The sequence below is a fragment of the Perognathus longimembris genome, chromosome 16, assembly GCF_023159225.1.
Source record: "Perognathus longimembris pacificus isolate PPM17 chromosome 16, ASM2315922v1, whole genome shotgun sequence".
Classification (NCBI taxonomy): Eukaryota; Metazoa; Chordata; class Mammalia; order Rodentia; family Heteromyidae; genus Perognathus; species Perognathus longimembris.
The window spans coordinates 27,940,962-28,085,140 of NC_063176.1; the positions used below are offsets into that span (position 1 = coordinate 27,940,962).

At 41.4% G+C, this 144,179-nt stretch overlaps 1 protein-coding gene across 2 annotated transcripts; it reads left to right on the forward strand.

Moving 5' to 3' along the window:
- The first annotated feature begins 3,352 nt into the window (after positions 1–3,352).
- On the forward strand, positions 3,353–87,636 carry Kit (KIT proto-oncogene, receptor tyrosine kinase). 2 transcript variants are annotated; one of them, XM_048363969.1, is made up of 21 exons: positions 3,353–3,465; positions 40,568–40,837; positions 43,998–44,279; positions 45,744–45,880; positions 50,374–50,542; positions 53,421–53,610; positions 55,492–55,607; positions 69,584–69,698; positions 71,344–71,537; positions 72,858–72,964; positions 73,062–73,188; positions 73,475–73,579; positions 73,737–73,847; positions 75,394–75,544; positions 78,163–78,254; positions 78,571–78,698; positions 79,784–79,906; positions 83,088–83,199; positions 83,311–83,410; positions 83,775–83,880; positions 85,376–87,636. In XM_048363969.1, exons 1-21 carry the CDS (start codon positions 3,399–3,401, stop codon positions 85,502–85,504), a joined length of 2,931 nt encoding a protein of 976 aa, XP_048219926.1. In that variant the 5' UTR covers positions 3,353–3,398; the 3' UTR covers positions 85,505–87,636. The 2 variants fall into 2 exon arrangements, with proteins under 2 accessions (XP_048219926.1, XP_048219928.1); XM_048363971.1 differs by having other exon boundaries at positions 71,344–71,525.
- Positions 87,637–144,179: the final 56,543 nt, after the last annotated feature.

Genomic DNA, 144,179 nt, shown 5'->3' on the forward strand with positions numbered 1-144,179 from the left:
TTATTTATTTATTTTTGGCCAGTCCTGGGCCTTGGACTCAGGGCCTGAGCACTGTCCCTGGCTTCTTCTTGCTCAAGGCTAGCACTCTGCCACTTGAGCCACAGCGCCGCTTCTGGCCGTTTTCTGTATATGTGGTGCTGGGGAATCGAACCTAGGGCCTCGTGTATCCGAGGCAGGCACTCTTGCCACTAGGCTATATCCCCAGCCCTCAGTACTTTTATAGATGTTTAGAAAAGCAGAGAAGCTCTGCTTCTATTGGTTCTAAAGAGCTATACGGCTAGAGCTGCCTGAATACATGTCCACAAGGCCCACTGTTCAAGGCATGGGTTGTAGTAAAGTCTAAAACATACTCATCCTTAGATTTTCCAGTTCTGTTAATTAACTTTTAGGTTTCTTCACTTGCTTAAGTCAGTTTGGACTATACTTCTACAAGGTGCCATCAAGATTTCTCATTAAAAGAATTATCGAAACAATAGAACATAAAAAGCACAGTTCACCACAGAGTTCGGGGACCTCACAAAACACAGTATAGAACTTATCCATATATCCCACCTGAGACAAATACCATTCCCAGCACCACAAATGTTCTATTGACAGTACCATAGCGCTTCAGCACCTTATTTATACTTGCATTCTTTCGGTGCAAACCAGGCCGGGGGTATTATTAAAAATACCTAACAACCCTAAAAGCACAGGTCTGCTGTACTCAGCATTCAATCGGTAAGGAGATGGGAGGTGTCTCAACACTCGCTGTTGGGGGGGGGGGGTAATACTAAAGAGGTGATTAAAAAATCACTTAAAAATGACTTAAAAATCAGTACAGGATTTCAATATTCAACAGTCATGTGATCAAGTTGGTGTGAACATGAACTCTATTAGCCAAGATCATGGTTTCTTATTTGGGTGTGCATTTTTCCTGGTCAACTATGAATTCCAATAGGTAGGCATTTTGTCTTATTCTATTTAATTTTATTTTTGTTCTGGTTTTGGGGCTTGAACTCATTGTCTTGTTCTCTCACTTGGCTTTTTCTACTTATACCTGGCACTCTATGCTTGAGCCCCACTTCCTGCTTTTTACTGGTTAACGGGAGATAAAAGAGTGACATGAGCTGCCAGGCTTTCAAGAGGATGTTCAACAATTGTTTAATGACAAGCATGAATAACTGGCCATCATTGTATATTTCCTAACTCCTTTTTTGTATATTTTGTTTGTATCTTTTTGTTTTTAATCCTTAATAGAAGTTTCTTGCCTGGGGTTAAACTGCAATATGGTCTCTTTCATCCCCTCTTCTGAAGACATTACCCTCTCCAATATCAGCTGAAGAAAAACCATGTATTTTTCTCATGGATATAAGGTTGATATTTTAACACATTGTGATTTTTTTCTATTTTCATTACAAAATGGATTTTATGTTTGCTTTTTAAAAACTTTTTTTGGTCTTTTTGTTTTGTTTTGTTTTTTTGTTTTTGGTACTGGGGATCTAACATTGCACTTGCTAGATACGCACTCAGCCACTGAGCTACATCCCAGCCTGCAAAGTAGATTTTAGAAATAAATCAATCAAGAGCCCAGAAATTTACAACTGCTTTGAGTGGTTTCTTTCCTTCCTTCCTTCCTTCCTTTCTTCCTTCCTTCCTTCCTTCCTTCCTTTCTCTTTCTTTCTTTCCTTTCTTTCTTTCTTTCTTTCTTTCTTTCTTTCTTTCTTTCTTTCTTTCTTTCTTTCTTTCTTTCTTCTTTCCCTCCTTCCCTCCCTCCCCTGTCCCTCCCTTCTTTTCTTTCTTTAAAAATCTCTGTCGTTTTAAGAAAAAAGGATGGTCAAATGACCTTGCATAGCCTCATGACTTGAACTATTTGCTAGGATGCTGGGCCATTCCCATACCAGAATCTAAGGTCTGTGGGCAAGGCCCACAGTCCCTCCTCCTTGCTGATCAGGAGACACTTAAAAAAACTGCTTGCTAAGAACAAACTTAGAGTCAATTATTTACACTGATCACTTGATCAACATGTAGTAGTGATACATTTTCAATGATTAAAAATAATTTTTCTTAAACTAGCCTATGCCCAGCCCACCTAACACAGGATAGGTTTCAATATGAAATGAAGCTAGAGAGGTGAGAAATTGCTTTAAGGTCTTACATATATTTAAATTATTCCATGATTTTTTTCTCCCCTGATGGACAAGTACCTTTATTTCCATGCGCCCCACAATAGGTCTTAAAATGAAAGCTCAAACCCTGGGGTCCTTCTAGTAGCTAGGAGAACTGCGGTTGTAACCTTCCATTCAAAGCTAGCCCCACAACAAGTGAGTAAAGTGTTCCCCACACAGAGGAACCTGGCTTTAGAGGATCGTTTTGTTTTAATTTAGCTCGTGGGACAGAATAGAGGAGCCGCAAAAGGAACGCAGTTCCTCAACTGTTACTTTAACACAGAGTATCCGTACAAAGAAAGAGAAGACAGAAAAAGAAAAGGAGAAAGAAAGGCGCCCCAAAGGCGCCCATAGGCTCCCGGGGCGAACTTCGTGAGGTTCCCTTCGCCTCCACTCCTAAGCAGACCACGGGAAAGTCTCAGCAGGAGCTTGTTGGGCGGAGGCCACACGGACCAATAGCAGTCAAGTGTGTACTTACCGGTTTCGGAGCAGGTGGAGAAACTGAGCATAAAGAATTACCCAACCCCGGCTCAGTCTTTCACCGCTGGCGCCGGGCGCACCACGCTTGTCACCCCCCCCCCCCCCCGCCCGCCGCCAAACTAAGAACTGTAGGAGAATATCGGGGCCCGATTTCACACACACACACACACACACACACACACACACACACACACACACACAGTCTCCTCGATTCCGTCACCACACCACCGCCACCTTCAGCAATGTCCTCCCTCCTCCCGCCCTCTCGAGTCTGCTGGAGGGGGGGCTGGTGGCCAATCTTTATTGTCTGGGGCGCACCTGCCAGGTGGCAGGGCCGGTGTCCTCACGCGTTCTCGGCGCCGGCTTGCACAAAGCACCGGGGCCGCACCGCCCAGGACCGGGATCAGCTTGGGGAGGACAGACCGGATGACTCGGGAGGAGACGTGGAGGGATGAAGGGGTTCCAGGGTCCCTCTCCCCGGGGCACAGACCTCCACTCCCCGCCCCCCGGATTACAACGTGACCGAGCGGGGACTAGACGTCGCCGGCGGGAGTACGACCCTGGCGGGGCGGGCGGGCGGGCGCGGGAGGGTAGGCGCGGAGGGGCGCGGAGGAGGGGCGTGGCCGGCACGCAGGGGGAGGGCGCAGAAGGAGGGGCTGCCGCGCGGCGCTCGCCGCTCGGCGCTCTGGGGGCTCGGCTTTGCCGCGCTCTGTGCACTTGGGCGAGAGCTGGAACGCGGAGCGGAGCTCGGGCCTCAGCGCAGCCACCGCGATGAGAGGCGCTCGCGGCGCCTGGGATTTGCTCGGCGTCCTGCTCCTTCTGCAAAGCGTCCGGACAGGTGGGAAAGCGCAGCCTGCCACCCTGACCGCACCCCTTTTGTTGCCTGAACCCCACAGGGGTTGAACACACCGGGGAACATCCAGAGGGGTGGCCTTTTCCATGCCAGTGCGTTCCAGCCTCGGGGAACGACCGGGACGGCCTGGGGGACTCCTCTGCGCCCCACCTCGCTCACCTGCGCCGGGAGCCTCCCGCTCCTGGTGCTGAGGGACGCCGAATGAGGCTTTTCTTTTCTTTTCTTCCTGGGAATATGGGGTCTTGGGCGTGAGCGAGGCTGCAGGCGAGTTGGGGGCTGCTTTTGTGGCGACGGGGCTCGGGTGGCCGTGGCGGGCGGGTCGCACGAAGCGCGCTGATCTCTCCGTGAGAGGCGCGGCCGCAGCTTCCTTTTGTTAAAAGTTGCGGGTGTGTGCCCTGAGACCCGGAGCGCCTGCCCGCAGCTCCTCCAACGCGCCCGGGGCAAAGTTGGAGAAGCCTTTTCTGGGCTCCCGCGGTCCCAGCTTTCCAACCGCGGGCGCTTCTTTGTGCCACGGTGCGGGCGACCGGAGCTGGGGACCGATCTGCTGCCGCCCCTGCTGGGCGTGCGGCGTCACCCGCGGAGACGAATCCGAGGCGGCTGCTCTTCTCGACGCCCAGTTCTGTTGGGGGCCCGCGGGGCGCGCGGCGGGCGGACCCTGTGAGCCTGGAGGTGGCGGCAGCTACAAGGACAAGTTAGCCGGGGCGTGTGGAGAGCAGCAGCTAGGTTGCAGGGTTCCCCCCCACCCCTTTTGGGTAAATGCCGTGCGGGAGGGAACTCGTCCTTCTCTCCCTGCTGAGATGGGGTTTCCTCCTTGCCTGCCACGCGCCCGGGGAGCGGCGCCGGCTCCGGGGAGGCCGGGGACCACGCGCCGGGACGCCGCGGTCCCCGCCCCCTGGCAGCCGCACGCGCCTAGCCCGAGCGCGGGGCTGACGGGCTGGGACCCAGCCCTGGAAGCCTCGCGTCCCGGCCGGTACCATCGCAGGTGCCAGTTTTCTTGGGGGAATCCTGAGATTCGCGACACTCCTCCCACGCGATCGCTTAGCTGTACTGAGGGTGGGCTGGGAGGTTGGAGTGAACTTCCTGCGGATATCACTCGGTTCTCCCAGGTGTTGGGAAAACGCAGTGCTCCGCGCGGGAACTTGGGTCTTCAGGTGCAGGCGGATCTGCAGGCCCCGGGCCTCCCCCCCAACCCCCGTTTTCCCCAGGTGTCGCTAGTGTGCGCGCGTGTGTGCATAGCCGGGCTAGTTCCTGAAGCCCCGTCCTCTCCCAGATCATTGTAAACAAAATACCCTTTTGAGGTTTCCCTGATATTGTCGGGCTAGGAAAAAATAAAAAATGAATCTGCACTGCTATGGGGCGGTGGAAAGCGGGTGTAGCAATGATTTGTGAGATGACTACCGGCCGGTTTCTCTGGAAAGCCTCGTGGCCTGGCTCACCAGCCCCACTCCGGCAAGGCCTGGGGAGGGGAGGGCTTTGCTGTAGGGAACTTGCATCTGGACCCCGCTGCCCGAGGAGGGGTCGCCAGGGGTCACCAGTGAGTGTCCGGATTCTTGGACAGATTTGGTTTTTATATTTTTTTGCCTTGTCCTTTTTGATTTCATTAAAGGTGGGAACTAGACTCAGAAAGAGCACACTGAACAATTCCTAAAAAAAGGAAAAAGGAATGAATTAGTGCTTTCCTTCTTCCTCCTGATGAGCTTGCTCTCTATCCAGTATCATGGGCAGTGGGGAATTTTAAGGTCTGTGTCCTGGGGGCAGTGTGGTGCTGTGCAGAGTCCCAGCCCTGCTTCAGTTCCTGTCTCTTTCTTTGCCCTTCACTAGCTGTGTGCCCTTGAACAGGTCATATTAATTGGGGGAGAGAGGAAGCAATTTTCCTAAGGGCTCTGCCAGGCATCTGCCTCCTGAAGGATTTTTTGGGGGGCGTATAGAACATGTCTCCAGTGTTCTGAGTATAGACGCAACAGGCTTTTCTTAACTCTTACCCCATCATGTCCTGCCTCTCTGTCTCTCCTGGTCATAGGGACCTCTTGGAATATGGGGGTATGTTCTGCTGCTGAAAGGAAGCTGTAGTTTCTCTTGTCCTCAAATCCTATGTACCCTCCATGCTTCTCTAGGAGGTGTTGGATCTTTTGGAGCCTCTCTTTCCCCTTCTGCATCTACAGCGGTGGGTGACCAATAGAACAAACCTACAAGGAACAGTGAATCATGCTTGCAGGTGCTGGGCTTAAGTCATCCCCAGCACCTGGTGTGGGAAGCTGTCTGGATTCTTATCCAGCTGGAAATAATGTGATATCTCTTTGTACAAGCTTCCTAGATAATTCACATCTCCCTGTTCTGGTCTTTCCCACCCAAGAGTACATTATTTTATTAATGATTTTATAAATCATGTATGCTGTGCTTTTGTAACACACTTTCTAATATGCCTTAGATTTCATAGGACACATGTGTACACAGTTGTTAATGTCATTGGGAGGGTGCGCCTTTGCTGAGGGCTTTGGCTGTTATTGCTTATGTCTCAAGTCCAGGAGATGAGACCATCACCACCCACCCCTACAATTGTACAACTGGAGAAACTGGCTAAGGATAAATCACTTGCCCGAAATAACCAGTGGAGGAGCCTGAGCTCAGCACCATATGCCCAATTGCATATCCATTTACATAGCTCTCCAGATTTTGTTGTAAGGCTCATGCACCCCCCCCCAAAAAAACCCAAAATATTTAATGAATACTTATTTATGAACCTGATGATGTTGGAGATGCCAGGAAGATAGGATGGCCAATTTTGTTGAAAAATGCTTAGGATTACTTGTCATTTTGAGGAAACTTTCCAAAGGGGAAGAAGGAACATTGGCCTTTTGGTAGGAGAACTTTCGATTTTAGGCAGTCCATTCCAGTTAGGGTCTCTCAGAAAGGAAGATAAGCTGTCTCCAAAATAATAATGGCAATCAGTTGAAATCCATCCCCTACTGCTACAAATAACCATAGCTTTCTATATATTTGTGTGTACTTGTGAAAGAGAACCCCCAGGTTGGGGATGGCTCAAGTGGAGGCCCTGGACTCAATCCCCCAGTAACACACACACACACACACACACAGCAACAATGGTTGATATTGCTGGCTGTTTACCCTGGATAAATGTGGTGAGGTACAATGACAATTTACTGCCCATAGCCTTTCTTCTCCCAGAAGAAATTCTCATCCAGAGTGTGCCAAGTATTCTTTGGGCTTTCCTTGTAACACATTTCTGTACAGATGTTGTTGTGGTGATGAATTTCGCTGCTGTTGTTGACAGCCATTAGAAGTTACCCGTAGGATCTTGACTCATTTCCTTAAGTCTCCTCCAGTGGATTAAATAAAGGACACAAGGAAATGAACCAAATGAGCCGAGGTGTCCAGAGCAGAATTCTCGGAGCTGGACAGCCGTGCTGGACCTCTTAGAAGTGGCAGGCTAGGCTCTGGTGGCAGCATTTTCCCCAGAATGAATTTAGTTGAAGAGTTGGCAGGCTAGAATGTGGGAAGTGCTTTATTTTGCTGCGTTCATGTGTGGTAACTTTTCCAACGTGGGATTAAAAGACATTTGCAGGAATCCAAATATGCAAAATTTCATATGCATTCTCAGTAACTCGAGAGATTTTCACGGTTGCAAATCCAGAGTGAGGAGAGCTTGGAAAGGAGATAGTGGAGGAGAAAGTTTGAATGGGGGGGCCAATCCAGTGTTGACAGTGGAGAAGCCTAGCCCAGTGGCTCTGATTTTTGAAATTTGTAGAAATGATCAGTCAGTCCTTTGGTCTAATACTCCATTTAGTAAAGAGCTGTTGTTAGACAATAGCCATGGGCATGCTTGTTGAGCTCACAGAAAACATCTGGGCAGTATTAAACTTTTAAAAGTTATTTTTTTTTTTTATCAAGATCCCCATCTTCCTCCTCTTAAAAAAGAGGTCTAGGCATGGTGGCAAATACCTATAATCCCAGTACCAAACTAAATAAACAAAAAAAGAAAAGAAAAAAAGATTGGTTCCTTAAGAAGGTATCAGCTCCAGGTGGACCCTTCATCAGTTTGTATTGGTCTTTGGTGAATGTTGGTGGGCTAGGCAGGTATCCATGGTAGAAGGAATATCTGGCAGGCTTCCTTGTATAGTCTGATGGCTCATAGCTAGCAGCTGTGTGACCTTGGAACAAGTTACTTAACTTTTCCATCTTTCAGTACTTCATCCTAGTTTGGTCATTCTAAATTGGCTGTATGACTTCGGATAAATTACTTAACCTCTTTGTGCCATTAAATGGGTTGCTACACATTGTATTTTTAACTGGTGCTTCACAGTAGTATAATATTCAATACATGTTCACCTTCCTTGTCAGCTCTAACATGGGGATGATACTACTCTTCATGTGGTTGTTGTAAAGATGAGATTCTTTTTTCTCCTTAATTTTTGATATATTTTACTACTGAACATTAAAATTGTATCTCATGAATCTTTGCAACTATAATGCATTAATTTACAATTTTATTTGTTTTTCAATTTTTATTGTAAAGGTGATATACAGAGGCTGAGAAAGATTCTTGTAAAAAGTGCTTGGCATTGGGTATGGTTCTGGAGAGATGCTGAAAAAAGTGAGCGAGTTCCTGTAGTGGGTACAGTTTCTTATTTCTCTTTGTAATCCTTGCCCAGAGTACCAGTAAGTACTAACTTGACAGTGTTAGGATGAAATGAGCTTTTAATTTTTGTCTCAAAGTTTTCAATAATTTTTATGTAACAGTTGAGTTTTATAGCTTTTGCTGTATAGTTGGGGGACTCATTGGTCTTCGAGATTTTAAGAGGTGTCTTGGGCTTTTTTGTTTTGTTTTGCTTTTTAAATTCCCACTCAATGCCAGTTACTCCTATAATCCTAGCTACCCAGGAGGGTGAGGTCTTGAGGATCATGGTTCAAAACCAGCTGAGGCAGTCTTTGGGACTCTTATTTCCAGTTCATTAGAAAACGAAGTGGAGTTGTGGCTCAAGTGGTAGAGTGCTAGCCTTGATAGAAAATATTAAGGGACTGCTCCTAGGCCCTAAATTCAAGCCTCAGAAACAGTGCACGTGTGCATGTGTGTACACACATACACATTCACATTCATACACACAATCCACACAATCCTGGGACACCCCCTCCACATGTCATGAGATTTCTCCAATAAAAATACTCAAGTCTGATAATTTTCCTGTTCATCTTAGGTGTTCGTCTTTATGATTACATTTTGGTCATGGCACACTTTTCTTAGATATCTTCCAGTGCACACCTTGACAGCTACGTTTTCCACAGTTTTGCAAATTTAAGGTTTAAGCTGAATTATTATTCAGGGCATGTAGTACCAGCTTTAAGAGCTTGGTTTCTGGAATTGACAACTTGGGCTTTTAATCCCAGTTCTGCCTCTTGCCAGCTGTATGATCAGGGACCAGATACTTAAACTCTCCTTTGACTTCATCTTCTCATCCACAAATGGAGGCTGGTGGTTCAGGGCTGTGGCAGGGATTACAGGAGCTTTGTGCTAGGAGCACGCAAGGGGTGTGCTTAGGGCAGAGCCCCTTACACAGGAAGCATGGGGGCTCTACTTTCAGGCCATTTTCTAATGTTCCTCTTTCAACTTTGTCTCTTAGAATTTGTAGATGATGTAGAACTAAATCATAGAGTTATCTTTTTTTTTATTAAGGTAAAATTTATACATTGAATATCTAGTTCTGGGGTAGTTTACAGTTAGTGGTATTCCATGCTACTCTTATACCATTGGGAATACAGAGTTTGGGCTAAAAGTTGGGAAGGTGATAGTAATTCTATAAATGACCACTTTCTCCATGATCCCTGAGAATCAGGAACCTTATTACCTTATGTAAAGTGGCTTTGAGAACACCATCTCCCCAGGAGTACAGGCAACACTCTGACCTGGTCCCTTGCCCTGGCTCAGAACACAGTGCTGCTCAGTAAACACCTTGCTACCTGCTCTGCTGTTCACCAGTGCTTGGATCATGCTTTGAATGCAAGAAATATTCAGGGAACATTTTGGATTCAGTTTAACGGAGGTTTATCAACCCCTTGCTGGGTCCTCCCAGTGACTGCAGATAGGGTTTGGGAGGGATGGGGCAAGTGCACCACCGCTGATTGAGAGATGAACTTGAGGGCAGAGCACTTGGAGCTGTGGGGCATATTTTATAGGAGAGGAGATGGAGTCCTGGTGGGCAGGTGATAATAGAGATCAAAGATCAGTAAAAGAGTGTGTAAGTGTGTGTGTGTGTGAGTGTGAGTGAATGAGAGAGAGAGAGAGAGAGAGAGAGAGATCAAACTTGAGATTAATTCCTGCACTTAAAAGGAGGGACATGGAGTGTCTGTAGCTGAAACTTCCTTTGGCAAAAGGCACAGAATCCTAGAGTAAGGCATTCAGATCTGGCCTGAGGATTGTTTGGTCGTTCCTTTGATCAGATGGCTGGGGTGACAACTGGAGGGAAAGAGCTGGAAGGGTAGATTCCTGATTAACTTCAAGGAGCACAGAAGGGGGTAAATTGAGTGTTGAATTTGGTCCAGGTTATGAAAAAGGCTTTGAAGGCCAGGCTAAGGTGGACTTGACCCAGGAGCAAGGTCACTGTCCAGGGCCAACTGCTCTACATTCTGTCACTTAAGCCCTCTCCAGCCTGCCACGACTATGGAAGCTGAGAGACAGGACTTGCTACAGAAGTTGCAACCACCCCCTTGCTGTGGGCAGCCAAGACTAAGGGAAAATCCCCCCCCCTTTTCCTTCCCCTTTCTTTTTTCTGTAAGTAAAATACATGTGACCTAAATTTTACCATTTTAACCAGTTTTCCACATAGAGCTCACTATTAAGTTCGTTCAGGTTCTTGTGCAACTGATTTCGTTTGTGCAACTGATTTCCCGAGTATTTCATCTTATAAAGCACAAACTCCATACTCATAAATAATAGTGTCTCCCTGTCCCTCAGGCTATTACCTTCTGTCTCTGAATTTGACTGCTCTAGGGAACTGGTATAAGTGGAACTGTACAGTATTTGTCCTTTTCTTTTCTTTTTTTTTTTTTTTTATGGACCAAAGTAATAAACAGAACTTTACTTCAACACTGGGATGTTAGTTGCATCCTAAGCATAGTAAAAAAAAATCTATGTAGCAAGAAAGCAAACTAATACAGAAGAAATCTCTTTCTGGATAAGACCCATAATTAGTACATAAAAATTTCAGCCTATATCCTAAAAATGACGTCTTATATTTCTTTGTATCCACTGAAACATTATGGTATATATGTGACACAAGACAACACTGGCCAATTCTATGGCAAAATCAAACTTAAGTTTTTGCTTTAAGTATCTACCTAGATCATCATCACACACCAGTCAATATTTTTGTGTTAAAATGTATTCAATGCACAATACATTTTTTGAGTAAATGAAGATAATCAAATATCTACTGAATAGTTCAGTATTAATACACTAGTTTTGCAAAATTTTGGAGGTTTAGTGAGTTTGTAGAATTTTTTGGAGCTATTTCTTTATGTCCAGTCCATGACTACATTTCTAAAGGAGTATTTGTCCTTTTCTAACTGGCTTATTTTACTAGCCATAATGTAACCTTGGAGACAAGGTTATATCCATCTTGTAAGGCAATGTCAGAATTTCCTTTTTAAAGGCTGAATAATATTTCCATCTATGCAGATCTCACATGTGTTTTTCTAGTCATTGGTGGATCTAAATTGCTTCTACCTCGTGGAGGTTGTAAATGGTGCCGCTGTGCACTTGGATACCCAGGGTGTAAGGGAGAGTTATGGAGGGACTCTTTTGGGTTGGCTAAGCTGGGAGCTGAAAGCCAGATATTGATGGGAGCTAGGCAGAATTACAATTGGTCTCTTTGGTGTTTGGAATTTTGAAGGAGTTTGTTAGGCACATGCCTAAGAAGGGGAGAGGGTCCATGAGACTGGAGGCACCTGAGGGTGGGATCTGGATTCCTAGAACCTTCTGGGGCAGGCCCAAATGAGTCTCCTCATCCTGACAGCATCTGTGATGTGGGATTGGCAGAGACAAGACCAGGAGAGGCACAGCCTGTTTACAGGAGAGAATATGATGTTGGACTCTGCTCGGTTTGTTCATTGATTATTTATGGGCTGCATTTATTTGAAACTCAATTTCACAGACATGATGGTAGATATAAATGTAATTCTTCAGGTCAGGTCACTGTAAGAAATATAACTCCAAAGTCACAGAACCTGGCTCTATAACATTGTGGTAGGATTTGTGGATTAGGAAGAATTTTGTGTTAAGTGTGTCCTAGTTATTATGAAAGTTTTCATCAAAAGGACAAGGTAGTAGGAAGACAGTCTTGTGTTTTTCAGTGAGGCCATTTTTAAGGTATGCATTTATAGTTGTTGCTGTTTTTTCTCAGAGGATAAAAGGGACATTTTGGACATAGAGTAGGACATAGAGTTGATGAGCCTTGGGAAACAGGCCCTTGGAAAGCAACTTACAGAAATTGGATTTATTAAGGCTGGTGAAGATAAGATGAGAGGAGGCTTAGTGAATGACAGTTTTCAAGTGTTTGTAGTATGGGGGGAGAGGGGAGGTGGGAGGTGAAAGCTGAGGCAGGATGTGACTAGTTTAAATTGCCCCAGAAGAAAACAGTTCTTTTTATTAAAGGAAGATTTCTTTAATTGGATGAACTGGAATAGACTTAAACTATGTTTCCCCAGGTGATTGTAGGATCTTGAGGAGATATGAGGACAGCCAAATACTTACTTTGATTGGCTAGGTCTTACCCCACTCGATTAGATATGCTTCAGAAGGGCTGGTCTGACATCCTTTCTAAAAAATGTGGAAATGGGAAAATAGCCATTTGTCTTTCTTTACCCCTTGGCTGTGGGCTTGTATTTCTAATAAATGCTGGGTAAACTCTCAAAGTTTTGGCTGTATTGAAAATGACCCAAGATGGAGCTCATGATCTAAAAATAGGTTATTGATCTGTTGGAGTGGGGGATCTAACCACCTAACAAATAGTGAAGTACAAGAGCTTAAACTGTGTGTCAAGATAAAGAGATGTAAAAGGAAGTTTGAGGTCTAGAGATAATTCACAATCGATGGCTGTTTCTAAACCTAAGGAGGGTTGTGCTGTGTGGTCACCCCTCCTGCCCCACCAGGTGGACAGGTAGGTCTGTAAGGTCCCTTGATCACTCAGGGGTGGATGGTTCCTCTGTGGCACATCCCCCCATTCTTTCATTTCCTTCCCATCTGTCCTTCCTTTTGGTCATTTCACAGTCATGGTTCAGTGGTTTGCATGAGAGCAGCCAGTGGTCCAAGGGGGAAGGTGGTGGAAATGAAATCGCGACTCATTAGAGCTTCTAGTTGATAACATCATTTAACTGTCATATGGAAAGGCATTACTAGGTGTAATGTGGGATCTCTGCCTTTCAGGAGACCAGAGCCGCAGGAAGATCTATGCTGGGCAGTTGCTAATGGAATAGCATTTATAATAATATTTAACCAGACTGGTCCTATTCCTTTAGTATTGGGGTATGTGGGCCTCACTCTCTGAGTTAAAAGGGCTGATTCAGAAGAAATGATGGGACCTAAAATAAATCTTGAAGCAAAAGATGATATCTAGCCAAATGAGAGAGTGGGTCTAGAAAGGGAGGGAGTGGGAGAAAGAAAAAGAGACAGGGGGGATGATGGGGGATAATTTTTAGAGGACCTGGATTCCACTACATTAATTGAAATATTTTCTACAGTGCCTTGTGTGGTCAGATTTTTCTGATGAAATCTGATCAAGTAATTGCCTTTTCTGAGAAATAACTTTAAAAAATGGTAAAGTGTGCACCTCAGTTTTGCCTGTAGTTACGTACATTGTATGTGTAATGCAAATCTAGTATGGATATTGAGTTTTTAAATACAAACCTAAATTACCTTCTCCTTTCCTATCTTGGACTCCTCTTATAATGCCAAGATGTCACATAACCTGAATGTTACAGTAGCAATAGTTTCTTTGCCTAACAGACTCTTAATGTGGTAAACCTGGCTTGCAGTAGCATCCTTGTTAATATCAATTAATTTGGTCAAGCAAAAACAGCAAGAAGCAGCCTCCAACCTTCACCCAGGGCCGGTGTGGGCTGTGACAGTTCCAGATTTGCTCCCAGTGTCCCATTCAGTTCAACATTAGGAGACACAAAACAGTGTTGGAAAGGGTAGGTGGCTATTTATGGTGGACAGGAAACTGATGACATTTGCCTGGGAATGCCTACCTCTTGATCTAATGGAAGAAAGAAGAGGAAAATTAAACTGAGGGGAAGCTCTGATTCTTTATTTGGATCTTGCTCGGTGAAAATACTTATCCCTCCACCTTCATTTGGGATTGCCCCAGGTGATTTGGGTTATATTCAGAGGATGTTAGAAAATCCCTCAACACTCTAGGATGCCTGGTAATTTGCATGCGATAATAGCCTAAGACTTTTCTTCTGAGGCTGAATTGCTTGACTAAGTTGAGAACAAAGAGGGAATCCATGTAAGAACTTTAGAAGAGAATAGCTATTTCTGCTTGGGGGAAGTATTTATGGAAAGAAATTCTGTGTATACCTTGGCTTTTGGAGAAAACATTTACATGTGAAAGGTGGCTGAAATGTGTAGATATTTTAGCTGATATTTTAGCTAACCTGTTGCTCTTTTTGGTTCTTGTGCTTGAAAGTCAAAACAGACATATGTTATAAAAACAAAACAAACAAAAACCTTGTGAATTCTACTTAGAAAGACTGGAATAAAAGCTGGCTAAGTACTTTTAGTGTAATAATTTTTAGCTTGTTAAATATTTAAAGTGCATTTCCAGCCTGGTTTTAACAATGTAGATTTCCTTTTTAATGGCCAGAGTACTTTGGAAAGATTTTTAATTTACGGAGGGATTGGTTTGATTGGCTGGTAAACACCATGTGAACTGTTTTTCAGAGTCGTTCTTGTTAAATTAAACTAGATTCTTAGTCTGAAATAATCAGTAGATTAAGCCAATGAAAATTCCTAAGTAATTTAGATAGTAAAGTTTGAGCTGGACTTAAAAACATCCCTTTGATAGGCATCACTCCATCTTAAAAATAAGCTAGCAGACTTGGAAGGACTGTGAATTTTTTTGGTAGTTTGCTTTGTGTTGCCTTCTTTTACACCCCAGCATTTTGAAGGGCTGTTGTTTGAAATGATCAGTCCAGCTTCAGAACTTCAGCCTTAGAATGGGGAGGTTGGACAAGGGAGCCACACCAGCAGGTGAAGAGAGGCCCAAGCCTGCTCCATCAGATCCCAACACGTGGAACATCTAGAACAGCAGGTGTACTCACCTGTGTGGACAATTACCACTACGTTTTGTTGCAGTGTCTTTAATTCATAGATTTATGCACACATAATTATTGACACTTTGGGTGTGGGTATAGTAATAAACAGTAGGCCTATATCCCCATCTTCTGGATTTATGTATGTTCTACTGAATTCTTTTTATTTTAAACAACTCAAGACCTTACGTCCTGGAGCTCAGAAAGGAAACAGAAAAAAGAAATTGTCTCTTACAGAAAGCAGTTTAATTGGGATTTATTTAGGCTGCAAATTGTGGTCAATTACAGAAGAAAGGTTATTCAGAGTGTCAGAGAGCTGGCTCATGCAGGGTAGAGGAGAGAGCTAGAGAAGTCATCCAGGAGAACTGGAAAAGGAGATAGGTTGGGGGGGCGGGGGTGGGAGAAAGACTAAGGAGGCAAATAAGTGGGAGTGCTCAAAGTGCTTGTCATGTACCCACAGTGGTCCTACCCCAGAAAAACCTGAGCCTTGGCCACTGGCCCTGCTTTCAGAGCAGTTGAAGGTCCTCTTGATCCACTCAGTGGTCCTGTGACAGAGACTGAATCAGCATCCAACCACGAGGAAAGTCCTCACCTGAAAGACTTGGAGAACCTTTCATGTATCAAGTTGCTTTGTCAGTCTGAAGGTTTGGAAACTTCCAGAACATACTAGGATGCAGGTTTCCAAGCCAGTGTTCTTTAGGCTCTCTCCAAGAGTAGGAGATTCTGTACCATTTTCTATTTCTCTTGTTAAATCTGAAGAACTTTGGTTTTAATAACTACAATGTTATGAGATCATGTTGCTTTTTGACAAAACAGCGTTTGGCCAGCCTCAGTCCTACTGTGCATGGTTTCAGCTCTCCTGTTACTGTTAGCTGATCTGGGTGAGGCCCCCAGAGGGAACCTGGCCGGACTTTTTGCATCTTAGCCATTAGGAGGCCTTTCAGAGTCACATTAAGGGGTCAGTTCTTCAGTTTCAAAAGATGCACTTCCCCAAATAAGAATTCTGCCTGTTCTTGGGTGCAGATGAAAGCCTCTCGGCTGCTGGTGGTGAGAGCGCTGGTCTTTGGAAAGGAATCCATAGTAGAGGCTGTCTAGGGACTGATGGAGGAGGTTCCTTCTCAGGTTCGGGGGAAGGCCTGTACCGGGAAGCCTCTGGGGAGGCATCTAAAGGTGGTTGGCAGGTGTCCCTGAGTAATATGGATGGAACTGTCAGCTTCTGGGGATGTAGTGTGAGTACTTAAGTAATCACAAAATCAGTTGTTTTAATGGACTCACTCCAGGTCTGACAATTTCTTTTATCTGAAGTAATCATCATTGGTTAAGCCGCTATTGTTTTGGGTGAGAATTTCAGGGCCCAAATTTAAATAGACTATGTTTAAATTTATTATCAGTCAACTAGGGAAGAGTAAACAAAATTTAAAAAGCAGCAGGGAGCCTATGATTTCTAGGCCAGTGTCTGAATTGTTTGAAAACCTGTTAGTGGCCATTTTGTTTTAACATTGGAGGAACTGAGCCTCATTCATATGTTAACTTGGAAAGATTGTAATTTTATTCAGGGAACATTTTAAGCAGAATAAATAGTATGGTGAATTGTGAATCTGCGTTATCTAGTTTCCACGCTTAATCAGTGCTGGCAACTCTTCTGTCTTACTTCTTTTCCCATTTCACCCTGCTGTTCTGTGAAGCATGTCTTAAGCATCCTAGAAGTTTCACCTCATAGTTGTTTTGGTTTTTACCTCTAGAATATAGACCCCCCCCTTTTTTTCTAGACATAATATGGTGTCTATGTCACACTCTTCTACATTATGTTAGTTACTTCATCTCTTGTACAGAATACCTAAGAACCATCAACTGGAAAGAGGAAAGGTTTATTTGGCTCATGGTTTTGGAGGTTCCAGCTCATCCATGGTCGGCTGGCAGGATGGTTATAATGAGGAGGGGGTGGTAAAGCACAGCTGATAGGCAGCCAGGAAACCAAGACAGACAGACAGAGGAAGAGGTCCTGGACAAGATGGAACCTTCAAAGACATGTCCCTCTACCAGCTAGCTAGTTTCCACCATATTCCAGTAGTTCATTCAATTGTGACTCCATCAGTGAATTAATCCATTATCAGGTCCTTGCTCTTATGATCCAATCATTTCTCCCAACCCCCCCAGCAATATATTGTATGGGGTGTGTGTGGTGGGGGGAGGCAAGTCTTCAAGACATGAGTCTTTTAGGGGGATACTCCTATCTGAACCATTAATACAATTCTACACTGTGACTGAGTATTCATTGTTCACTTCCTCCATGTTGATAATAAACTATAAAATATAAACAAATATGTAAATATTTGGCAGAAGTCAAATCATATCCACACGTTGTAACTGGTTGTTGTGTCCCTTATGTCATTGCTTCCCTGTAGGTTTCAGCCTCATGTGTTTTTTGGTGTTTTTTTTTTTTTTTTTTTTTTTGGTGTAAGAAGCTGTGTATTTGCTCTGTGCAGTTTGTCAGTGTGAATTATGCTGATTGCATTTCTGTGGTAATTAACATGTTCTGTTCCCTGAATTTCCTGTAAATTGTTGATTTAGTGGTTTGATCATTTTCAAGTTTTTTTTTTGTAACTAGTACTGAGATAGATGGAGTGTGTTCTATTTTCCTGTGTATTCTCTCTCTCTCTCTCTCTCTCTCTCTCTCTCCCACCCCTTCCCCTTCCCCTTCCCCTCCTCCTTCTTATACCTTTAGATAGTTGTGAAGATTTTTACTTCCTGTTGTAATGATTGCCATTATTTGATGCCTTTATGTCTACGATTGAGCCACATTTCCACTTGCTGCTTTTTGCTAGATAATTGGAGTTAGAGTCTCATGGACTTTTCTGCCTGGGCTAGCTTCAAATTGTGATGCTGAGAGTTCATCCTTCTGAGCAGCTAGGATTAAGGAAATAGCCTTTTTACTCAAAGTTAATATCTATAACTCAGGAATCTGTTTTCAGAACTTCCTTTCATTTTTCTGATATACCTTAAAACTGCTGTTAGCACATGCAGCAAGCGCATACTTTCTCTGCAGTTGCCATCATTAAGTCCTAGTTCTGTAGATAAAGATGCCTCTAATGCTGATTGTCTCCCTTCTTTTTGAAGCTCTACTTGTAGCAGATGGCTAGGGAGGGACCCAGGGGAAAGTATTTTCTGAATGTGTTGACCTCCAACTCTTCTCCTATAGTCATTATATTAAAGGCCAGGCTGGTTGATTGAAAATTCTTGGTTACCTTCTCTTTGTTCAAGTATCTTTAACATTATTTAATCTTTAACATTATTTAATTGGATACCCAATTTTTTCAAAATCTTGTGTGATATCTAATTTCCTTTTTCTTATTTGACAAGTGGTGTTTGCTGGGCACTTAAAGGAATATGTTCTCCTTTTGTTCTTGGAGGATCAGTATTGGCTATTCTTGGTCGATTTTTATTTTATTGATACTTTATTCTCAGTTGATTTATTTTGTTTTTCTTTTTTCTCTCTCACATACTGGTTCAATGTGTACTTTCAACCACTCCTTTTATTTTCTTCCAATAAAGGTTTTTTGAAGTAGAACATTTACCCATCTAGTTTTCTTTGGCTAGGAACTCCCTACATGTATATGTTTGACCTTCTTTGCTATCTTCTTTTTACTTTTATTTACTTATTATTTTGCCAGTCCTGAGGCTTGAACTCAGAGCCTGGATGCTATCCCTGACTTTTTTCAGTCAAGGCTGACACTCTACCACTTGAGCCACAGCTCCACTTCTGGCTTTTTGGTGGTTAATTAGAAATAAAAGTCTTATGGACTTTTTGGCTTAGGCTGGCTTGGAACTGTATTCTGCAGATATCAACCTGTGAGTAGCTAGGATTGTAGGCATGAACTCTATGCTATCTTCTATATGACTTCTTGTCATCCTTTTAATCCCATTCCTCCTCCACCTTATACTTTGAATAAAAAATTTGTTTCATATTGAACTACAAGATGAACTTAAGTAGTTCAAGGCCCTACTCATTTTTGTTTATTTATTCTTGTGTTCTGTTTATCCCCCGTATCTGAAATAAATATATTCTTTTACTGTTTTTGTTTTTGTTTTGCCCAGTCCTGGGCCTTGAACTCAGGGCCTGAGCACTGTTCCTGGCTTCTTCTTTTTTATTTTATTTTTTTTGCTCAAGGCTAGCACTCTGCCACTTGAGCCACAGTGCCACTTCTGACCATTTTCTATATATGTGGGGCTGAGGAATTGAACCCAGGGCTTCATGTATACAAAGCAAGCACTCTTGCCACTAGGCCATATTCCCAGCCCCTCTTTTACTTTTTAAAAAATAAACAAACTTCTTTCCACTCCACTTTTAAAGGGGGCTCACAATATTCACCTTTTAAAAAGATTATTTATTAGCATATATTAGTTGTACAAAAGGGGTTCGTTGTGACTTTCCATATATGCATACAATATGCCGTATCTACCTCACCCCCTCTGTTATGTTAGACTCCATTATCCCTGTCCCACCCTCTTAATTTTTTTTTTTTTTTTTTGCCAGTCCTGGGCCTTGAACTCAGGGCCTGAGCATTGTCCCTGGCTTCTCTTTGCTCAAGGCTAGCACTCTGCCACTTGAGCCACAGCGCCACTTCTGGCCATTTTCTATATATGTGGTGCTGGGGAATCGAACCCAGGGCTTCATGTATATGAGTCAAGTACTCTTGCCACTAGGCCATGTTCCCAGCCCCTCCCTCTTAATTTTTGCCTCCATAATCTTCAATTTCTCTAACTCATTTTTAAGTTTGAGATTTTGACACATGCTATCTTTTATAGTTTTCTTTCATTTGCTTTCTTTTCACTTGTTTTGAAATGTTAGGGTTGTAGCATTGTTTGCCTTCTTCTAGCATGATTTTCTTGTCTGCACAATAGTTTTAAGTATAACTATTCGGAATCTTTCCAGGCTGTTCTGTTAATCTCTGGCTTCTCCTGTACTCTATAAAGGGGCAGGCCAGGGGAGTTCTTATAGCATCACAGACCTTGGGTAGGGTACCCTCTTACATAGTTTCACTAAGCAATTTTAAAGATCCAGGTAAGGAAGAGAATCTCTTAGGTACTAGAAGAGGTTTCCAGGAAGACAGTGAATGTTTTAGGGTCTAACTTGAATTTAAAAGACCCAGGCAGAGCTAAGAGATTCATGACCTGCTAACCTCAGAGCAACCCTCCTGGGGGCCAGGTCCTCTGCCCTACAAGAAACAGGCCAGACTCCACTGGGGTCAAGGGCAGAAGGTGAATCCTGGTGACCTCAATGTTTCCATAAAATACAAGGCTGAGGCTTTTTGCAGGGGATTGTCCAAGGGGGCAAAAAAAGGGCAGGAATGCTCACAACTTGCTTTCAAATGGTCCAAGAAAAGTAATATGTACATAAACTGAAAAGGCAAATGTAACAAAACTGTAGCAACTGATGGTACTAGAACTCTTCTTGGTACTTACCTTGGAACTTTTCTGTAAGTTTGAAGCTATTTCCAGCCTTTTAGATCTACCTAGCTTTGTATTTTAAAGTCTAGAGGCAAAATCAGAGGCTGGAAATGATGGAGCTTCTCTGAGCCAGGGAGCAGGTGAAAACTCTGAATCACTGATGGCTTTAGAGCCATCATTAGTGAGAAATGTTGGGACTCTACTTCTCTACATCCTAACATTTTCCTTTTTTGTCCCTACTCCGTGAGGACTGGGAAATGGGTGGAGAGTGGCCCCACCCATCCATACAATTCTTCTTTTTTTTTTTTTTTTTATTTTTGCCAGTCCTGAACACTGTCCCTGCCTTCTTTTTGCTCAAGGCTAGCATTCTGCCACTTGAGCCACAGCGCCAATTCTGGCCGTTTTCTGTATATGTGGAGCTGGGGAATTGAACCCAGGGCTTCATGTATACGAGGTAAGCACGCTTTGCCACTAGGCCATATCCCAGCCCACAATTCTTCCTTTTTAATTCCCATTTTACTCTTAGATTCCACTCCCTGCATTATAGTCTGGGGTTTTGTTCTAGGCTGTTAATTTATTGCATCCAGGCCTCCTCAGCTCCAGAGTATTCTAGAACACAGGAAATGGATGCATTACTATCCTCTCACTAATACAATTGGAACTTCGCAGGTCCTCTTTCAGATTCTCTGGCCATTTTTAAAGTGACCCTCCAAGCTTCCTAGTGAGTAAATGATGCTCATCTGGTAGCTGCATGTATTCTGCTCCCAGGCCTCGTATTAAGGATTTCCTGGATACCTTATCACCTCATGTTGTACATTTTGTTGTCTGTGGATTTTTGTTCTGCTCTGTTTGCCTGCTTTTTATGGGTGAGGAGATTTGACAACTAGGCTGCCACCCCACAGCCTCTATCTAACATCTTCCTGGTCTGTGTTGACTTTTTACTATAAAGAACTTGCTAACCTCTCGGCCCACCAAATCGGATTCTTTTTCTTTCAAAATAATTGCTTAAACATTAGTGGTAGAGACCAAAGTTATGTGAATGGAGATGAGAATGGAAGCAAGCACTTTACAGCCTCCTGACTTAGCTTTCTAAGCTTAGTGTTTAGCCTAAACATAATGGTTTGAAATCACCCCTCTACCAAGAAGCTCATTGCTGAGCTGTTGTTTTGGAGAAAAATGTCTAAGACATGATTCCCCTTTTTCTATTGCTTGTTTGTTATAAGACTCTTTTGAGTTTTATGGTTTAAAAGCGTTACATAACATCCACCCATACTTGTAACGCCATCTAATAAAGATAACATAATTTCTTAATTAGGTACATTTTCCTCTCAGCTCCTTCTTTTCCCTCAGTGAAAAATTTGCATATCTCTAATTATAGTCATTTGGAAAAAAAATGCTCCCAGGGCTTGACATAATATTAATTTAGATTTCCAAAAATACTAGATTTCCCCCTTCCTCCAACTTGAGTTTCTTCCAAATGGCCATTGATTTAAATTACCATATTGAAAGGTTACAATTTTAGAACTGGCCTCTTCCCTACTCTGGCTTTTAGGAAATGGTCATTATAGTACAGCCATCTAAGGAAAAAGTAGAAAGTTCTCAATGTACATATCAGAAGCTTTATTTTATTTTACTTTTATTATTTTATTTTGTCATAATTCTGGAAGACAGCAAGATAGTCTTTAGGCTATCATGTTTTCTACAGTGATAGAAAGATTATTTTGCACAGGGGCTGGCTCATTAAAAATTCTTCGCAAAAGGAAAGCAGGCTTAATGTATTGCTCTAAGTGAATGTCACCCCAGAAAAATTAAGAGAAAAGTGAACACTCATTAAGCAAATTGACCAGCAAGTGTTCTGATGAATGTTGAAACAAATTTGAATAAGCCAATTTTGTCCATTAGCGAGCTTGCTTTTAAACCAATGTGATTGTTTTGGCCTAATTATTTTCTATTTTGTTTATTCAAATGTTGAATGGCTACAGAATTAACTATTGTAGCAATTATCTGATTAGCAATTCAGGAAATTGGGGACTAGAAGTGCCTGGTATGTATGAAACAGGGACCTGGGCATGTATACAGTCTGAGTACAGAGACCTTATGCTCCTTGTAGCTTTCTTGTTCTGGGGCCCTGGGACCCCTATGGGTGAGCCTGGTCTGTGGCCCTGGGCACTGAGCCCTCACATACAGTGGTGCACCAGATTGTGGTCTGATGTGCTGCTGCAGAAGTTGTCTGTGCCACCCAGTGTCACTATGCTGGAGTCCCAGAGCTGTGACTGGTTGCATTCTGCAACATTTCCCACTTTGAAAGCTCAGGGATTTGGGAAATCTGCACCCAAGTAGCTGCCAAGGCTTGTCAGGGGGACCCAGCACGAGGCTGATTTCTCGGTGTAAAAGCCAAGCAGATTTGCTCACTCAAGAAAATCTGTTTTTTGTGGGGTTTTTTGCAGGTTTGCTTTGAGTTCCAAGACACAGATACTGGTTTCTTACTGTACTTATGCCCTGGGTTTGGGTTTCTTCTGTGAGTTGACTGCCTTGTAAGGCAGGGGGCCACTAGCTTTTCAACTGTGGCCAGGACCTGCAACATTCACAGCCCCCTTTCACCTGGAAGATATTCCATAGCCTCCTAGACTTGCTGCAGTGGGAAACTTGGTTTTGAGAATCACTGGCATGGGTATCAAAATTTCTGGGCTATGTCACAGAGCCAGGCGTACTGCCTTGTGAATCCCTTTAAGGTCAGTCCAGAGTGCACTTCTCAGTTCTCCTTCTGTCGAGCTAAGAAAGATAGATGGCATTTCAGTTAGTTCAGATAAGAAAACAAACTATTGCAGTACTGTGGGACAGTGCTGAGGCTTCCAGAAACATGCATGTGTGGTGGGGGGGAGGGCTAGGAGAGGCACCCTAGCAGTGTATTTTGAAAGGACCAGAAAAAAATGGTTATCACCCACCCTGCTTGCAACCTTTTGGAGACTGTCCAGTCTGTCCAGGGCCCTCAAGCCTGTCACTTTCCATTTTGCATGCACCTACCTCACCCTTTGATCTCGAAGCCCTTTAAAGGTGTCCAGCTTCCTGCCAAGGATACAGCACTTCTCCATGACCTCCTGGTACATCCTGCACTCCAGCTGCAGGTCTGCTTCACAGTTTCTCTCTGACCCTCCTCTGCCCTCCCCCCCACCAAATCAGGTCAGGTCATTTCTCATAGTGCAAACTAAAGCTTCACACTCAACAAATTGTAATTATGTAATTGTATAATTACTGGCTCTCCCTGGAGCTAAATATAAATTCCATAGGGTGTGTGGAGGGACCTTGTCTAGTTCCCTGTTTCCTAGGACCCAGCATGTAGCAAAGCCTTCAGGAATAGGGAAGGGCACATCTCTCATTTCAAGACACATGGGCTGGAAATAAGGCTTACATGCAATGTTACCTTGTTTTGTTATCCATATTCCTAGTGTGTGTGTGTGTGTGTATGTGTTGGTCATTGGGCTTAAACTCAGGGCCTGTCCTTTAGCTGTTTGCTGAAGGCCAAAACTATACCATTTGAACCATACCTCCAGTTTCAGCTTTTTGGTAATTCACTGGAGATAAGAGTCTCATAGACTTTCATGCTCAGGCTAGCTTTGAACCTTTGATCCTCAGATCTCAGCCTCCTGAGTAGCTAGAATTACAGGCAATGAGCCACTGGCACTGGCCAGTTCCTAATAGATTTTTGAAAGGCTCATCTAATCCTACCATCACAGTGGTATTTCCTGACTTGGTTCTGATCCTGGGTCTGGCTATGGGACACCTGATAGAGAAGATTCCTGCTATTAGTATTCCAGGGAGGGAGGAAGGAGAGACAACCTTTGTTCTTGGAGACATTTATAATATGTGGGTCAGAAGCCAGCAGCTGGGCGAATAAAGGTGGCACCAGGAAGTTTTCAGAGTGGTAACTCATCTTGTCTCCTGGGATTTCCAAGACCCACCTCGTCCTTGGATCACAGAGGGCATCTTGTCATATTTCCAAGTCTAGCTAATAGGACAAGATGCACTCCTTCACCTCCTGGACAGATCATCATGCCTGGTAAAAGAAAGAATAGGCCTTGCATTCCTATTCTACAAGGTGAATGCTTCAGAGACGCTTCCCAAAGGCAGCAGCTTAATGGTGATGGCATTTGTCTAAAATAAGACACTGAGCTTTGCTGATACTTAATGGAAGTATTGACAATACCATGCATTTATGTCAATTATATAGATACACATACAGAGAGAATATGTGTGTGTGTGTGTGTGTGTGTGTGTGTTTGAGTGTGTTTGAGACAAGCTCAGCTTGTATAGCTGGGGGCTGGTCTCCAGCTGCCTATCTCCCAAGTACTGGGGATTTCAGGATTGTACCACCCTGCCTGGATCAGCTCATTCCATACCCTCATGTCTTTCTTGGGTTCCAGGAAGGCTGTTTCCCTGATGCTTTCTGTGGTACTTCAAATGGCCTTTACCCCTTATGTCAAACGAATCCCTGCAGTACCGGTGACTAAGCATAAAGTACTTAAAGAATGTAAGTATTTAGCTGTCTTCCAATTTATAGATATTAAATCTGAAGGCAGGAGAGTCAGCTGGGAGGGTCAGCTGCTTCTCCCAAGACTCATTAGAATCCCTGCATGTCTGGCTCCAAAGCCATCAGTGATTCAGAGTTTTCACCTGCTCCCCCAGGCTCAGAGAAGTGCCATTATTTCCAGCCTCTGATTTTGCTCCTAGACTTTAAAATACAAAGCTAGATCTAAAAGGCTGGAAATAGCTTCAAGCTTACAAAAGATTGCAAAGTGAGTACCGAGAAGAGTTCTAGTACCATCAGTTGCTACAGTTTTGTTACATTTGCCTTTTCAGTTTATGTACATATTACTTTTCTTGGACCATTTGAAAGCAAGTTGTGAGCATTCCCCGCCCTTTTTTTGCCCCCCCCCCCCTTGGACAATCCCCTGCAAAAAGCTTCAGCCTTGTATTTTATGGAAACATTGAGGTCACCAGGATTCACCTTCTGCCCTTGACCCCAGTGGAGTCTGGCCTGTTCCTTGTAGGGCAGAGGACCTGGCCCCCAGGAGGGTTGCTCTGAGGTTAGCAGGTCATGAATCTCTTAGCTCTGCCTGGGTCTTTTAAATTCAATTTGGACCCTAAAACATTCACTGTCTTCTTGGAAACCTAGTACCTAAAAACAAGCAGTCTCTTCTCTGGCAAAACACCACAAAGTCAGGTAGAAAGGGTCTCCCAGGAGAGTTCCAGGTATTCTACAAAGAAGGGAGTAAGAGGACTCAGCCCAGCTTGTTATCCAGAAACACAGGTAAACTGTTTTTCTCCTTCAGAATTCAAGTTGGTCTGAAGGACTGTTATCAGTACCAGTACTCTTTTCTTCAGCAACTGCCTCCGATGAAATTCCTGTATCTGAACAGATTATTAGTGCTTTTGTTTTGACTTCCTTTGCTATAAGCCAGTCCTGTGCCTGTAAGGCCATATATAAGTCAAGCATAATCCCTAGCATTTTTCAGAGTTAGGAGATCAGAGAGTATTTTCCAAAGTGGTTGAAGATGGGTTTAAAAACATGCCCCTGAGAAGAATGACCCAGATGTCTGGATGAATTGAAAACAGTGTTGTCCTGTACATATAATGGAATATTATCCCTTCCTTAAACAGAAAGGAAATTCTGACCTGTCACAACATTATTGACATTATCTTGTCTATAGACAAGAGATGTGCCAGGACAAATGGTGTATGATTCTCCAGATGAGGGCCAAAAGTAACCCAGTTCATACAAAGTGGAATCTTGTTTAGGGAGTTGGGGAGGAGGGAAAGGAGTTACTATCTGATAATAGTTTAGAGTTTCTGTTTGCGATGGAGAAAAAAGTTTGGAAGTGGATGGTGGTGATGGTAGTACAACAATGCGAATGCCCATACCACTCAACTATGTATTTAAAGATGGCGAAGTGGTAAATGAAATATGCCTATTTTACCATAGTAAGAAAAATCATAAAAGCCGTGTTTGTGTATGTATAAGTGTGTGAATATTAATTAGTAATTCCTTACTTATTGATGTTTGATCTTGATGAAACATTTCAATTAGATGCCATAGGATTAGAACTGGAATTTAGCATAGCCTCTTTTTCGTATTTCCTGACATTTCCATCTTTTGCTATTACAAAACTTGTTTCTTCTCCTGAGCCTTGAGGAACTGGCATCCTGCAGAATTCTACATTTACTGATGGGAGGAAGCAGCATGGTGATTAGTTCACCTAGGAGCATATTGCCTGCACACTTGCACACCCGTCCACCCAGAGGTGAAGGAAGCACATGCTCTAAGGGGCTTACTGCATAATCTCAAGAGACTACATCTGTACCCTCCCCGGAGAAGCCAGAGAGTGTGCTTGGGACTGGGCATCTCTGTGCCTGCTTAGTTTGTATGTTCAGGGGAGGGGGCTGGGGGTGTTGTCAAATTGGCCTGTGACCAGTGTGGCTGACCTTTGCTGTGTTCTTCAGCGTGTTCACTTTCGCTATATTGTTAGTTTTTCTTTAAATGAAGGAAGTTAATGTTGAAAGAAGTTTAGAGGCCACTCCACCCCAAGCTTCACAGATGGTGAGGGCCTTGTCCTGGTGTTTATAGGATTCTAGTCCTTAGCGCTTATCTGGTTTACATTTCACTAAGTGATTTTCAGAAATCAAAACACGGAAATCTCCATATTTACAACAGGAGCTATCCTAGACTAAGGGCTGTGGGGGTACACTGGAAATGAGAAAGTTCCTCCTCACTCTACTTCAGGGCTGTTGCCTCCCATCTTGTGCTTGTGAAACACAGACCTTATCTCTCTACCCAAAGACTGAATTCTAAAGGCAGAGGACTGCTTCCTCCTCTTCGGTATCTGGCTGAGATCTGGAGGGGAAGTCCTGTTTCCTTAAACACTCTGGTTTGTATTTTTCTTAGGATTTGTGAGTTGGGGTATATTAAGAAGGCCTATGAAAACTTTTACTCTTGATAATGTGCATATGTAGGAGAAAATTTGTAAAAAAGATTAACTGGAAAGGGTCCTTCTTTTAGGTGTAAAAATGATAGGTTCAACTTCAGAGGTCTTATTGACAATCTGAATTGTAAGAGCCAGGGATCTGATCCCATATTTAGGCCCTTACTCTAATTCCATGTCCAAACAATAATTTAAATAGAAATTTAATGTCATAGGAGAATCAATGTTGTTTAGTCTTGTCACAAACATTTGGGAACTATTCCTAGCCAGCTACTAGATTTTTTTTTCTTTTATGGAATCTCCCTGTCTTGACTCCCTATGGCCTGAATATTTGCTTGTAGAATTTTAGAGCTTCGGGAACTTTGGAGTAGCTTTTCTCATTTTTCAGATTAGAAGGTCGTAGCCTAGAGAACTGAACTGACTCAGGACTTAAAATCCAGAAATATGTACATGTTCACCAGAATGTTTCCCTCATTACAACAATCACCAGTGGCTTGAAAGCAAGCACAGACTGCTAAACATTTTGTCTGAAATGGACAAATAGTAAATAGCATAGTGAATATCAATCGTGTTATAGTTTTGCTTGAGTTCTCTAACTAGACAGAAACTTTGACTTGCTTTAAAAGTCACTCATTAGAAGCTTGAATCTCTGTGCTGAGGTTACTGTTCAGTTTCTTAGAAGCAGATGAACAGCTGACATCTCTTTGATCTCCAGTGTGCTTTTCAAAAAGCAGAAGCAGCCTGAGGGCACCTTCTCACACTACTTGGCAGGTTTGGGAGTTGGGACCTAGCAGAAGGAATTGGGGGGGGGGGGTGGGAAAGGGAGGTCTTAGTAAGATGAAGCTCCATCTAGGCCTTGTTGAGCGCTCCAAGCAGGGAAACACTTTATAGCAGAGAATGGATGAGGTCTGCCTAATTTGCCCAGGGGTCACAAAAAGTAATAGCCAGAAGCCAAGTATAGTGGCCCATATGTATAGTTCTAGCACTTTGGACGGCCTGAGGTAGGGACATCACTTGAGCCCAGGAGTTAGAATCCAACCTGGGCAATGTAGTGAGGATCTTCTCCCCATCTCAGAAAAAAAAAAAAGCCAGAAAGGAAGAAAATGCGAATGTTACAGGAACAGTCTGATTGGCGTAAGTGATTTATTAGCAGTGAGTTTGTCCATGTGGTTAAGACAGAAATGAGTGGCTCTCAGAGGAAACATCTCAGCAGCGATGGCAGGAAGGGCCCAAACCACAGGTGGATCCACCCAGGTGAAAGCTCCCCTTCCCCCCAGGAGAGCAGGTGGGAAGGGGAGTAGCCTGACCCCACCTCTGGAGGAGAGCTGGACATCTCTAGCCGTGGGGAGTGTGGGAATCACATTCCTCAAATGTCTGTGGGAATGTTGGAGTCTTCTGTTGCATCTGAGGCTCCTTTTGTGCCTGAGATAAGAGTCCCTGTGAAAGACTCAGTCCTGTCTCTGGGCCCCAATGTGGGCTCCTCACCTTTGGTCACCGGCAACAAGCAGCCTGGAAGCCTCAGGCAGGTCAACTCAGGAGCTTTTCTCTTCCATCTCCTTGTGTCCCCCAACCCTCTCTTCCTCATGCCTTTTTTTTTCCCCCTTTGAGCCACCTACATCTACTTGTGTTCCGAATCCTGTGGGAGCACCCAGTATCTTCTGTGCTTATCATCATCCATACTCTTATTCACTGCACCAAGAGTTCTTCCTTCCTCACCAGATACTGGCCCTGAGGTTACCACTGACATCCCCTCCCCCACCAATCCCTCACTAGTACTCCCTCTCCCCTTCCTCCCCTTCCTGGTAATTGGAGATGAGATTCTCTCAGATTAGTCTGCCCATGCTGACTTTGAACCTTGATCCTCAGATCTCAGCCTCCCAAGTAGCTAGGATTACAGGCTGGAACCAACAGCCCCTAGCAAGAATGCCATTTTTTTTAGCCAGTTGAATTATTGTCATCTTCTTTCTATTGCAGCCACTTTGGCCCTGCTATTTCCTATTGTGCTTCATGCCCTCTCTTCCTCCCCACCTACATAGTTTTGCAGACAATAATGGTTACCACCCAGCATCACCTTTCAGTAATACTGGGCTATGTAGTGGCGCTCTCTCTCTCTCTCTCTCTCTCTCTCTCTCTCTCTCTCTCTCTCTCTCTCACACACACACACACACACACACACACACACAGCCAATTTCTAGAACCTTCTAGCTGCCACTTGCCACTGTCAAAATGTCCCTAAATCTGGTTTTCCTTCTCTAGTCTTCTGGCATCCCATCTCCCTATCATGGAGGCCCAAATCAGGAGTGTGTTTCTCCTTTGTACTTCTTTACCATGCAGGGCCAGTCTGCCCACAGCCCCTTAGTCACCTGCAAATACCCATCTCACTTCCTTGTTCCCACTGTCATTGGCTCATGCTTCCATCACTCCCTGTCTGGGTCTCCCCTCCCCTGTGTCTCCTAGCTGATATAGGCTGCAATCCTGTTCCCCTCAGGACCCCCAGGGCAGGTTTACTACCTTTATTATTGGTGGAGGAACATAGGCCCTCCCAAAGTCTTTCGCTGCCTAGTTCTCTGGCTGCACACTTCTGTGTTAGAATAGTGTGGTCCGTACCTGCGGAGTCCTTCCTTGACTGTTTCTGTGGTCTTTGCTCTGTGCCCCTTCTCTAATAGATGATGCCCTTTCCTGCCCTTTCTTTCTCCTCCTCTCTTCTCCCTTCTGCCTCATAGTCTCCTCAACTTTTTTTTTTTTTCTCAAATTTTTATTATCAAACTGACGTACAGAGAGGTTACAGTATCATACGTTGGGCATTGGATAGTCTCCTCAACTTGAACTCTAGGAATCTTTTTCCGACCCTTCTTCCTCTTGCCCCTTTTCCCCTTAGTTTCTCAGCTTGTTTCTCCTTGATGTGGATACTTCCTCAATGTATGTGATGGCATCCTGATGAACTCATTCTAAGTTGAAAATAGTGAAAGTTGTAAATGCATTTAACACAACTAACCTGCCAGACTATCTTACTCAGCCTAGCCTACCTTAATCATGAGCACTCTATTAAACTACAATTGGGCAAAACCATCTCACACATACCTGTGTGATAATAAAGTGCTAACTGTCTCAACACCGGAGTCATAGCCATTGCAAGAAAGTATCTTACTGTGAATCGCTAACCCAGGGAAAGATCGAAGTTCAAAATTGGCAGTACAGTTTCTACTCAGTGTGCATTGCTTTTGTTCCATCCTAAAGTGGAAAATTAAAGGTTGAAGCATAATGAAATCTGAATTTCTGGACTGTGCCTTGTGTGTGTCTGTGTTTGTTCACACTTGCTTTATTGTCTGATAACTACCTATATGGGTCTACCTCCATCATTGGGCTGTGTTTCTAGTCCCTAGCACAACTCAAGCCCAGTGGTAGGAACCCAGTTACCAGTTACCAATGCATGTTTGAAGACACTGTCCGGAAGTGTTTGCTCTGATACTGACCCAGCTTTGTTTGCCATCAATGACTGATGTGTTAACTTCAGTTTTATTTAGTTTTATTTCTCTTTCAGTTCTCTGTCAGTGGGTTGAAGTGTATATCAAAATATATTTAAGGAACTTCTTTTAAAGCCATGTTGTAAACAAGTCTTTCAAATTTGTGAATTTTAAACCAGCTTCCAACTGACAGATCATTTTATGATGTTATATTGCTATTGCTTGAACCCTTAGACTGGCTCAGATGTTGAAACAGATATTGTATAGGCATTAAATATCTTTTTTAATGTATTTTTTCATTTTTTTATTGTCAAAGTGATGTACAGAGGGGTTACAGTTTCATACGTAAGGCAGTGAGTACATTTCTTATCCAACTGTTACCTCTTCCCTCATTCCTCCCATTCCCCTCCCCCATGAGTTGTACTGTTGGTTTACACCTTATAGTTTTGTAAGTATTGCTGTTGCGTTGGTTTGTCTTTTTATCCTTTGTCTCTCGATTTTGGTATTCCTTTTCCCTTCCCTAGTTCCAATACACATATATACAATATCCAGGGTACTAAAATCAGATACAGTGATATCACAGGTAAAACCACAGGAAGGGAATACAGGAAAAAAAACACAGAAGGGCATGGTTTCACATGGCATGTTGAAAATAACTACCATGGTGATATGCCACTTGTTTCTATGACTTGAAGTTCATTTCCCTTAGCATCATCTTATGTGTTCATATGGGCATAGCTCTTGAGCTATTGTGATCTTCAGCTAGGACTATCCTAGATGTGTACTGATTATTCCCTATGAGGGAAACCATAGAGTCTATGTTTCTTTGGGTCTGGCTCACTTCACTTCAAGTCCTTCCATTTCCTTATTATGAATGGGGCAATGTCATTCTTTCTGATAGAGGCATAGAATTCCATTGTGTATATGTACCACATTTTCCTGATCTACTCGCCTACTGAGGGGCATCTGGGGCATATTTTAGCAATGACAAATTGTGCTGCGATGAACATAGTTGTGTTAGTGGCTCCATTAAATATCTTATACCTAATAAAGTATTGAGACTTAGCATGCTCTTGGAAATGTGACTTTATTTTGAAAACTAAGCAGAAATTTGTATTGCCCAGAAGACTTGAAAGATATCAAGGAGATGATGTCATACATTGTTTTATGTCTAAACTATATAGGTTTTTATGAGTTTTACCTAGATAAGCACTTTTCATCCCCATTTTACTGTGTTTAAGAGATCTTAGGACTCTGTCTTACTTAAAAAATCCTTTGGAGATAGCAGAGTGGTGAATCTCTGTGAGATTCATGTTTTGTGTGTTCTCAAACTTGTCTATGGAGCTACTTTTTCTTTTCTTTCTTTCCTTTTGTAGGGGGAGGATGAAGTGTCTGTCTTGGGGCTTGAACTCAGGGCCTGGGGGCTGTCCCTGACCTGTTTTATTCAAGGCTAACTCTCTACCATTTAAGCCACAGCTCCACTCCTGGCTTTGTAGTGGTGAATTGGAGTTAAGAGTCTCACAGACTTTCCTGTTTTGGCTGACTTTGAATTGTGATCCCTAGATCTCAGCTTTCTGAGTAGTTAGGATTACAGGCATGAGCAGTATACAACTATTGAGCTACTTTTAAAGGCCTGGATATATATAGTGGTAAGGTAGTTGGATTTTTCTCCCACTAAAAGTGCATTCAGTCTTTCAAGATATGTGAAACAATGTGAAAACATTTAAAATTATTTACCATCAGGAGACAATGACGATCTGTGCAACAGATGCTCCTAGAATGAAGCTTTAGTGAGGGTCAGGGTGGTATAATCTCTGTACTAGCATGTCTACAACCCTGGTCCCTCACGCATGCCCTCCTTCAGAGATGGTCCCTAGTGTCCTGCCAATAGGCTCCATGCTATATAGTATAGCATGTACTTTGAGGGTGGGGTGGGGGTGGGGGTCTAAGGAGGTTCCTCCAGTGGTAGAAGTAGTACTAGAGCCTTTTGGGGACTTGTGTGCTTTTCACTGTGCTCCTCCTCCTCTCCAGCTTTATTCTATTTCCAGAATCATCTCTTTGTCTGTAAAGCCTCCAGGGTGTTGTGGGCAATTACTAGGATCCTTCCATCTTGGTTTTTCTCCACTGTATTCCTGTGGGGGCATGAAAGTATGTCAGAAACAATATGACATACAAATCATTAGCTTTTCTTTTTTATCATGAGTTGTGGTTAAACAGTACATGAACCAAATATTGAACTCCAAGGCAGCCGTTGCTTCTGCTCTACTTCCTCAAAGCTATACTAGGCCTCTCTACCTGGTTTTCTTTCCCAGCCATTATATTGCACAGTTCCTTATATTTGGTGTCCAAAGGAGGAAAGGTTTTGAAATGACTTCCTTACTTTTAACCCCAACTATAAATCCAGTCTTTGCATCAATCGACATTTATGACGGATCTGAAGAGCTAGCTGACCATTAACCTGAGCCATGCACCACACCCAGTAAAGGGGAGCAGCCTTTGTGACCAGTGCTTAGCCAGTGATGGAGAAGCACTGTCCATGATGAGACAGCATAGGTCCCCAAGTTCACAAGGATAGCCTGGATCTTCAGTTAGTTGGTTCATTGATACATTGTCAAAAATTACTTTATTTTTGGCTGAAAAGTAAACATGAAGGATGAACAGTTGGTATAGCTTTGGATGGAGGGCCAAAGTCTTTTGAGCCTTGGCTGGTTGATAAGGATTGTCAGGAGAGCTCTGACCTGACCTGCTATCTTTGCCATCCACACCCAGAATACAAGATCTGCAATTTCAAACTTCACTTTTCTTAACATGATCCTTTGAAGCAGTCTGCAGGCAGAATCTCCCTAGCTTCTGGTGAGTTGGGGATGAGGGGGGGGTCTAGTTGTCTCTCAATCTACTAAATTTCACATTACACCTTTTCTAGTTCAGCTACCCTATTTCCATGTTAGCTCTTCTTTAATGAAATACACATACTGATTTTTCATTAATTGTCATAAGCATGTACTTTATTCATATAATGTATACACAGTGCACTATCAAAACTTCCTTGGAAGGTTTGGGGACTATAACCAAGTGACTAGAAGAGCTAAGATAGAGCGAATAGCCCCAGGCATGAAGTGCTTAGGCTGTATGATTTCCAAACAAAACTTTTTGGGTCCTTCTGCTTAGAATTAAAATAGGTTCTGTTGCCAATACCTGGTTAGTGGAAGGTAGTGTGGAAGAGGACACAGTTGCACAACTGTGTGGAGTTCTCAAAAGAATGGCTAATTCTTTTTTTAAAAATCATTTTATTTATTTATTTATTTATGGCTGGTCCTGGGGCTTAAACTCAGGATCTGGGCACTGTCCTTGAGCTTCTTTTAGCTCCATGCTAGTACTCTACCACTTGAGCCACAGTACCACTTCCCTGGACTTTCCTGCCCTGGCTGGCTTCAAACCATGACCCTTAGATCTCAGCCTCCTGAGTAGCTAAAATTACAGGCATGAGCCTGTCAACTAGGAAAGATTTAGGCTTATGATTTTTAAATTTCATGGTTTTGAAAAATCATGGTAAACATGTTTGCAACATAAAAGATACCATATCTAAGTCTTCATACTTTTCTTAAAAAAACAAAAACAAAAAACATCCTTCCAGAAAAATGCCATTCATTTAACTCTTCACTCCTTGTCCTCACTTTAAGCCCTGGCATCCTTGGTTCTCTTTCCTGTCTCTATGAATTATCCTAATTTAGCCCCTCATATAGATGGAAACATTCAGTCTGTAGTGCCTGACTTATTTAAAAGAAGGGTTTCAAGACCTTTCCATATTTTAGCATGGATCAGCATTTCATTCTTTTTTTTATGGCTCAATGGAGCCTTTTTATAGCTCCATTGTACATATGCCCCACATCTTGTTTATCTGTTCATCTGTTGATGGACTCTTTGAGTTGCTCCCTTCTTTGGGCTGTGGCGATTAGTACTGTTTTTCCATGGATGTATAAGAATCTGTCTGAGTCCTTGCCATCAATTCTTTAGGGCTGGTTACATTTTACCAGACATCACAAGTACCCAAGAAGGAAGGAGTCGAGGGTATGCTGGCATTTCTTTTATTTTGTATTGTCTTTGCGATCTGTCCATGTGGCTCCTTCATTTTGTGAACAAGGACCACACTAGGTTCAAGTTTAGCACTCAGCAAGAACCTAGGATAAATACTTCCTAGGTTTATTTATCCTAGGTTGTCATTGGATTTTTTCCACCCTCACCCTTGTTATAGGAGTCCATCCCCAGGGTGGTGGGAATTGTCATGTAGCATTTTCTTTTGGTTCATTAATTAACGTATGTTCAGGGAACAAAACAGCTTTTAATATTATTTTTAGCCAAACGTAATTAAGGAAGCACATTTCCTCATGTGAAAAGTCCTCCAAAGTAAGTAAAACACAATTGAACAAACATGCTGAGATCTTGCTATATACTAGATATCCTGCAGAATGTGTCATTTCAAAGCAGCTTAAAGCTAACTTGGAGTACTTTTTTGAAAGAGGTTCCATTCAAGTGAATATCTGCTCTTTTTAAACATAGATCATTAGGTTGTTTTTTTTTTTGTTGTTGTTGTTGTTTTTAATTTGTCATTAGATGGTTTGGAAACAAGAGAATAAGCATTACCCACAGGCCCACCCTAGTAAAAGCCTATTTTCATTTTATAGTATGAGTCTGAGGGTTGAACCATTAAATGATTTAATTTGAAAATATACTCTGAATGCTTTTGGTGGTTATTATTTTGAAAATTATAAAACTAGACTTAAGGTATAAATTTGTGATGTTGAATTTTCAGGCTTATCCTAGTCAATGAACCAGGATACTGTTCTTGGTGGAGCAGCAGAATGGACATGCCATCTTTGGGGGTCAGGGTAGTAAACTGATGATATCATACTGGGACTGGATGTCTAGGAGTATACACCTTCACTGACAGGTGGTGAGGATTTTGTTGTTGTTAGTTGTTGTTTAACTCTGCTAGAGGAATAGCTATCTGGGGTTTCTAAGGCCTGGCAGTGAGGTGAGAGGTCAGATATGGGCAGAGTCCACAGGTGAGGACAGAACAAGCCCTGTAGGTGGTGGCACTAGCTGTTGGGGGATTCAGTCAGGGGGCAGTGACCTTAAAGGCCAGAAGACAATGCTTATTGTGAGTTTGGCCTTTGGCTGGCTTTCCATTAGGACTAGAGAAGATGTGTTATAGGGCTGCAAGCCAGGATGAGCAGAAAGATAGGCCTGTTGGGGAGAGGTAAGTTGGGTCTGAGGAAAACACCTGGAAAGGAATCCTATGCACTTTGCTAGTCACACTGAAGCAGTATTAGCTGCCTTTGCTTTATTCTGGGCTTTGAAGCTGGATGGTCTGGTTAAGAGGGTGGTTTGAGGCAGATGGATCTCAGGGGGTTGGGGCAGGGAGATGTTTGAGGAGAGAAAATCACTTGTCTGGGTTGGGACAGCGGGAGGGGAAGGAATACTAGATGTGTATGTGATGGTGGCCACAGAGGAAAAGGCGAGGATTTCCTGCTGGAGAGGGAGAAATCGGGTCACTGCCCTGTTTGGAAGTGGGTAAGTCAGGACTGGTTTGGAGCTGGTAAGATGTTTCTAGAATAAAATGTATTGTGTTTTCTGTGTGCCCAAGTGAGGTTCCACGTGCTGTGTACAACACTTAAGAAATGGGTATACTCCTGTAGGCCAGGAGCCCAGACAGAATGGAGAAGTAACTTGTTCAAGGAGTATAAGATTAGTTACTGGCACAGACCTAGTGCTGGTCTAAATGGTTGGTCTTAACTAAAGAGCCTTACTTTGTATCAACCTGCTAAATAGCTAGTGTTTAAAAAATCCCCAGCTCTGTTTTAAGTTCTTTGCCTGTGTTAGCGCATTGATTCTCTGAGAACCCGTGAGATGACATGACAGTATTGTTATCTACAGTTTTCTCATGGGAAGTGAACTGCCTTAGGCCACACAGGCAGGATTTGCCTATATTGACCTGGAAGATCTTAAGAAGTCAGTAAAGCCTGCCAGCATCTGAGGAGTCATGCTTGTAATCCTAGGTACTCAGGGAGTTGAGACCTGAGGTTTGGGGTTCAAAGCCAGCCTAGGCAGACACATCCCAGAGACTCTTATCTCTAACCAGCAAAAAGCCAGAAGTGGAGTTTGGTTCAAGTGGATAGAGTACTATCTAGGAACAACAACAACAAAAGGAATCAGCAATATTTATTTGACTGGACTCATAATAATCTGTATATTACCTCAATCTTGACTCATGGGAAAAACTGATGGAAATATAAATTGAAGTATGACAGTATAAACTCCTTAAGAATTTTTGGATCAAATTTGCTGTCAGTCTCATGAGCATAGTCATTTGGAACAAACTCGTGTTTTGTTTTTTTTTTTAAAGGGATAAGTAATTGAAATAACAGCATTTCCTTATTACTATCTCAGTTTGCATTATTTAACACTGTACAGCTGTGATGAATAATCTCATCCATTTTCTGTCCTTATTCTCACTACTGTGTCTCCTGAGATACAGAGCCTGGTGGACACAATGAAATTCTGTTAACCTGTAGCACCTTCCACATTGGCATTTACTAACATTGAGTGGTTATAATTGACCCTACTGTTATCTTTAGCTAATAAGCAAAGCTGTCTTTTGATCTAGTGTGTATTTTGCTTGACACCATAAGGCCATGGTTGTGCTCCTGGGTGGAATGGAATAATTGTCTGAAAAACAAAATGAAATTGAGACTGGTCACCTACATACATGCCTGCAGGGCACAATCCCACCTTTCTGTTGTGTTTCTTTGGTGTGTCTCCTTCCTGTTGCCACTCTCCCATGTGAATAACCAACTTGCTCTCTTTTTAAACCTTTTAGTTTTGTTCAGTTACAGATTATAGCTTATAGGCTATAAACAAATTTGAGGAACAACAAACAACTGGAGTTGTGCTGTTGGACTTTGAGGGGTCTCTTTGTAACCATATTGGAAGAGTTTTGTCGGTTCCCTGTGGTTCCTCAACCCTGTCTTTCTTGCTACTTCTTTCTCTCTAGCCTTTCTCTTACCTTCCTTGTGTCCTCTTCTGATTCTTTCCTATTTCCTCTGGGCTAGTATTGATTTTGTGTATGGATTTGTGTGTGTGTGTGTGTGTGTGTACGTACATGTACATGTATGCCAGTATTATGGCTTGAGCTCATGGTATAACTGCTGTCCCTGAGCTTTTTTGCTCAAGGCTGGCACTCTGCTGCCACTCGAGCCATATCTCTACTTCTGGCTTTTGGGTAGTTAATTGGAGATAAGAGTCCCACAGACTTCCCTTCAAACAGCCATCCTCGGATCTCAGCCTTCTGAGTACCTAAGATTATAGGCAATAGGTATTACCATTTGAGATTGGTTCTTTAATGGTTCCATCCTGGCTTAATTAACTTTACAAATCAGCCTATACTATGACCATCCAAATTTCAGATTATAAGCAATCTACCACTGAGAATCTTGCTGTCATGTCCCAGTTCTTTTCTGGTTTCTCTGTTTTCCCACTCTCACCATTCTAAACTTATGGCTCTCCCTCGCTGCCATTATCCTCATACTCTACCTCTACACACTTCTTCCTTTACCTAGTTTACATGGCCTTTCCTCCTCCAAAAGAAATCAGGTCAGTCTTTGTCGCCATCGTGGTATGAGTGTGGAAGGGGCACAGAACCCATGCACATAAGCCATTTCCCCCACAGTCTTGCAGAAGTAATTGAAAGTCCCAGCCCCTTGGGATCTGCACAATTCTGCCTCAGTCTGCCTTACTCAATGGATGATCCTCTGTCCCCATCACTGGAGTTCTCTATGGAGTCAACCTTCTGCCCTTTTCCATTGCACTATTACCCACAGCTGTTACTTCATTTAATAGTATGTTGTTGGTCTTCATGCTTAACTACCTTTGATAGGTTCTCAGTTTTGCCTACGGACTAGATCTCCACTGCTTTCCTGGGATCTGGTTAATTCTCTGATATGTCACTATGCATTGTCACTTTTCAGGGAAAAACTATAATTAAAGTCACACAGCCTCTGGTCCATTCCAGGTACGTATACTCAGATGCACAGGGCAATTTCCAGCCTTGTTTTGTGTGACTTAGATGTACCTCTCACAGTCGCCACAAGGAACCCTGTTTTCCAGCCAGGCTCATTTCTTCATTGCTAAAAAGATCTCATATGACAACCTCAGCACCAGACCTTTCTTCTTGCCACGTGCTTGTTCTTCTTTTGAAATGATCATGGGCTAGCCCACTTCTCACCTTTTCTTCTTAAAGTGTGAACTTGTAGCTTTATTTCACTTATTCTGCACTTGGGAGAAGTTGGCTCAGAAGTGAGTGCAAAGACCGTGGCTCACATAGGCATGTCTTTCCCCCAGCATCTCGCACAATGCTTTTGTGGGCCATAATTAATGGACAGATATTTGAATATGTAAATTTTCCAAGGTTCAAGTTTCATATTGAGTCTAACATTCACATTTTGACAAAGTAGATACGTTGGTTTCCTACTAAAGGAAACCTTATACAAGTTGAAATCTAACATATAATTTTAGCACTTAGGAAACCATGCAGGAGGATTAAAAGTTTAAGGCCAGTATGGGCTACATAGCCAGACTCTGTCTCAAAAACCAAACGAGAGAGAGAGAGAGAGAGAGAGAGAGAGAACAAGAACAAGATAACAGGAGGTATGGGGGGGTGAACCTAACATACGAATGGAATATCTCGTGGACTGATCTTAAAAATAGGTGTATCAGGGGCTGGGAGTGTGGCTTAGCTGTAGAGTGCTTGCCTAGCATACATGAAGCCCTGGGTTCAGTTCCTCAGCATCACATAAACAGAAAAGGCCAGAAGTGGTGTTGTGGCTCAAGAGGTAGAGTACAGTAGCCTTGAATAAAAAGCAGCCAGGGACAGTGCTCAGGCCCCAAGTTCTAAGTCCCAGGACTGGGGGGAAGGAGGGAGAAGATTTATTACTTTCTGCTTTATTGTTTAGAGTTTGTGAATAGTTGTCTCTGTTTAAAAAAGTTAATCAACTAATTTATGGTGCTACTTTTTAACTCAAGGACATATGCTTGCTAGGCATATACTCTACCAATCTGAGCCATATCCCCAGACCCTTTTGCTTTATGCATTTTCACATGGCCAGGCCTCCTCCACCATGATCTTCCTATTTACATTTCCTGCATAGCTGAGTGACAGGTGACCTTTCAACCCTACATACACACTTTTATTGATTGAGGTGGTAGTTTCATGAACTGCTCCCTCATGCTGGTCTTGAATCATTATACCCCAATCTCCTCCTTCCTGAGTGGCTAAGATTATTATGAGCCACTATGCCTGGTGGTGAATAGGTCTTTTTTGATAAACATTGCCATGTAAAGAAAATTACATGGAAATGACTGAGTGCAGCAGCTTGAAGCAGCAGCCAAGATGTCCTGGTCATGTATGTTTTGCCGATAGCAAGGCCTGTGGATGATTGTTGTTGTTTCTTGTCTCCATGGTTTGAGATTTTGTTTCTGTTATTTCTAAGCCAAATATCAGCATATCACTGCCATGACGATGGCCTACAATCAGAGTGGAAACTTGATCCAGTTGTGTGTTTAACACAAAGAAGTCAGAGCCTATGGCTTGAATTTAGGCACCAAATATGACTCTTAGGATGAATTGAAGGTTGCAGAAAATAACTTTCTATATGAACTTAAGAAACTTAAAACAGCTCTCTTTCCAGCCTTAAAAAGCTAGACAGCACTGTCATGTTTTTATTGCAGAGCACACAGAAGATGGAACTCAATACAGAAGAAATGCTTTCTTTCGCCAAGGAAGATCAGACTCAACACGTTCCGCGTTTTTCTTGGCAGGCTCTTCTCAACCATCTGTGAGTCCAGGAGAGCCGTCTTCCCCATCCATCGAGCCAGCACAGTCAGAGTTAATAATCAGAGCTGGTGACACCATGAGGCTGATATGCTCCGATCCTGCCTTTGTCAAATGGACTTTTGAAACCCTGGATCAGATGAGTGAGAATAAGCACAATGAATGGATCAGAGAAAAAGCTGAGGTTACCCACACAGGCAGATACACGTGTGTCAACAAAGATGGCTTAAAGAGTTCCATTTATGTGTTTGTTAGAGGTAAATGCTTGGCTTCATGTAATATTATGACTTAAGAGGGCTTGACACCCCATTCCTAATTTGTAGATAGCTTGTAATTGACTGAGCCATAGGTAGTTTGTTGGCTAGGTCTGCAAAGCTTACAATCATGTTTCTTCACTGGTTTTCTCCATTTTTTTTTTTTTTATATACATGGTGGCTTTGAATGTGTCCCCAGCTGGTGGTATACAAGGCTGTGGTACTTTTCCTAATGAGATTATAGTATGTGTAGCTCATTTGTCTGGGTGCATGGAATAAACCCTGACAATTAATTATGCCCCCTGGGAAAGGTGCATTTGTACTCCTTGAGATACTAGATATTCCCACTTAGCAAAAACATGTTAGAGAACCAAAGGCCTCTCAAGGCCTAAGTAGATCAGCACTTCAAAAGATTTGGCCCTCTCCCTTGAAATAAGTTCCAGGAAAGCAACTCAGTCAGCTCAGTAACCCTTGTCTGATACAAGTTCCAGACAGAGTTGATTCTTTTTTTAAATTGTGACTTCTTAGAAACAACAACAACAAAAAATGTGACTGAGACATAGATTTATTTCCTATGATAAATCCACCATTTTCCTGTGCTTTTTACTATTTTGTTTTGAGGAAGTTAGCTGGGTTAAGCCATATATCCTTTGGTTGATGTAAAAACTGAGCTACTCACAGTTAATAGAAATACCCAAGTTATAGGAGAAATAGAGTACTGGTTCTAATTATGAGTATACCATTTCTGTGCTGTCCTTAAGAAATGGCCTGAAAGCTGGGCGTAGTGGCTCATACCTGTAATCAGCACTACTCAGGAGGCTGAGACCTGAGGATCGCAGCTCAAAGCCAGCCCAGGCAAGAATGTCTGTGAGACTCTTGTCATCAACTAATCACAGAAAAAGCTGGAAGTAGCACTGTGACCCAAATGGTAGAGCACTAGCAATGAGCAAAAAATGCTCAAGAATAGTACCCTAGCCCAGAAATCAAGTGTTAGAACCAGAAAAAAAAGAAAGGAAGGAAGGGAGGGAGGGAGAGAGAAAGAAGAAAGAAAGAAAGAAAGAAAGAAAGAAAGAAAGAAAGAAAGAAAGAAAGAAAGAAAGAAAGAAAGAAAGAAACAGCCTGAAACATACGAAGCCTGTATCCAGTCTTGTGGATGAACACATTGGGAGCTCTTCTGTCTCCAGAGATTTGAGTTCCTCATCTTTAGTACATAGGTCTAAAATGACTTGTTCTGTCTTCCTTAGGGATGGACTGAGGGATAAGATTATGCAAATGCTAGTATGCTTTACCAGGGGTTAATAAAGAAGACTCAGAAGATTACTATGAATTGACTGTGGCTCTGCTTCGTCTATCAGCTGTCCTTTTCGGTGTAGGTAGCTGAGTAGAAATGCACACTCAAAAGCTCCACCTTAGCTTCAGGGTATAGTTCATAATCCTTGAGCCAGACTATGGGTTCTTTGTACAATTTGAGAAGATGTTTTGTACTTTTCAGATGGTAATGAAGTATTATTCTGCTTTTAGTAGACTAGACACCCCAATCACTCAGAGAGCTCATGAGCTTTGTTTTATGGGAAAGTCATCTTCTATAAGCTTGAACTGTCCTTAATTATAACTTACTTAAGGTGTTTAGACCCTTATAACCTGTGTCACAGTGATAAAAGAACCCAAGCATAGTTGGCAGAGAAAAAGTATAGATAGAAAAATAGCCAACAGTGACCTCCACCATACTTTGGCTATGACATTTTTTTTCAAAGTTGAATATATATAATATCAGTAAAGTTAAACACTTTCTTTCTTTCTTTTGGTGCTATTACCAGGCCTTGAACTCAAGGCCTTACACTCTTGCTTTCTCACTTGTGGCTGTTACTCTACCACTTGAACCATGCCTCAAGTCTAGCATTCTTGCTGGTTATTTGGAGACACAATCTCTTTGACTTTTCCACACAGGCTGGCTTCAAACCTTGATCCTCATATCTCGGCCTCCTGTGTAGCTAGGATTATAGGCACAAGTCACCAGTCCCCAGCTCAAAATCATTTTCATGAGAAAACTAATTTTCAGACAAAAAGGACAATTTAAAAACAGAATTGTAGTCTAATCCATTGGCCCACCCCCCTTTTTTGTGTTATATTTATAGTTGAGGGTAGCAGTCTATTGCTTGGCTTTGTGTCTATGAGACAGGTCCTCAGACATTCCTTGTTAGTGACCAGTTAGTCCTTGCATAGTGATTTGTAGTGTCTCCTCCCATTCACAAGTGTCCTGGCTTGGACAGTAAAGTATCTGCCATGGTATTCTTGAAATTCACTATCTGTTTTCATGCATTTGAAGGTATTTGCCTTCCAGAATTATCAGTTCCTTTCAATGTATTGAGGGGTTTCTACAATCCCTTCAGAAACTAAACAAGTCTTAGGTCTTTCCGATCTGGAAAGGGTCCCATACAGAGGAGTTACAGGAAAAGACATTTTTCTCTGTCCTCACCAGGAGTCATCAGATTTGCTTATTCTCAACAGATGCCTTTAGGATATTTATTACCTGTTGTAGAAAAAGAGTAACTGTTGTAATAAAGTATTTTCAGAGTTTTAAGAGCTCAATGTTTGATATCAATCAGACCTAGGTTTAGGTTTCTGCACAGCAATTTCTAGGCAACCTATGTGACATTAGAAAAGAACCATCTCTTCAACCAGAACCGAATAGTACTTTGAACTGTACAGGTTGCAGTATCCCTAATCTAGAAATCCAAACCCCAAAATGCTCTGAAATCTGAAACTTCCTGAGCATTGACATGCTACTGGAAAAGTTCTAGATATGGAATTTGGAATTCAAGATGCTTCACCATTCAAGTCTATGAAGATACTCCAAACTCTAAAAAAACTCTTAAGATCTGAAACACTTTCATATCTCAAGCATTTCAGATAGATCTCTGATCATGCAGAGACACTCTGAAGCTTGAGATTAAATGTGTAATGGTCCAATGTTAGTGCTGGACACATAGAAATTCTTTAATAAATGTTCACTCTTAATTGTTTCTACTATATGGATAGATTTTGTGTTTGTTTACATAGCAAATAAGTTGCTTGGACCACTGGGGATTGCAGTCATGAAAAGCAATATTTTAGCTCTTTGAAAAATGTTTTCACTTAAAAACTATTGTTTGATATCTTATAGATCCAAACAAGCTCTTCCTTATTGGTCTTCCCTTGTATGGGAAAGAAGATAACGATACACTGGTTCGCTGTCCTCTGACGGATCCAGAGGTGGCAAATTATTCTCTCAGGGAGTGTGAAGGGAAACCTCTCCCCAAGGACCTGACATTTGTCTCTGACCCCAAAACTGGCATCACCATCAAAAACGTCAAGCGAGCCTACCATCGGCTCTGTTTCCGCTGTGCTGCAGAACGAGATGGCAAACTGGTATTGTCAGACAGACTTGTCCTGAAAGTAAGGGCAGGTATGGCCCTTTCCTTTCCTCTTTTGATCATAGGAAAACTGTGTCAACCATTTCTTTTCTCTTTGGCCCACCTTAGTATAGGCGATCACATGCTTTTCATTAATTCACAGCTTCTAAAAACTTAGCTCTTTTTGAATTTCATTCTTTCACAGTCCCAGACCCAACATGGTCATTTCTGGCTAAGGTAGGTATGCCTGCCCGAGATTGGCATTTAGAACAGACTGGAATGCTGATTAAATCTTCTGATTTGGGATATCCGAAAGCGACATAGTTACATTAAGTGTTCCCACCTGATGGAAAGCTTTAATTATACTGTTTGAAAAGATTAGTGTACAAGTTATTCATTCTTTGATTCACCATTAACATGTGAATTGACTTTCTTTTTAGTTAATCTATTTTCATACATTCTCACACTCTGAGATTTGAGAAGGAAACGATCAACTAGTTACAGGTCTGTTATTATTATTATGACACCCCATAGGATATTTCAGTAACCAGAAGATAATCTAGGTTTTATATCTGAAATTATTTAATTTGACAGCAGTTGGTATTCAGCTTTTGAGTATAGTTTTTTATTAAGACTTTTGAAAAAGTATGCTCATTGAAATTAAGGAAAATTTTAGTTATTTAAAAACAGGTTTTCAGAGACAAGCAAGATGTTATTTGTATAGTGCCTGGGAAAGATGCCTGTTTGGTTAGAAGGATGTAATTGCTTTCACGTCACATTCCATGAAATCACCAAGGTTGTCTGAGGTAAAGACTAAACCTATACTTTCCTATTCTTTCCTATCTTGAAAAAGCAATTTTCTAGAATCATTAACAATCTCCTAGTAGACATTCCTATCTTTTCCCTTCAATATTAATGAATTGACTTGAAGGATGCATTACTTATTTATTTTTGCCCGTCCTGGGGCTTGAACTCAGGGCCTGAGCACTGTCTCTGGCTCCTTTTTGCTCAAGGTTGGCACTCTACCTCTTGAGCTACAGTGCCACTTCCCAATTTTTCTGTTTATATGGTGCTGAGGAATCAAACCCAGGGCTTCATGCATGCTAGGCAAGCATTCTACCACTAAGCCACACTCTCAGCCCCAACGATGCATTATTTAATTTAAGGTCTTTTGTAGTGCCAATCTTGGGGCTTGAGCTCAGGATCTCCAGCTCCTGTTTCACTTTTTCGCTTAAAGGCAGGCAATCTACCACTTGAGCCACCTCTCCACTTCTGGCCTCTTGCTGGTTAATTGGAGAGAAGAGTCTCTCTGATTGTCTGCCCAAGCTGGCTTAAAACTAGATCCTCAAATCTCTATGAGCCACTGGCACCCAGCTGCTGATGTCTTCAGATAGCCTTTTTATTTTACTTATAAGATAATGATGTAAGCTGTGAGCATTTGAGCAAATATTTATTTAAAAAACAAGCTAAAATTTCAATCTATAATAGAAAAAATTATTTTATTCTTTTTATTCTAGCCATTAAAGCTATACCAATGGTGTCTATATCCAAACCGAGCTATCTCCTTAGGGAAGGGGAAGTCTTCACAGTGACATGCACAATAAAAGATGTGTCTTCTTCTGTGGGCTCCATGTGGATAAAGGAGCACAGTCAGGTAAGTGAGTTGTTTTGAAGTTTTCCTTTAAAAGCATGTCCTAGAGTGACTTTATTGGTTGCTTGTCTTTTGGGATTGTCTGAGAGTATATATATTCATGTATGTATTGCCTCTGGATTTCTACATATACATTTATTATTATTATTTGACGGGTACCAGGATTTAAACTCAAGGCTTCAAGTTTTCTTAGCTTGATTGTTTATCTGGTACTGCACCACTTGAGCCATGCCACCAGCCTAGCTTTTTGTTAGAATTAGAGATGGAGTCTCATGGACTTTCAGCCTGGCTTTGAAACTTCATCTGTCACATTTCATCCTCCTGATTAGATAGAATTGCAGGTGTGAGCCTCCCACACCTCACCACATTTCTAATTCTTGACAACTATCTTCTTGAAATTTATTCTGAAAAAGTTTTAGGTAACTCCAGCCTCATGTTATTGTTTAGTTCTATTTCTTTGAATGACTTTAATAGAGAGATTTTTAAAAAATGGTTAATTGTATGAATATCATAAAAATTATTGTGCTGCTCAGGCTAAGTAACTTAAGATAGTAAAAATTTTCCAGGTTCTCCCCCTTCATATATATAAAGCATAAATAAATGGGTAAGATATGAATCAGGAAGGTCCCCAACTCCCCAACAGCATAACCTAATCATTTGAGTGAGGAGTGCATGGTTCTGATTTTCTCCTTTGAAGCTGGTTACCTGAGATTAGATTGCTAATGGCCCTCTATTTGTTTTGGGTCCTATTAATATAATAGTTATCTTTAATCCAAAATATTTGAACATGTTTTGGTTCTCATTCATTTAACAAATGCATATTAAATCTCTAGTATCTGTCAGATAGTGTGCTCAACATATCTTAAAACAATAAATCTTAGCTAGGGTTTTTTTTTTTAAAGTAATATTGAAGTCTATCTAGTTTCTAGTTCACTAGCTACCAGAGGCTTCTCTTCCATTACCCACATATGTATACATTACCTTGGAAAAAAGAAATACTCTTTTTATACCTCTTCCTCCACTACACGCCTTAGACTTAGTATTGGCAATTTCATGCCCGGTTAAAAAATGATTTGCTAAACAAATAACCATGATGATTAGCATAACGCAAGGACATGGTGAAATATCCACGTAGACCTGTGATGGATGGTATCTTGCTCAAGCCTGCCATTGGCCTGGGGAATGGATTGTATGAGAGACTCTTCTTTCACATTGATGGTTTAGAGAAATAAGTGTTAGTGTCTATGTCATATAATGTAGTAAAAAAATAGTAGCTTATGTATGGCTTTTTGGCAAACCTTACTGAACACAATCTCATATTAATTGGCTTTCTCTAATCCTTGGTTTCAGATGATTTAGCCTATGTGTGTATTTGAGCCTCTGTTTAAAAAAAAAAATTAGCCTTTTTTGAGCTGAAAAACGAAATTGCCCCAGGTGATTTTTTTTCTGAACCATTTTTCCCAGGAGCCCTGCATGCCATTCCCAATTAATCCTCTGGTGCTCTTGGATAAAGCTTTAGTGTTGGGAACTCTTTGGGGACATCCCAGCGTGCACCTCCAAGGGTTAAAGAAAACCAAGTCACGTGCAAACAATATGTAATGTGTGACTTGCAGATGGCACTCCTGGCTCTCTGCCAGAGTTCACCCATGAATGTTGTATTGATATTCTTTGGCTTAATATGGAATACTGTTAGTACTCTGAAATTAATTTAAAATAATAATGGTTGATCCTCACCATTTAGGATAAATTTACCTCAATGAACTTTAAGATAAAGTAAGTTTTTAGAGTTGTTGAAATTTATTGAAACATAAGATAGTTTATTCATCACGTGTTAATCTTGGTTAACTTTGCTAATACTTCTGAACACTGATGTTTGTATTTGCTCCCACAGTGTCCTACACATGACAATATCTTACACCATGGCCTTTGGGATTTAGATGTTAATATCACCTCACTTAGGACCAAGCTGTCCATCTAGCACTGACCAGCACATTCTTCCTGCCTGGTGCTCCAGGCCTTGATAAGTGAAAGCGAGCTACTTTCAGTCCAGAACTTAGTATCTAACGTACCCAGCGCCTGCTTTTGGAGAGTCTGAGGGACAGTGGCCATTGTCACTATACTTTGAAGCCATCACTTGACTTGGTCATTGCATTTTCTTATTTATTGATCTTCTACAGTGGAATGTCAGATTTCAACCATTCCTTAGAAGAGACTCATAGAAGGAGTGGCTTCAGGTCTACACAGTGTTCTATGCTGGCAAGTCCTTACAGGCACCTTTGTTTCCTCACACCCTCTATAAGTGAAAGCTAATGCTGGTGGTAATTCTGACATGCCCCAAAACCCAGCCAGTTAAGAGGACAGAAGATTTCTCTTTAAACAGTCAATTTTGGGTTGCTTTTTTTGTTCTTGGTACTAGGATTTGAACTCCAGGCCTTATTCCTACTAGCAGGTTCCCTACCATTTGAGCCACATCTCTAGCCCTTATGTGCTCATATTGATGTTAAAAATTATAAAAGCTAGGATAGGATGTGGTTGCCTCAGTGATACGATACTTGGCTATTATGTGAATAGCCTTGGGCTTCATCTCTAGTACTGAATAAAGAAATTCCTAAGTATGTTAACATTAGAAATAAAAAATAAACTAGGTTTAATACTTTCATAGTTAGCAGTACTGTATAAAATGTGTGAGTCTTGTGATTTTAAAATTTTCTACTAGGTACATTATAAAAAGCAAAAAAAAAAAAACCACCTAGAAACATAATTTTAATAATAATGTTTTCTTTGTCCCATTATCCAAAATGTCATCATTTTTGTTAATGAGATACTTTGCATTTTTTTCATATTTAGTCACTAAAATCTGGGACATATCTTTTATACATTTATAGCACAAATCAATTTAACTGCATGTCAAGAGCTTCATGATCACAAGTGGCTTGCTTATCATTATAAATCCTACTCAACTCATAGTTTTTCATATTTTGTCCATATATTTGTCCATATTTCTGCATATTTTTCCATGTTTGTTCCCCCTTTCCTCCAATTATGGTGGCAGTTGTAAGGTACTCTTAATTTATCCCTTTTCTTTTTCTCCCCATAGTTGGGCTTGAACTCAGGTCCTGGGTGATGTCCCTAAGTTTACTTTTGCTCAAGACTAGTGCTCCAGCACTTGAGCCACTACTCCTTTTTTTTTTGGGGGGGGGGGTGTTAATTGGAGGTAAGAGGTTCACAGACTGGGATATACTGAAGCCAGACTGGGCTGGCTTCAATTCTCAGATCTCAACCTTATGAATAGGATTACAACTGTGAGCCACCAGTGCCCCACTCAACTTATCCTTTTTTAGGTAACACAAACCCTTACTTTCTACATCATTATAACTTGTTTTGCTATATCCTGTTTGCTTTGAGATCACTTTGAGTTTCTACTGCAGTCAACATGTGAAGCTCTTCTTTAAATTTCCTCAATAGTATTTGCTAGAGTGGATCAAAGGCTATGAGCATTCTTCAAAGCTGCTTTCTAGAAGGGTGGCTCTAACACACAGCCCTGGCTGATGGGTTAACTCTGTTATAGTCACCTGGCCAAGGAGTCACCCTTGATCTTGATCTTTGTCAACAATGACTGTTTTCTTTCTCTCCCTTCCTTTGTTCCTTCATTCCTTTGTTCCTTCATCCCTCTTTCCTTTCATTATCTTTTTCTTTCTCTCTTTCTTTTTTTTGGTCCAGATAGATAGATATAGATATATAGGCGTGTGTGTATTTTTGCATTATAATCGGAATGTACACATTACATGAAATTTGGAAGCTGTAGTTAGCAGTGTTCAGCTCTGCATACCTTTTCAATAGTGTTACTCCTACTTATATTTGGGTTTTCTCATGCTATTTTAAGTGCTAGCAGCCTCTTCATAATTTGTCTTTTGGGATGGTGACTCTAAAAAAGTAAATTCACAGCCCTGTTTCTTCTGCTCATGATTAAATCCTTTGGGGCTTGGTCCTGTATTTCTCTTAGCTCCCAGCTCCTTTCTTGGGTAGATGTCAAAATTTCACTAGGTAAGAGACTTCCAGGTTGTTTGCAGACATTCTAATTCTGTTGTGTTGTCCCTGCAGACACTAAATAGTAATAAAAGAGAACCTTATTGTGAGTACCATTATTCTTTCAATCACTGAGCAACAGAACAGAAAAAGATAATCAGTATTCTATAATATTTCCTAGGTAGTAACTTTGAAGATAGGATACATATAGCACAGAATTTGGAATTAATTTTGATGTTTTCCCTACTCATTAATAATGACTATCTTTCAATGTAACCCTGGAATATGAAGGCTTCTAGTGACAGGCTTGTCACCATGTTTTATTATTCCTACTTCAGTAGGGTCTAATGAATGCTAATATGGAGAAGTTAATTGCTGCTATTTTTAATTTAGGAAAGATCCCTGAATATAAATTATATGGTAATCTCTGTGTGTGTATGTGTATTTTTCTCCTCTTCTGAAACCAACAGACTAAAGCACAGATAAAACGCAATAGCTGGCATCAGGGTGACTTCGATTATGAACGCCAGGAAGCATTGACTATCAGTTCAACAAGAGTTAATGATTCTGGAGTGTTCATGTGTTACGCCAATAATTCTTTTGGATCAGCAAATGTCACAACAACCTTGAAAGTAGTAGGTAAATATCTCTCTGGGAATGTATAAAATACTAGAAGTAGTGAGAAAAGAAATCACTAGACTTTCCTTTTTATGTAAATGAAATTCTATGAACAGATTCTTAGAATTTTATTAGCACTGAATGAATGAATGAATATTATCATCCCTGTACCCTTTTCATCTAGACCAGTTTTAACAGAAGAAAGTCAGAAGTTGTTACATTCCAGCCTGTCTCTGTGCTACCCACTGCCTCCTTCCCACAAAATGACGTAGAAACGGAGGTTTTCTAAAATCCTAGTGCTTGCTGATTGACCAAACTTTGGAAATGACTACTGCCTTTGCTTGTCAGGCAGCTCAATACTTAGAGCCTAGGAGTTTTTCTGAATCTTTTGGTTGAGCTTCTCTACTTTTTACTCCATTATTCTGTCACTTAATGGGCCCTAGTTCACTTGTAGTATAGGCTGAATTGAGATTTTCCTGTCCTGTAACACCCTTCTATCTGAGCCTCATCTGTAGCCTGAAAATTATACCATCAGGAAGGAAGGCACTGAACTTTGATTCTACTACCCAACAACAGCAGAACATGGTCATCTGTTTAAGTCTATCATGTCTGGTCTGGTCTGTCAGTTGGTTTAGTACTGACCCCCTTCCTCCCACCAAAAAAATCCCACAGAACTACTTCTTAAATATACACATAAAGAGAGCAAATAATGTGTTACTTGATGATTGTGTTTTGCTGAGAACAGTAATAGTTATTTTTAAATTATTCCTTTCATACCTTTTTGATCTTTTGAGTATAAATTTAATTTCATCAATTTTCTGGAGTTTTAAGTTTTAGGAAACATTCCCCAACTTTATTCAGATTTAATTATTAAATAGAATTTATACATGTATAAAATTATATGTATGTATATGTGTGTGTATGAGCAACAGTTTTGTTGGAGCTTGGCTCTGATTAAGTATTTGTTGCAACATGAAATTTGCCATCATGAGTAGTAATGAACTGATACAATGTTTGCTTTCATCTCTCTCTTTCCTCTTCCCCGAATTTCAGTAATTTATGAAACAGTACTGTGTGATTTATCCTACAATAATCTCCTAAAATTTCTCTGCCTGTGTTCTAAGGGAAAATATCTTACCAGACTGAATACAGAAAAGAGACCTCCCTAGTAATTACATAGTCAGCACACAGAAAGTGGTGTTCTACTTTGTCCCCAAACGTGATTGTGAACCATTTATTAATTTGAATAGAAGGCCATGCTTTTAAAATATTAAACTCCATAAGCATTAATTTGCTAAGTTGATTAGGGAGCATGTTGATATATCAGCTTCAGCTCCAGAAAGCAATTAGAAAGGATGTTTTGAGCATATTGTTGTATGTAATCGGATTTTAAAAATCCATTCATCAATTTCCAAGAATTATAAATGTGTGACTGGAAAGACTTGTGGTTGTGAAATCTGAATCTGGCCTGTATTGTTCGAGGAGTGGCTAGCAGGTGGGGCAAGGGTAGGAAGAGATAGAGAAGTAATTTTTTAGGGAATAGAAGTAGGATCTGGATACAAACGTAAGAATAGTAGAGAGAATAGAGCTTTGGGACCATCCTGACCCATGTGTGCTCCATTACAAGGAGCATTCTCAAATTGAAGCTATAGGATTAGATTTCAAAGTAAGTAATTGAGCCATGCCAGCATGCAGTGTGTAATTCAGTGTTTTTTTTTTTTATGCTTACGTGTTGCTTGGAATTTATTTTAAATTAGTTTTGCTATTTTTAATAAGTGAAAAGTAGTATCAGATTTTAATTACAAGTTTGAACAAACATTTCTTTTTTATTTTAATGTCCTTTTTTCTGTTAACTGTACTATGTAAAATTTATTAATGTTTATACATTGAAATTGTTAAGGTATTTTTTCTGTTGCTTCTTAAATGCTTTAAAACCCTCTGTCTCTTCTCCCAGCCTTTCTTCCTGACTCTCTCTCCTAATCTCGTCTTATCTTCCTCTCTTCCTCCTTTTCTCCAAGGTCTCACTATGCAGCCCTGGCTGGTCTTGAACTCATTATACTTCTGCCACAGCCTCTTAATTTTGGGATATGAAACATGTGCTACCAAACCTGGCCCTGCTCACTCCTTAGAAGTCAGATAGTAGGGGCTGGGAATGTGGCCTAGTGGTAGAGTGCTTGCCTAGCATGCATGAAGCCCTGGATTTGATTCCTCAGCACCACATATACAGAAAAAGCCAGAAGTGGCATTGTGGGCTCAAGTGGTAGAGTGCTAACCTTGAGCAAAAAGAAGCCAGGGACAGTGCTCAGGCCCTGAGTTCAGGCCCCAGGACTGCCCCCCCCCAAAAAAGTCATATAGTAAATAGTTCAATGGCTTAGTTAAAAGTACAGGTTCATTAATAAAATGTCACCTGTGATTTACTAGTAATATATGTACAATGTGATGAGAGACCTAGGTTTATTTTTCTTCAAATAGAAAATCACATTCTTTTAGCATCTCTGTTATACTTAAGGATTCTTTTATTTTTATTTAAATATTGACCTTTAAAAAAACATTGACCTTCTTATCACATTTACAATTCTACTGGGACTAGAGTGGGCTATTTAGCTCAAATATCTTTTAACCCCAAATACATCAAGACCAGTAGATTTAGAAGATTTGAGATAGAGACAGATCTCTTAGGAAACCGCTTTCCATTTCCACTGTATGTTCTTTCTCACCATATGGCAGGGAATTTGCAAGAGCAGCGTCAAAGGTAACACGGCTAGCTCACATTTTCTTACTTCTTGTTGCCAATTAATACTGGAAGGCAGTCAATCATCGTTGTAACTCTTAAGATGAGGTTGTGATTTTTTTCAGACGGTGGAGGCTAACAATTTTGGTCTTACTGTGTTATGATTAGATAAAGGATTCATTAATGTCTTCTCCATGATGAATACAACGATATTTGTAAATGATGGAGAAAATGTAGATTTGATTGTTGAGTATGACTCCTACCCCAGACCTGAGCACCAGCAGTGGATATACATGAACAAGACATCCACCAACAAATGGGAAGATTATCCCAAGTCTGAGAATGAAAGCAATATCAGGTAAGACCTGGGCTCTGCAGACTCCCCATGTCCCCCATCTCCTACCCGTCTGATCCTATTTCTTTGGCCTGTCAGTGCATGAGAAGACACAGCTAAGGAAGTCTAGGGTTGTCTCTATTGTTTTCCCCTATGCTGGTCCTAGGGTGTGAATTCAGGGCTTGTAGACTCTCTTGGCCTTTTCCACTGAAAGCTACGGTGCCACTTAAGCCACGGTTCCATTTCCATCTTTTGGCTGGTGACTTTGTGATGAGGCTCACAGACTTTTCTTCCCATGTTAGCTTCAGACCTCAATCCTCAGATTTCAACTTCCTGAGTAGCTGGTATTATAGGCATGAGCCAACAGCACCGGGCCTGGAAGTGGTTGCCTCTTGAGGCCTCATCTGAGTAATCCCTTTTCCTCTATGGAGAGAGAGAGAGAGAGAGAGAGAGAGAGAGAGAGAGAGAGAGAGAGAGAGAGAGAGAGAGAGAGAGAGAGAGAGAGAGAGAGAGAGAGAGAGAGAGAGAGAGAATATCTCTACCTCCGTTTTCTCATTTGTAAACTGGGAGTAGCTCTCAAGAGTTATGGATAGTGAACATGCTTTCTTTCTGTCAGGCCTGGTTCTGACTGCCTTATGTATCAATTTGATGTGTCATTTTAATCCTGATAAACTGTATATGGAGATGCTCATTTCCCCCATTTTTATGGAAGAAGAAACAGCAGAGGGATGAAGAAAATTGACCAAGTTGAAATGGCTCATGAGGGGCAGATAGCTGGATAGATTTAGGTAGTCTCAAGCCCTTGGCTACTGGAAGAATACGGGTGAGGCCTGACAGTGCTTTGGGCTGAGAACTGAGGGTAGGTGGAAGATGATGGATTTGGGAAGTGACTGAGTGAGAAGAAAGAAGAAGCTGAAGATGCTCTTAGGCTTAATCTTGAGAATATTGACTGGCATGTCCAAGTAGGAAGTATCTTGGGTCACATTCTGTGAGACAGAATCTGAGCTCAGGAGTTTAACAGGGAGCTGTCAGGGAATGGGGGAAAGATCCAAGGAAAGGTGTCTGTTTTGGGAGACGACCTTTGTGACCTGCACTCTGGGCTTGTGTACTCCCCGTCACAGTTACTCATGGTCTGCAGACCTTGCAGGCTGTCCACATCGAAGTCAGTCCTGGGCCCCTACAGCAGGGCCCATGAGGAGAAGGGATGGCAAAATGCAGAGCATACAAGGCACAGAACAGAGAAACCTTCCCTAGAGATTAAGGTTGGAAAGTTAGGAGCAAGCAGCAGGTGGTTTACAGCGAGAGTGGTTGTCCTCTGGTGAGAGGAGTGTGGCAAGGGCACAGCATTTGGGGAGAGTTGTTCATGGGCTGCAGACATGCACATCAGAGCACATGTCAGGATTTGCTTGAGGTTGTATAATATGCAATCACCAACACAGTCGATTCTGGGAAAAGAATTCAGTGGAATAAAAGAAATTCTCAGGAAGCAAGGTGTAGGGGTGGTGGAGTGGATAGTTCTGAAGGGCTCATGGGTCCCCATGGTGATGTATGAATGCTGACCAGGTTGGGGTTTGTCCATGTAGTAGGATAACTTGAGGACACCCACAGAGGGAGGCTGAGGAAATAGTGTCAACAGAGGGAAGTGGTTGAGGACAGCCCCACCAGGACAGAAGCAGGGGCCATCAGCTCTGAGATTGCCTGGTTGGTTAGCTGGCCTTTCCACATTCTGTTCTCATACGGTAGGCATTTGTCCCAGATCAACTGTGTGTGCATGTTTTAATATGAATTTTGTTGCTGCTGAATTCAAGGAGTTACAGTTCTCTGCAAATACACACATTTCCAGTTAGAAGGGTAAAAAGGACAGGTCTTATGTACTGGAGGTTGATTGTCATCTTTTCTTTGTAGATATGTGAGCAAACTTCACCTCACCAGATTAAAAGGGACCGAAGGAGGCACCTACACATTTCTTGTGTCTAACTCTGATGTCAATGCTTCTGTGACCTTTAGTGTTTATGTGAACAGTAAGTAAAATGAGAGCTCCTTCCTTATCTTTATATATATAAATGCACATTGAGGCTCTGTAACAGCTGTACAACTGTGTTTCTTGTTTACTATGTAAATAATGTTTCATGATAATTTTGACCTTAACAAAGACCTCGTGGTTCGGTGGTTAGAAGAATAAAACCAATCCCTTGCCCTACATTTCAATGACCACATGATCTCATAAAAGTGGCACAAATTCTAGGGACTGTCTCTGAAGTAAACAGGGCCATCAACACTGAAAATAACAGTTGTTTGAGGGACGGTAGACTGTTATGAACTGATGAAGTAGGAAAGCATGTTGAGTAGGAGCTGGGTTCTGGCAGTGCATGGAAATCTGACATGATTGTCCTCTGTTACAGCACTTTCTCTTCTTCCCAGGCCATCTCACTAGTAACATTTATTAGATTGTTCTGTCATTAAGGTTGATACATGTAAATCTAGCTAACAAGTTATTCCTGAGAAATGTGGGGATTGGTGGAAGCATAGCAGGTGGTTTAGGTTTAGATTGTTGTGTTCATGAGACCATCAATACCAAGTCCGGCATTGCTGTCATCACCTACCTCTTACCCCTACAACTTCTTGGAGAAATGCCTACATAGAGGCTTAAGCCAAGAGGGTGGGAGCCCCTGCTGGGGTTTTGGCTGAGTGAGGGGCTGCCTCCTGGCTCTGCTCTGACTCCAACCTATGTTTGCAAAGGACAGTAGGCTGGTGTCTACCACACCATCCCTATCAGAGACCAAGGAGCCCAGTAAATGACTGTCAGAATTGGCCATCCCTGGTGGGAGAGCAGTATGGTGATTGAGGTTCACCAAAGAACATATCCCTGCAGAACTGAAGAACAGGGCTGAGTGCTTTCTGTGTGTTAGCCAAAAGGATAGTTGTGGAACACAGGCTGGGAGCCCCTTGCCCTGTCCTGGATTTCCCACCTGCTATGATTTCACATAGGACTCCACCTGAGGCTGCAGTTCAACCAGGGTGATGGGTGAATAGTCCAATCCATTTACAGATAGGGAAGAGAAACAGTTAGGAAATGACCATCTAGACAGAAGCTGTGATTGCTCATCTAGAAGGGTTTGTTTTTCACTATGTCAGCATTTCCAACATTATGCTTCCTGAATAAAATGTTAATATGAATTTACATTTTAAAAGGGTAGATGGGCTGGGATGTGGTGCAGTGACAAAGTGCTTGCCTAGCAGATGCAACGCTCTGAGTTCGATACCCAGTACCATTTTAAAAAAGGGGGTGGGGCCACATGCTTATAATTGAAAATATAGTCTTTACTAACAACCTTTCTAGAATCTTTAATATATTCTGCACTTGCCCAGAAGCAGGCTCTTGGATGGAGAGATTATCCCAAACGTATTTGACTCCGAACTCTCCCTTTCCAGGGGAAATCTTAATTAATATTTCAGTTGCTCAGACAGTTTTGATTATTTGATATCTCATTGGCCCTCAATTCAAATTTTTCTAGATTAATTCAGATGTTAATCAAAGGAGCTTACTATTACTACACATGGGCAAAATTAGTTACTTCTGAAAAATCTTAATATTCAACTAATTTAAGAGATGACTATAGGCAAATCAATATCCTTGCAAGCGTAATATGCAAATGATTTGTACAAGACTTTATTCTGAGTGTTGTAGTATAGTAAAACTAGGTAATCTATGGCAGAGAACCCCTCCACATCTCCACAAAAAGATTTTCAATTTACTGTGGATCAATATGTCTGGAAAATACAGTAAAAAAATCACTAGAGTGGTGAAACAGATATACAAAATACTAGTATGAGCCTTGTTACTTATTCATCTCTCTAGATAATAAAAGTCACTTTGCCAGATCAGCCCTTCCAAGTACTGCCCTCAGTTTTCAGGCCTTTCTTTCCTGTGGCTCAGGAATGGCAGACCATGAAGGTGTGCTATTCTCCACACAGCTGACTTTGAGAAGCTGGGCCACTGGGTATTTTATAAAGTCAAGTGCTTTGTGTTCTCTCAGGATGTTCTTTTTCTCCTTTGTCTTCTCCGTTGCCAGTTAGTGATCTTTCAGTTGGTCATGAGACATTGACCAGAAAGGCATTTCTGACTTCGGGGTGGGGGCTGGTAAGGGACTGACACCATCATACTTATAAGGCTAATTTGCTATCAGGTCAATTGTAATCATTTCTACGGGGGAAACCCATGCTTGTTTGAAACCAGGTAAAGTAAGCCATTCACTTCTAAAATGATTCGTCCCTATCAGGAAGAGGCTGTTCCTATAATCTGGTCTGAGTCTCCTATCTCCCACCCTATGGTTGAGGTCCTCCTCCATCACACTGAGGATACAGAGCAGTATGAAGTAGACTCTGCCCTCTGAGGCTGAGCTGTTCAGGAAGTCTTTGGTCTTATGGGTTCAGTACAAGTACTAGAGGTATTTCTTTCACTTCCCTAGCTTTGGTATTCTAAGTATTTTTGATAGTGGGGGGTGAGTGTGTGCATGCGCGTATGCATATTCACATGTTATACATTTGTATATCTGTACTGAAACTTGAACTCAGGGCTGGGACATTGTCCTTTAGCTTGTTCTCTGAAGGCGATGCTTTCTACCACATGAGCCACAGCTCCACTTCTACTTTTTGCTGGTTTAAGTGAAGATAAGGATCTCATGGACCTCAGCAATCCTCAGATCTCTAGGACTACAGGCATGAGCCAGTGGCACCCCAGCAAGCTGGCATTTTATGTGAACTGTCTGCCTCTATGAACCATCTCCCAGTCATTCTGCATAGTTACAATTAGCTCATTTTGTTGGTTTAAAAGGGATTTTTTTTCGGGGGGGGGGTATGGAGGAGGCTTTCTTAAATTGCAAAAAAAGCATCCAAGTTCATGGCATATGTGTTGAACTTTCAAATCAACAGCTTAACTCACTTCATGGTTTAAAACATCGAGCACAGTGTTTACTTTAGCTGAAGCAGTTATGCCTAGATCTACTGATGGCTTATTCTTTAAATAACCTTCCCAAGGGAGAAAGGAATTAGTGTCCATGAAAATGAGAATTAATAAAAGTCAAGATAATAAATGTATAGGGTTAGCACAGAAATTCAAATGACTAGTGACACTGATATGTCATTGCTTAATAGATTCAGTTGTAAGAAATGCCAATAAAAACATCCTTGATTTGAGATGGTTTAATGTTTGGTGGTTGAAAAATCCATTTGTTTTGATAATTCCATAATGTAGACTTCAATATATTGAGTGATAGAAAGTATGGTGAGGAGGGTAATATCACTTAGGAGTGAGACTTTTACAATATTATGACCTGACTACTAGTGTTACGAGAACAATAAATATGTCACATATTAAATTCACACATATTTTAGTACTGTTTTCAGTTTCTCTAACCAGACCCATAGTACATGGGCCAGTGATATTCACAGTGGTTTCAATGGCCGAGAGCTAGAACATATTTTCTGTCATTGAGTACAACAGAGGAAACTGGTGGGTGTTCTCACTCAAGCATTAAGTGAAACAAAAGTCTGTGTTCACTGAATTTGCGTTACTATAATTGTTCTTGGAATTTCTTATCCAAGAGTGCATAGAAATAAATTCTGACTTCTAAAAACTTAATACTGATGATTTCTTTCCCTTGCAAAAAGGAAAGGAAAATAAAGTTCTAAAAACTTTGCCACAAAATGATTTCTTCATACTTAATTACTCTTTCTCAAATTCCCTCAGTGTCATAGACAATAGCATAATAAAGATGCTTAGATAGTCTATGCTAGTTACTTAGGAACTGCAGTCTCTTTAGTTACAACAAATGTCATCCAAAAAGGTTTATTACCAGACCCAGGGCAATAAAAAGCCAAGTATGTACCTTAAGTTATTCACTTGACTTGACTTCTCCCTCCCATACTTACATACTCTATTCAATAATTTTTTAGTAAATTAGAAAGCGTCAAGCTGGGGCAAGAATGTCCACAAGAGTCTCTCTCTCTCTCTCTCTCTCTCTCTCTCTCTCTCTCTCTCTCTCTCTCTCTCTCTCTCTCTCTGTCTCTCTCTCTCGTTCTCTCTTGCCAGTTAAGCATCAAAAAAGGCAGAAGTGGAGCTGTGGTTCAAGTGGTTGAACACTAGCTTTGAGCAAAAAAGCCCCTCAGAGACAGAGCCCAGGCCCTGAGTTTATGCCCCAGCACACATACAAATAAAAAAATTAAGGAGGGAGGGAGGGAGGGAAAGAAAAAGGAATTATAATTGCTAGGGTAAGTCAATTATTTTCCAAACCTCTCAAATAGTTTTAAAAAGATCCAGTAACCTTAAAAAAAAGCAACTTCCAACATTATCTGAGAATATTCATGTATTATGAGTATTACGAGTTTAATAGATGTGGAAAATAATCTACTTAGGGGTCATAAATACATTTCTTTGTAATCTTAAAGTTTTATCCCTTTAGTGGACAAGCCTTAGCAAGTTGCACAGCTGTTGTGGCACACAGAGAAGAGTGGAAAGGTAGATGCTGGGCACTAAAAGGTTTGCCTTTCTTCTTTGCCTTATGAAATAGACGAAAGGTTAGGCTAGACTGGAAACCCAAATGACTGCTGGACTACATGAAATGAACTCAGATGTCATCTATTTCATTCCGTTTATGGATGGGTGTTAATAGGGAGTTGAGAAACAATTTAAGGAAATGCTAAATGATGTATTATACCTAAATCACTGCATCATATAATTAACATCCTTCCTGGGGTTACTGATTATTTATAGATTGTACAGTATGGTTAAATCAGCCAAAGGAATAAGTCACCCAGAATGAAACCTTTTGATGAGAAAGTTCCCCTCTGAACACTTTTACGAAGTCTGGGCTGTCTTTTGTGTATTTGGGGTCATAATCAAGTTTATGTACAGATGACTGAGCCAAATCTAGGGAGGGACCACTATCAGTGCAATGGCCCATGTTTTCCAACGGTGAAGGTAGACTTGTCAAACCTGACATGTAGGTGGTTTCAAACTACCTGTCAGCCATCTGGGTCTTCCACCTGGCTGGAATCTCAGAGACCTTCTCCATGGATGAAACCAGTGTACTGGCTGGCTTACCTGTAAAGACTACTGCTCAGATGGGGGGCTTTAACCCACTATGCTCTTGAAAATGGTCCTCAGGGACCAAGGAGAGTAGAGTTACTAGAACTTTAGAAATTTACCACTTCTTATCCTGTAGGCTTATTTGTTTGTTTATTTGTTTAGTCCTGGGGGGTCATCAGTACAAATGTGTGTGCTGAATTACTGTACCCAAATCCCTCTATTTCTATTTCTTATTTTTTTTATTTCTTTATTGTTAAAATGATATACAGAGGGGTTATGGTGTCATACATAAGGCAGTGAGTACATTTCTTATTCAACTTGTTATCTATTTCTATTTTTAAAAGATGGTAGGGAGAATCAGCCCAGCACTAGTGGCTCATACCTGAAATCCTAACTATGCAGGATCCTGAGATTCAAGGATCATAATTTTGGAGGCCAACCCAGGCAGGAAGTCCTATCTCCAATTAACCAGCAAAAAGCTTCAAGTGGAGCTGTGCCTCAAGTGGTAGCATTGAGCAAAAAAGGTAAAGGACAGCACCACGGCCCTCAAGAGGAGAAAAAAGGGCCAGGTGTTGGTGGCTCACACCTCTAATCCTAGATATTCAGGAGGCTGAGATCTGAAGATTGGAGATTCAAAGCCAGCCCAGGCAGCAATCCGTGAGACTCTTAATTCTACTAAACTTCTCAGAAATAGCTAGAAGTGGTGCTGAGGCTCAAGTGGTAGAGCGCTAGCCTTGAGCAAAAGAAGCCCAGGGATGGCACCCAGGTGAACTGAAGCTCCAGTTCTCCCTCTTCTCCCAAAGAAAAGAAAAGTAAAAAGGTAGGATTCTGCAAATGATGGATGTCCAAACCATGCTGTGTTTGTGTTTGAGGCTGAAAGAATTTTTAATTTCAACACATTTCTCTGTGTTTTTGTTTGAGAAGTTTGTCTTTCAGCATTTTTCCTATTATGTAGCTTCTATTAGACTCGACTGTGTAGCAGATATTTGAAATTCCTTTAAGTTGGGCTGGTGTTGACTAGAACTCTTTTCTAACTTACATAGCCTTTTCTGGGTGGTACTGGGATTTGAACTTTGAGACATTATGCTTGCTAGGTGGGTGCTGTACCACTTGAGCCAAGCTTCTGACCCCAAACTCTGGCTTTTGAGAGTTGGAGGTGGGGTTCCCTTGGTAAGTAGAATGTAGCTTGGTATGTACAAACATTTGCACATGTATGATGTACAACGGAGATGCCATTCAACAGCTTTGTAAACTTATGAATACAATGAATCTTAGTGGTACCCCTTTCATTACAAGTGTTTCTTTTTTAATTAAAACAATTTTTCTTACTTCAGAAATGTTATAGGAATAATGAGAAAAAAGAGAAAATGTGAAGTAAAATTAAAATCAGATTTGAAGTTTATTTGCCTTGTATCACTCAGTCTTATAAATGTCATATTTTATATATTTAAATAGATATATATTTTAAAACACAGGGTCATAATTGTTTTATAACCTGGGTTTTTATTTATTATTTTTTGCATTGAGTAACACATACTATATCTTCCCAGGCTTTTCCCAGGGTTGCTTTTATTTTTTTCCTTTGCTAGTCCTAGGGCTTGAACTCATAGCCTAGGCCACTGTCCCTTTTTTTTTTTTTTTTTGCTGAAGGCTAGCACTCTTGAGCTACAGCTCCACTTACAGCTTTCTAGTAGTTAATTATAGTTAAGATTCTCACAGACTTTCCTGCCCAGCCTTGTTTCCAACCATGATCCTTAGATCTCAGCCTCCTGAGCAGCTAGAATTACAGCCATGAGCCACTGGCACTCAGCCATAATGTGTTCTTTTCAGAATCCCCTTTGCCCCTGTCATGCAGATTTGAAACATGACAGAACAAGGCAGAATTCTGAAATGATGTGACACTTTTCAAAGAAACCTGTCAGACGGTTTCTTTAATGTTCATAATTATCTTGTTTAATCTCAAACGAGTGCCCTTGCCCGAGTGCCTGCAAGTTAGTAAGGTTACCATCTGTCATTACTTTTCCACTCTTTCTGTGCCTGTTCTCAGGATAGTTCTAAATAGAAAAATCACCTTCTACTTGTCTTAGGATAGCAGCTCATCTAGGTAAATAGTTGCGTATTTTTTTATATCATCTTCTTATAGGTAGTGTGTATTTGTTTATTGAATGGATAGGATATTGTTTGAATTCTTTATTTCCCCCTTCTTGTCTCAAAGTGGTTTTTGTTTTATTCTTGATTGGTTGGGAGTTACAAATACTGTTGTTTTTAAAGTGTGACTTCTCCTTATAAAGAGAATCTGTAGATGTAAGAACAGATATAGAATTTAAACAGGAAAAGAAAAATAGGTGGAAACTGATTTTAGTGTGGAACTTTCTCTTCTTGTCTAAAATGAAATTAGCAGATGTAACTCTCCAATCTTCTCCACCAAAGTGTTGACATCATTATTTTCCTCCATATTTCTTGAGGAAATGGATGTTGTAGGGTGAGTTACTAATGGGGCAGGGCTGCTGGTAGGGTTGTGTTACTAATGAAGGGATTTCTTAGGGTGTGTAACAAATGGGGAAGATCTGGTAGGTTGTTTTACTAATGGGGGATTGAATTGAACCTCTTAGAAGAGGACAAAGTTCACTGCCCTGTATGCATAAGCCCTTTGTTGCTGGGTAGGTTTTGGAAAAGCAGGGGAATCTACTTGGCTGAACTTTTCTAACAACATCATGAGTAATCCCTTTGTATTGCAGAACTCCCATTCCATTCCTTTTCAGTTGAGCCAGGTGTGTTTTTACATCAAATTAGCCCCTTTTATTTGTAAGTGTATGCAGGGTCACCTGTAATTCAGTGGAAATTTAAATTACTCCAAGAATAGACACATAATTTTTCATTGGGCATTGTGTCAATACCTTTCTCCACTTTTGAACGATGTGGCAGAATGAATTAGCTACTTTACAGGGTAGAGAAATAGCATTTTATCTCCTGCCCGCAGACCTTGACTGCACGTGGATGGTATGTTGAGTGAGCCCAGGGCCCTCCTCATGTCTGGGTGAAACCCCAGTAGTGGGCCTGTCAAATGAGCATGCTCATTCTGGCTTAGGAAGGCTTTCTCTAAGGATAGACATTTATTCAACTTTAATTTGGTATGGGATAATGCACAAACTAAGCATTTCTGTTTTTAAGTAGTGGAGAAAATAAAGACAATTTTGTGCAAAAAAAGAATAAAATTCAAATGTCCAAGTAAAAGTTTAGGATTGGGGTTACTGTATTTTGTTATGATTTGTTGAGGTAGGGTCTCACTTTACTCACTTGAACTCATCATCATCCTGTTTTAGTCTCTTGAGTGCTGAGATTAAAGCCATGAGCTACCACACCTGACTTACAAGTAAAGTTCTATCTGAAGACAGTCATGGCCATGTACTCCAGCTTTAAGAGAGTCCCAGAGGTAGGCAAGCCCTAAGTATTTACCTAAAATGTTTGTCTTGCCTCTACAGTAAATGTTTGCTGAGCTGACGCCTGATTGGGAATATTACCTAACCAGGACAACACTTACCTTTTGTTTTCTTTTTTCGTGTGTGTGTGTGTGTATGTGCGCGCGCGCATGCACATGTACACGCACACACATACTCTGGTTCTAGAGCTTGACCTCAGGGCCTAGGCTCTGTCCCTGACCTTCTTTTGCTCCTGGTTAGCACTCTACCACTTCCTTTTCTTTACATTTTTCTTTTTGCTAGTACCCAAGGTTTGGACTCAAAACCTCAAGTTTGTTCAGCTTACTTGCTTAGCTGTTGGTCTACCACGTTAGCCATGCCTCCAGCCCAACATTTTGTTATTTGTTTGAAGATGGAGTCTCACAGACTTTTCTGCCTAGCTTGCCTTTATATTTCTGTCTTCCTAGTCTCATTTTCTTGAATGCCTAGAATTTTGGCCTGAGCCACTGTGCCTGGCTTTTTTCCTCTTTAAGTAATAAGCACTCAGTTAAAAACATTTGAGTGAAGGAGACCAGGATTGAAGTTTTATCTGTTAAATAAAATCTGTGGAAAGCCCATATACTAATTTCCAGAAAGCCCGAAAGTTGGCTAAAAACACTGCATGTTTCCAAAACAATTCTGGAGATTTCCTTAAGAATATACTATTTAGTTTATTAAAAAGCTAGATTGCATTATTTTATGAGCCTATTTGAGCTGATCAATTGATTTAGGTTGCTGAGGTTTGAACCCAGGTCCTCATCTTTGCTAGACAAGCACTTTGCCACTTGAGCCATACCTCCAGCCCCCACCTGATTCCCTTATTTCTTTATTACAACCGTGATGGGGTTGGAATGGAGGTTTCACCCAGATCCAAACCAGGATGGTGAGAAATCGCTGAAATGCTGCTATACCACCATTCAACTCCAGCAAAGCCTGGAATTGTAAAAACAGAAATTGATCCTCTGATTGCTCTCCATTTAGTCTTTTATTATTTGGAGCCTCAAGTCTGTGTTCTTTGTCCTGCTGATTATAGAGTATGGGCCATTGTGCATTTATAGCAGGAGTCAGTTAAGGTGGACCGGGCAAGAAAAGAGCTATTCTCAAAAATGCTTTCCCACACAGAGATAAACCCAGTCCCTCCCCTACTAGTCACTTTTGCACGCCCTCAGCTGCCAGCTCTTGTTGTCTGTGCCGAGTTCTTAAAATTCATTTTGTTCCTGCATTCCACATGGACCTGATTGATGGTGGGGGAAAAAGAATGTTTTTCAAGATCACAAATCTGTGGGGTAAATTGGTGTTTGGGACTTTAATTGCGTGAACAATAAATTCTCAGTCAGTCACTGCCTACAAGCTGATCAGTGTTGGAGATGCCTAAATGACACAAGTCCTCAATGCTTTGAAAGGAGAAAAGGACTATTTTCTTTAATCTCCCCAGGAAATGCATAACTTACACACCTTTTAGGCTTATCTAAAAACTCCAACTTGGGGGGAATTAAGGAATGTGTCATTTGGTATCCTGGTTGCTGCAGAATATCTGAGAAACTGCAGCTCAGATTAACCTAGAGAATTGGGGAAAGTATGTATCTTTAGCAGCAAAATGCATATTTAATGCTGCTCACAGGGCATTGAGCCACTTATAAAATGAAGATGAACTCAGGTTTTCATTTTTAGGCATCAGATTTCTACCTAGCTCATTATTTTTATGCATTAAACATTTTCCTAATGCAACATGCCATGGACTGGGCTAGTGTAATAACCTTTACAGAATGAGATGTCATTCCACTACCACTGGGGACAGGCCAGGATGAGGGGGAAGCAAAGAATGAGGCCCTCACAGATGTCATCTTGTGGCACCTTTAGTGCTGATGTCTTCTGAAATGTCACTCTGTCTCTCCTGCCTTAGTCTAGGCCTGGCCCAGATGGTATTCCTTGAGAGTGCTCTTAAAAAGCACATTGGTGGATCAGACCCTGAGCCTACTGTGATTCTGGAGAGGGGCTTCCAGAATCTTCACGGAGCTTTATCTCAGGATGTCTGATACCCATGAAAAGTTTAAGATTCTCTAAGGCCCACCAGGACAAAAGTAGCTCAACCAGCCTCAGGTTATGATCCATCTGGAAATAGTGACTCTAGAAACAACTACCTAATTAACCAGTGCACAGGAACAAGTAGGTCAGCCAGACAGTCTGCACCATGGCTGGGCACTGTTGCTACCAGGTGTCATGCTGCAAGGCTTGGATCTTCGAGTACTTGTCACCAAAGTGAAACGTAATTGGTTATATAATTTTGAAATGCTCTAATTTTCTAATTAAGAAGTATGCTATAGGTATATTTTAGCATATGTGTTGCATTGTAAAGTAAAATTGAAAAACAAGCCAAAAAAAAAAAATCCAGAAGCCTTCATATGACCACAGAAGACCATTGTCAGCATTTTGCAGTATCCTTTCAACTTTCAAATGTCTTCCTTATACAGAATTTAGGTCCACTAAAAATCCATCTCTGGCATTGTGGGCATTGGGAAGCATCTATGACAACAGGAATGGAGATAGTAGATCCATATTTTCAACTTGAATCTCATGTCCAAATATCTGTGCCATCATGTATAGACTTAGGGCTCTATTACTAATCTCAGAATGAAAAAAAAATTCACATGTCTAAACATAAATGTGAATTTTGGGGGCCATCTTTTGTAAGAATAGTAGAAATATATCTCCTTGGAAAGTCACTATTGGCTGCTCTAGCTCTCTTCTTTTGATTCTTAAGTCAGTTCCCTTGGAATTTTAGAGACTCATTCATTGGTTGTGTTCCCCTCCCCTCCTTCCCTTCCATCACCACCTTATAGTAGTGCTAGGATCTTGGAAAAGACCCTCCTTGCACAACTGAATTACATCCCCAGCCTTGGGTGGGGTGGGGGTGGGGGTGTATGCACATGCTTGTGCACACGCCCACTGCCCCCTTAGCTTTTGTGCTGCCACTCTACCACTTGAGCTACAACTCCACTGCTGGCTTTCTGGTGGTTAGTGAGCAAAAAAAAATCTCATGGGGGTCTGGGAATATAGCCTAGCGGTAAAGTGCTATTCCTCAGCACCACATATATAGAAAAAAGCCAGAAGGGGCACTGTGGCACAAGTGTTAAAATGCTTGCCTTGAGCAAAAAGAAGCCAGGGACAGCCCCAGGACTGGCCAAAAAAAAAAAAGAATCTCATGGGGCCTTCCTGTCTGCTCTGGCTTTGAAATGTGATGCTCAGATTTCAGCTTTTTGAGTAGCTAGGATTATAGATGTGAGCCACTGGCACCTGGTGCCATTGGAATCTTAGTCATTCATTAGCTCTACTATGTATCTGCTGGTCAGAGGTACAATCAATAAGACATGGTTCCTGCCCTTGAGAACATATAGTTGATGAGAAAGCGGACCAAGATCTAACATAAGGTGGGGGGGCCGGGGAAGAGACACACAGAGAGAGAAAGAGAGAGACAGAGACAGAGACAGAGAGAGAAGAGATCAATTGACTTGGTTGGCTTCAGAGAATTGGGAATTGCTTAGAAATAGAGGTGACATTTAAGCTGAGTCCAGAGAGACTTACCGTATGGCACCTACAATCTCCAGCAAAATAGCATTCTCCAAAGAGTCTACTGTTTTTTTGTGTGTTATGTCCTACTTTTCAGCCTGATCACACAGTTGCCCATGATAATTAAATGAAACTTGCCAGATGGATATTTTCGCAAGATGATAGCTCGTCTTCTTGCTCTATTTGTGAAAGCTGGCATTGGATCCACACTCTCAAGGATGCTCCTACCTTGAGATGGCTTTGGAGAGTCATTCTTTTGTGTGTGTTTGCCAATTGGCCTGCCCATCAGCAGGGCCAGGTTGAGTGACAGGCGGGTGTGTCATGCATGTGGACACTCTGATCCCTGCCAACTCATTTGCCTCCAAGGAAGTTAAGGTGCTGAGCAGTTGTCCTGCAAAGATACCACTTACCAATGTTAGCTTTCTCTGGGGAAATAGCTGTCCTATGTTTCCAGTCTGTTTTTCATTCTCAGCACATATATTTCTCTTATCAATTGCAATGAAATTGATGTCAAAGTCCCAATGTATCACATCAAAACACATACATATTAGCACATTACTTTCAAGAAGCAATTTTCAGATCACTGAATGGAATATTAATATTGGCAGATATAGTTAACCTGTAGAGAACTCATTTAACCAAGGAGGGTGGGTACTCCAATTAGTAAAGAATAACTGAATCTCTAATGAAAATTAGCAATAAATGTATCATTTTTCTTTTTAGTACTGGGGTTTGAACTCACAGCTTCATGCTTACTAGGCAGGAGCTCTACCATTGAGTGCAAGTCTTTCTTAGTTCTTTGTGTATCCCAACTCATTTAATTATCTCCATTGCCCTATGAGATGGCTACTATTACCATCTCCATTTTTCACATGCAGAAACAGATGCTGCAACTTAACCAGTGGTAGAGAACTGGTAAAGTCTAATAGGTGGTCCACCCCATACATAGCCTTTGTAATTGTGAACTCAGTTCTGGGCTCACCTCCAAGGATGCAGGTAAGCACACCAGCATCTCTGCCCTCAAGATGCTTACAGGTAGCTTATTCATTCTCAAAAGAATGAAAAACTTTCAAGTACATTGCCATTAAAACCAACAAACACAAGCTCATTTTCCTTTTACTTTAGAAACGATCTCCAGAATTTGAAATTGTTGAATATCAATTGATTATTATAGTTACACAGAAATGTCAAATTAGAGCTTTCCTGCTGATACAATTTATGTTTTTGCTGATTCTACCCAGGCTGATTCCATCCAGACTCTAAATATATGTGTGAATATAATTTTTGGCTGGTTTTCTCTTATAATTTTCTGCCTGCATTTTGCATTTGAAATAAAGGTCTGGAGCCCATATTGTCACTTACTGTCATGTGTAAGCTTCCCCGTAAATACAGTGAGTGATTCAGCTCTTTATGAATCCTACCCCTCCCACTCCCTAAAAAGAGAGTTGGGATTTTCTTTTTCCAGTAACATTTCCTAATTTCATTCCCACAATAACTCAAAATCCCACTAGGAGCCTACTAAACAGAATTTCCACCTTTAGAACAGTTGGAATGCTAACGTCTTAACCAGAAGCAGTCTGTCAGACTTCCTATTACTGGAAGCAAAACCTAGAAAGGAGGTCTCATGCCTTCTGCCTGAGAGAGGTCACAGAAAACCCCCTGTGTGCAGTGGGAATGATGGGATTGTGAACATCTTTCTTGACTAGATCCTTAGTTCACCTCTCTGTATGTTCCATTCATTGGTTCAGTTTCTCCCCTTGGAGCATCATTCTTGCTCACAGCTTCTAGAAGGTTCTAAGGATGGGAGAGATGAGAGAGAATTGGAGTGGCTCTCACAGAGGGTTTTGAGCAAACTGACATATGGCCACTTCTCTTTTTTGTACAGCAAAACCAGAAATCCTGACGTATGACAGGCTCATGAATGGCATGCTCCAGTGTGTGGCAGCAGGATTTCCAGAGCCCACAATAGATTGGTATTTTTGTCCAGGAACGGAGCAGAGGTGAGATGATTATTTTTGGCACTGCTTAAGATGCAGAAGGGAAAGGATTGCAGTTCAGTTGAATTTCAAATGTGTGTTTAGTTTTTTTAAATTTTTTTTGGAAAAAGCTTTGTTTTGATTATTATTTTTCTGTCCATGTGGCTTTTCAGGGGGAGAGATAATGGCTATATTTTTTCTGGTAGACATTAATTTTGTTTGCTGAAAAATGATTACTGAATGACTTCTCTATTTGGGTGGTTATCTTTTTTGGATTTATCATGCAATTTCTAGCCTGCAGGTAGATAAAGCAATTTTCCAGGACAGAGTAATTAGATTTCCATTCTATACACAGGAGGTAATGTGTGTGGGAAATGTGGCTGTAGTTATCATGAAAAAAATTACCTCAGAAGTTAATTGCCAAGTTACCAAAAAGTAATGATCGCACAATTACAACATACATATGGTGGTGGTAAGCGGCAGGTTGTAAAAAGGTTTTCTCCTTGATGAGGTGCCCAGCCCCCAATAAACAGGGACCATCTGATACTGTGTCACTTCTCCTCACAGCCCACGCTTAAGCCTTAAATTATTCTTTTCCATTACCTGAAGAGGAAAACAGGGGTAACTTTGCTTTTTTTTTTTAATTTCTCAAATGCTGTTTTATGTTCCAGCCTTAAAAGCTCAGTGTATCATCACAACTCAATAGTAAGATTGGTAGTGGAAATTTTATTTTTTGTGGAGGTAGTGATAGTTTTATTTTTTTGTTGACTAAAGTCTGTTGTTCTAGCCTGAGCTCTAGTGTAATTTTTTCTTGTGTGGAATCATGAATCTTGGGGACTGGAGGGAGAGCAGTTTAAGACCCCTTGGAAGTAAGCAGGGACCAGTGATTATAATCTTGCATTCAGCAAATATTTGGAGAGCTGAATATGTCAGATGCTGGTTGAAAGAATACTGTGCTCAAATTTCTGCCTTTCTCAGTCTGTGTAAAGTGGACAGGTTGCAGGTAAGATCAACAACTAATATCTGTAGGTGTTAAGAGGGAAAAGGGAAGTGGCCAAGAGTGTAAAGTACAGTAGTTGGGGTCTGGCTCTCAATTTCTCCCAGTAGTAATACCACCTGGTACATTATCAGGCCTTACGGTAGTACCTCCCTGCTTAAAGCCCAGAGCCTGGAGGCACAATTTATTTTTTTTAGTATTTTCATGTCCTTAGCCAAATTATTTTTATTAACACTTTCTGCTTCCATACTCCTTTTTAACCATTCATACATACTTGAAAATTTGGGTTATTTTAAAGAGTCTATTTTGCACCAAGATCTAGCTATGGAACTTTTTATTTCTAGCCCTTTCAGTAACCCTGCAAAACGGTGTTGCCATCTCAATATACAGCTGTGGAAACTGAGTCTTGGGGAGATTACATAACCTACCATAAAGCAAGAGACTAGGCAAATTTGAGTTTGGATTCAAACACTATTAAACCCAAAAACTTTCTCTCCTTCTTTCTGTTCCACATGGTACATTTCTTTCTCCTAGGATCCCCTAAAGTCTTCTGCATCTGATTGGGGATTTATCTTGATGAGTTCTAACTGTGCTATCCAATATGCCAGATGCTAGGTGTTTCATGTATTTGTTTTCCCACCATAAGCCAGTGCCTTTGTGCTCTTCCCCCAGGTGTTCTGTCCCCGTACCACCTGTGGACGTGCAGATTCAGAACTCATCTGTGCCACCATTTGGAAAACTAGTGGTTCAGAGTTCCATAGACTCTAGTGCCTTCCGGCACAATGGCACAGTGGAGTGTAAGGCTTACAATGAAGTGGGCAAGAGCTCTGCTTACTTTAACTTTGCATTTAAAGGTAACAACAAAGGTATATTTCTTTTTAATCCAATTTAAGGGGATATTGAGGTTGTGTCAACCATATCCATCATGATGTTAAGTCCATTCCAACACTGACCATGTCATTTCTAGAAATGCCTAGTAGCACACCAACCATACTCTCATCAGATTCATTCTGTACTAGTTTGGAAATCGAGATGTACGTTTTAGCAATCATTTAAACCATTTTGGTTTGTATTTATCCATGCATGTGTGTGAGTCCTTCTATAACTAATAATATTTGTTTCCATTAGAAAACGGTAGAAAGTTAAAAGAGGATATACGTCATGCCCTGACCACAATTAGAGCATTTTCAATTTAAATTTAAGTTTTAGTGATTTGGAATGAGTTTGCACTGCCAGATAACCATATCCAAAAATTAATACTATTTTTATGTAATCATGTTAGTCAGCAATGTCTTTTATTCCTTTTATTTTTTTGCAATGCCGGGGATAGAAACCAGGGCCCTAAAGCTACACTTGCAAGCCAACAAATTATTTCCATACAATGTGCTTTCTGAGTGACCAACTCTCCTATTATCATAAATGAAATAATCCTTGAGGAAAAATTGATAAATTAGTTTAAAGTTAAAAGTGAAAAAAGGAGGGGGGCATTTAAGTTTCTAGGGCTTTGTGTGTGTGTGTGTGTGTGTGTGTGTGTGTGTGTGTGTGTGTGTGTACAAAGACTTAGGCTAGAATGTGTGCGCTCTGTTTTTGAGTAATGAGAGGAAGAATGTTAACATTGTTGTTCATTATTGATCTTTCCAGACAGGGCATTGAAAGAGACACTTGAAAAATGTTTTTCTTGTTTGTGAAAGACATTTATGGTCATTGTAGAAAATTTGGAAAAGTCAGGAGTGCAAAAAAGAAAAACCACCAGTAGAATACCTGGTTTTTGGGTTATTTTAGAGAAGAATTTGAAAATGTCAAAAGGGGGACATTGATCAAGATGCTTTATATTCATAAACTGTTTTGTTAAATGGCAACTCCCTTTGTACAACTACTTAAAGATCATTAAAAAGAGAAGGAATTTGGAATACAAAGGCCATTCCTGATGTTACTTTGAAAAGCAACATAGAATTATGCATATAAAACTCTCATAGTCTTTCTCAGTAATCTGGTTTAAAGTTAGATTGTTAAAAGCTTCCTTTTATTACAAAGAGTAAGACATAGCCAAGGTAAGGATCTAAACACTCGTAGCTGTGTCCTCTGTCCAGGCTGTGAGACAGGAACTGGGTCTGTTGGGGATGTGGCCCTCACCAACACCCCATCCTGCTAATATTTTGTGATTCCCCCGCTTCTCTTCCTTTTAGAACAAATCCATTCACATACCCTGTTCACACCCTTGCTGATTGGGTTTGTGATCACAGCTGGCCTCATGTGCATCGTAGTCATGATTCTCACCTACAAATATTTACAGGTAACCACTGATTCGTTCTCTCTTCTAGTCCCCCAGTGCCGTGGCGACTGAGGCATTCCTCATTAAAGGGTGATCTGTCTTTCCTTTTCTCCTCCAGAAACCCATGTATGAAGTACAATGGAAGGTTGTCGAGGAGATAAATGGAAACAATTATGTTTACATAGACCCAACACAACTTCCTTACGATCACAAATGGGAGTTTCCCAGAAGCAGACTGAGTTTTGGTCAGTATGAAGCAGGGGCTTTCCACGTAGCCCTTTTGTGTACATGTAACAATGATTTTAGGGAACCCCAGGGCTTCCTTTGTTTCATTCCACCTGAAACAAGAAGTGGTTTTTATTGTTTCTCTTTTCCCTGTGAAATGGCACAAAAACTGATATGTTTGGTACAGAACACACAAGACAGGGAAATGTCTTTAAGAAACATTTACCATTAATCCTTTTGTTGATCATGGAATGTTCCAGTGTTCCTTCTAGCCCACCTCTTATCTTGCTTTCTTCTTTTCTAAAGGGAAGACCTTGGGTGCTGGTGCCTTCGGGAAGGTTGTTGAGGCCACTGCGTATGGCTTAATCCAGTCAGATGCAGCCATGACTGTCGCTGTGAAGATGCTCAAACGTAAGTGGCTCCCATAGGCCAGTACGTTCACCCACACTAGTTTGCATTTGCCCACTTGGGGTTTATTTTTTTAGTGGGTTTGATTTAGTTGGTTAGATATTATAATATCTATAATATTAGATGTGGGATGCTAAAATAAGATGTTTCCCAAATTTAGCAAGTGCCCATTTAACGGAGCGAGAAGCCCTCATGTCTGAACTGAAGGTCCTGAGCTACCTTGGCAATCATGTGAATATTGTGAATCTTCTTGGCGCATGTACCGTTGGAGGTGAGCCCACATCCCAATGCCATCTTACTATCTGCTAGGTTGCCAAAAGCAGGACTTAAAAAGAAAACAAGACTTGAAAAATGCTTGATTATTAATTGCTTGCTAGATTTGTATCCAAATTTCCATTCTCTTTTGGTAGATTTTATTTTCCTACTTGTTCTTAACCTAATGGAGGTTCTCATTTCTTTGTATTTTTATCATGTATCAATGCATTCAGACTTCTCAGACTTTCCTCCTCTAGTTATTTGAAAAGTTATTTCATAGACTATAGTTACCCTTCTAAGCATTTGACTCCCCCTTTCCCCCTCCACCGATGATTGGCACTCCTATCTACCCTCTCAATCTACCACTTCCTCATCCTAGCCTCTAGTGACCTGGATTCTATGCACTACGGTCATGAGGTCAGCTCTTTCTGGCTTCTACAAATGAGTGAGAACATGCAACATTAGTCTCTTTGCATGCCAGCTTGTTACCTTTAGTTGATCATGACAGATTGTATGCACATACCAAATTACCCCTTAAATAAGTACGAACACTATATGTCAATTTAAAAAGGGAACTTTGGGTTAAATGAGTGCCCAAATGGATGAATTGATGAACAAAAAAGAAATGTAGATTTTTAAAAATTTTACATCCTGGGGAAGAATAGCCCAGACTGTGAGCTACTATCATATATCATTGACAACACTGACCTCTTATTGTCTTATATACACCAAATGAAGCAAGCATTTCCCGTAAAAATACATTTCCAATTCTGGAGCCTTCATTGAGATCCCCATCAAGGATGCCTGTGATGTCTGCAGAATGCATTTGATTCTAAAAGAGCAAAGATGTATGAGAGGAGCTGTTGCTGGAGATGTGGAGAGATCCACAGGGAAGTTGACAGCTTAGACAATGTCTCTTAAAACAGCCCCATGAATGGGGCTTCACCCTATCATGAATTGTTCGTAAGACAGTTCCTACCAAGGCAATTAGTTGCCTGTTCATTTCAGAACTGCAATTTTTAAGCATTCACTCACAGTAGAACCTTTTTTGACTAGTAGCACTCAGAATACAGGTCATTTCAGGTTTCACCATCTTCCCAGTCTAGTCTCAGCTGGCTGTTGCATGTGGTTTATTTGCCTGTGTTACAGTTTGGGCTCTTCATTTTCATAATAACATTACAGAGAGGATGTGAAGCCCTGCTGAAAACAGAAGTGAATCAAAGTATCTACATAGGAAGCTTGATAATAGTAGATCCTTGAAAGCAGCAACTTGTGTCTTTAAAACCAGCCTTCAAGCCTGGCCCCAGAGCCTCACTTCACTTAGAAATTCGGATAGAAGGGGGCTAGCTTGTTTTATTTTAATATATATAATGCTGCTTTTTTTTTTTTTTTTGATGAGTGCTGATAGTAGACAGAATTATATGAGGACTAAGTAGGCTTAGCTACTAAAGCTGAATGTTAACAGCCTAGATCACCCTTGGGTATTTTTTTTTTTTTTACAAGAGGTAGGATTAGCTAGAGTATGTTTTGCTTCTTTTAATTTTTTTCTTATATCCTTGTAGGGCCCACTCTGGTCATTACAGAATATTGTTGCTATGGAGATCTTTTGAATTTTTTGAGGCGAAAACGTGATTCATTTATTTGCTCAAAGCAGGAAGATCAGGCAGAGGCAGCGCTGTATGAGAACCTTCTGCATTCAAAGGAGTCTTCTTGGTAAGGCTGATTTGCATAAGCAGTCCCCATTGACAGGCAGTTCTTGGGGTCATAATGGTTTGCAATCAAGGCTGATTCTTTAAAAACTGAACTGAGGTACTCCAAAGTGGGAAATCAGAATTATTAAACTATTTAAATGTGATTAACTGTTCAGAAAGTTCAAATAGTGTTTTTGAAGAGTCAAATTGTGGTAAACTTAGGGTTTGTCTAATTTTTTTTAAGGCATGCTTAGATTTTTTTTTTTCCATCTCAGTTTGTATGCAGTGGAATGCACTGTGTGCCAGTTTAACATTTCTTATCATGGTTCCTCTGTGTGTGTGTGTGTGTGTGTGTGCGTGCGCGCGCTAGTGCGCACACATGCTAGTACTAGGACTTGAACTCAGTGCTTTGCACTCTTGCTTAGCTTTTTCACTCAATGCTGGTGCTGTACCATATAAGCCACATCTCTACTTCTGGCTTTTTGCTGGTTAATTGGAGACATAAGTCTCAGATTTGTCCTGCCTGGGCTGGCTTTGAACTACAATCCTGAGTAGCTAGGATTACAGGCATGAAGCACCTGTGCTCAGCTATCACAGTTCCATTTGTGTGTACAAATTTCCATTTGTACTGCTGATCTGAATGCTGCAGGCATCTTTACAATGCCACTATAGGAAAGATGCCACAGGCTGTCAGGTTGGCACTGTAAAGTTCTTTAAAATTTTTTCAGCGGATTGACTTCCACATAGACCTTTACCTTCTGTCTGATTTATTTCTGTGTGTCAGACCCCCTCTTAATTATTAAAAAAAAAAAAACCAAAAACCTGGACTTGATTTCTGGCATCCAATTATCTATACCATTCTGAATTTGAATGATGGGTAAAGAATAAACTCCAAGTACTTGATTTACAAGTGGAATGGAAGTCCTCTCTGTCAGACCTTACCTGTGTTTCCTTTCCCTATGCTCTTGAACTCTACCACTTACCTTCACTCCTAACTGGGCACCAGTGGTTCATACCCATAGTACTAATTATGCAGGAAGTTGAGATCTGAGGATCAAGGCCAAAGCCATCCTGGGCAGATAAGTATGAGACTATCTTCATTAACCAGTTAAAAACCAGAGGTGGAGGTGTGGCTCAAGTGGTAGAATACCAACCTTGAGCACCAAAGCTGACCAAGAAGGTAAGGCCCTGAGTTTAAGCCCCAATATTGCACAAGAAGAAGAGAAGATGTGCTAGCATCATCTGACTTGACAGAAATCCTAATCAAGCCCACTCCGTTGCACTTCACATTGCTAGCCCCAACTTTTTACTGTATGGGGTTGGGGAGTACAGTGGTTTAGCATGTTCTCAGCATGTATAAGACTGGGTTCCATCTCCAACACCAACAAATAAGATAAATTTTACTTTATGTCTCCCATGTTTTGGGATAGTGAGACTTTGTCTCCTGAGCTCATAATCCTAGGCTCCTCAGGAGACTTCAGTGAATATGATTGAAGAGCATTTATTCCCTAAAGTGATTTTTTTTCTGCCTTGGGCTAAAGTTTAATAAAGCCCTAGGTAAAGCCCTTCATTTTTCTTTCTTTTCTTTTTAAAATTCCTATAAACTTCAGTAGTTTAGAGTATAGTAAGTACGTAAAACCTTATTAGTGTCTCCTAGGCCTATTGATGGTCTAGCCCCTGGGGCTGTTTTTGTTGTTGTTATGTGGCCTCCACTCTATATTTTTTAACTTTCTGAATTAATGGCCTGAATTGTTCCTGTGTGGTGTTCTTTATCCTTTGGGAACCCATATGGGTTTGGAGCCACCAGCACAGTCTGAAGGAGGTTGTTGTCATGGTGTTTCTATGCTAATCAGAAGCAGGAAGTACTAGAAATCTTGAAGAGTCTCCAGCCAAATGTTGCAGATTCAAGAGGTCCAGATGGTTCAGAAAATCATCCAAATTATTGGTGTTTATTTGAACCAAACTTGATTTTTTTTTAAACCTTCTTCCATCCGTTGCTATATGTTAGCGATCTTTCTGATGACACATCTTAGAAGCTCTGTTCTCTGTCTGTGTCTTGTCTCTGTGGGGGCTAATTTAGAGTTTGGAGTAATGTAGGATAGATAGTTTGTGGCTGATTCCTATTAAATCCACCATTTCTACAATATTTCTACACCATTTCCACTTAAAAAATTTTTTGGTGTTGGTACTGGGGCTTGAACTCAGGGTCCTATGGCTCTTGTTTGGTTTTCTTTCTCCTTCCTTCCTTCCTTCCACTTCTTTCTTGCTTGAGGCCCATCACTTAAGCTACAGCTCCAATTCTAGCTTTTAACTGGTTGATTGGAGATAAGAGGCTGACTTCAAACCATGATCTCAGATCTCAACTTCCTGAAAAGCTAGGATTACTAGCATGAACCATCAGTGCCCATCATTTGGGATACTTCTAACCTGAGTAATTGGACTATAATATTGGACATTGAAAAATTAGAATGCAGTTTTCAAAAACATTTTCTTTAAATGCTGCGTTGCACTTTTTCTCAAATAAAATCAGTCTGTTATATGACAAAGTGGACAAGAGATGAACCTCTCCCATTAGTGGCCCCTTCCTCCAATTTCTGGTTTGTTCAGTCTTAACTGAATGGTGTTTCATTTCTTTCTCAGCATTGATAGTACCAATGAGTACATGGACATGAAGCCTGGTGTTTCCTATGTTGTTCCAACCAAAGCTGACAAAAGGAGATCTGCAAGAATAGGTAGGTCCCAATAAAGTGATAAAAGCCACTTTGCTTACATCCTAGCAAATACAAAATCAGTAGCAGTTGAATTTTCAAATGAGTGTCTGGGATCAGAACATGTGTTTTCATATTTGTACATCTTTCTCTGTAGATGGGATTTTGGAAATGGGTCTGCTATCTCTCTGCCTTGAGGATTTGGGGATTGTTAAAAACCAATTTTGTGACTTAACACCCAGCTTTGCTCAGTACTGGGAATATGATTGGTCTGTAAGTTCTCATCCACTGATTGATAGCCAGCCTTTGATAGTGATATGGCCATCTTCTCCTAATCTAGACTCATACATAGAAAGAGATGTGACTCCCGCCATCATGGAGGATGATGAGCTGGCCCTAGACCTGGAAGACTTGCTGAGCTTCTCCTACCAGGTGGCGACGGGCATGGATTTCCTTGCCTCCAAGAGCGTGAGTGGGACTGGTACTCATGGTCTTCCTTCCCCTTCCTTTTTTTTTTGTTTTTTTTTTGTTTTTTTTTGAGAATGGAGCATTTCAAAGCCATAGTTAGAATGCAGAGTGTCATTTTGAAGTGCAGTAACCCAAAGCAGAGGAAATTTAGTTTCTTCATGTTCCAACTGCTGTCTCTTTGGAATTCCTGTTCTAATTTATAAGCTTTAAAGCGCAAACCTGCTTAAATGAGCCTCCATGAATATTCTCTTATGTGCAGTGAATTCACTTAAAACTTTTGGCTTTAAGATATAGGGTAGGCTCCTAGAAAACAGGAATAATTGTTTTACTAGCAAAAACAGGGCCATATCTCATTATTACTGTGCTCAGTGAAATATGTAGTTACTAGTGAATTGAGAACCCCCCCCCTCCAAATATTACATGTATGGCTTGTAAGGTATGAGGAAACAAAGGATCAGAGAGAATAATGAACATTTAGGAAAAGGAGAGGGATGGGAGGATGATGGAACTGAAAGTAGGAACATGGATTCTGAAGGACAAGAATTCTCTCAGAAATAGGACTAGCCAAGGAGAAGGAAGTCATAGCCCCTAAACTAGACTTCATCTGTGGCATTTCCGAACAATTTCTAAAATTAAAAGGGGATACAGGATGGCAGAAATAAGACCTTCCTGTGTCCTTGGGAAATGTCAAATCAAGGTTGCAAAGGCATTTTAGGAACCATTTGAAAGGACATTCAGAGAGATCCATGCAAAATGAATTTTCAGCTTTAAAAAGTACAATTTGACTATTTATAATACATTCTTCTATGAATAAAAGCTGTCCTGAGTGCTGGGATACTTATTAGAATTGGTTTTAAAAGTGATTATAGTAATTAGGGTCTTAATGATGAGAAACACAAGATGTGAACATCATTTGAAGTGCAATTTTGATTTTTTTTTTTGGCATGCTGAATCCTTTAAATGTAAAACAAAAGTTTGGGATTTTAAAAAATAATATAAACAGCATTTTAATCTTAAAAATAGTTTTTACTCTTTGAAAGTTAAAATGAATTTAAATGGCTTTCTTTTTCTCCCCAACCTAATAGTGTATTCACAGAGACTTGGCAGCCAGAAATATCCTCCTTACCCATGGTCGAATCACAAAGATTTGTGATTTTGGTCTCGCCAGAGACATCAAGAATGATTCTAATTATGTGGTTAAAGGAAATGTGAGTATCCCTTCTCTGTCTGACAGTCTTGCAAAAAATCTGAGCTTCAAGTTTTGATTTAAAAAAAAACAACTTGTTTTCTATGATTTTCATAATGCAAAATCTACCTTGTAATGTCATGCATTTTAGCAGTCAAATTAAATGTACTCCAGCAAAATTTGCATGGAATGCTGAACATTTCTACTACTAACAGTTGATAATAGAATTCCGAATTCTAATTGTGTAATTATGGGGCATGTGAAGGAAACAGAAATAGCCTTAATCTTCATTGTAGCCTGAGAATAGCAATGAACTTATTTTTCTCAAGTGTAACAAATGTTAGCCTTGAAGGTCGCAGCAGGAGAATTTTTGGGAGATTGACATACTATGTGAAAGCGATTAAAATCTAAGATTGTGTTTTGAGCTAGCCATACAGAATGCTGGATCTTAGAGTCAATAGAGGTCTCTTAAATAGATCCATAAGTAATCAGTTGATTTGGAAGATGTTGTGAACTTTTCTTGAGAGTGCTGAATTCTTTCATTGTCAGCTTTCACTATAAAAACAAACCCGTGGCCTACTATGCAGTATCTTCCCAATCTTAATAATTGGCGAAAGTAAGGTACAGGGTATCCCAGTGGTTTTTATCTGAGATGACATGAGTCAATAGAGGCTGAAACCAGAGCTCATAATTTCCAGAGCTAGTATCCCATGGGTATGTAAAGCTACATTCTCCTGTGCAATTATTCTTCCGGGCCTGTTTGCCCAGGCCTACTTGGATAGTACAGATTTATTCTTAGAGGTAGATTCTGTGTCCCTTATGATAATGTAATGCCTTCTCCTTCATCACCATGACATCTTTATTGGTTGCATGTGCTCAACTTGGTTTTATAAAAACATGGCTGGGTTTATCTCCTGATCAAACTATGCAATGCTGAAAAGGCTTCCTCCAAGCCAGGCACCATCATCAGGCAAGTTTGTAAACAAACAACTATTCTCCTTCCAGGTCATGGAAAGAAGCATGAAAAATGGTTCCTTTTGAATACTGACAGTGAACAAGAGAAGGAACTAGTTCTCTTTGGGCACAGTGTTTGGGTTCAGTATCTTTGGGCTAAGTTCAAATCTGGGCCCATCATGTAATAGCTATGTAATATTTGGCAAAAAATTTTTACATCTTGGTTTTTCACCCCTTGGGAATAATACTACTGGCACCTATCTCATGAAGTTATTTTGAGCAATAAATGAATTATAATAGTAAAGTGCTTCAAACAGTGCCAGACACATTCTTATTTTACATTCATGGATGCATTCTTTGAAATCTTAATAATCATGACATCCTTTGGAAGGAAATGGATGTCTTTGTAGCTTGTTGCTCTATCCACAGTACAGGTGAGGGCCAGCAGACCTAGATTGTGGTGTTCTGCTCACGTCAGTTGAAGTAATAACCAATTGCAGTCATCACACATAGATGGCGGGGTATGGAGAATATAAGGAGCAAGTTTAGAACAAGAAAATGCACCCACATTTATTTGCATGTAGTCATTAGAACTTTTTTTTAATCAGTATCGGGCTTTGAACCCAGGACACTCTGGCAACAGGTAGTTGCAGAGAGAAATCTCTGTGTGTCAGTTTCTCTGAAAGTTCTTCCATTTCATGTGATTTCTTAGTCATCCTTAGGCCCTGGACCCTGTCAGTGGAATGGGGCCTATAGATAGACTCCAGACATTTGTGGTACCACAGGCAGCTAAGACACAAGGGCCTACGAATGACTCTATGGTGTATTGCCTTCATTTGGCAATTTTTAAATATTTGACTTCACCTAGAAGTTGGTGAGAATAAGGGCATAATACCTTCCAGATACACAAACTCCTGAATTCAAGGCACCCATATCTCTCAAATGAACAGCATCAGTTAGAGTTTTAGCGCAAAGTCTGAAGATGGCTATTAGAATATTTTGTTATTTTAGCCTACTACAATAACTTATTTGAAGGTGAAAGGAAACCATTGAAAGGAAAGAAGCAAGGCTCTCCGTTCAGAGAAGAGCTCCAACATGGAGTCCTGTAAAATAACTTTAAACCTAGAAAAAAAGTTATCTTCCCTGTTTTGAGTAATAAAAGGAATGAGAGTAGATTTGATTTAGCTTTTCATGGCAGATTAATATCAGGAAACCTAGACTGTCTCAAAGGCATAATCCCACAATGTTTGTCTTGACTTTAACCGGAGGTGTCAGGCTGTAAAGTCCAGCTGTGGAGTTGACATGCTGATTCTGCTGCTCCCCACCTCTGAACAGCCACCACTGTTTATTGAGCACTTGTGATGTGAGTGATTTTTCACATCACTGAGTGAGAGCGTGCTAACCCTTTCTACTCATATCATCTCTTTTGTGTCATGAAGCAATTCATAAGATTGGAAGGGTTATTTTTGTTTCACAGAAGAGCATTCTCAGGCTAAATTATTAGGATGTAAGCGATTGTCCTAGTGGATTATTGAGAGTGAGTTTGAATTTCATATGAAAAGCCAAAATAGAGGAAAGGAGAGGAGATCACAGGCCCAGGTTGGTATAAAAGTACCACAGAACGAGTTCCTTCTATCTTTCCACCTTTCACCATTCCTGGATGCAGTATTTATCTTCCTAGCTCAGGATGTGCACCAGATAGATAGCTAGTCCACCAAATCCAAAAGGCAGAAAGGAAGAGACACCACAAGAGAGAAGGTAGAGATATCTGCCATTCAAATTTAAAGAGGTTTTTCTAAAAGTTGCCAAATGTTACTTACATCTTAGTAGCCAAAACGGAGTCACAGTCCTATAACTAGCTCCAAAGGCAGCTGGGAAATGTAGTTCTAATATGGGAGGTCATATTTCTTGTTATTAAAGTAGAAGAGGGGGACATTGAATGACAACTAATGAATCTATTTGCTTAAATCCAGTAATAGAACCAGGATTGCAATCTATGCCTGTCAGTCTCTGACTTCCATGGTCTTAAGTTACTGTGCTATACTGACTTAATGTTCCCATCTCTAAAATGGGGTAGCATAGTTATGAAGTACCCCTTTCAGAGACCATGCGAATCATCAGTCACATTGCTAGAGGTTTTTGTGAGGTAGTACTTTAGTTCTTAACCTGTCTGGCAGAAGCATCATCTGTGGGAATGTTTCCTGTTCTGTCTTTGGAGCTTGGTTGAACCTGTTGTGCTTCTCTCCTAGGCCCGACTGCCTGTGAAGTGGATGGCACCTGAAAGCATTTTCAACTGCGTGTACACGTTTGAAAGCGATGTCTGGTCCTATGGGATTTTTCTGTGGGAGCTGTTCTCTCTAGGTAAAATGATCCTTGGCAAAGACACCTCATTAGACTCTTGAACATCTTGGGGTTTCATTAGTGTCCTTCTCACTGTGATTAACATGGGTTTGCCAACTGTCTGTCCCTCAGGAAGCAGCCCCTACCCTGGGATGCCAGTGGATTCCAAGTTCTACAGGATGATCAAGGAAGGCTTCCGGATGCTCAGCCCTGAGCATGCGCCTGCTAAAATGTAAGGGCCCCCTTTTTAATTTCCTTTTCAAAGACAGAAACCTAGATATTTGACAGTTTTCACTACTATAGTTTGAGATGTCACTTGGTTCTTTTTGTGTTCCTGATCGAATGTCATTGGTGCAATTTCTTCTCATCATCTGCCACTTACCAATAATAGTACATGAAGTTTTGTCAACATCTCCTTCATACAGTGTTTTATGTATATACCATTTCACGTGCATGGGTGCAGATCCCTGGGAGGCTTCTTGAAATAATTGAGGGGCACACTTAGGAAGATCTGTCATGGGCACAGAAGAGTGCTAGTCATGGCCTTTGTTTTCTAAGTGTGACATAATGAAAAATTCATGGCCTTTGTTTTGTAGGTATGACATAATGAAAGATTGCTGGGATGCCGATCCCGTAAAAAGGCCAAAGTTCAAGCATATCGTTGGGCTCATTGAGAAGCAGATTCCAGTCAGCACCTATCAAGTGAGTAACCAGCCAGGCCTAGAATCGGTCAGCCTCTGCTCCATTGCCTGGGGGTGGTCCTCAGGCTGGCGCTCTGACCCTTGAGCCACAGTTCCACTTCCAGCTTTTAGGTGCTTAATTGGAGATAAGAGACGGAAGTGCTTTCCTACCCATACTTAGCTTTGAGCTTTGAGCTTCAGATCTCAGCCTCTTGAGTAGCTGGGATGAATCATGGGCACCTGTCTCCAAACCTCTGTTCTCTAAGCCAAAGAAATGAGCTGTGGAGGGAGAAGCACAGGGAGGTTAGGCTCACAAGTGTGGAAGGAAGTTGCCTTGATTCTTCCTCCACTCTGAATGTTGATTGGGAGGATCTGGATGGTCTCACATGTCATCTGTCATCTTGTGGGTTGAATAATGTAAAAAACAACAATGAAAGCACAGAAAGGGTCTCTTCAGTTGGCTACTGCAGTGAAGTAAGCCTTCTTTTCAAACATATATGCCAATAGCTCTCATGCCCACAGAGCCTACCAGCCAGTGGGAAGGAAGAGTTCTTTGAACTTGGAAGATAGTTCCCAGGGATTTAGGAAGTGAGAAATAAAAACTCAAATCCATTATTCCAACTTTGAAGGAAGAATCAACCATCCTTACTTTTGTCTCAGAATTTTTAAAGCCATTTTCTTTCCTTTCCAGGCTGTGTGTTTAGAGCTGTTCTTTGTTTTGTAATAGCATGCCACTGGTACTTTAGGATTAAAGTCCAATCTTCAGGGTGCCAAAGGATTTTTCAGGTTAAACAGCATTTTCCACCCAAGTGCTTTGATTCCTGCCAGAAGACCCTTGGAAGGGCCCAGGTTTCTAAGTTGGTTGATTTCTAAGTAAATTATACCCACAGTTAGGTTATACTTGTCTATAATTTGTAAACCTTCTTAATAAGCTAGTGGTTGCTCTGGGTTATGATCCATCTAAAGAGCTACTTCTTAATAGGTTTTGCCATTGCTTTTTGAATAATTTTCTTAGGGGAAGAAAGAAAAAGGGGTAAACTGGGCCTCTATGTATTTTGTCAGTATGATTGGTCTTTAGCTGCCAAGTGTTTGCAAACCACTTCTGTTTAAGTCTTGGGTCGAGGAACAGTGGCTCATTCCTGTAATCCCCAGCTACTTGGGAAGCAGAGACTGGATTTCAGCTGGAGGCCAGTTTGGGCAAAACACTAGTGAGACCCCATCTCAATGAATAAGTTGAGTGTGGTAGTGCATAGCCATGATCCCAAGAGATGCAGGTAGGAGGATCACAGTCGGTGGCCAGCCCTGGGTAAAACTATGGAACCCTATCCAAAAAATACTGACTGGCTCAAGTAGCAGTGTCTGCCTCTTAAAGTTGAAGCCCCAAGTTCAAATCCCAGAACCACCACTAATAATCACCATCTTAGTGCATTTACTTGCAGTTCTAAAGCGTAAGTGCCCCTTACTTGCTGTGTTTATTGTAGAAGAATTCCGTGTTGATTCTGGGCTTGTTTTCTCAGAGGTACTCCAATTTAGCAAACGGCAACCCCAACCCAGCGATCCCCGTGGTGGACCATTCCGTGAGAGTGAATTCCGTCGGGAGCAGCGCCTCTTCCACCCAGCCTCTGCTAGTGCATGAAGATGCCTGAGCAGGCAGCGTGCCGGGCCTCCCGTGCAGGAGCCGTCCCCATTCTTCCGGCTTCAATGATGCTTATTTTGTTTTCCTTCAACTTGCAACCTACTCCAGGGTGGTGGCCCCCCTCCCCACTATAACCCTGTCTTTATGAGCACACTTAGTGGCCGGTGATTTTTGTCATCAGCCACCCTCCCATTGCAAAGGTTCGAACTGTATATATTCCCAATAGCAAAGTAGCTCCTACTGTAAACAAAAACTTCGGATACAGAGAAAGGGAGGCGATTGGGGACATGCCCAGCATTCTTCCTAATGCTTCTCCTTTCTGTTCGAAAAGTATGGCTAATAGTTTATTTGAATAAACAGGAATTATCACCTTTAGCCTCAACCATCCATGATGATGTGAATGAAGATCAGCAGAATTAGAAACGGAAGCCTGAGTCCTTTATACAGAAGATAGAGTATTATTAGAACAAAAGACTCAAATGTGAATGTCAAGGCTTAAGAAATGTCCTATTTCATGCTGAGGAGTTGTAGGCTGTGAAAATTGCCCCTTGAGCATGAATAGAGACTCCACTATGGACCACCACAAGAGCTTTTGTACAACTGACCTGGTTTTTAAATTGAGTTTGCTACTGGGGAGTTGGAGACAGGGCCCCCCCCCATCCAGAGTTTGTACATACTCATCATAGGTTATGTGTCTTCATATATTGAGAGCTGGGGAGCCCACAAGCTTTAGTTTCTGTACACAACCCTGGCATTATGTCTGCTCTGTAGGAATTGATTGAGCCATAGAAATTTGAAGGAAACAGTTAATGCTTTTTTTTAAGGACGAAAAAATTGTAACTGCCAAGCACAATCTTAACAAAAACCTCCTCTTTTAGCCAATGAACTTGCTCTGTAGATTCTCCAGAGCAGCTCCTACCAGCTTCAAAGGGCCTCATCGTACTCAATGGATTGGATGCTGTTTGCAGAAGGGACTGATTTCCCACATAGTTCTCACAGGAGTGAGCAAACAGAGCTGTCCTAGTTTGAATTCTTAGGTAGCAGGAAGTAGAAGACCCAGCCTCCTTTTTCAGACCTTTTCTGGACCTTGGGCCAGTATCAATTTAACTGTGTATGTGTATGCATGCGAGGATGTGTGTAGACAAGGGATTTTTGGTAGGTTTTCTTGCTCTGAGACCAAGAGGCCCTCCAGTATCCAGAAACCAACTTGGCTTTCATCATCATTCCTGTTTCTCCTGTTTCTCTGCATGTGGCTGTCAGGAGTAGCATAACCCAGCTGATGCAGAGGCTGATCTGCAGTGGAGTGCATAAGGTCCTATTTATTTGCAATCCACGTGCACTTAAGGCACTCTCATTTATACTCAACATACTGTATCCGTTCCTTAGACTTTAGATGATGCTATTGTTCCACTGAAACATATTTAAAATTTCTGCTTTAGGCTATAGCCTGGGTATGATTCTTGTAGCTTAAATTCCCCCTTCACCCCCAACACTGTCTTAATATAGGAGATAAATATATCCATGGCAAGATTTGTGTGTTGTCTTGCACAATTCAGGTATGTTGCCTTCACGGTTTCCCCTCATCCATCCTTTAGACTGCATTTAGAGGAGCCTTTATTCCGGCACTAACCATTTGCACTGGAGTTCTATGCTCTTGCACCTTTCCAAAGTTAACAGATTTTGGGGTTGTGTTGTCACTTAAGTGATTGTCGCCATTTGCCATACTTGGTCTGAAAAATTCCTTTGTGTTCCTATTGACTATGATTATAATAAGCAAAGTAATTGTTCATTGTAGAATGTCTAGGTACTTCAGGAGCACATCATTGAGAATTTTGTCTTGGATATTCTTGAAAGTTTATATTTTTATAATTTTTTTTTACATCAGATGTTTCTTTCGGTTGCTTAATGTTTGAAATTATTTTGTGGCTTTTTTTTGTAAATATTGAAATGTAGCAATAATGTCTTTTGAATATTCCCAAGCCCATGAACCCTTGAAAATATTTTTTATATATACAGTAACTTTATGTGTAAATATCTAAGCAGTGCAAGTTTAAAGGATATTGGTGTTTCATGTGTTTTTTCCTAATATGTTGTCCAATTGTTGACAGTTCTGAAGAATTCTAATAAAAATGTAAATATATAAAGCAAATGGAGATGTTTTTTGTTTCAATTTCTAAAAGTGCATTCACCCCAACATTTTATGTCTAGTTGCATTAAAAGATACACAGGACCATCATAACACATTTGGATGTGTATATATGCCGATTTAATAGATATTTGAAAAGAATTTTCACTATGTGCTGTATTTTTCTCGTTTTTATTCTTGCAACCTGGGGTCTCTATTTAAATTGAAAAGTAAATATAAATGACATTTTGAGAATTTTGCACATACTATGATTATTAAGTTGATTTGTGGGAAGTGATATTTGTCAGGAAAAATAATAGTGAATAACAGCGATTTCATGTGGTCCAATGCATTACACCTGGCATGTTTCCTTCTAAAATAGATTGCCTCCAAATTAGCTTGAATAGTGAAGTGTAATACACAGGTTGAAATCAAGAATCTGAAGAAAGCAGTTTAGATTCTAAAGAGAGGTTATTTCGTCATGAGATAGATCCCCATGTTCTTCCCCCAGCTCTTGAGCCTACTGGCTTCTGGAACAGAGAAATTCCTTCACTTATTTAGTGACACTCCTTGTGTCTAGGAGATGGGTACGTCCCTGTGGGTGAAACATCTTGTGGATATAGATCATTGGGTGAGCATGAGATAAAGAACCAAGTGCTGGTGGCTTTAGTGTGTTCTTGCTTGTAATCTTTTGGGTAGATGCCCAAAAGTGGGGCTACTGGGTCATAGGGGAACTCTATGTTTAGCCTTCTGAGGAACCTCCATACTGCTTTTCAGAGTGGTTGAACAAGTTTACATTCCTGCCAACAATGTATAGGGTTCCCTTTTGGCCACATCCCCTCCAGCATTACATTATGGAAACAAGTGCTATATCATTGTTGTAATTATTTCCAACATGCCATGTGAAACAGTATCTTTTTTATTCTCTTATATTCCCTTCCTGTGGTTTTATCCTTGCTATCACTGCATCTGATCTTAGTGCCCTGGATACTGCATATACATGTATTAGAACTAGGGAAGGGAAAAGGAATACCAAAATCTAGAGACAAAGGATAAAAAGACAAACCATTCTAAAAGCAATACTTACAAAACTATTTGGTGTAAACCAACTGAACAACTCATGGGTGAGAGAGGGAAAGGGGGAGGGCGGGGGAAAAATGAGGGAGGAGATAAGTTGAAAAAGAAATGTACTCACTGCCTTACATATGCAACTGTCCCTCTGTACTTCACTTTGACAATAAAGGGGAAAAAAAGAACCAAATGCACTACATAATCCTGTTAGACACCCACTGCCCTCAGTCTCCAGGTAGTCCTTTATGGCTGTGCCCTGTACACTTGCAGACATCGCCCAAAAGGGAAAGAGCGGAGAGGCAAAGATGATCTGCAATAACGAGGAATCCTTCGCAAATCAGGGAGGAATTGTGTGTCCAGGCATACATCAATAATCAGTGGAAAACAGACTCACGTTTCAGTCAGGTGATAGTCACCATTTTATTAAGACAGGGATGAATGCCAAGTGACCACAAAGCAAAGATATTTTCCAGATTTTTTTAAAGTCCTGAATTGTAAGCAGTTGAGCCTGTGGATAACAGGTCTGTGGCCGCTTTTCTTACTGGCCCAGCTTTTGACTGCCCTGCCCTATTAGCGTCAACTGCTTGGTATCCAGGAACTCAAACTGCATGCAAATCCTGGTGCCCACCCTGACTTTACCACTTAGTGCTGTATGGAGTTGGGCAGAGTAGTTGAAACCTCAGTTCCTCCCACAGCAGCAGTGTCTCCTGTGATGTACTAATAGGAAGCAGTCAGGACCACTTCATATGCCTAAAGCCCAGAGTGCTCAGCCATGGCTGTCTTGGTGGCTACTTAGGCTCATTGAGGAAGAAGTATGGCATCCCGTAATGGCATACCCCATAGGATGGCAGCCTATTTTCCATTCAGAGATCAGCTTAGTCTGTTGATCTTCTGAAGCTTCTTTATCTTTGTCTCCTTATTTCAAAATATTTTATCTTTGTCTCTGGTATTGAAAGTTTCACTATCATGTGTCTAAGTTTGATTTTAAAAAATCTTTTGTGGGTTCCTTAAATCTATGGGTTCACCAATACTGGGAATAATCCTTTACAAATTGCTTGTATCCATACTGTTTCTCTTCTTCTGGGACCCCACTGAAGCTTGCTCTTTCCTCCATGTCTCTTAATCGTGTCTTTCTTTTGACTTGCTGTGCTGCACACAAGATAATTTCAGTCCTCCAGCCATCCTTTAGCTCCTATCTATGAAGAATGTTTTTCAGCACTTTGAAGCATTATTAACATGCCATAAAATGTATCCACAGTATATATTCAGTGTTTTTTAATTGTGCAACTTGTCTCACAGTTCAGTTTTAGAACATTACGAACATTTTTTTTAAATGCCTTCATGACATACAGGTTTGAAAATAATTTTAATTATTCTTTTCCTCTGAAATGATGCCACATATTTGATGTGTATAGCTCATATTTATTATCTCTGAAAAAATCTAGAGAGATCTAGATGTTTTGGTTCTAGAAATAACAGTGATAATTGGTAATTACATTGCTTGGCTAATTCCCAGTGATGATGATGGTAGTTACCATTTACATTAAGACTACAATATAGCTGGATCTGTATTTGGTATGTTACCTTAATTAAACCTGAGGATATATCTAGAAAGTGGGTGTGTATCTCTATTGAAAAATAAGAAAACTGACTCTGAGAGACTTGCTAACTGGCCCTAAATCTGATGGTGACGAGCAATGAAGTTGTGAGGAAAGCTCTAATTTATTGAGCTCTGCATCCAGAATTATAAACACTGCCTTCCTTCATCAGCCTAGTTGGACATGACAAGTCCCTGTATTATCCATGGAGTGAGATTTTAGCTATTTTATGTAACATTAAAAATAAAATAGACCAAATACTGCTACTTGTTGCTAACTCTTCTAAGATGTTAAGAATCTGATTGAACTTCAAATCTCTGTAAGTCATCCAATTGGCTGGTGGTTTCACAGTACATGATCTGCTCACTCCCTGGCTTGCCCCATGAACTTCTTGTGCCCCACCCCCACTCCCAGGAACACCTCCCATCCAGTGTTTCCAAAAACAGTCTTGTCCTTTTGTGCCTTGTGAGGAAAATGTCATACCGGACTCAGCATGAGCTGCAGGACTGAAGTAACACTAGAGAGGCAAAGGGAGGATCATTGTGTGTGTGAGAGAAAGTGTGGCCTCTCTTTCAGCTGTTCTTACTGTTGGTTATAAATTAACAAAATGTATGTCTGCTCCTCTGTCAATTCCATGTTCACTGTTTAAATGCATCCTTTATGATGTGGGCTTGTCTAGGAAGGAGTTTGACCTCACTAGGGCTGGGTAAATGCTCCTGCTTGAAATGAATGTTCTCAAGTGGCTAGCCTATGTCTCCATCCATGGTTGCTTTGAAGTATGTGTGCTTTTATGAGCACATCAGCAGGACTGTGGTAGATTTCACGAGACTGACCTTTTTCTTTGTGGTCTGTGGCTTAGCAGTCACTCTTGTTCAATACAAATGAAGAATGAGGACAGGCAAAAGGACTTACTTCATGGCTGCTTGTCTCAGGATATTCTAGGGCAGCTGAACTCTTGTGTTCCCACTACAGGATGCCTGGCCTGAGTGCTGAAGCTTGCTTATATGGCATCGTTTGCTTCTAACGGCTGCATTTTATTCCTGCAAAGTGTTTGGTATAGAAAATTACTATGGATTAATTGGCTTCTCCACTGATACAGCTATATTCCAGTCAATACAATATGATGTGTAAATAGTTTCATTGGTTGAGCTAATCAATTAGTGACTATATAAAGTGGCTTTGTTATGAAAGATCCAGATCTTTTTTTTTTTTTGTGTGCCAGTTCTGGGCCTTGGACTCAGGGCCTGAGCACTGTCCCTGGCTTCTTTTTGCTCAAGGCCAGCACTCTGCCACTTGAGTCACAGTGCCACTTCTGGCCATTTTCTGTATATGTGGTGCTGGGGAATCGAACCCAGGGCTTCAAGTATACGAGGCAAGCGCTCTTGCCACTAGGCCGTATCCCCAGCCCCAAAGATCCAGATCTTAACAGACTCAATGAGGAAGAATTGTATAGTTGATTAGTTATGTCTGCGTGGACATGAGTATGGAGCATTTCATCTTGTGTGCTTGTATGTTATAAGTGCTTTGCATACCTCAATTTAACCTCTTCAATAAGCACATGTAGTAGTTACTATTTCATAGATAGGAAAATGAAGCTTAAAGAGATCAAATTGCCCAAGATTTCATGGCTGCTAGTTGACCAAGGCAGAATTTGAATCTTGAGAGTTTGGCTTCTGCACTGTATCAAACTCTCTGTGTTTTTCTATCTTCCTGTTATAGTAAAGGTCTCTCACATTTGTTTCTGGTATAAGATACAAGCTGGGGGTCTTCTGCACTTACTAGACATGAGTTTCGTGGGACTCCTGCCCTTTTTCCTGACAAGATGACAAGTATTTGGACTCCTGGCCTTGCTAAAGGAGATGATTTTCCCAACATATCCCAAAGATGAATGGCAGTCAGGGCCCCTATCAGTGACAATTCAACCCAGGTCTCTGAAATGTGAGATAGCTAAGGGTGACAGGGAAATGGAAAGACAATGGCAGAGTGCAAGGATTTTAAAGATGACCATGACAATTTGCTCCCTGTACTACAACTCACTCCTAATGTGACCCCTTTCTTTTGGAAGGCAGAGACAAGAAGATGGTGAATTCTAGGCCAGCCTGGATGAAGTCAATATTGTGACTCCACAGTACCTCTTAATGGGATGCAGAAATGTCATTTTTTGTGTGTGTTCAAGATGGGGACTCAGTTTATGATGCTTTCACTCATAGGTAGAAGCCCAACCACCTGCACCCATGCCTCTAACCCTGAAAATGTCAGTTCAGTGTCCTCATTATTTCCACTGATTCCTAATAAGTGAAAATACTAAGAAGCAAGACAGTAACAATATGGGTCTGGAAGTCACTGGCCACCACAGACCACCTTTGGGAAAGTGCTGCAAGTTCCCTCCATTTTAGCAGCTTGAAATCCCACCCTGCCACACTGTGGTTGACTGACTGCAGTAGATGTCTCTTCCTACTCAAAGACTTCCTGTTTCCAGGACACTTTGTGGATGCCCACCAGCTACTTAAACAGACTCAACCAGGAGAAGGTAGTTCCTTATATTCCCATTTCTCCTACATTTTTGCTTAACTTTTACTTAACTTACATGGTTCCTCCAAATCTGCAACAAATTGGTTCTAGAATATTCTTTTGTAATTTTATTGTAAAGGTGATATAAAAGGGGTTATAGTTACACAAGTCAGTCAGTGAGTACATTTCTTCTTGAACAGTGTCACCCCTTGGATACTAAAAATCTGAGGGCACTGTTACTTATGTAAAATATGGCAGTATTTGCATATAACCTGCATATGCATATCATTCCATATACTTTAACTGTAGTTTTCTTTTGTCTTTTTGTTTGTGGTGCTAGGGATCAGACTCAAGACATTGTACTTGCTAGGCAAGTGCTTTGCCACTGAACTACATCCCAGCCCTTCATAAATGTTAAATCATCTCTATATTACTTAAAATACCTAATGCAATGTAAACACTATACCAGTCCTTTCTATACTGTATTTTTAGGGGACTGACAGAATAAAAAATCACTATATTCACAACAGATATGTTTATTCAAAATTATTTTCTGGAAATAACTATATAACATGTGGGTGGGGACAAGAGGAAGACACTGTGGGGAGAGCTAAGGAAAGGGTGAGATGATCCAAAAAGAAATGTACTCTTTACCTGACTTACATAACTGTAACCCCTTGGATGTTGGAATTCATGGATATGGACCTGCAGATATAGCAGGCTGGCTATACTATTTTAAAAAGATTTGTTCAACCTTTAGTCTTCTGTAGGTGACCAGTTTGGGTATGATACCTCCCCTACCTTTCCATTTTTATATGTATGTATTCTTTCACATATATGTTATTGAAAGAAATGAGATCATACTATGTTGTCTGCAAGTTAAATTTTTAACTGACAGCATGTCATGACTAGTACTTGGTATCAACACATATAAATTAAACTTATAATTTTTCATAGTATGAATAAACCAAAATTTTGTAAGTTTTCAGGTAAAAATGTACCCTATTGGCTCCTGGAAGGCTAAAGTATGACATCATGTAATCCACATCTACCGAGTGTAGAGGGTGTCGTACATTTGATTTAAAAGTTAAATTGGGATAGATATGAGGACTTCAATATTAGTCAGTTTATTTAATAAAGACAATTCATGCAAGGGACGAGGGCAGTGCTGAGAGAAGTACCCATGCTCACTAAAAGTTATTAACATAAAAAACATAATGCACATTAGTAAGTAAAAAGTAGAAGGCATAATAGTGTGCTAGGGTTGATTTCTCTTGCATGTATTTTGAAAGTAAGATTATCTGCTTTACTTAGATGTCTGAAGGAAATTGGCAGAAAATGAGTTATTTTCCAATCACCTACGTGCCTCTACAGTTCAGCTGCCTAGGATTAAAATAAAGCCGAACCACACCAGGGTTACAGTAGGTATTCACTGCTCAGATAACAATAGGTTATCACTTTCCCTTTGAAATGCTCTCCCAAGAACATCAATCAATCCTTAGTGTTGTTTGGGCTGATTGGGAAAGCATCAGCTTGCTCTTACCAGACAATGCAAATAGCTTCACTCCGCATACTTACCAGGGAACACAACCTCCAACTCCCTGGCACTCAGAGGCCATCAAAAGCCTAGCTGATAGAAACAATATTTATGTACCATTGTCTGAAGAATAATCAGTGCATCTGTCCTCTCTTTTGAAACTTGAGTTCCATCCATGAATATAAGAACACTGTGTGGGTGAATAGGATGTACAGTATCCTAGTCTCAGAAGTACTTGTGCCAAATTATACCTTGTTGTGATCTATCAGCTACTGCCCTGTATTAGGGACATGATGAGAAAGAATATTGTTGTGATTAATGTTTGGTGTGTCAAGAAGTCTTGAGTTTTACTTCTGCTTCTGCTATCCATTATTTGCATGGCTTTGGGAAGCTAAGTCAGTCCTTTGAGCCTCAGTTGTTTCATTGATTACAGAGAAAGAATGGCTTGTTGCACAACGATTCACAATGTATCAAGGCACAATGACCCATTACAGAATGATTGTTGCACAATCACATGAGATAATCCATGTTAAGCATTGCCAGGACAGTGCTCAGTGCTTCCTACCAGCCGTGCTTTTAACCAGCAACTTCTAGGTCTTCTATGCATCCTAAAGACTGATATCCAAACTCACAGAATGTCCTAGACAAATAGATTATTCTCTAGTTTGCCTAAGCTTTGTGGTTCCCCAAGTTACCTTCATTTCCATGCTGATGTATAACAGTCCAGCTTGCTGGCATGATAATATACTTTAATATTTTCATTAAAATAGTTCAGTAAGTATGGGTGTAATTGTTATTCCAATAGAAATCAAGGAAAATGTTAGTAAAGATTTCATAAAAGGGAACAGCTAAGGAACGTGGCTACCAGTGATGTGGTTATAGCAACTATAAAAAGGAGACCAGCCTAGAAGGAAGAAAAAAAAAAAGATGAGAAACGCACACCCAGAATGTTTCATAAATTGTCTATTTTTCACATTCTAATTTAAGCAAACTAGAATTTTAAATCACAGATGATGTATTGTGGATATAATTTATAAAAGAAAGATAGCATTGAAATTCCAATCAGAGGATGCTCAAATCAGAGAAAGGGCATTACCCTACACTGGAAGCATAAGGAAATAGATATATAAACAGAGGATTAATTTAAATAAAAGGTTGAAGATATTTCTGTATCATGATGCTATTTTCAAGTACTCCAATTTAATCATCAAATTTTTGCTTTTGTTTTGGATGACAAAAGTTACTGGACTCAAACCATTTCTACCCAATTATTCATTCACAACATTTTTAAGACTCACAAAAGAGGCCCTTTTCTGGTCCCCGTTCAAGTGGTACTTTTTCATGAATCAAAATGTTTGGCTTAATAGATTCTGTGAGTCAGATAATTATTTTTTCCTGTTTGTATTCACTCCTATAAAGCTTAGAGCCAAATTTTGATCTACCCCTTGCAAATGGAGAAGATTTGAATATACCATTTGTACTCATCTCCTGCCCGGCTCCTGTTTTTCCCTCATTTAATTTCTTTTCTATGTTCGAGATTTGTATTGTTATGTAACTATGTGCCATTCAAGGAACACGGGCAAAACCCATGATTTTATTCTGACTTCTCCCAGCACAAAGGAATTTAACATAAAGAGTTAGATCCTTAGAGCATAGTTTAGCCAGTTGGACAGGTGAGTTCTAGATTGGTCCTCCCAGAGTTCATCCCTGAGAAAACAGCCAAACAGACCCAGAGGGGAAGTGACAGCCTTGGGCACACAGCCAGGAAGTGGAAGTCAGGAGGTGCCCATGGGAATGTGGAACTTGGTAGCTCATATCACCACTGCCTTTGGAGAGAGAACCAAAGAGCTCTGGTGCAGCCAGTGTCTTTTAGTACCCAGGAAGCTCAGGGCTACCAAAGCAGTTCAGAGGGCACAGCTCCCCGGGCCCATAGCTGGCAACAACAACAGGAGAAGCAGGAGAAAAAGAGGGCATTCACCTTCCAACTGCCATCCTAGTTCTCCTGATGAGAACAGAATTTACAGCAAGAAACTGGCTTCAGAGGACCAAAGAAACATTCTTAGCCCTGCACTCAAACAGAAGAAGCCTGCAATGGAGGCTAAGGGTTTGTCCACCTTGATATACTTTAGTGAATCACCATAAATCCTATCTGGTCCAAAGTGGAGAAATCAAATTGGAAAAAACCCTTCCAATCTCTCTACCTTAAACAACTGAAATAGGGGTGGGCACCGGTGGCTTATGCTTGTAATCCTAGCTACTCAGAAGGCTGAGGTCTGAGGATCCAAGTTCAAAGCCAGATAAATCCAAGAGATTCTTATTTCTAATAATCAGTATAATGCTGTAAATAGGCTGTAACTGTAATGTTAGTGTGCTATCCCTGAGTGAAAAAGCTTAGAGACAGTGCCCTGAATTCAAGACCCAGTACTGGCACATACACATACATGGCTTGTTACACTATGTCATTCCTGTTACATCTCTTTAGGCAAGTACTGAGGCAATTACAGTTGTAGAAAAGGACAAACTCAGTTGAGCTGACCCTAGAACACAAAACTACTAAGACCCACTTTTCTCACCAATAGGATGAGAGCAGTAATGTCTACCCCACCACAACTAGCCCACAAAATTTTGCAGGGACTATAGGAGTGTATCTCCTATATAAAAACCTCATTAATTTTGGTTTAAAATGTTTTGCATAAAAGGTTAATAATGCATCTTAATAATAATGTATCTTATACTTGTTTTTATACTTCCATCCTTCCCAACTAGGAAGAGATTTAGTCCACGTCATTATCAGGGCCTCCCTTCCATCCTAGGAATCTGAGAGACGACAGAAGTCTTACCCAGTAAGAAGAAGGAAGTCCTTAGTTAGGTCTACCCTGGTTACTGAGATACTCCTTTCAAAGTCATGAAGAACTCCCTGGAAACCGAGCATTTATACTGGTTCTGCACTAGCTAGACAACTGGGTCTTGGCTGGGAGTGGGGACATGTAACGGTCTGACTGTACTTGGCCTTCCAGAATGTTTCTCACTGGAAAAGGTCCAGTAACCTGAGCACCATAGATGCCCTATTCCTCCCCAAATATCCCTTTGGCACTGCTTAAGTCCCCAGGTACCTCTGCACTTGCTCTGAGTAGACCAATCCAGGATGCCTCCCAGGTACCACAGCTGCAAAACCAAGGCTGTGAAAAGGAGAGGTATTATCTTCTGGTAACTTCTGCCTGTCACACAAATTCATCTCTCAACAAATGATACTGCTGCATCTGAAAAAGAGCTTGCGATCTGTCAAGTGTGGGACAGGTGCACAGAACATCGCTCTGGCCTCCCTTTTCATCTCTTCTGGCATCAGGCTGGCCTTCACATACAGCAGCATCTGGTGCTGCAGGCTTCAGAGACCACCCTGGAACTTGTACACGATAGAAAATAGCACCATTTTAATCACTGATTTCCAGAACAGATTTACTAGGAAGGAAGTGGAGGGGCACATGGAAGGAACTCTTCTTCAGATCTGCCTAATCCCACTGAGATAGGCTGAGTCTGGCAGCCGATGGCTTTGGGAAGGTCAGCTCAGCTCTGTGGGGGCTGGATTCATCATGACTGAGATGAGATGTTCATGTTACACCAGTGGTTTCAAAAATACTCAGTGGCCATGAGGACCTGGGGGCTCTCGTATTGTTTTCACCAGAGCTGTTTGACATTTGTGTGGCTTGTGGATCTGGGTATTTCTGCTACTTAAAAGAAGAAAAGGTTTCGAAAATCACTGGCCAGATGGATTCCTAGAGTATGACTCTGTGAAGCAAGGTGGATCTGCGGAGAATTGGTGGAGAACTCTCATGTGTGTATTGTCCCATTGAGGGCCCCGGAGATGTGAGCAAATGATGGCATCAACCAGGGGTCAGAACCCAAAGACATAACAAGAGGACCAAGCCGGCAGGGATGTGCAGCTGCTAGGGAAGCAGAAGCCCGTGGTGCCATATGCCCTGCAGATCCCTCTTCCCTGCTTGTCACAATTTCTTCTCTTGTTGCTCTGGCTGCATAAGTCTGAGGTAAATGAATTGGGTCCTAGATAGGCAATTTTATACTTTCTCTTTTGAGTGCTTAATGACCATCTGTATTTTATATTGGCCAAGTGAAGCCCAAAGTTCTGAAATCTGAGGCCGTATCTCCAAAGTCACCTTAGATGACGTAAATGGTGTATTATTTTGGTAACAATGTGGTTTGGTCTCAGGTCTCTACACTTGCTAGGCAGATTCTCTTTCACAGAGGCTCACTTCTAGCCCGAGATATTATTAACTAGCCATTCAATCCCTACAGTCTTCCATCTAACGTATTTCTTGAATACCTCCTCTGAAGAAGGCACAAGACTAAATTCCAGGCATACGGTGAAAACCAGGGCATCGACAGAATCTTAGGAAGCCTAGTGATGGACCAGGCATTATGGCTCCCAGCTGTAATCCCTGCTATTCAGAAGGCAGAGGGAGGAGGACCAAAGTCCAAGATATATTTGGGCAGAAGTGCAAGACCTTATCTGAAAATCAAACTAAAATCAAGAGGTCAGTAAGTATGGCTTGGCTGGAAGAGGGCTTGCCTAGTAACCACAAGACCCTGAGTCCAGTCTCCAGCTAGAAAAAAACAACTTGTGTGTATATGTGTGTGCTGGTCCTGGGGTTTGAACTCAAGGCCTGGGCACTCTCCTTGAACTTTTTTGCTCAAGACTGGAGCTCTACCTCTTGAGTCATAGCTCTACTTCTGGTTTTATGGTGGTTAGTTGGAGGTAAAAGTCTCACAGACTTTCCTACCTGGTCTGGCTTTGGACCATTCTCCTCAGATCTCAGTCTTCTGAGTCACTGTGGTTACAGGCATGAGCCACTGGTGCCCAGCCAAAAAAAAAAATCTAATTGAAGAATGATACATGTTCAAAGTCATACACAATTAACAGACAACTGTCATATCACCACTAAGATCTGAACAGCATATTAGATGGATCCATAACTAACCCTCGTCCCTCCTTTCTGTAACTCTTTTCTCATCCCCTTTTCCCCAAAGGTAATCACTAACCCAACTTTTACTCTCATTGGATAAAGTTGCTTGTTTTAAAACTTTGTATTTTTGCCAGGCTAATGGCTAGGCCTATAATCCTAAGTACTCAGGAGGCTGAGATCTGAGGATTGTGGTTTGAAGCCAGCTTGGGCAAGAAAGTCCATAAGATTCTTATTTCCAATTAATCTCCAGAAAAACAAAAGTGGTACCATGGCTTGAAATGGTAGAATGCTAGCTTTGAGCTCAGGGGCAGTGAGCTCAAGGCCCTGAGTTCAAGCCCCATGACTACCACCACCAAAAACAAAAAAATGCACCAAACATTGTGTTTCTTTAATTCATCATTGTATTTGCAAGATTCACTTACATATGTACTGCTACATAATATTTCATTCTTACTCTCTATATTTATATTATTGCTTCTGTTTATTCAGACATGTTTTCACTATGCAGCCTAGGCATGTCTCAAACTCATAGTCTTCCTGCCTCAACTTCTCAAGTGCTGGGATTTCAGGTGTGCACCACTATGCTCAGCATTATTTTGTTAAGACAAGATCTTGCTATGTAGCTCAGGCTGACCTGTAACTCACAATTCTCCTGACTCAGCCTCCTAAGTGCTGAGATTGCAGGTGTACACCACCATATCTTTCAGAGATTGCACCACTTTTAGCCCCAGGCTAGCCTTAGATTTGGATTATTATTATTTTTTTGTTTTGTTTTGTTTTTCTCAAATTTTTATTATCAAACTGATGTACAGAGAGGTTACAGTATCATACGTTGGGCATTGGATACATTTCTTGTACTGTTTGTTGCCTTGTCCCTCATTTTACCACAGCCTTTAGTGGTTGGGTGACTGGTTTTAAAATCCAGGCTAGCTTATTTTGTTGGGATGAGATCTCACTAATGCTTTGCCAGGCTGGCCACAAGTGGCTATCCACTTTTTCTCACCTTCTAAGGAGTTGGGATAATAAGCGAGTCACTGTGCCTGGCCTCTAATGATCTTCGGATGAATCAATATTTAAGGGTAATATAGTAATTGTCTCCTTTGTGATAACAGCACTTTGTATCTTAAGAAAGTTTTTGCTTTTTCAAGGCCAGGAAGATACTTGCATAATTTTGTCTTCTAGAGGCTATGTACTTCACCTTTCACATGACAGCTTCAGTCTACCCTGAATTTAACTGGGCTGTGAAGTCTGGGTGGATATCAAATTGATATGTTTCCATTTATTGAAAAGATCATACCTTTGTTTTTGTTCTACTTTGCCACTTTCCCTGTCAATAGCTGAGAACATAATAAAGTATGTTATTGTCACAAAATATGTGCAAACCTATTGGTGTCTCCTCAATCTATTCCTTTGGTTTATTTGTATGTTCTTGTGGAAACATTGCAGTCATTAATTACTAGAGCTGTATAACAAAGTCTGTAGGTCTGGTAATACATATTTTCTAAATTTGGATCTTAAAATTTCCTGGGGAGGAAACAGATACTGTTGACTCTTCATAGTTCATATAAAACCTGGAATAGTTTTGTCAATTTTTACGCAAAATGCCTTCTGGGATTTTAATTGCCATTGCATTGAATGCATAAATCAGTTAGAGGAGAATTGACAGCTTTATAAAACTGACCTTCTGGTTTATGAAACTGGCATATCTTTTACTTTATTTGGGATTTCTATCATTTCTCTCAGTGCTGTTTTGTGCTGTTTAGTGTCCAATTTTTTTTAGTTTTCAGTTTCATTAGACTTAGTCTTAAGTATTTGATTGGGACTATTGAAAATGGTACTTAATAACAAAACTGTGCTTGCTAGTTGAGCCTGGTGTGTAAAACTAAAAATGATCTTTGTTGATCTCACATTTAGAAATCTTAGTAAATCAACACATAAGTTGTAGAAATGTATATGTAGATTTCTTAGGGGTGGGCGCAAATCACACCACCCATAAATGAGGACTGCTCCTTTCTTGGCCTCAGTCCTTTCCCCCTTCATTCCTTTGGTAACAGCATCGCACCGAGTACAGGTACTGTGGAGGATCTTGAGCACCTTAAGCGGAAGTGGCGATAGGCATTCCCACCTTGTTCCTCATTTTAAGCCTCCAAGTTAGGTGAGAATTTTGTGAAGACTCCTCACCACATTCAGGACATGTGCAAGTATTTCTAGGTTGGTGAGAGCTTTGCTCACGTGTGGATCCTCAATTCTGTGAAGCACTTTTTTCTGCTTCTATTGAGGTAATGATGTGGGGTTTTCCCCTTTGTTCAGTTAGCATGCTAAATCACATCTATCGATTTTTCAAATGTTAAATCAACTGTGCATCCAGGAATAAATACAGATTAGTCCTTGTGCACTCTACTTCTTATATTCAAGTTGCTGTATTTGCTTCTTTGTGAGAAACTCTGGCCTGCATCCTGATGTGCTAGTTAAGATTACTATCAATTTTGTTGATGGTAAATGATAGAAAATCCTATTGAGAGTTGTTTCTCTTTTTATTCTCAGGAAGAGTTTGTATATAGCTAACATTGGTCTTCCTTAAATTAAGCTTAAATTTGTGAAAGAATTTGCTAATATTGGCATATGTGTCTGGGTTGTCTTTGTTGGATGAATTTTACTAGAGGATTCAGGCCTGGTCAGATTTTCTGACCAGGATGGGTTTAGGTACTTTATTCCAGGTAGTTTCTTTTTTAGCTATTCATGCATCTCTTTCATTGAATGATACGTTTTTCTATTCAGTAAGTGTCTGTTTAATTACTTGGGGCATTGCACTTGTTAGGCAGGCCCTCTATCAATAGTGCTGCACCCCAGCCAATGTGGTATTCTTTTCCCCCCCAAAATTTTTAACATCAATTAGTTTTACAAGAGGAGGCTTCATCCTGCCATGCCATGTATTTATATAAAGTACCTTGAACAAATTCATCCCCTCCATCATTCTCCATTATCTCAATTTTCTCCTTCCCAAACCAGTCTCAACAAGCGTCATTGTTCCATATTCACATATGTACATAAAGTATCTTGACTATATTAACCCTAGTTCATCTAAATTTTAAAATTTACCAGTGCACATTATTCCCAATGCCCTTTGGTTGTACTTTCAAATGTGATATTTACAGTGACAACACCTTATCAATCTTGATATTGGCTTATTTTTTTCTACTTGGCAGTGCAAGGGTTTGGACTCCAGCCCTCATGGTGGGTAGGCAGGATTTTACCACTCAGTGGTACTTACAGCTTGCTTTTCTTTTTCTAAGGAAGTCTTTAAGTTAATTCCAAATGTTTGGGGATGTTTGTTGTTACTTATCTGTAGTTCAGTTCTTGAGTGATCAGACACAGTTCACATAATTTCATTCCTATGAATTTTTTGAGTTTTATGTTGTACCTCAGTATTTAGACTTTCTTTTCTTCCTTTTGTGCTGGTATAAGAGTTTGAACTTGATGGGAGGGAAAAACTGGGAGAGAGCAAAGGAGGGGATGACATTGTCCAAAAATAATGTACTCATTATCAGACTCACATAACTGTAACCCCTTTGTACATCACTTTTATAATAAGAATTAAAACACTTAAAAAGAGTTTGAATTCAGAACCTCATACTCTTGCTCAGCTTTTTTGCTCAAGGCTGGTGCTCTACCACCTGAGTTATATTTTCACTTTCAGCCTTTTGGTGGTTAACGGAGCTAAGAGTCTCATGAACTCTTCTGCTTCAGCTGGCTTCAAACCACGATCTTCATATCTCAGTCTCCTAAGTGGTAAGGATTACTGGTGTAAGCCACCAGTGCCCAGCTGTTAGTATTAAGACTCTTTCTAAAAATTATTTACTTCTTTGTATCTTTACCTTTAATGTACAGAGGAGTTTCAATTAAAAAGATATCGGCTTACACTATAATGCATCTTGTTTAATGTCTCTCTTTCCATCATTCTCCCCTCTCAGTATTAGACTCATCAAATAAAGATTCCATGTATATTTTAAGAATATATGGGTATAATGCTTGCTATATATTGGATATACACAAAGTGAATTTATGTTCATGAATATAATTACTTGTATCTGTTTATATTTATAAATTAGATCAATTTATTAGGAGTGGCATTTGAATCTTTTGTGTCCATATTCACTTTGTTGTCAGCTTGTAATTTCAACAACTAAGAATGATATGTTAAAACCTCCTATTGTGTTGGGGTTTCCTATCTTCTCTCTTAAATGTGTTGATGTTTACATTCTGAATTTGGAAGGGTTGCCGCTGCAGCTTCTGCATGTATTACAGTGGGTCTGACTACTTTTATCCAATGACCTGCTGTGAAATCAGGTGTTTGTGAGCCCTGCTCCAATCCCATTTATCCTTTGTAACTGAAACTCTGAAATATTTCAGTGTCCTCAATGGACAGTGCATTCAACAGTATTTCTTTTTTTTTAATTTTTATTAAAATTTTTTATTGTCAAGATGATATACAGAGGGGTTACAGTTACATATTAAGGCAGGGAGTATATTTCTTGTTAAACTTGTTACTCCCTTCCTCATTTTTTCCAACTTTCTCTTTCCCCCAATTACCTCCCCTCCCCCGAGTTGTACAGTTGGTTTACAGCATATTGTCTTGTAAGTATTGCTGTTGCATTGGTTTGCCTTTTACTTTTTGTCTCACAATTTTGATGTTCTCCTTCCTAATTCAGATAAACGTATATGCAATACCCAGGGCATCAAAATCAAATACAGTGACAACAGGGATAAACTGTAGGGAAGAAAAAGGAACAATTTCATATAGTACTTTGAAAATAACAACAACAATGATAAAACACTTGTTTCTGTAACTTGGAGTTCATTTCTTTTAGCATCATCTTATGTGATCATCTGTTAGGACTATCCTAGACATATACTAATTATTACCAATGAGGGAAACCATAGGGTCCAAGTTTCTTTGGGTCTGGCTCACTTCACTTAGTAAGATTTTTTCCAACTCTTTCCATTTCCTTATGAATGTGGCAACATCATTCTTTCTGACAGAAGCATAAAATCCCATTGTATATATATATATATATATATATATATACCACAATTTCTTGAACCATTCATCTACTTAGGGGCGTCTGGGTTGGTTCCATATTTTAGCTATGGTAAATAGCACTGCAATGAACATGGTTGTGCTGGCAGCTTTAGTCTGGTCTTGCTTGTGATCCTTTGAGTAAATGCCCAGAGTGGAGTTTCTGGGTCTTAGGGGAGCTCTATGTTTAGCCTTTTGAGGAACCTCCATACTGCTTTCCAGAGTGGTTGAACAAGTTTACACTCCCAACAAAAGTCCCTGCTAGCAACTGTTTTTGTTAGTTTTCTTGATAATGGCCATCCTTATTGGGGTGAGATGAAACCTCAATGTTATTCTGATTTACATTTCTTTTATGGCCAGGGATGTTGAGTACTTCTTCATGTGCCTCTTGGCCATTCTCATTTCCTCTTCAGAGAAGTTTCTCTTAAAGTCTTTAGTCTACTTATTAATGGGCAGTTGTTTCTTTGAGGATGGCTTTCCCACATTGTTCACATGAAGGAAGCCCTCTTGCCTCTGATGGCAAAATAGATCTTGAATCTACTCACTTCGACCAGCTCTGCTGTTGTTGCTGCACTCTAAAGTGATATTGTTCTCATCTTCTAGATCTGCTGTTCTGCTCCTCAAATCTGTTACCCACACAGCAGCCAGAATGTTCTTTTTTTATTTTTATTTTTTTATTGTCAAACTGATGTACAGAGAGGTTACAGTTTCAAACGTTAGGCATTGGATACATTTCTTGTATTGTTTTTCTTTTTTTTTTTTTTTTTGGCCAGTCCTGGGCCTTGGACTCAGGGCCTGAGCACTGTCCCTGGCTTCTTCCCGCTCAAGGCTAGCACTCTGCCACTTGAGCCACAGCGCCACTTCTGGCCGTTTTCTGTATATGTGGTGCTGGGGAATCGAACCTAGGGCCTCGTGTATCCGAGGCAGGCACTCTTGCCACTAGGCTATATCCCCAGCCCCTCTTGTATTGTTTGTTACCTCCTCCCTCATTCCCCCCTCCCCCTTTCCCTTTCCTCCCATTAGTTGTTCAGTTCATTTACACCAAACTGTTTTGCAAGTATTGCTTTTGTAGTCATTTGTCTTTTTTACCCTTTGTCTCTCGATTTTGGCATTCCCTTTCAGTTTCCTAGTTCTAATACCAGTATACACGGTTTCCAATGTACTCAGATAAGATACAGAGAGTGCAGGTACACCACAGGAAGGGGATACAAGAAGATCATCAATAATAGAAGCTACAGTTACACATAGCATGTTGAAAGTAGTTACAACAGTGATATAACAATCGTTTCCATAACATGGAGTTCATTTCACTTAGCATCATCTTATGTGTTCATAAGGGTATAGCTATTGGGCTCTTGTGATCCTCTGCTGTGACTTGCCTAAACCTGTGCTAATTATTCCCTATGAGGGAGACCATAAAGACCATGTTTCTTTGGGTCTGACTCACTTCACTTAGTATAATTTTTTCTAAGTCCTTCCATTTCCTTACAAATGGGGCAATGTCATTCTTTCTGATAGAGGCATAAAATTCCATTGTGTATATGTACCACATTTTCCTGATCCATTTGTCTACTGAGGGGCATCTGGATTGGTTCCATATTCTAGCTATGACAAATTGTGCTGCGATGGACATTGTTGTGCTGGTAGCTTTAGTGTGTTCTTGTTTGTGGTCTTTTGGGTAGATGCCCCAAAGTGGGGCTGCTGGGTCATAGGGGAGTTCTATGTTTAGCCTTCTGAGGAATCGCCATACTGCTTGCCAGAGTGGCTGAACCAGTTTACATTCCCACCAACAATGAAGTAGGGTTCCCTTTTGGCCACATCCCCTCCAACATTTGTTATTGTTAGTTTTCTTGACATAGGACATTCTTACTGGGGTGAGATGGAATCTCAATGTTGTTTTGATTTGCATTTCTTTCATGGCCAGTGATAAAGAGCACTTTTTCACATGTCTCTTGGCCATTCTCATTTCCTCATCAGAGAAGTCTCTTTTTAAGTCTTTAGCCCACTTTTTGAGGGGGCTATTGGTTCTTTGCAGTTTTGTTTTGGAGGAATGTAATTAAATAGAGGAAGCAATCCAGAAATTCATATGGAACAATAAAAGACCCAGAATAGCAAAAACAATCCTAAGCAGAAAGAACAGTGCTGGAGGAATTACAATACCAAACTTCAAGCTGTATTATAAAGCTATAGTAATAAAAACAGCTTGATATGGGCACCGGAACAGGCCTGAAGACCAATGGAACAGAATTGAAGACCCAGAAATGAACCCACAGAACTACGCCTACTTAATCTTTGATAAAGGAGCTAAAAAAATAGTCTGGAAGAAAGATAGCCTCTTTAACAAATGGTGCTGGCAAAACTGCTTCAACACATGCAACAAACTAAAACTAGATCCTTATATATCACCCTGCACCAAAATCAATTCCAAATGGATCAAAGACCTCGAAATTAAAACAGAGACCCTGAAAACACTAAAGGAAGGAGTAGGAAAAACACTTGGGCTCCTTGGCACAGGACGGAACTTCCTTAACAATGACCCAGAAAGGCTACAAATCAAAAAAAGGATGGACAAATGGGACTGCATCAAACTGCAGAGTTTCTGCAAGGCAAAGGACATAGCTCGCAAGATAAACAGAAAGCCCATAGATTGGGAAAAGATCTTTACCGGCCATACAGCGGACAAAGGCCTTATATCCAGAATGTTCTTTTTTTAAATGTATAGTGTCATGTCACCCCTCTATTTGAAATAGTTCTCTCTAGTGCTCTGCTGCATTTAAAATAAAACCCATAGTCCTTCCTACCATGTGTCTGTAGATAAGCAATCTCAGGCTTGCCTCTCTGAGGCCATCTTGCACCTGTTTTCATTTTGTTCTCCAGTTATACTGGTGTTCTGTCTCTCAAACATGGCAAGCTTATTGTTAATTCTTATGGAATTATTCTTTCCTATTAATCAAACTATACAATGTGCACAATCATATTTTTCTTACCCCTATCACTCTTTCTTTTTCCCCACTCACTTCTCCTTGGTTATCCCCCACATTAACATTCCCACATTTGTTATGCTCATGACCTTTTTTGAGGTCTACATTCTGCATATGAGATAATATATGAGATGTTTGTCTTCCTTTGTCTAGTTTACTTCATTCAACATAATAATCTCCAGTGCCATGCATTTCCCTACAAATAACATCACTTCATTATTTTTTATGGCTGAGTGGTACTCCATTGGGCACATTTGCCACATTTTCTTAGTTCATTCATTTGGGTGCTGATTGACATCCTGGCTGATTCCATAGAGTGGCTGTTGTGAATAGTGTTGCTATAAATTGACAGGAAAGATCTCCAGTTAAAAACTCACATTCTCAGGGAAGTGTTCAGTGCCACGCATCTAAACATAACCCTCGATAGAGTCACTATCAAGATAATCCAAAGCCATTCTCCAGTAACCATCATCACTTCTTTTAATTTCTCAATAGTAGTCACCATTTTCTGAGACGACAAATTTATTTCTACCTTGCTTACCTCACTCCAGCTTCTTGCTCCACAAGAACAGGATCAGTCTAACCTTTCTCCTTAGCATAATGTTCCAATATTTGCTGACTGAATTAATGAATATGTGAATAAAATCACCTCACAGAGGACCATTTAGCACAAGAGACAGAATACATTCACCTTGACTGTAAATTCTGGTCTCATGAATGAGAGACACCAAAAGTTGACAACTCTTGAATTAGAACCAGCATTTCACTGGCATAGACTCAATTTCATTTTTTTCAAGACCCAAATTCATTGTCTTTAGTACAACTCAGGGACTATTCTCAGCATCATAATTGTATCACAGAATTCATATATTTCACCCTACTGTGAGCTCCACAGGCAGCAAACCCATACCTATCATCAACATAAAAATATGATTCTGTTTAAAAACAAACTTGAAACAACTTGAGAAAACTATCTCTTTGAAACACATAAATTTTTAAATAATGGCTTAAAACATCTATTGATTGCCCGATGGATGGTTTGTAATTACAGATCACACATTTGTTAAACAAGGCTTTTGTGGACCCTTTGAAACTTGTTTTATTGGGTTAACTGATAATTACGGTCTTTTATGTCTATACACCATAACTGCTCCTTTGGAGCAATTAAAGTTGGCAGAATGGATCCCCAGTTCGGCTGCTTCTTTGATGCATCCCTCCTTTGAGAGGCAAGCAAGGGAGAGGAGCAGGCCAACGCTCAGGCTGATGTTTGGGGAGGAATCTGGTTTGCATGTAAAGAAGAGCCACCAGTTGCAAGCAGAGGCCAGAGGGAGAGAAAGAGAGAGAGAATGAAGGAAGGCAGGAAGGGTGTCTATAATCCTGGAGATGCTCCAGTTGCCCCCAGGCAGCCGTGGGCACAGTGTCAATAGCCGCTGCTTTCTGCTCTTTTTCCCCTGGTGTGGACTCCAGCCTTTGCTCTGTTGGCCTCAGCATTTTCTTCTCTGGGCAGGATGCATTGCTTTTCAGATACCGGTTCCAAGTATCTGTTCGCAGGCTGGTATGTGTCAACACGACCTTTGCTGTTCTTCTGTCTTTTTGACTTCTACTTTGAGAATACTACTTTCAAGTACTCGTCACACACTTTAGTGGTATTCAGACTCAGGAAAAAAATCCTGGCTTCGAGGCTGGAATGTGGCAGGTCTAAGTGTGAGTAGCTATGTGACCCTGGAAAAGTTTTTCTCTGTCAGCTATGAGGAATATTAATAATTGTGAACATGTGAGTGTATGTGTATGTGTGTATGCACGTGTGCATGTGTGTATGCATGCATGCCAGTATTGGGGCTTGAACTGAGGCCTTAAGGTGTCTCACTATTTCCTAGCTTTTGTGCTTAAGGCTGATGTTCTGCCCCCATTTCTGGCTTTTCCCTGGTTAACTGGAGATAAGAGTCTCAAAGTGCATTGTTCTCATAAACTGATACGTGGAATTGAAACTTCTTTGTAGAACTACTGAAAGATTTTGTTAATGAATAAAACTAGGAGTTTCTTGGATTTGTGTGGCCTGGCTTCAGATTTAGACCTTCAGATCTCAGCCTCCTGAGTAGCTAGAATTATAGACCTGAGCCACTAGCTCCAACAGTAATTGCCAACTGTGAGTAGACAGTTGGTAAGTGCTAGATACCATGGTAGTTATTTGCATACAACTTTCTCTTCTAAAAGAAATAAAGCCTATTGATATTTTAAAAATTATGATATCCACTTCACAGATGATAGAAATGCCTTGGAAGTTAAATCATTTGCCCCAAACCTACACACTTTGTTGGTGATAGTGATAGAATTGGTCTAACTCTTGGGCTCGGCCTTTACTTTCTCATTTTCTTGGATAGCACCTGTAGCACGAGTATGGAGGCTCAGGTGAAAAGTGCATAGTAGTCAGAAAGTAAACTAGGTAATTCACAAGCATGCAAAGACCCAGAGCCTCTAGACAGGTTATCTCATTCCTGCTGGGAAGAGGGCATGGCTGGATAGTCAGAGGTGGGCAGAGGTGGTATAATGAAAAGAGAAAGAAAACATGTGTTGATTGCTGGTGTGCTATGCTGTGACTTTACTTTAGAGGTACTTTTGGCAGAGAGTTGCCTGACTCAGTTTACCCTAGGCAGATCATCCTAGGTGAAATGTGGTGATGAGGAGAGAGGGTGAGACCTAAAGAGGCAGAGAGTCCACCTAAGGGTCTGTGGCTAAGAGAAGATGGCAGCTTGGAGCATAGAGTGGCTATGGAATATGATTTAATACAGGTTATTCCTAGTGGCTGACAGGCTCTCGGATTCTTCTATAAACTCAAAGAAATACTTCCTGGTCCTTCAATACTAGACAAGAACTGCAAGTGGTTGTTGTTTTGATAACACCACTTGGGATGTGGGTTATCTTTGCATTTGTTTCAGAGACTCACTTATGAAAAGCAGAGGCCCATGCATCCAGTGTGCTTCAAGGTACCTTGTCCACTTCATAGTTTGGAAAGTGACTGAAGCATCTTTAAAGAAATTTCCCAAAGCTAATACTCAGGTCACCAGCCTGCTCACAGTCAAAAGAAGTCAGGAGAAAATGTACATCCCAGACCTAGATTCTCCAGGTGATTGAATTCCAGCTGCACCCTTCTCCCCCTAGGTGACTTGCCTCCATTCTGACTTTCCTTTAACTGATTCTACTACTTTTCTTTTCTTTCTCTTTTTTCCCCAGTCCTACTGCTTGGACTCAGGGCCTGAGCAGTGTCCCTGGCTTCCCTTTACTCAAGGCTTGCAATCTAGCACTTGAGCCACAGCTCCATTTCCGGCTTTTTTCTGTGTTTGTGGTGCTGAGGAATCAAACCCAGGGCTTCATGCATCAGAGGCAAGCACTCCACCACTAAGCCACATTCCCAGTCTCTGATATTACTACTTGTTCACATGTCTACCTACTTCTATGATGTTGCTACTTTTTCAAATCCAGATCCACAGAAAGGTAGAGGGCCATTACCCTAGCCCTTCCTTCTAAACACCTACAGCAGCAAAGGGATGTCTGCACAGCGGTGATGTCTGCACACAGGTGACAGCTGTGTGGATTAGGCACCCACAGAGCTTTTCTGGTGTGTTTGGGTGCTCCGTGGGTACATGCACCCTTATGGGTTCCCCTTTGACTTGCTGCTTTGGGGGAGAAGTTAGTTAGGAAAGAGGACAAAGGGCCAATTAGGAGAGAGCTGGGTTTGTGAGACATAAATAAGCAATATAAGCATTCTGGCTCAGTGGAGGGACTGGCACACTCTTCAGGGGCTGAGCCTGTTTCACTCCCAGGGAACCTCTGCGTATCCTGGGCCTGAGCCCAGTTGAAACCTTGTGAAAATTGCCCACACGCTTTCCAAAGCTTGCTCTTCTGCAAGCTGAGCTCAGTAGACTGGGAAAGGCACTTCATTTTAGAGGGCTTTTAATGAGTCTAAAGTTTAAAAGTGTAAAGAGTTTTACGTTTGTGATAGGAATTTTGGTGGTTTATGAAGCATCTTATCTACAGAATTAAGCATCTTCTCCCTGAACCCCATTCAACAGATAAAAAGACTAAGATTCAGAAAAGTTGAATATATTTGAAAAGGTCAAGTAACAGTTAGGTAGTGGGTAAGGAATTAGAATCATTCCGTTTACTCCATATTTTTCACTGGTTTCTAATAGTCATCATCTCAGGCACAAGAGAATGCAATAGTGAACAAAGAGATGGAAATTTTCTGCCAAGATCAGAGTCCATTTGGAGATTGATCCCTTAGGCAAATAGTACAAAAATTATAAATATGGGTAAGAGCTAGGAAGGGAAAACACAGCATGCTGAGAACAAGTAGCCGTTTGGATGAGTCATTGTATGCGCGTGCACGTGTGTGTGTGTGTGTGTGTGTGTGTGTGTGTGAGAGAGAGAGAGAGAGAGAGAGAGAATACAATGAAAAATGACTGACAACTTTATGACATGAGAACAATGGAAGCTGTTGGGAAATGGAAGTGGTAAGAAGTTTCAGTAGGAGGCAAGAGCAGAAAGACAAGAACTGGGTATAACCAAGGATCAGGCAAAGGCTGAGTAAGTAAGATAGGATTGGAGTAGACCCAGAAGAGCTCCCATGCCTGGTAAACGGGCTGAAGCATTCAGGACACACAGCTATGGATTCATTCTCTAGAAACATTAAGTGGTTTTAAGCAGGGAAGTTTACTTGGTTTTGTACCCTTAGGACATCATTTTAAATGCTCAGTCTATTTGGCTCGGGAGAAGAAAGACTACTACAAGGAAGACTACTAAGAGCACATGGCAACTGCTCAGGGGAATGATGGCAGCTTTATGTCTTCAAATCTTGGAATTGTTGGCTCCACTCTGTGCTGTTGTAATTCTGGAGGAGTGGTGGACAATTGTCAAGGGTTGTCATTTGCAATATTTCAAAATCACCCACAGTTTCACTTACAAGGTGTTAAGAAACAGCAGGACCTTTTATAAACTGGCAAAGATTACAGATACACAGATCCAAATTGAAGACACCATCTTTTCATGATCTGAGAGCCACAAGCAACAGTCAATAAAAGACAGACCACCAAAATACTCACTAACTCCTCTTACCTGCAACACTTAATTGTTTCATTAGCTCTGTGACAGTGGACACATTCCCTAACCTCTGAACCAAGTATGCAGCATCTATGAAGAAGATAAACATCGACTTATACTAGAGATTAGATTAGACTGAGAAATAGATTCTTATAAAAACTAAATGAAATAAGGCAGAACCAAACACAATGTTTAACAGCATAAGCATTCTTCTTTCCATAAATGGTCATTATTAATCATGATATTTTTACAATGTGAATGGAACAAAATGAGATCTCAATATCACTTGGTGGAATAATTAATTTCTGTCCCCAAGCAACACCTTGACATGTGTAGCTTAATTCAGGAAACATTACATTTCCATCACTCCAAACTATTTAAAAATGCTTTGAAATTCTTGGATGAAAGAATTTACATGAATATAAACTATTATTATCCCAAAGAGGACTTTTATCCTGCAGAGCTAGAATTTCTCTATTGACAACAGGCTGTCTGAATAGCTTGTTTTATTATCAATCTATACAGATAGCAGTATTGAACACAATTACAGGCTCCGCTTGCAAAACCAACTTTAGTTGGGCTTTCTGCCTGCTATTTGAAATAGAGAAGGACACGATTCTTCTTTTAACTGTGATCCATTTACTTTCTTACTTTTGGGTATAATCATACCCGATTATCGAGTTTTACATCTGCGATAGTCTCCTAATGGCTTCGGGTAAGTCCTGAACTAAAGCACCAGCTTCTCAGTGGAGGGCAATGTGTCAAGTATTGCATGCACTTATCTTGCTGAAATTCTGCAGAACTACAAGTTCTTTCAAAGTTATGTCTGATGAGAGAGTACTGCAGGAACAAATTCCTGAGGTGTATCTCCCTTTCTAAACCTCAGTGGTTTGAGCTTCTTCCAAAGATAATTCTGAAGTCCCTGCAGTCACCTCAGCTCTGTCGAGTCACCTGTGTGACTCCTTGGCTCATTGGGCTGGGATTCTAGAGACATCCCAAGACTGAAAGATCTAGCAGTCAAAAATAACCAAGAAAGAATCTTGCCCTTAAGTTATAAGTCTTAAAAAAAAAAAAAAGAGTCTCTAACTTAGAACATTTACCACTCCTTTCTTCTCTCCCGACCTCTCTTTTACCCCAGATGTCTCCATAGCTTCCATTCACTTTCACCCCCATACACACAAAGTACTTCCTCCTCTCCATTAGCCATTGTCTCTCACCCACAGAGTAACTTGCTCCACTTCCCTACTGCCTTTTCTATAACTTCTGCATTCCCAGCTCTGCATTATGAATGTCCAGAATCCAGTTGGAAGTGCGTCTCCATTTGGAATAAAAAGGTTATATCCTATAAGAACTTGGTGTTTGGTCCTGAGATCTGCTGATTCTTGTGCTGGAGTGTACTGTATCATGGAGACGTGGCTTGGGTCAGTAGTTTCCTCTATGATTGTATTCAGTCCCCATTTGGACAAAGTATCTAGAAGTACAGAGAATTTAGAGTGGAGTGAGGAAGAGGAAGGAGCTGGGAAACGTGTGTTGACCCTAATGGAAACTTAGAAGTGTGGAAAATAATACTCACCATCATCTGAGGTATGGAAGGAAGAAGAAGAGCAGGAGAGAGTGTTAGGGGAAGAAGGAAGGATAGGATGAAGGGTAATGTAGAAAGATCTGAGAGTTGAGACAAGAAGGGAAGAAGAGAAAACACAAGATGCAGAAAAGGGTGACAGACCCTTTGAAAAGTCAACAACAGAGTGACAGCAATATTTCTAGCTGTAGCCATTGGCTCACAGTGTAGGGACATGGGTGACAGCCAGAAGCAGGTTCCTGAACAGAGAATTAAATAAGCTCACTTTGACTGTGGTTAAAAAAAATCCTTATTTGGGTGCTGGTGGCTCATGCCTGTAATTTTAGCTACTCAGAAAGCTGAAATTAAATACCCAGGATACTTACCTCAATTAACAAGCAAAATGCTCAAAGAGGACTTGTGGCTCAAGTGGTAGAATGCTAGCCTTATCAACAAAACCATGTGAGAGAGTGAGGCCCTGAATTCAAACCTCAGTACTCTCATGTGTGTACACACACACACACACACACACACACACACACACACACACACACACACACAAAAACACACACATACACACAGCAGTTCCTTGGCTGTGAGTAGCTAAACTATTTTGCAGGGAGATGACCCAGATCATAAGCAGGTACGCCACCTTCCTCTTATATCTTATATCTACTTTATGATGCTTTTGAAACAGGTCAGCCTCTCTGGCCCAGCTTAGAACACATCCATGCCCACAACGTTTCCTTGGCTGATGAAGCTGAGGCTGTCCTGGATGATGTCTCTTATTCTTGGGGAGGTTAAGACTATGATGACATTCTTGAATGGACTATATGCTTTCTTTTTCTTTACATCTGCGACTAGGACTTGAACTTGGTACCCTCTGCCTTTGCTCACTGGCTAGTGCTCTATTAGCTGAGACATGCCTCCAACCTTCCCTCCTCTTTTGTTTTTTAAGGTTGGAGGAAACCTTGTGCGGAAACTTTCTCTTTTTATAGATGAGAAATGAGGAACACAGTGACAACTTAAAAAACAAGGACAAGCTGATGAGGGTTGAATATGACCAGAGCACATTATATGGGTGTATAGGAATATTACAATGAAATCCCTATGCATTATTAATATATGCTTAATAACAAAAATTCCTGCTCATGAAGCTGGATCCTTAGATTCTGATCTTCAAAAGAAGTAGAAGAAAACACCAGGCTTCCTCAGAGCTGATGACCAGAACACAACTGATGGTGAGAACAGAGCTCAGGGCACCTTCATTGCCATTATCCCTTTCAGTCTTTGGGACAATGCTGTGGCAAGAAGAAGTATGGATGACCCATTTCGTAGATTTAGAAAGTGAATCTACAGCCTTTGATAGCCATAGATGATATATAGAGACAGACCTCCTGCTTCAGATACTGTGTTTCAGAGGAAATGTTTGGGCCCCCTTAAAAGGCTGTCTCCTTCCTTATTGTGAGAATCATTTTAATGATCTCCATTCTAATGTCCATCATGCTGCAAAAATCAAATGGGACCAAGTGGAGTCTCATTGACTCAACTCCTCTTTTGTTTTGATGTCGACAAGAAAGAGGCCTCAGTGGTACCTGCATAGGTACAGCCACTCAAGCGGGCAAGTACATGTGAGAAAGATAGATGGGGAGACCAAGGAAGGATGTAGAGAAGAACAGGAATCAGGCCACCTTTCTTCTTGCCACTGGTTTTCCCTTCTGCCTTCTGCCATTGGCTGTTTTCCCCGCCCCTCAAGGTGGTCCTTTGGCAACCACATCAGTGGCATGGTATAGTGGTATCTAAGCATCTCATGGTGCTTTGAGTAGTCAAGTCAAAGCATCTCCTTTTCCTCTTCATCTGAGGCCCCAGGGAGGCCTTGTAGCAAGCACTTACCTAGACACCTCACACACTCAGGAAGCTTCTAGGGGTCTTTGATCTTCATCTTTGCTGATGCGTACATGATCAGCAAAAGCATTAGTAGAGGGTAGGAAGGGCTTCAGAATCTCTAGGCAGCACCTCCACTGGTTAAGAGGCTCTCTCCGGGGGCTCCTTTCTGGGCTCTGCTGACAAAACATCAGTAAAGGAAATTCTGGATTGTCCTAAAAATTTCCAGACAATTAACCAGATATTTTAATTTTTATTTCCCCTCTCCTGTGACTTCTTGATTGGCTTGCTTCTTCCAAGCTCCCTACTTTCTATTCTGAGGTATAATCTTTTTGTTTCCCTCTTTAATCATTAGGTCAAAATTCACTTTCTTTAAATAGATAAGTGCAAATGAGAAAAGGCTTCAAGATTCTTTTTTCCCTCCTACCCACAGCCAAACATAGTTTCAAGACAGCTTAGCACGGGTAGTGGGAAGCGCCCCAGAGAATGGAATCTCATCCAATAAAACTGGGCTGTTGTTTTTGGATCCCACACTGTGAATTGATTTATTGTTTGAAGTGATGAGAAAAGGTGTTCGGAGACTTGGAGGAGAGTTTCGCTGCGTGGAGATGCCCCCGCCGTCGGGGAACCGGCTTCTGAGCCATGGCAAGCTAGGAAATGTGGGGTTATTTTGGTAGCTGTCAGCAGGAATTGGCTACAGTCTGTATGTTAAATAAATACAAACTGCCTATTTAATTATTGAACAACGAGAACAAACGGCCCACTGTTGGCAAGTGGGAAGCAGTCACACTCCAGCTATGTGAAGGCCCAGCTCGTTCCCATGATGGGATCTGACCCTGTCCACCGCTCAGGCGGCCTGCAAAGTCTCCAGGGCATCTCATGGCTCGGTTATTGGACTTGGAGCCTCAGTAGCAACTGGAGTACAGATTTCCTTAGGCAAAGAAATACTGGAGCCACAAATGCAACTTAACCTCCAAACCAGTTCCAAGGCAACCGCTGTGTTGAAACTTCGCTTGGGTTTCACTGATTCAATTTCTTTGTGTGTTTTCTTTTTCTTTTTCACCCCCCTCCCTTCTCTCCTCTCTCTGTCAGATTAGTGCTGTCCTTCCTGTCCGAAAATGGCTGCAGTGGAGAATGAGGGGGCAGGGAGACTCTGCCTTATTTAAAAACAACCACAGCAAGAACGCTGTCTTTGTTTTTGAGAAAATAGCTTGTAGAGCTGTGTGCATCCTACTGTTTGCTTAAGGGAAAAAAAACACAACCTCAAAGCTAATTTATATAAACACAAAGGCGGCTGAGCTTGAAGGGATACGGGGATACCGAAGCCTTCTGCAGTAGAAAACGAGTGGATGGCGGCCGATGGCCCCTCCTTTTGTACTTAGTGCGTGTGTAAATATAAATAGAAGCATACTTTGTGTTCTGATGTGAAAGGTCTGGAATGTTTTATATGTGTGTGTATCTACCCACATATAATTCATATATGTGTGTGTGTATATGTAGGATGTGTGTGTGTGTGCGTGTCACCATTTACCATGAAAACACAAGTATGGCTAGATTGATAGAATGGTTGATTCTAACCACTAAGAGTGGGGGAAAACCTTGGGCCAAGAGAACAGGGAAAGGGAGGCTGTGAAGAAAGGAAGAGACGAGGGAGGACGACAGGAACTCTGAGAGCCACAATTAAGTCCTAGGTTTCTTTCTGTCTTTTTTCTGTAACCTGCAAGGGTTAAAGAGTCAGTCAGTCTACACTCCACTATCAGTTTTTCTAGCAGGTTCCATACTCTGTACTTAGTAAGCTTCACCTGGGCTTGGATGCCTTGCTTATCCCTTTTAAAGTGGGTTGAGAATTCTGACTTTGTGAAACTGGTTATGTGCCATACCTGGTAAGACCCTCAATGTCTGTGCTTTGGATTTCTAGATTTTCAACGGACATAGTACACTGGGCTCTAGGAATCACCTGCTCCTCTAGAGGGCAGATCCCAGGCTTTTGCCTTGGGAAAGAGTTTTAGCACCTCAGATGAAAACAGAGCCCTCTCCTTCCATATGCTCACTGAGCCCCACGCGGTCCACCTACCGTGCTCACTCCACACTCCAAGTCATGTATTTATATATTTATGCCATGATTCATTTGCTGTTGTATGTTTTTAGTTTTTAGACAGAATCTTGGTTTATCGCTGAGGCTGACCTAGAATGCACTACATAGTACAAGCAGGCCTCAACTATGGTCCTCATGCCCCAGCCTCCTGAACACTGGGATTATAAGGGTGCAGCCCAACATTCAGCTTCAGGTTGTCGTTTTTTATGTAACATTTCTTCCTAATTAGACCATGACTTCCACTAGAACTGGTGGAATAATTGCATCCCTTATCCCCCACCTCCAGCTTTTGTTTGAGACAGAATCTCACTACATATTCCAGGTTGACCTTGAGCTCACAATCTTCCTGCCTTGGTTTCCTGAATGCTGGGATTATAGTCATGTATTACATCATCAGTTTCCTGGTACATCAATAATTTATTGAATACGTATTCAATATTATAATATTGCATATGTATAACATTATGATATATAAATATATGTATGTAAATACATTTATATACATAAGTACACACATTTGTATAAATATACATATATTCACATAAGTACATAGCATAGTACATATGTACACACTAATGTTCATGAATAAGAAATGGTATACACACCTTCATCCAATGCTCGCTTAATTTCTCTGAGCCTTATTTATTCCTCTTTCACAATCTTGACATGCTAGACCAATAGGAGGAGAATGGCTTCACTTTGCTAGAGACCCAAAATGATTCCAGTTTGTAGAATAGGCACAAGCATCTCTCAGTCAAGCTCTCTCACTTGTCAAAGTGAATCCCAGGTTCTAAATTTAGAGTCCTATCCAAATATAGTACACTTCCTGTGCCATTCCTCCCCTGAAAGGCAGCCATGTCCGACCAGAAGTGGCCCTCTGGCCTCTTATTAGCCTGGCTGCATTTCTGCCTCCCCCTTGGCCGCCGAGTGTGAGCTGATGAGGGCCCATGTGACTGTGTTCACATCCAAGTTTAGTCGGATGAATTTTTCAAGCATGATTTGCAAGTCACGCTATCACATGCCTCCCCAGGCCAGCTGTGCCGCAGCTGCGCCTCCCCTGCATCCGTTCATCACACACTGGCACCTTTGCCTGGATGCATTGGGTCTGGGCCCAGCTGTTTGCTCCCATTGTCATAGAGATGTTTACAGCCTTGCTGCTGTTCTCACCCTGCTCCTTCATCTTGGCTCTTGGGTCTGGAGTGAGTTTTAGCACATGGCTCCGCTTAGCAGGCCACTTGGCTAGCTATACTCTGCTGCTGAAACTTCTCTAAGACTTGTGTTTCAAATCTTCCTGTCCATGTGTATGCCTGCCTAGTCTCCTCCTCCTTCAATTCTGGTATGCCAGGTAAGTGTACTTTACCTTCTCAGAAACTTCGCTGGGTGTTTCTAGAGCATGCTGAAACTTGTCCACATCAACAGCAGTGGCACCAGTTGTATTAGAAGGACCGTGAATGTGGTGATATGAAGAGATCAGCACTCACTGAACTCTGACTGTGAGGGGCTCAGCAAGTCCCTCCTCTCCCGGATTCAATCGCCTCCAAAAGCAGGCAGCTTTCCTGCTCATATAAAAACCTGTAGTGAAGAATCTGCTTTAGAAATAGTTTCCCAGACTCACTTCTCTGCCTATTCTGATTGAACCATGATCCTCAGTTCTCAGCCTCTTGAGGCTAACATGAGACACATGTGTCTGGCCTTAACATTTTTCTTGTATAACTAAAACATTATTCCAACTGGACAACTCCTTGTTCCTATTTCCCTACTCCTGCTAGCTAGCCATCAGTTTATTCTCAGCCTCTATGAATTTGGAAGCATGCAATAACTTGGCTATGATGTTTCCTGGTTTAATTGACTTGTAGTTGCAAATAGCAATTTCTTTAGGGATGTATAATATTCCATTGTATGGATATACCACATCTTCTTTGTCTATTCATCTGTTGATGGGCATCTAAGTTCTCTTTGCATCTAAGCTATTGTTAATATAATAAACACGGACCTGTCGATATCTCTTCAAATCCCAATGCTAATTCTTTTGACTTCATCCCATAAGGTGGGATTGCTGGATCACATTGCAATTCTACTTTTAAGTTTTGGGGACCTCTGTGGTCTTTTCTGTACTAACTGCACCCTTTTACTTTCCCACCAGCACTGAAGGATTCTAATTTCTCCACATCCTGTTTTACTCTCAATAGTAGTTACACAAATCAATCAGTGTGAGACCGCATTGTGGTTGTGGATTTACATTTCCCATCTGAAATGTAAATGTGAAGATGTTGAATATCTTTGTACACACCAGGGATCGTTTGGATGTAATCTTTGGAGAAAGGGCTACTGAAATCCTCTGCCCATTTTTAAATCCAGTTACTTACATGTTTGCTATTGAGTTGTTTGAGTTCTTCGCATATTTTAGCTTTCAGATATATGGTGGGCCATTACTTTCGCCCACTCTGTTGGATGCTGTCACTCTTGATTGTTTCAGTCTTTGCTGAGTGGAAGCTTTGCCATCTGAGGCAGTACCTTGTGTGTAATTGTGCATTTGTTGTTTTTACTCAGGTGTTGTGACAAGAAATCATTGTCCTGCCCAGTGTACTGAAGCTCTTCCCTTTCCGTCTTCTTTGAGGAGTTCTAAGGCTTCAGGCTTTTTGATTCTCCAGTCAGATCTGAGCTGATTGTTATGTGGTATAGGCTCAGCGTCCCAATTTCATTCTTTCGTAAATAGATAGCCAGCTCCAGCTCATTCTGTTAAAGAGATGCCTCTTCTTGGCACCTTTGTGAGAGATCAGTTGGCTGTAGCCAAATGGGTTGATTTTAGGGGTTTCTATTCTGTATCATTAGTATAAATATCTGTCTTTAGGACCATACCATAGTGTTGTGTTGTTTTTTTTTAAGAACACTAGCTTCGTGATCTACTTTGAAATCAGGAAGTTTATTTGCTTTTATCTTTATTTGCTTTTTATTTAACATGGCTGCCTAAACATTGAAAACAATATATGGATTTGCATTATGTTCCTATGGAATAGGGTACAAAGACTTAAGAATGGCACATCATGAGGCTATGACTGCAATGTGTACTATTTCACTGTAACCTTGCCAATCACACTCCAGCTCCAGTTTCTACTTTTTAAAACAGAGAATGTGGCAAGGAGCTACTCGGGAGGCTGAGAATCATGGTTCTAAGCTAGCCCAGCAGAAAAGTCTGTGAGAGTCTAACCACCAATCAACTACCAAAAAGCCAGAAGTGGAGGTATGGTTCAACTGATAGTATACCTGATAGTACAATATCTGATATAACTGATAGTACAATCAGTGTCAATCAATCAATCAAATAGGAAATGCTCATCCATTGCTATTAGAGACTCAGCCCCTGCCCTCTCTGACACCTTCTTCTCATTCCGCACCTCACCCTTTGGCAACCCAACATCAGGCAATTGTTCAATTAGAAAAATATTTCTTTCAATAATAATACTCATTCAAGTCATAGCAGAGCATCACAAGGCCCAATAGCTATATCCTTATGAACACATAAGATGATGCTAAGTGAAATGAACTCCATGTTATGGAGACAATTGTTATATCACAGTTATAACTACTTTCAATGTCCCATGTGTATCTGTAGCTTCTATTATTGATGATGTTCTTGTATCACCTTCCTGTGGTTGTACCTACACTATCTCTGTAATCTTATCTGAGTTTATTGGAAATCATGTATACTGGTATTAAAAGTAGGAAATTGAAAGGGAATACCAAATTTGACAGACACAGGGTAAAAAAAGACAAACAACTACAAAAGCAATACTTGCAAAACTGTTTTGTGTAAGTGAACTGAACACCTCAGGGGGGGGGAGGGAAAGGGGGAGGAGGGAAGGGGTATGAGGGACAAGGTAACAAACAGTACAAGAAATGTATCCAATGCCTAACGTATGAAACTGTAACCTCTCTGTACATCAGTTTGATAATAAAAATTTAAAAAAACAAAACAAAACAAAATACTCGTTATAGGTAAAGTTGTGGTAAGTTAGGGCACGTCTACATTATTGGCAGTAGCAAAAATTTTAACCTGGGTTGCAAGCAATGTGACATCATGTTTTAAGGGCTATAAAAGAATTCCTACTCTTTGATTCAATAAAGCCTCTCCTGGGAATTAGTCTCAAGGAGATAGTGAACAGAAGCAAGATAAATGCCTGAAGATATTCAATGCAACATTATACTGTGAAATTAGAAGCCATTTAAAACACCTAATCATTGAGGAATACTGAAGAAAATTATGCTTCAACAATTCAATATCATCTGATACATCCATTCAAATTTATAATTATGAAGACTACATAGCAACATAGAAAATAGTTTACAAGATAATGTTAGATTTTTATAAAGCAGAGCCTATAAATTGTCTGCAGAGTATAATTGCACAGTAACAATTATGCACATATATGGAAGGAGGTATAGATGAAATGCACAAAAAATAACTGTCTGTGTGGGGCTTTTAAAGCATACACCAGAGCATTTTAACCAGGATACCATGGTCCCTTACCAGATCCAGAGATCAGATACCATAGTGTCCATAAAACAAGTGAAAACATGTCATATTTTGTGTGGCTTGATGGGGGTCTATTTACTTTGAGATATAAAAGAAGATTCTCTGAAGAGTTGGATCACTATTTCCTTCCCAAGTTAAGGATCAACACTATTCCTTTATTCTTTTAATATTTATAAGAAAATGAGATGTCTCCTCTCCAGACATATTGAAACATGAACCCACAAATGGGCTTGGAATAAAATTAAGAGAGCCTGGGTAAAAGCATAGAACTTTTAAAAGAGAAATACTAAGCCTTAAGGATTTCCCCGAAAAAGGTTCTCCAAAAGGGACCATTTCCAGTTTCTTGCTGGTTAATTGGAGAGAAGAATCTCATGGACTTTTCCCTCCGGGCTGGCTTCTGTGATCCTCAGATCTCAGCTTCCTGTGTAGCTGAGATTATAGACATGCATGATTGGCACTTCTATCTTAGTTTCTAGGAAGCAGGCAACACCCTCTTTCATTTACCCCTAACCCTTTCCTCTTCTTTTTTCTTTCTCTTCAATGCTCTATGTAAGGCCAGCTCTGCCCAGCTGTTCTATAATCTCAGCCTCATTCAGGAATACATGAAGACCGTCTAGCAACACTGGAAAATGGCCACCGCTGCTTTGGATGAGCAATGCCTTTACCCTATTCCTTCCAGGCCAGCACAGGGCAGTCTTTCCATACAAGACAAGGCCAGAGCCAGCATCAGTGTAGAACTGAAGATGCAGAACCTAGGGGAACAAAGGCCAACAATTCAACTTTGCATCCCGTGTTTCATAGCTAATGTGTTGTGCCCGGTCCCCAGAGAGCTTTGTACTTCCCACAGCCTAAGTTACATTAAGTCTAAAAGTGTACATCTGCATGTCAGAGTGATGCTTTATGTCATTAGCACTCTGTTTGCCTTACCTTCTGCTTGCCATCAGCCTTTGTCACCCCACTGTACTCCTACAGCTTTGGAACATGCCCACTGAGTCTCTGTCATCCACTTCCTGGGACCTGCAGCATATCGAGGTGGAACAGGCATGAATGCTCCTGTGGGTGACGAGGAGAGGGGGAGCTCTGGCTTCCTCCATGCTGCCCAATCTGTGCCTCACAGGGGGTAGCCTTGGAAGCCTTCCCTTACCAGGGCATGGGAGGGCATGTCCCTGTGTCCCCAGCTCTGGTGCTGTTATGCACCAGGTGCTCCTATCTCATGCTTGTGTTGAACCCTTCTAGGCTCTTAGACTCTATCACCCCACTCTCTGTGCCACCTTGGGGACCCCTGCCCCCCTTCTCCCTGGAGACCTGCCACTGTCATCCTCTTGCTTTTCTCTCTACCACTCCCTCCTAATCTAGGAAATAAAGAACAAAACTATTTTCTTAAGGCTTTGTGAGAGGCGGGGTGGGGAGGAGTGACTGAAACTTATTTTATACAATAGACTCTAAGTACTCAGTATATATCAACATCACAATCTTCACAACACTCTCTCAAATTATTCCTTCCTTTCTACAGATGAGGCATTGTGGCACAGAGAGGATAGGGATTGTGGCCAAGGGCACACAGCAAATACATGTCTGAGCAAGGACTTAAATCTATTCATTCTGTTCTTAGACTTTATTCTTTTCCTCATGGCACAGATGGTCTCCATAAAGCGCAAGTCAAGCTGTCTCCCTCCCTAGAAGCAAGCAGATAGCCCCTGTGTATCACATTCAGAGCTACACCCCAAGGACTAGCTGAGGATGACTCCAAAAGGAATCACTTCACCTCATTTGTCAAGGTTTAGTTGCCTAGGTACCATTACTTCATGTCCCATAATAGTCAAAGCAAGATATACTGTCCAAATTTTCATAGCCATTATATATATTTTCATAGTTATTTTCTCATTTATCATTGTGAAGACATTCTGAAGTGAGCATGGCTATCTTTATTTTATAGATAAGGAAGATGGGACTTGGAAGAATAAAAGTTAACTTGCATAGAAGTAATGAGTTAATCTGGAATGTCTCCCCAAAGCCCATATCTTAAAGGCATGGTCCCCAGCCCATGGGACAATTGGGAGGTGGTGGGACCTTTATGAAGTGGGTCTGGTGGGAAGCCTTCAGGCCATTAGAGGTGTGCCTTAAGAGGTTCCTGTGGTTTGCTGACCTCAGGTGGATGGTTTTGCTCCACCATGCGCTGCCATTGTGATGTGATGCCTCAGTCGGGCCCAAAGCCATGGATCTAACTGGTCATGGATCAAAATCTCCAAAACTATAGGCCAGTAGAAACATTTCTTCTTTATCAGCAGATTTATTTCAGGTATTTGTTACAGCAGCAGAAAGCTGACAACTACAAGTGCAGGACCAAGACTTGGATAAAACTTTTTTTCTGATTTGTTTTCTATTTTTTGTTTTGTCCTGGGGACTGGGTCTCACTATGTAGTCTAGGCTGGTCTTGAACTGTATCATGCATCTATCTATATATCATCTATCTATCTATCTGCATCTCAGTCTGGGCAAACTCTACATCCCAAATAGTGGGCTTACAGGCTACCACATGTGGTTTAGATGAGGCACTTGCTATGCGATGATATGTGCTCTGCTAAGGAGGCCCCAGCTCATCACACCACACTGTGGTACCACCTTAAATGGCGCAGGAATTCTGAACAGGGTCACTTAGGAGGAGTGCTGGGAAGGTGTAGAGCTAGCTTACAAGGAGCATGGATTTACAGTAGATCTAATCTCCATATTAAAGCATTCAAAATACAGTGAATTCCAAGCTAAAGTTAACTTCTCTCTTGAGTCCCACCTTACCTCTCACTTTCCAAAACACATCCACTGAAGCAACTCACCTCCATACATCTCTAGAGTATTTCGGCTTCAAGTCAATCCCATTGTAATATGGAGGTCAGATCTGGCCAGCGCCACTATTGGCTGTTGAGGGGTGTCAGATTGACTCCATCTCATATTAGTTAAAGAGAGCAGAAGCCAACTCCATCTTCACTAAGATCTCCCCTGCCCTATCCAGGGAAGTTCCCCTTCGCTGTGATAAGATTGTGTAAACTGCTTGACCCCCTGAGGTGTGGAAGGTTCAAGGAACGTTCAAGGTTAAACCTGTGCCCTCCCATGAGTAGGCGTATCAACCTGCATCATGTGAGTCCCACCAAATCCATGCACCAATCCTAACTAGAATGATAGACTGGTTCAAACAGATACTATAAGTGTTGTAACCCCATTGGCCACCTGCTAGTGGCAGGTTTGACTATGTGATGTTTGCCTTTATAACCAGGCCTGAAAGGCCGCACGTGGTCGCAGTTTCAGTTCCTGAGTCTGGGTTGCGACCCTGGCCTGTTGGTTCGCTTTTTACTTCCCCAATAAATCCATCCTTTTATCATCTTTTTGCTGGAGACTGAGTGGTGGACTCTTGGAGGAACCAGGAATCCCCTCCCTTAGTGGTGTGGGGGTGGGGGGGACTCCATTACACCCATAAAGCCTGCATTTATTAAAACTCTCTCTCTCTCTGAAAACATGTTAATAATGTATGGACAGAGCTCATAGACAATGTGATCCTTGTTACATTGTTTGTGGCCCAGATATTCTATTTCATACAGGTTTTATGATGGCCATCTATTTGCTAATTTTCCCTGGCTCACAAAGTCAACCATGATTTATACTGAAATTATTTTCCACCTTCCCAAGTACTCAATTTTTATTCTAAAGGGACTATCTAGGGCTCACATAGGAATACTCATGTGTCTGACTCTGGCAGTTTGGTTCATGGTGCTAACTCCCTGCTATCAGTTAAAGAAGCCAAATTGTGGAGATGGAGAAGACATGAAAAATTCTGGAGGCATCTCTCTGAGAAAGTACACAAGAATTCTAACCAACAGAGCCTGTCAATGAGTGGTGATTCCCTAACAGACCTTTTGTTGTGCCAAGTTTCAAGACCACCCCCAAGAAGACCACCGAGATTCAGACACTCCGAAATGCAAAAGCAAGGCAAGGCTTTATTTAACGAGCTGCCAACTCGGGCCTCGTCCTACCCACCAACACAGCGGAGGTTAGGAGGAAGCCCCGAGCTGTGATTACACAGGGCTTATAAAGGCAAAGAACAAGGTTACAACAATCAGCTGTGCAAGCAAGATTAGAACACAGGTACAAATCTGATTGACTCAGGGTTCGATTCTAAAATGGGGTTCACGTGGTGGGGCCTGACTTCAAAGTCTGGCACCTCATTTCCCCCTTTTTCTTTTTGGTACCTTGGGAGCCAATCATGGCTCCATTCTGTCCATTTCAATGGCTTGCATGTCTAGGGGATGATATAGAGGTAAGGCATGGGCCAGTAGGGCCAAAAGTAGTATCCGAAAATAACTCTGGTCCCTCGGTTTTAAAGGGGGGCTGATGGGTGAAGATCATCAATCTTCTGTAATTTCTTCAGGCTGACTCAGGGACGTTGACCTTACCTAGCCAGGAACCTATAACCTTAGTCTACTTTTCCAAGGGACTGCAGGATTACTGCAAACTGAAAATTAACTTTCAGCTATACAGACTTACCATTAGCTGTATAGTGTTTAGTATCCAAATGTAAGCAACAAAATAATACATAAACTTCTCAACTGTGCTCTAAGGGTCGGGTGGCTATACCCGTATTCCTGAGCAAGCTCAAAACTACCTAAAATAAGGGGGTCACCTCACTTTGGAGTGAGCTGCCAAAATAACATTAACACTAGCCAGGGTAGTAAGGAAAGAAGGCAAAAAGAAAATTATAACAATATTCAGTCTAACTTTCTTTTCTTGAGGCGAAGGCGAAGCGGCTGAGTTGGGTGCTTGGAGACCTCCCATGTTCCATCACGGTAGTTGTCATCCAGGGCAAAGGGGTCAGCTGGCCTGGCGTGGAAGCAATGAACCCAAGTGGCGATGCCGTCTAGGGTCCCTTCCACCGTGGTTAATCTGGAACTTATTAAGGGTCAGTATTAGATCTTGACAAACTTGTAGGAATCACCTGTGCTTCTCTGTGGGCCTGCTGGAAACTGTTACAAAAAAACCTACAAAGAAGCTGGAATGGCAATTAAACATTTTGGTAGCCATAATTCTCCTTTTCTCACTTTGCAATAATTATTTAGGACAATTTTACTTCCAAATTTCTTCCAAAAGGCTACAAAAACAAAACAATTAATACAAAAGGAGGAAAACACACAGGCCTAAGAAAAGTTACGAGTTGGAGATCTCCCAAGCTGGCCCACAACCTCCTACAAGGGTGCAGAAGGAATGGACCCGAGTTGGCCCACAACCTCCTGTAAGAAGGAGTGGACCCGAGTTGGCCCACAACCTCCTGTAAGAAGGAGTGGACCCGAGTTGGCCCACAACCTCCTGCAAGGGTGCAGAAGGAGTGGACCCGAGTTACGAGTTGGAGATCTCCCAAGTTGGCCCACAACCTCCTGCCAGGGTACGGGAGGAGTGGACCCAAGTTGGCCCACAACCTCCTGCCAGATAAGCAGAAGGAGCAGACCCAAGTACAAGGTGGGCGGGTTGAGTCTCGTTTAGGAGGTCCTCCTGGTCAGTTCCGGCCAAAAACCAAACTGACTCGCGCCCTACAAGCAAAAGCAAAACAGACAAATTACAGGACAAGACAAATGAACAGTGCTGTTTTCTTACCTTCGGAGTCTGGGATCTCGGGGTCTCTGGGGCTATCCCGGACGAAACCCCAAATGTTGTGCCAAGTTTCAAGACCACCCCCAAGAAGACCACCGAGATTCAGACACTCCGAAATGCAAAAGCAAGGCAAGGCTTTATTTAACGAGCTGCCAACTCGGGCCTCGTCCTACCCACCAACACAGCGGAGGTTAGGAGGAAGCCCCGAGCTGTGATTACACAGGGCTTATAAAGGCAAAGAACAAGGTTACAACAATCAGCTGTGCAAGCAAGATTAGAACACAGGTACAAATCTGATTGACTCAGGGTTCGATTCTAAAATGGGGTTCACGTGGTGGGGCCTGACTTCAAAGTCTGGCACCTCACTTTCATTCAAGAGTTAATGATCCCTAATGCCTATTCCACTACACATCAGCTATGAGGCCTTGGACAAGCTATGCATGAGTCAGCTTTCCTCTGTTGTGACAAAATGCCTGAGAGAAACAACTTTCAAAGAAAAGGATTACTTGGTCTTCTGGTTTCCAAGGTTTCAGTTCATGGTCATTTGGTTTCATTGCTTCTAGACTGTGGTAAGGAAGACACCATGGTGAGGAAGGTATGGTGAGGCAGAGCCTCTCATCCCATAGTGATCAAAATGCAAAAGAAAGAAAACAGAAGGGCAACAGTCCCAATACCCTGCCCCAACCCCTCCAAAGAACACTCCCCAATATCCTACTTCCTCTAATTAGGCTCCACTTCCTAAAATGTTTACCAGCTTCCAATAGCACCACCAGAAGAGGGCCAAGCCTTCAGTGCAAGAGCCTTTGGGGGACATTCCAAATCCCAAATATAACAAGCTCCACATGACCACTCTGAGCTTCCACTGAGTCTTCTGGGCCTATTTAATATCACTGGTGCTCTATTTGTATGCACTGAATTTTATCCACAGAGTCAATCAACTGCAGAGCACAAATACTTGACATGAACTGGAGATATGACTCAAATAGTAGAACATGTGTGTTTCAGACTGTAATCCTAGCTACTTAAGAGACTAAGTCTTGGAGGAGCAAACCAGCCCAGGAAGAAAAGTCTGGGTGACTCCATCTCTCATTAATCAGCAAAAACCAGGGCTGGAAATATGGATCAAGTGGTAAAGCACCAGCTGAGAGCAACCCACTGAGCAAGCATGGGGCCCTGAGTTCAAATGTCAGTAGTGAGGCACGTGTGCACACACATACATACATGCACACATGTGCATAGACACTCACAAAAATGCAACACATATGTGTGCACACACATATACACATACATCCACACACATACACACATAAACATACATACAGACATACACACACACACACACACACACACACACACACACACACACACTGAATTAATGAATTTAAGACCCTGGAAAAAAATTGCAACTGTTCTGAACACAGACAGGCCTTTTTATCTAAATAATCCAGTATAATACTCATTTGCCTAGCATTTGCATTATATGGCTTGGGAGATAGGAGGTGTGTTACTTACATGTAAATATTCACCATTTTATTAAGGGCCTTTCCTATTCTCAGATTTTGGTACTCTGGCAGGCAGGGAGGGGGAAGGTGGGAAGGAGAGTCCTGAGACAAATCTTCTCTCCAGAGTACTAAGGGATGATTCTCCTTATGTTTTCTACTGTTGTACAGCAACATTTCTAAGAACTTGGTACAGTGTCTGGCACAAAATAGCAACTAAAAATATTTTTTAATCTGAAAGATTAAATTGTTCTGAATTAATTCTGACTTTGCATTTTAAACCCTCTTCCATCTAAAAGGGCAAAATCTGAATTGATATGCATTTCTCTAGGAACATATCTGTTCTTCAAAACAAAAAGAGAAATCCTGAAAGTTTATACTGCATTCCAGGAAGATCTGAAATCCCCTCTCCTTTTCCAGGTGGGTTGCCTGCTTAGTGACTTGGTGTCAAATGGCCATGTTTGCTTCTCCCTGCTGAAGACTGCTGGGCTGTGCAGGTTGCTCTGGGTGAGTAGAACACACTCTCATGGCACTTGGCCAGGAAGAAAGCATGAGCTGCCTGTGTTCAGTTTAGTTCAGTTTGGTTCAGTGATCTCTGGGCAAAGCAGAGCCCAAGGTACTGAAGACAGAAATGTGGAGGCATGACTCCTGCTCTGAAGCAGCTCCTAGGCTGGTGGAGACACAAGTGAATGAACAGGGAATTTTGTAGGAGCTATAAAACTCTGTGCATAGTGCCAGGAACCTAATGGATGTCACTTCTTGGCAGCTCTCCTAACACAATTGCAAATTCTCTCAGGTAGCAGTAATGCTGTTCCCACACTTTCTGTAGAACATTCACCACAACGATTTGATTTTACACTGGGGCCTACAAACATCAGGCACTGCTTTAATCTACATGAGACATAAAGAAGTTCATGCAGACAGAGGTGAATTAATGTGCTCAACATTCCACAGTTAGGCTGGGCACTGCAGCTCATGCCTGTAAATCCTACTCAGGAGACTGAGGTCTAAGGATCATAGTTCAAAGCCAGCCAGGACAGACAAACCATGAGACTCTTCCATGTCAAAAGCCAGAATTGGAGATCTTACTCAAGTCAAAGCACCCCTGCCAGCCTTGAGCAAAAAAAATCAAAGGGACAAACCCCCAAGCCCTGAATTCAAAGGAAAACAAAACAAAATGAAAAGAACACATAGTTGATGGCAGAGACTGAATTCGCGTGGAGTCCCTGATTCATAAACAGCCTGTGTTCAGCCCACCACGTTTCTCAATGGGCTGCTATTGGTATTTGGTATGGGGGTGGCGAGGGATTGATTTCCCATTGTATCAGACTCTCCCAGACATCCACAATCCTTTTGGATTCCAGGCACCTGCCAGTAGCATTCCAGTGAGAAGTCTCACGACAACCAAAAGTCTCTGTGCATTCCCATGTGCTCCCCTCCCCCACCAGGAAGGGTGGGGCCTGTCCCTGCTGAAGGACAGTGGAATCCAAACCCCACTATTATTCATGAGAAAAATGGCGTCTCCAGAGGCTGCAAGACCTCATGGTGCTCAGATTCCTGCTGTATGTTACTAGGCAGCTGTTGTAAGTGCTCTTCTCTGCCTTGAATAGAAACACCAGGAAGCTGACCCCAGCACACTGCTCCTCCACAAATGGCAGCTGATTTCCCAGTGGGTGCTTTGTGCTCTTTGCTATCTGGGGGGAGTGGGAAGTTGAAGTGGGATACTGTGCTTGTCCTTAGGGAGTCTGGACATGGAGAGGGTAGAGGAGCCCCCAGGATTATAATAAACAATGACAAGACAATGTCTTGATGAGATCACATGTGTGGCATGAGAACCTAGACAAGGGAAGCTAACCTGGGTAGGAAGGCCCTGGAAGGTGAGATTTTTCTAACACTCACAGCTGTCCAGAGCAGAAATGTGTTGGAATATGATCAGCTCATCATTAATGATGTTTAAATAAAGGCTGGATCATGAGAAGGCTGGAAAAACATGCCAGAATTTAAGCACCTCCTGGGAGGTCGAGCTAGCTGATGTCTAATGACCCTTCCAAGTCCTGCAGCCTAGGGTTCCTGTCAGGTCCACTGAAGGCCATGAAGGAAATGTAGTCCCCATTGATTTTACAATGTGATGTGGTAATAAGTTAGCTCTGTGTTATACGAGGGGCAATGGTTGGAATGTCCATATCCTTCCCCAATTCTTGTGCTGCAACCTAATGCCCAGTGTGATGCAATGAGCAGGGGGGCAGGTGTTGGGAGGTAATGGGGTCTTGAGGGCAAAGCTGCTCTTGTGAATGGGATTTGTGTTTTGGTAAAAGAGACCCTGGGGGCTTGCTGCCCCTTCTACTAAGTAAGTGAAAACAGAACAAGAAGTTGCCATCTATAAATCAGAAAAGAGTCTCTCCTGGGACACAGAACCTGCCAGTGCCTAAATCTTGTACTTCTTAACCTCCATACTGTGAAAAACAAATTTCTGTCATTTAGTGGCGTTTTGTTATAGTAGTCTGAATACTCTACCCCTTCTACTATCAATGACTATTCATTACAATTTTTTTTTTTGCCAGTCCTGGGGCTTGAACACAGGGCCTGAGCACTGTCCCTGACTTCTTTTTGCTCAAGGCTAGCACTCTATATATGTGGTGCTGAGGAATCAGGGCTTCATATATACGAGGCAGGCACTCTACCACTAGGCCATATTCCCAGCCCTGTTCATTACCCCCCCCAAAAATTTAAAAGTTAATAATTTGCTTTTTCTACACAGTGTTTCTACAAAGAACTGACCAACGGGGAAAAACTCTGGTCAGGTACCAATGACTCATGCCTATAATCCTAGCTACTCAGGAGACAGAAAAGTCTGTGAGATTCTTATCTCCACCACGAAAAAGCCAGAAATATAACTGTGGCTCAAGTAGTAAAATGTCAGCCTTGAACAAAAAAAAGCTAAGAGACAATGCCCAGATCCTGAGTTCAAGCCCCAGTACCAGCAAAATAAAGAAAAATATATATGAGGAAGCAAGTGAGAAACCTTCTCCTTAGTCTATATGTCCATCACCACAGGAGCTCTATTTGGTCAGCCATGAACAGCCCCAGCTCTGAGCACAGGGGCTGGGCCCTGGGGCTATGGGGCAGAGTAAGGGAAGGGGCCTCTTAGAGCAAGTTTTAATTGGGCACTGAGACATCTTCCAGTAGAGCCTCTCAACTCCGATTTACACTGCTCTGTGCTCATCCAGGAGGCCAGTAGTTCAAGCATCAGTCAGGGACAGTGTGCTGTCAACTCACTGACAAGGCAGTCCCAAAAGACCAGGGGCCCCCAGAATCTCAGACTCCATTCTGCTTCCCAGAGGTGAAGTGTCAGCTTTCAGCAAATGCTCCCCTGTGCAAAGACAGAAAAATACCAGCCCCAGAGCTGCTCAAACTGGGTTAAAAGTCATGTTTATGCCCCTCATGTCACAAGGACACGGCTTTGAAAGAGGACGTGGCTGCTGGACAGGATGATGGTTGTGGATTGCTGATGACTTAGAATTCAGCTTCTAAGGAAGGAGCTGTCAGCGCCGGCTCTCCATGTTGCTCCTGTATTTTAGACTGAAACATTTTCACTCAAATCACATAGATGCCAGCTAAGTATGAGATGATTTCAAAACTAAATAATAGCCATCAGGTGTATTTGTTCCCAGTTATCTCTCATCTGCCTGACCCTCACATTCTATTTACCACCAAAACACCTCTCCTAATTTCTGTTGTTCTAATTTCAGTTGGGCTCTCCACAACCCTTTCTCCAGTGCTGACCTAAGTTTCCCTCAGCTGGTATTGACAGAACACTGGCAAAAATGGCCCCACCCTGCAAGGATCTGGATTCACTGGCTTGGAGAGTGATGGTTGTGGTGATGGTACACAACTATCCTGACAACTACAGGGAAAGCACAATGACTTGTCATAACCGCACCAGCCTGTCATCCCAGTGACATGGGAAGGCACAAAATAGGAGGATTATTGGGCCAAGTACCAAGGATAAAGAGGTCATTTTATATGGTGACCCTTTGAGAAACATTGCTTAATGTCTTCTAGGTCCCTGAACTAGGGGCAACTATAAGGGATCTGTATAGTTTTGATTGACTTTGTATTTTCTTCTTCCTGACTTTTTTGTTGTGGGTGGTAGTGGTCATGGGGCTTGAACTCAGGGCTGGGGAACTGTCCCTGAGCCTCTTTATGGTCAAGGCTAGTGCTCTACCACTTGAACCACAGCGCCAATTCTGGTTTTTGAGTGGTTAATTGGAGATAAGAGTCTCATGGGGACTTTTCTGCCTAGGCTAGCTGCAAGCAACAATCCTCAGATCTTAGCCTCATGAGCGGCTTTTTTTTAAACCTGGGAATGCTATGCACCCTGACACATCCCAGCCTACAACCTTGCTCTCACTCTGGGTCCTGACCTTCCAACACCCATGGCTCAAGATGGTACTGTTGTCACCAAAAGAGAGGAAAGTGTCATGCTTGGAAAATAGACTTTACACATCTGAAGGGCTGGCTGGTAGTAATGGAGATTTGGCACTTGGACAACCTCAAGGCACTTTTTGTTTCAAATACTCCAATTTCTCCCAGGGCCACTTCAAAGACTTCAAAAGCAGCAGGCCTTTGGGAAGTGCCAGGCCTTTGAAGTGGGGAGTCAACCACGTGGGATCGCTTCTCATGGCTGGGGCAGGTGGGTGATTGTGAACATCAGAAGATTGTGGGTAAAACAACAACAAAACCCATAGAGCAAAGCATGTGTTATCTGTTCATCCATACCCTAATGTGTTTCCTGCTACAGGGGATGATCATGAGGTGATAAACCAATATCCAGCCTTATTAAGATGTGCTGTATCTGCTATGTAAGAATAACAGCATTTCACAGCATCATTGAAATATTATACAATTACAGTACATCTTCAGACTATTAGCAATTCAAGACACTCTTCTACAAGCCCCCTCCAGATCACCCTTCAGAACGTGAACTCTCTTTGGACTTCTGTCCCCTCTGTTCCCCATTCTGGTGCCTCTAGATAATGGTTATCTCCTTTTGCCAAATCAGGGGTCTTGCTTAGTTCCCTTCCTCTTTAAATCCTCTTCTGCATTTGACAGTTGACCCAAACTCTGAATGTCACCCTAACCTAATCCTCTATCAGCCTCCACTTTCCTGATTCTCCTCTGAGCTCTCAGGAAATGGGTTTTTCCCATTATCAGCTCACTTTCCTCCCCTCTTCCAAATGGGAATGTTCCTTCTGGCTCCTTCTGTCCTGCTCCTGAGAACTGTCCTCATTACAACACGGCTTCAAGGCTGACATCTCCAATCCCAGTGCATCCTTTTGTCTCAGGATTTGTGACTTCCACCTGCTTAATGATCATATCCACCCCGATGTCCTAAAATCACCTCAAACTTAATGAAGACAAAAGCATACCCACCCTCTCACACACACACAATCTGATAACATATATGTGTGCATGCATGTGCACGCGCGCTTGTGTGTGTGTGTTACCAGGAATTAAACTCTGAGTCTTGTGTCTGCTAGTCAAGCCCTCTGTCGCTTGAGCCACACCCTCAGTCCTGCTTTTAGTTTGCCTTTCAGACAGCATCTTCAGCTATCTTTGCCCACTAGTGTTGAACTGTGATCCTCCTGTCTTTGCCTCCGGCATAGCTGGGATAATGGTGTGTGCCACCATACCTGGCTTGTTTTTGAGACAGGGTTTTGAGTCTGGACTCAGCCTCTTTTTCCATTCTTCTAGATGCTACCCCAGCCCACTACTCGTAGCTTTTGTCTTTCGTTTTTGACTCTTCCTGGCTGTTCTGCTGTGCCTGGCTTTTCCTTCCCCAGGAGGCTCTAGCGCATCCCCACATGAGGACCACCACCTCCCATTGTTTGGGGTGCTTAGACCCTTGCCTCAGCAAACCAGTCCTGGTACTAAGTCTCAGTGAGGGTCATCCTGATGAAATAACATAGCAGATAGCATCATGGTGTCATATAGAAAGTTACAAGGAAACTGCCTAATGCCTTCTAAGGGCATTGGGTCCCACCACCCCTGATATTACTACACTGCAGACCAGACCTTAAACCCTTGGGGACATATGACATCCAAGCAGCAATACCTGACACACCTCCATGCTACTTTCTTTTTGTTCTTTTGTTTCTGGTTTCTCCCTTTTTCCTAGGCATCAGGCTCCATCTTTTCCATTTCCAGAAGGCCTGGAGCTAGTGATTGAGGAAGGGCTGCCCTTGGTCCCCACACAAACCCAGGAGCCCCTTGTCTTAAGATTGTGAAGCCTCTCTCCTCACCAAGCAGGAAGAAACATATCTATAAATACATGGCTGTGTGTATACATACATATATATATATATATACAGATATACATATGTATGTATGTGTATGGCTATATATATGGATATATGGGTATATATCCATCCATACACATACATCTATATCCATATATAAATATACTTCATAATGATTAAATTTGAGAAATTTAAATTTAATTAAATTTGAGTATATCCATCTCCTCAAACATGTATTGCTTATTTGTAACGAGAACACTCAAAATCTTGCCTTCTAGCTTTTTTGAAATGTAACACATCAACTATAGGCACCCTTCTGTGCAATGAAACATTAGAACTAGCTGGGCTCTGGTGGCTCACACCTCCTCAGAAGGCTGAAATCCAGATGATGGTGGATCAAAGCAAATGAGGGGGAAAAAAGACACGTAGCACAAATAGTACAGGGTCAGCCAAGCCAGCAAGCCGAGCAGGCGCAAGGCCCTGAGTTTGAATGCCCATGCCAGTAAAATTTAAATAAAATAAAATTTGAAAAATAAAATAACCCTCTGTAGGCATGAGCTTAAGAGATAGAGCACCCACCTAGCAAGCTTGCAGCCCTGAATTCAAATCTTTATACAGCTCGAAACAATACAAAACCCCAAACATTAGAACTTATTCTACAACTTTGTACCTGTGGGGAATGTTTGCATTTGGAAAGGATTGCATTCTATGAATAAGTACACTCATTTTCCCTGCAAAGGAGAGAAAGCTAAATCAAGAGAGTCTAGCACCATTATTACTCAGGATCAGTGGGGACTACAGATGTGGTCCTTCTGTCCCTAGGATTCTCTGAGTACAGGATCTTACAGCTTGCTGTAAGACATTTCTTCTGCCATAGGCACACTCACAATTGGAAAGTGGAACTCAGTAACAATAAGATGATGGCAGCAGGAACTGCATTCTCATTTTCCCTTTCCTCCCTTTGTTTTGAAAAGAGCTCTGCCACTGATTCAGGTGACAGGTGGTTTTTGTCCAAATCATAGAATGGTGGAGGAGGTAGGCACTGAAGGCCTTTGGCATCCTGTTAGGATCAGGAAGCAAATCTGTCAAGTTGTAAACATTGTAATGAGACATTTATAGCATTTGTGCTTAGATATTCATGAAAAGATATTCATAAGCATATTTTTGAGACAAGATTCTTAGTATGTAGCTCAATTGGCCTTGAATTAGAAATCCCCCTGCCTCTGCCTCATGAGTCCTCTGTGTGTCTCAATCTGTGTCTCCCTTTTCCTTTTCTTGTGTACACAGCCTCCATATCAGCTATTATCCTGGGTATGGTAGAGAGAGAGAGAGAGAGAGAGAGAGAGAGAGAGAGAGAGAGAGAGAGAGAGAGAGAGAGAGTGTGATTATGCTTATGTGATCTTGCACTTGGACATTGACATACCTGAGATGATTGTACTTCAGCTCTGGAGATTTGCTGCCTCCTTCTCCCTCTTCCTCCTTCTCCTCCTCCTCCTCCTACCAAACTGTTGTTTTTGCCTATGTTGCAACTGACTCATGTTTTTGACTTTACCAAGAGGAAGCCAGGGGCCTTCAGTGGGAAGGCAAGAGGTTTCCAGTGCTCACCAAATACAGATGCTCAGGAAACAGGGGGCTTGTGTGGCTACAGAGAGGGAACTTCTCAGCTACAGTAACGTGTCTTGCGTTGGGGAGGCCCCCTTCATGCCTCAGCATCTCCCAGCCTGCCTGACTTCAAATGTCCCTTGGAATAATTCATCTTCTTATCTAAGGTACATGCCAGCTTCCTTGAACTACCAACCACTCAATTGCACAACAAATCGGTTATATAAGAGGGTCTTAAGAAAGAAGAAAACCCTAAGCTCCCTGTAACTGCCTATCTCTGGGCTTCAGCACTGGACCCATGCAAGGGGCCAAGTTGATGACCTTGGTCTATTTGTAAACAGAAGCTGTGGTGAGAAGGACTTTGTGACCTCTTCTCACTCTCTCAACCCCCATTCCACCTCGGTACCCCAACTGCAGGCCCTAATTATCCTGGATGAAAATAGAAGTCTCCTCATCATTTATTTATTTTTAGCACTTGCTCAAACTAATTGGTAGCCCTGCAACCCATACATAATACAGCAATGTGCAGAAAACTGACAGCTCCTTAATGACGGATTATATTGTGTGAGGACTGAGCTCATGAGGCTTACTCTGCAGCACCATCTTGTTTGACTGCTATCATCTGGGGGTTCGTGTCTGATTCACTTAATCTTCAATGGTTATTATCCTCCAAATCATACAGCCCAACCTCGGTGCATCCAGTCCAGGCCTCTTCCGGCATTTTCATTTGGTGTGTAGTTGTGTGTTGGTGGCACCTGAGCCTCTGGGGAAAGGCCTCGTACTGTGTTTAAGGTGATTATGTCAACGCTTTTTCAGAGTTGAGCCTCTAGTGGGCAAGGTCAGAGGAAACCCAAGGATTCTGGAGGCAGGTGTGCCTGGGGGAGAATCTCAGCTTGAACGCGCATGTGACTTGGAATATGTTACCTGAGGTTTCAACGCTGAGGTTTCAATGCTTCCATTTCCTCATCTCTGGGATAAAAAGAAGAAGACTTTTGGATAGATACCCAAATGTGGGGCTGCTGGGTCATAGGGGAGTTCTATATTTAGCCTTCTGAGGAATCTCCATACCATACCATGCCAGAGTGGCTGAACCAGTTTACATTCCCACCAACAATGAAGTAGGGTTCCCTTTTGGCCACATCCCCTCCAACAATTGTTATTGTTAGTTTTCTTGATATAGGACATTCTTACTGGGGTGAGATGGAATCTCAATGTTGTTTTGATTTGCATTTCTTTTATGGCCAGTGATGTAGAGCACTTTTTCATATGTCTCTTGGCCATTCTCATTTCCTCATCAGAGAAGTCTCTTTGTAAGTCTTTAGCCCACTTGATGAGGGGGCTATTGGTTCTTTTTGGTTTTGTTTTGGAAGAAGGTAATTTTTTTAGTTCTGCATATATTTTAGAGATGAGGCCTTTGTCCATTGACTGTCCGGTAAAGATCTTCTCCCAGTCTGTGGGCTTTCTGTTTATCTTGCGAGCTATGTCCTTTGCCTTGCAGAAGCTCTGCAGTTTGATGCAGTCCCATTTGTCCAACCTTTCTTTGATTTGTAGCCTTTCTGGGTCATTGTTAAGGAAGTTCCGTCCTGCGCCAAGGAGCCCAAGTGTTTCTCCTACTGTTCATCGCAGCACAATTTGTCATAGCTAGAATCTGGAACCAACCCAGATGCCCCTCAGTAGACGAACGGATCAGGAAAATGTGGTACATATACACAATGGAATTTTATGCCTCTATCAGAAAGAATGACATTGCCCCATTTGTAAGGAAATGGAAGGACTTGGAAAAAATTATACTAAGTGAAGTGAGCCAGACCCAAAGAAACATGAACTCTATGGTCTCCCTTATTGGGAATAATTAGTACAGGTTTAGGCAAGTCATAGCAGAGCATCACAAGAGCCCAATAGCTATACCCTTATGATCACATAAGATGATGCTAAGTGAAATGAACTCCATGTTATGGAAACGATTGTTATATCACAGTTGTAACTACTTTCAGTGTCCCATCTGTATCTGTAGCTTCTATTATTGATGATGTTCTTGTATCACCTTCCTGTGGTTGTACCTACACTATCTCTGTAATCGTATCTGAGTATATTGGAAACCTTGTATACTGGTATTAAAAGTAGGAAATTGAAAGGGAATGCCAAAATTGAGAGACACAGGGTAAAAAAACAACTACAAAAGCAATACTTGCAAAACTGTTTGGTGTAAGTGAACTGAACACCTCAGGGGGGGAAAGGGAAAGTGGGAGGAGGGAGGGGGTATCAGGGACAAGGTAACAAACAGTACTAGAAATGTATCCAATGCCTAACATATGAAACTGTAATCTCTCTGTACACCAGTTTGATAATAAACATTTGGAAAAAAAAAAAAAGAAGAAGACTTCCTTGCCAATATGTTCTGAAGGATTCATGTGGGAACACCAGTTCCACTGCCCACTGTAAGCTTAGCTATCTAAACTTTTTTCCTTTCCTCTGTGAGAGTTTTTACATATACAGATGTATTTCCTAGATCTACTGCTCTAGGGATCTGTGAATAAAACATGCCATGATTCATTCTTCCACTTTGTATTTTTATTAGTGAATTAATAATATCCTATAGAGACTATATCAAGACATTATGCAGACACTACTGAGAAGATGCTGAAATTCTGTTATTGATCTCACCTGAAAATGTGCTCAAGTGCCATGGAAGCAAGCAGGCCTGCTTTGGAATTCTGTGCTAAATGAGTAACCTTGGATAAATGATTTAATCTTCCTGAGCTTTAATTTTCTCATTTTATTGCATAGGCATTTTATAAATATTAAATATAGATTAATCAATAATCTATTAATGAAATAGATTAAATAGGTTGATTAATAAAGGCCTATGTGTTATAGGCTGGGCCAGCAGCCTGTGGTGGAACCTTTAAGAGGTGGAGCCTAGTAGAAGGAAGTTAGGTCATTGAGGATGTACCCTTGCAAAGGACACTGGAACCCTAGGCTCATCTCTCTTTCTCTTTTTGTTTCCCAGATACTAATAAGATATGGCTTTAGCACCATATGGTACTGCCCTGATGTACTGGGCTACCATGAACCCAAGGTGAAAGACAAAATAACCATGGACTGTAATTGACTGCCCCTTACAAAATAAAATGGTTGCTTCATGTGGTCAATATAAAGAACAAAGAAAAAGGTTTGATAATTCTAAATTCAGGGTTTCAGTTTATAGTCTTCATAGTTATACTCAAGTTTATTGAACTCAGAAGTCATATTAGTGGAGAGTTAGGGCCCAGAAACTAAGTCTAGTACACACAGTGGGTCTCAAATGTTTTAATCTCAGAACCTTTTGCACTCTTAAATTTTATTTAAGCTCCCCAAAGATCTTTTGTCTGGGAAGAATCCAATCTCTATATTTACTGTACGGAAATTAAAAGTTGTAATTGTGTATTCATTTATTAAATAACAAAAATAAACTCATTATATGAATGATACATTTTTAAAAAGCTACCTGTATGTAAAAGACTTAATGAGAAGAATGACATTGCCTTATGTTTTGAAATCTTTTTAGATGACTAGATTCTAGATTTGTCTCTGCACTCAACTTGTGATATTCTGTTTTGCTTCAAGTACATGAGGCAAATTGGGTTTCACAGACCTGCAGTCCTGGAAAGCATCCTGGGTCCCCCAGGAGTTGAGAACCACTGTCATGGAGGAAGGGCATTTGGTGGATGGTGTTAACATGTTCTGGGTTTGGCCAACAGTCTCTGGGAATGCAATTGACTCCACAGCAAAGATCTTAGTGAAACCTGGGGCTGGGATCTCCTGTGAAAAATGAGGAGCTGAAATCCTTTAAGCCTTGACACTCACAGAAACTTATTCACAAGACACATGCTAAACTTTTATCTTTTGCCCTGATGACCAGAGTGTAGGGCCTGCAGATGGAAGAGGAGGAGTCCATTTCTAGCACTACTGTGCGCAAGTTGAAAGCATTGAAACGAGGCTTAAACTCTCTACCTTCGGTTTCTTTATCTGCAACATCATCTGTTTCTTCGGATTCTCAAGAGGATTAATGATAATGTACTTGACTTTTTTTTTTTTAGCTTCATGCTTATATTAAACAAGTAACCAATGACAGTTCGATTTCTTGCCATGTTTAATATTAGATGAGCTTAATGTAAATAAGCAGTCAAACCCTTCTTTCAAAAGAAACCAAGCAGGCACACAAATGTGATTGTCAGTAACAAGTTGGTTTATAAAATTATTAAAAGAAGCTCACTTACATTGTTTTTATTATATGATCAGTTTTTTTGTTCCTGGAGAACACTGCTAATGCTCTGTCTGCAACCATAGAGAGGATATGAGACTTAAGGAGATTTTTCTGGGTATTTTTGCCAATGTCTGCAATTTTGTGTAGATATACATAATTAAAGAATTCTGTAGGGCACTGATAGCTCACACCTATAATCTTAGCTACTCAAGAAGCTGTGCTCTGAGGATTATAGTTCAACGCTAGGATGGGTAGAAAAGTCTGTCAGACTCACCTCTAATTAACCAGCAAAAAGCTGGGATAGAGGTATGGCTTGAGTGGTAGAGAGAGCTAGCCAAGCAAACCAAGTGATCACAAGGCCCTGAATTCAAGCCCTAGCACTACCAAAGTAATTAATTAATAATAGTAAGAGTAATAATAAGAAAGAGGAGAAAGAGAAGAAGGAGGAGGAAGCACTCCATGTCTATATTGAGCCATTTCTATTTTGAACATTTCCTTGGTTCTCTTTATCACTTCATTGTACATTACCAGAGAACCATACCCCTAGAAGCCATTGGTGATTACACATACTCCATCTCCCACAGGAGATGGGGAGATGGTTAGGCAGAAAGCTTATGAGTCTTTGCCTTGTGTCTGTGCTGGACCATGACATCGGCAGGGTGGAAGTTAGGGGTGGTAGGGTCAGTCAGACAACGCCTGTGGGACCCGAGTGGCATCTCCACGGAGACAGCCTGGACTGTGGGCACTCTGGTGGCTGCTGACCCTGGTAATAAGGGAAGCCAGGTGCTCTTTCACACCGCTAACTATACTCACCTGGCCCGGTGCCACTGGGGCTGAAGAAGGACTCCGGGGAAAAGGGAAAGTAACTGCGGCCCCAGCTTCCCTGTGAGGCACGTGTGAAGATCCGCAGCAATTTGTGTGGCCAGAGCCTGGTATTGCTTCTCTCTTACCCCTCTCCCCCCACAGCTCCCTTGACTGTAATCCTCCGAATAGTCCCAGTCCCCAAACAGCTGCCAAGTCTTTGCTAGGGGCTGAACTGCCCCCAAATCTTATTCTGAGAACCTGTCTGTACTTTTGAAATGGGACTACATTTAAAGATACAGGGGGGTTAGAGTGGTAATTACGTTACAATGAAGTCATCATAGTGGCTCTTGATGGGGTTTGACTGTGTTTTTCTAAGAAGAGATTTTTAGGACACAGACCAGACCGAGGACCAACCATGGAGGATGAAGAGACTGTGAGGACACAAGAATGCTGGCCATCCACAGACCATGGAGAAGCTCCAGGAGAAAGGAAGACTACCAAGACTTGCATGTCTCCTTTCCTCTCCTCTAGAACTACAAGACAGTAAATTTCTATTGTTGATTCTCTCTTGTGATGACAGCTCTTGCAAATTAGGATAACCTTCTATTTTTTGTGGTACTAGAATTTGAACTTGGGCTTCATACTTGCTAGGTGGCATGCTAACGCTGATCTATGCTTCCAGCCTTGATTTTTACTTGCTTGTTTTTAAGATGGGGGGGGGTCTGACTTCCTTCCCAGGCAGGCACTGACCCATGATCCACCTATTTTTAGGCTTCCTGTGTTGTTAGAATCAACAACACATATCACCAAATCCAGCTTTCTTCTGTGGAAATGGAATTTGTGGGCTTTTCTGCCCAGGCTGGCCTAGAACTTTGATCTTCCCAATCTCAGCTTACTATGTAACTTGAAATAACAGGTAGATAACTCTCCCAGTTATGGTTTGAGAAGAGATCTCCTGAACTTTTCTGCCTTGACTGGCCTCAAGCCATGTACTTCTTATTCTCAGCCTTCCAAGTAGCTTAGATTACTGTGTGAGCCACTGGCACTTGGTAAGAGTAATATAATTTTAAGTAAGGAATTATTTGCAGCAGTAGCAATAACATTACCCTTCATCTTTTCAGCTATTTCCCTTGGAGAATTCCAAAGATTAACAAAAAGGCCATGTGTTGTGGGACGATGTCTTCTGGCAGCTCCGTCTCTACAAAGACACTTTTAATAATGGGCCTTGGCACAGAGGTGTGCTGCATCCTGCCTGGGGTGGGTCTCACCATTGTCCTCCGCTGTGGGCAGCCACAGAGAGCCAAAGACACAATGCTGTCCAAGTCTGTGCCATTTGGGAAGAAGCTTCTAAAGAAAATAAGGTTCTGGCTCATGGACTTGCCATTTTGTTCCACTTTGTCAACATTTGCAAGAAAAGAAAATCTCTTTTTGTCACATTGCATTATCTCAGGCTGGAGAAAAAGGATTTTACATGCTGATACTATTGGGTAATCACAGTAGGGTAATAATCACTTTACACGACATTTCTTTCACTAGCTCTTGCTGATCATATTTAGA

What these genes read in the sequence shown, in the direction of transcription:
- Kit (XM_048363969.1), top strand. Translation starts at nt 3,399, where the DNA reads ATGAGAGGCGCTCGCGGCGCCTGGGATTTGCTCGGCGTCCTGCTCCTT. An exon ending in AACAACCTTGAAAGTAGTAG is followed by an intron (nt 50,543 to 53,420) that starts GTAAATATCTCT and finishes TGTTATGATTAG; the next exon opens with ATAAAGGATTCATTAATGTC. An exon ending in TGTCCAGGAACGGAGCAGAG is followed by an intron (nt 69,699 to 71,343) that starts GTGAGATGATTA and finishes CTCTTCCCCCAG; the next exon opens with GTGTTCTGTCCCCGTACCAC.